Source organism: Serinus canaria, chromosome 4A, assembly GCF_022539315.1.
Source record: "Serinus canaria isolate serCan28SL12 chromosome 4A, serCan2020, whole genome shotgun sequence".
NCBI lineage: Eukaryota > Metazoa > Chordata > Aves > Passeriformes > Fringillidae > Serinus > Serinus canaria.
In genome coordinates, this window is record NC_066318.1 from 2,249,294 (window position 1) to 2,393,472 (window position 144,179).

The window sequence follows — 144,179 nt, forward strand, 5'->3', positions numbered from 1 at the left end:
GAAATAAGGTGATGGAGCCTCTGTCACTGCAAGGGTTTCTGTCCTGAATTGTTCAGAGCTTTCCCTGTCCACTCCTGAAGGACTCCAAAATAAAGCATTCATCACTTTTATTGGAAAATGATTCCCTTGTTGAGCAGCTGACAGCCACAAAAAAAAGTTTAATTTTTTCTTGTGTTTTAGCCCATTTGTCCAGAAGAAACTCGATGCCATCCCAGCTGCTTGCTCTTTTAATTTGTGTATATCCACTTTCCTTACATTATCTCGTGTGTTTAGTCTAACCAGACCAAAAATGATTTATGTGGTGGATTTGTTTTTAGTGCACTCTTTAATGAATCTTCATCTCTTCTTCCTTCAGAGTGCAAAGACAAGTAGGAGGATAAGAAATTAAATAGCATTAAAAAATTTAAATAGTCAGAATATTATATATATGCCTTAATTCAAAGTGCTTTTATAACAAAAATACTTTAAAAAAATTCACATAGTAAAAGATAAATCCCACAGAGCTTCCATCTGAGGCAAATTGAAGCATTCAGGCCCTTCCTTAACCCTTCTACAGCAGTTTGAAGACAATTTATACAAGGGGACTTTAAATTAAGTGAGCTAAAAAGAGAAAAAGAGATAAAGCTGCTAGGTAGTTTTCAAAAATCACAGTTGTTCACACAAGAATTGACAGTGAATGCATTTGTAACCGGCCAGATTATTGAATTTAAAAGTTTTAATCCCATTTCTCCCGTGGGATTAGAGCAGGAATGACATTTTTATGTCCTTTGCTGCTCCCTAGTGGAGATAAAATATAATTTCAAGGTTAAAAAAGAACGAGGCGACAGAAAGAGATCAATTATTGGTAAATTTTGAGCCGTAAGGCAATCTGGGTTCCTGAGAAGAGTCCGTGCTGCAGTGCCAGGGGTGCAATAACCCCAGGCTGGGGGATTGATCCCTGCATGGATCATTCATCCAGAGCTGCACTCCATCCTTGTGGGCCCCTTCCAGGCCAGAATATTCTGCCTTGGAAGAATATTCAAGGATTATGAATATTCTTCTGGGATGTCTCATGCAGCACAGCCCTGCAGAGTCAGGCAGGGCTTTGTGGAATATAAATGTCAAGTTCATAATGGAATTAGTGAGAGTGATGCTTGCGTATCAAAACCCCAAATTTGGCTCCTGTTCTGCTTCAGTGGATGAAATACACTTTAAAATCTGGACATTTAATAACCCTAAAAGCCTGTAGTGCAAAATGAAAAATCACTGCACAAAAAGAAGAAACTTTTTTGCTTAACCTGCACAACTTTGTAGATGTGAATATTCCCGTGCTAACCCAGAGCTCTCTGTTTGTTTGTTACTGCCTCTCCCATGAAATTGATTCCCTAATTTCCTTGAGTGCAGAGAAGGGCTCGTCTGCTTTCCCTAATCACAGAGGAAGAAGCAATAAATTCTATTCAAGCAGAATGCATTGGCAGTATCTTCCTGCTCTTGGTCCAGCACGTGCACCTCCAGCTGATTCTCCCATTAAAATCCCATCAAGTTTTGTCTTTTGCACAGGTTTTGCTTCTGGAGGGGCACCCAAAATATCTCACAGTACAATGGGAATTCTCCAGCCTGGACTGTGAGACACCTCCCAGAGTCCCCACCAGCATTCTGCTCAGTCCTGCACAGGATTTGCTTTTGAGCTCTCAGGGATGACTCCCACACTTCCAGAAATTCTTCCATTTTAAATACCACTTGGGCCACTTGATTTTCAGCTAGCTCCAAAATCAAATCAAATTTTCAGTGGGAAACTGACTTGAAAATTTTGGAGTTGACTGGCAAGGCTGCTCTGAACATTTATTTTAGGAGCTGGGGACTGAAATAGGTGTTTGGCAGCTGAGCCTGCAGAGAGACTTGGGGCTGAGTCACCTTTCAGTCCTGCTCACAGTTACCCCAAACAGATTCACCATTTCCACCTCCAAAACTGGCTGTACTGGGGAAGAAATCAGTCAGAAACTTCTGACAGGCAAAGGGTGAAGTGTGAACTGTGAAATCTGGTTAAGAATTGCTCACTCTGCACAGGAAGGGCATGGACAAAATCAGCCCCATTTTGGATTCTCCATGATTTCCCCCTGTATTACTCTTAGAACAAGTAATTACATATTTAAGCACTTTCAAGTTTAAAATTTCATCTCATTTCCCACTTGTACAAAGCAATTTGTGGGGGTTTCTCTGCAGGTTTGCACAGACACAACATCTTCAAGATCTACCTTGTTTATTGGACTCTTCAGCAATTTTTAGGAATTGTTGCCCTGTGCAGTCAAACAGAATTCAATACCTTATTTATAGCACACATTTGACTCCTTGCTTTGTAGTTGTTTCTTCATTGGCAGTTTCAGTAATTACTGGAGTGCTCTGCAGAGCAAGAGTTAAGCTTACTGTGAGCACAGATAAGAACTCAGTGAAATAAAAAAAAAAAATAATTGGGAGAAACAGGGGAAAGGTTAAGAAAAATCAACCTATAAGCTGGAAGAAGGGAGTTGTGTAAAACTTGCTTAAAAAGCCAAGAAAATATTAAATTTACCAGTATTGAAACTTCAATATCCTCCACACAAAAGCTGGATTTGGAAGAGTAGAAATTGGCTGATTTGCAATATTAGATCCTCATTTCCCTTCAGTAATGAACTTGTTCAAGACATGACAGAGGGCACCAAAGGCACCTGCAGAAACCAGAGGCATTGCCAGACTTCTGTCTCCCAGAGCAGAGCTTATCTGCACTGAAGCCCTGCTGATAATGTTTACATCTCCTCTATTCTTACCTACTAAAGCTATAGTTTTATCAGATTATTAATTCTCATTTTCTGTATAGACCCAATGCTTTAATTTGGCTTTTCAATTTATCAAGGCTTGTTCAAAACCAAACAGCATTAACACTGATTTTACTCTTCCTTGTCAAACTGACTTTTATTTGCAATATCACCCCTTCCAACTTTACCCCCAAAGAGCCACTGCTATTATTACAAGTGGCAGGTGTTGACCCTCGTGGCTCCTCCTGATAGCAAAGAAACAACACTCATAAAATTGTATTTTGTGGCCACTAAGGCAGTGTCAATATCGAGCAGACAATGAGCAAAACCAGAGCCATCCTTGCTGAAAGAGCTGTCCAACGTGGCTCTGTGGCCTTGCCTTCAATAATGTTATCTGTTCCACTCAAGGCTCAGAGAGGAACAAAGCAGCTTTTTTTCCTGCTCCCATCCCCTTTTTGGAGGGCTGGAGAGGTGATGTGTCTTTTGTGCGTGTCAAAGTTTTTCATACAGAATTGCCAGTTCTCTGTTTTTAAAGGTTTCCCGACTCTGGGGATTTAAACAGACAAAAATTCATCTCAAGATTAACAATCACATCTTAGGAAGGCCACAAGACAACAAATGGTCAGTGTTTTTACAGGAGAAACTCCCCTTGGCCTTTGGATGCTGTCATCAACCTCTCAAGCATTTCTGCAAATCTGAACCCTTGGAAAAAACCAAACCTATCAGGAAAAACAAAAAACTCTGGGGAAAAAACCCTCTTGCTTTTGGAAATAAAGTTTACTGACTTTGGATGTATGATCTCTCAGTCTAGATCCCATCTTTGCCGCTTGAATTGCAAGATGGAAAGGATATGAAATATGAATATGACAATCCTGGGTCTAACCACTAAATGGCACCTGGAGGTGCACCCAGCTACCCTGGGCAGCACTCAGCACCACCATGTAATGAAAAATGGAACTCAAATTTTGGGTCGGGGACATAAATCTTCTCCCATTTTTCTATTTCTGATCTCTCAGCAGCCATGCAAGTACAAAATCTGTCAGTATCAGAGTTACTTACACCACAACAGTCTGGAAAATTCCAGACCTGCCTATGCAGCCTGCCTGCACTGAAGAGCATGGAATGAGATGTGCAGGAAAGTAGAAGGTAAACATGGGGCTTTTTATTGATTTCTTCTGCAGGTTTTAATAGTTCTTCTCAAGTGTATAAATTTTAATTTAAAATGCAAATTTGTACCCATATAATTGACTAAAATACAGTGGAATTAGTACTGTTAGCAGTGATTTATTTCATGTCACCAAGAGAAAAATCATAAAAACTAACATGACACAGAAGAAAAATTCCTATTAGTTAAAAGCTTTGTAGCATAGCAGACAATTCCCACTGATGAGTAAAAATGGAGTTGTTACGTACACTGAATATCTCTGAAATGATAAGCAATTAAAAATTGAAAGGACTGCTCTAATGGAGTGATAATGGCTATCAAGGGTAATATCCAGCCAGAGAATAAGCAACTGAACTGGTAGATCAATGAAACCTACAAGAAAATTGTGTGCCCACTCTGTCACAGGGGCTGTTCCAAGAGCGGATGTTCTGCACAGAACAGTCTCCCACAGCCAAGGGACAAACTGGATTTTTAACAACTCTTGTCTCAGAAATTCAAAGATGAGGAAAAAATGGAGAAAACGGTGGGTGAAGAGAATACTTTGTAGGAAGTATAAAAATTTGTCTTTGAGCCACTGGGATACAAAAGTCCTATAAGAAAAAAGTGTTGCGTTCATTTTTTTTCCCCCTATGGATGAATCTGAACATTCTCAGAAAGCCCAAGAACTTGTTTGAGCGAAAGAGAAGATTGAAATCCTTGGCTCCCCCACTGGAGAAGGCTCCACCTCCATGGCAGCCCTGGCTGTAGAGCAGCTGAAGCAAACAGATCCACCGGTGTTTTATTTATTTAGTGCCTTGCCAGCGCGCGGGCTGCACTCCATCACGGTGACGGCTGAATCCATCATCCCCTACCTGCAGCTAGAACAGCAGAGCTCTCAAATCAACAAGTCTTTCCTTGGGAGTAACTGAACTGTAAATTGTCCTTGACCAGTCAGACAAACAAAAACAACCTTCCCTGTTAATCTGCTGAAGACAAACAGCTCGGAGTCTCCCCTGCTGCCCAGTGGGTGCTGGTGGCAGGGCTGGTTCCTGCGCCGCGTCCCTGGTGCGGGGCCGTGCCGCCCCGCGAGGGATGGGGGAGAAGATGCAGCCCCACCTCTAAACATGTAAATATGTAAATAATCATTTTGTTTCTAGGGTCACGGGGCTGGTTTTAATGGAAATGAGGTTTCCTGGATCCTTAGGAGACATTAGAGAAATAGAAGTATTTTCTGCTGGATAGAGGGAGCTTGCAGTACCACAGGCATGACATCTGGGTAATCTTATGTCAAACACGGGCAAGTTTTTACTCTTGTGCTTGATCAGGAAACCAATTTCATAAAACACAGATAGAAAATTGACTAATGATGCCTTGGTTTCGCTTTTCTGAATTTCTAGTTCATACACAGGTATATAAATTGCTGGAAATATTTTTTATTTAGATAATTTTCTGTGTTTCTTGTGGCGGCAACTGAGTGCAAGTATTTTCTCTCTCCTCATCACTCTTTGTAGCTGACTTTTTAAGGTGTTTTACCAAAAAAAGCATTCCTGAAAGGCTCCATTAAAGAAATGCTGACACATTATGTTACAGTATGTTACAGTATCTTGGGTTCTATCAGTCACATTTCATTACTTTTACATAACATGGCTCTATTGATGCAACCTGATGTGACATGTCACACTGCAGTGTCAGCGACAAACTTGGGCTAAAAAGTTTTCCTCCTCAAAACCCCTGCCTTGACAAAACACAGGAGGGATGACTACACACATTCCTTTATTTATCACCACAACTAAATAATTTAAATGAAGGCTAACACCACGCCTGTGTGTTGGTGTATAATTCCACATTTGTGCACACTTTGTGCAAAGTGGGTAATTGGATGTTTTACTACTGGCACATCTTTATTCAGAACATCCAGAGGTGTCTGGGTCAACAGCTTCCTATTTATTCAAATTTATATTGACTAGCTTCAGAAGGCAGAGCTGACAAAATGATTAATTAGACTTTATAACTCATTGGCAGCCTGCAGTTTAATAGAATTAGCAGAGCTTAAGTTCATCTTTAAATACCATGACGGTTTTAATTTTAAAAACGTCAAATTACATTTTTCAGTCAGCACCAAATACAAGATGACTTATTCCAAACTTATGGGAAACCCAAAAAGGCTAAACAGGCACCATGTTTATTTAATTTTGGATTTTTATGACAATTTCAATCTTTAAGGAACAGATTAATATTTTCTTTTTCCCCCACATTAAACACTAAACCCCTAACCCTTGGGTAGGCAGCGGGCTGAGCAGGTATGAAGGATTTTATAGAGTTGGCATGTAGGACTTTGGTGATCTAATAAAGATTATATAAATTGGACAATTTCTACAAAAATAGTGTCAAACTCTACAAGGTGGATGCAAACCAGTTAAAAAATCAGTAATCATGATGGCATTTTGGTCTTAAATGTAAAAAAGGTCTCCCTAGTGCTCCACAGGGCACATGGCTGCAAGGGGTGTCACACGTGTTTGTTGCATTGCCAACTCCTACTGTAAACTATTTCAATTCAAATATTCCTATTTAAGCAACATTATGACATTAAGATGTTTATATTATGTTATGTCTGTGATATTATACAATAATATTTATGGTGATTCATACTGACAAGGTCTCAATTTAGTTCAACAAAGCAGTGGATCTCCAGGACACACAAGCTGCTGGAATTCTAGATAGCCTTGCTGATGAGCCAAAATTAAAATCATAGAGAAGCACTTTTAGCACCTGCCTGTACTGCATCGATCTGAAAGTAAAGCATGGCACTATTTTTAAAGAGTTTTTCACTTTTTCAAGGCAAAGTTAGAAACTCCCAATTAATACATACACAGCACACCTCCTTTTGTGCTTGTAAAAAGTATTTTAAATGGTGTGGTTACCACTTGACTTGGTACCAAATTAAGTGTAGAAAATGTGCAGTTTTTGGAGTAAGCAGATACTTCCCAAAATCTGCATCTCAGTAGAAATGAAATTTTTGTCAGCTCTTGCAACAGTGAACAAATGCCCACGAAGTTCAGAACACTCCAAAGCACATAACACAAGCTCAGTTTTATATCAGAAAAGTCTCATTTTTATGGAATGCAGCACAAACCTCACTGAATTTCAGATACTTTGAATTAGAAAAGAAAACAAAATGCAGACTGAACACCTTTTATGAAGCCAGAAATGCATCTACAACATGTAAATAGGCTTCCAAGAAACTGCAAGGCATTAGAGAAGCATAAAAACCACAAAGCTGGTGCATGAATATGCTGGAAATTCAGGGAAGGGGGCATAGGTATTCCCATGATGTGTAACAAAAAACATTCCTAACTTCTCTGGCTGTAGCTGTATGACATGAGACAGGAATTGGGGTGATTCCATGAATTAGCAGGGAAATGATTTCCTATGGGAAAGGATGCACTCCCTTCTGAAGAGTGTGACACTGCAGTTTTGTTTACCCTCCCTTCTCAGCCATGAGGTTCCAGGTTCCCTCTGAACCTGCAGAACATTGGGAACAGACCTGCTCTGATGGGCTGACCAGGAGGAAGCTGCAAACCCACAGAGCTGCAGTTTCAGGGGGCTGTTCCAGACAATTCATTTTCCTACAACATTGATGGAATTCCCTCTTCATTCCAGGGACTGGACAGAATTTTCTGTACACACAGAGTGGAAGTAGCAGAGTGTGATGGCAGGGAAACAGAAATTGGCCAGGGAGGGGTCTGTGTCCACCTTTGGGTTCTCATAAGCAATGGTGACACCTGGATAAGGACAACAAATCCCTGGAAACAAAATTAAATGAGATGCAGAAGAAATTTGCAGAAATTGGGTTTTGATCATGCGAAGTCAAGAGGTAACAGGGAAATAAAGCAGTGCCTGTTAGCAGGGCAATATCTGAGTATGGGTTTTACAGAAAATGCCACCAGACAGGGCTGATGGTCCTTCAGGAAGAGGCAATTTTCCACTCAAGTGCATGTGGATATTAACCTGTGTGGGGCTGTGCAAATGAAGAAGGCAATCTGTAAGGGACCTGGAGCAGGCACTCTGATCCAGACCCAAAATAGCCAGTTCAGCACACAGGGGACACATGGCTGATCACAGAGCCATAATGAAGAACAATATCCCTTGGATGGTAATTAGCTGCACTTGAGAGGGCAATGCCAGAGAGGCTTCACAGCAGTGGAGTAAGGAAAATCTGAGCCTCAATAAAGCCTTCAGCGTGCTAAAAGCAATGAGGATTCTTTAAAAAGCAAACCAAAACAGGAGCCCCTAATTCACTGGATCATCCAACCTCCAGAGAATGAGGAAAGATTTCATAAAAAGCAGAAACAGAAATATCAAAGGTACAATTTTGTCAGAAACGTCTACATTTCTTTTTCTTTTCCATCCTACTGTAATAATACCCTTTGCCTCTTTTACAATTCACTTTTTACTTCCCCAAAGCCCGTGGGGCACAAACAGGGTTACCCAGCCTGGCAAATTGTCCCCATCCAAACACTGAACTCGCTCCCTGCTCCTGGATCTCCTTCCTTTGCTGTCTGTGGCTCCAGCCAGACACAAAGTGCTCAAAGCTGAGTATTCCTGCTTTGGTGTGAGGCTTAAAAACCCCAAATCCATTTGAAATTCAGGATTTTGGTCACTGTTGAACGCTTGTGCTGAGGACAGGCAAAGGAGAGGCTCTGACTTGCCCCCACACCTTGGTGCTCTTGGGAAACAAGAATTGCTGCTGCTTCCCTGCCTTGAAAATCCCTTGGGAGAGCCCAGCTGAGGGTCACAAGGGCAGAAGAGGAGAAGTACACATGGAGAAAAGCAATGGAAGAACAGAGGAATAAACCATCCCATAAATAGTCCAAAAATCAGATCAGCAAAATATTTCACTGAATGAGCTCTATAAAATGTCCAAAACTCTACTAAACTACACTTTCAACCTTTATATTATAGAAAAAGTCTTCAGTTTGGGTAATTTTGTGAGTAGATCAGGTTACAAATCAAGGCAAAATTATCCTAAATATCAAGTACAAATTAAAATCATGGTATTCTTACTGTTAAATGTTAAACTTCTGACATCCCAACGCATTTGCAGTGATTTTGTCTGCAGCATTGGTTTGATCAAAAAAATAAGAAAGCAACCTTATGCATTTCTTATTAAAAACCCCAACCCCCTCCAAAAACCAGATCATACTTTGATTTAGGTTCTTATCAGCTGATAGCCTTAACTTCATGGCTATGTAAGAAGATGGAGGGAATGATTTATTGTTGACTGTCATTCTTTCTGGAGATGAATAATCTTCTTCCTCAGTATTAAAGTGGCTTTCAGGCAAATCAATCAACCATAGATCATGTCCTAAGACTGTCTGCTGATGTTAATAAAGCATTTGGTAATAAGGAGCTTTATGTGTTGTATTTATAGACACAGAAAGGCTATAATGTCCTCCTTAAAAAGGGGACAATTTGCCTGTGGCAGTGCTTGAAAATGAAGTTTAACACACAAGTTCCTTCACTCTCCAGCATATTTTGTGTGCAAGAGTGCAACAGTTTTTCAGGAATGCTGTCTCAAGTAAAGGGATCAAAAGTGCAGCCTGAGGAATGGACATGATGTAAATCATGATGGTGTTTCACTTTTATTTGTAATTAGCATTCCTGTGTTTCCTGGTCTTCCTCCATAACCCAAAGTTTGCCTTTTAGGTGATGAGGAAGAGAGGGATCAATGTGGGACAGCACAGATGTGAAGGCTTACCCTAAACCTGCCTCTCCTGCATTGTATCTATCACAAAATGACAAGGTAATGGATTGTCAGGGCTGCAGGACACCCAGCACTGCCCCCTGGAACTCCAGCACAAGCACAGAGTAATTTCCAGGTCAGGTGTGCTCAGGAGGGGGTAATTTAAATTATCTATGAATTCTTTCAAGCTACTGAAAATTCATTACCTCCATATCTCCAATAATAAGGGAAAATGACATTTACTGCAGAATTTAAATATTTAGAGGAATGATTGAGTAATGATTCATGGTCATCAAATACGGTTTTGTAATTGAGCAATGAAGGAATAAAGAATTAGAAGTACATCAAGAGGCTTCTGGGAAATAGGGAAAGTGAATTCTTTCTAAATCCTAAAATTTTGACTTAAATTGTTTGCATGTGTCAATTGCTGAGCTCTGCAAGCTGATATTCATGACTGGGACGTTATCACTTTTGAGCAGAGGTTGGCTACTAAGGAAAAGCTTGAATCAATAGCATTAAATAAATGTAAAAAGCAGGATTCCTCAGATGTAAAGGATTCCTCAGAATTTCTGAGTGTCACGATCATGTCTGTATAATATTGCAGACATTTTCCTTATTGAGCAGAGACTTTCCCTGTGGGAGGGAAAAAGCCAAAGCAGGAACACTGACACCACAAGGAGAAATAAGATAAGGGACAGCTAAAGCAGCAATACCAATGGGAAGCTCCTTGTAGTGCAAAAAATTCAGTTTTGAAGCACAGATGGTGGGAAATCAGACACTTGGAGGATTCAGAAGCTCTTTGCAGGGGCATTGAAATGGGCAAATAAAGTCAGCTGGGGAACTCTGAGTTTTGTGCTCAAAGGAAACAATTTAATCATTGGTACTTCAAGGATTAAGAGAGCACAGAGAAAAAACTAGGAAGAGATGATGGATAATTGATCAGCTTGGCTGGATTTGGATCAGCTGTGGAGAGAGCAGTTGTAGAACCATGGAATTGTTAAGGCTGGAAAAGACCTTTCAGATCAGCAAGGGAAGAGTCAGAGCCTTGACATTCCCTTGTCTAACACTGAACTATTTCCCTGCATTTCATTACTGCTATTTCATTGCAATGAGTTAATTCTGATTCATGTGAGGCTTTTCTCTCCCCCCTGTTCTCTTTTCCCATTTCCCTTCCAGATTTGGCCAGGGCTCAGCAGCCTCTGTGTGGATTTAGTTGAAGAATCCAGTTAGATTGGTTACCTGGTTGTGCTCTGGAGTTATTTCCTACCCTGATGGCACTGAATTAGATTGCTGGAGTACAACCTTTCCAATCTGTCACTTCTCCAGATCTTTTAAGTGCCGTTGATATCATCCTGAAAATTTCAATCACTAGGGTAGGAATAGCTCTGGAAATTATTGATGTCTATAATAAGGTAATATGTCACGGCAACAATGTCATTTTTGTATGGATTCCAGCTGGGGTAGATATTAAAGGAAATTAAATGGGAGATAAAGCAGTCAAAAAAGCTTTGCAAAATAATTCAGAAGTCATTGAGAAAGAGAATTCGGTCAGTCAACAAACAAAGAGGCAAAGCCAAACAACTGATTCTGGCAGCTGAAGGTTGAAAAGGATAAGGTTGAAAAAGGATAAGGCAATTTACAGCAGTAGGATATTCTACTTCTGTGCCCAGCTACCAAACCCCACAGAAATGGCAATAAAACAGTGCCCAAGAACCAAATCTGTGAGCAGAATGATTACACCCAGGTGCTGCACTGCCTTTCCTTGGATGTCCCTACCAGAACATCCTCACCCAAACCTGCTCCAGTGTAAACTCATCCCAGCAGACAGAGCATCCCTCAGCAGGATTTCACACACCATCCAGGACACCTTTTATTTGTCCACAGTCTCTTGTTTGAATAATTTGTATTAAATTCAAATAAAAAAAGATCCAAGAGGAATGAAAAATCAAGTTTTACCTTACAGCTTGCAATTACTGGAGCTAAAAGTATCTATTAAGTCATCCTTCCATATTTTTTCAATATTATTACCACGTGGTTTACAATAGATGCTTCCTTCATGGGTGGTATTTACCTGTCTGAACTGGGTAAAAGTGGGGTATTAAGCTCATCTTAAATGAATTCCTCTAAAGGAATCCTGGATACCTTTGCAGTAATAGCCAGAAAAAGGGAACAGCCCTATCTAAAGACACAGTCCCAAATCAATCCTCTGACCATGAAACTCAGGGTGCACAGACACACACAGGAATACAGAGAGAAAGTGCATTTTTGGAAAAGACAGTTTGGAAAGTCCTGGTCAGGGCACATTCCTCTTCCCTGGGAGGAACCAGCAAATTTAACCCAGAGCCAGTGTTTGGGGGTAATGTCAGCATCAAAGTTTCTTTTATTTTTACAGCCAGGTCGTGGGGGCTGACACCTGCCCGTGCCAAGGCATCACCTCCAGTGCCCTTCTGCCAACAGCAAAGACTTTCCATGATGGAAATCCCATTAAACCTTTGGTCATCAGCTCTGGCCTCTTTTCCTGCCTCCACCACAATTTCCTACACAAGGGCAAGAAAGAGACCTAAGAACAAAAGTGGAAAAATCCTTTTGACTTATAAAACCTGGAGATGGCGAGCTGGGTACTGTGTAGATCGCCTTTTAAAAAAGAGATACATGTTTTAACAGCGGCTCAAACATTGAAAGGAAAACTTAAAAAGTAAAAAGGGAAAAAGAGGAGTTGAAAATATTTTACCGCCCTCCAGTGGTGAAATGCGAGATGGACAAGAACTGATAATTTTCAGGGAATAAATGTTTTCTTTCTTCCAAAATATTGCAGATATTCGAAATTTAAATGCTCAAGAGAAGATAATACGTGTATATTTCAAAACCAGAACAATTTTATAAAGGTATGAACCTCACTGAACTTCTGCAAATCTTTCTGTCCCTCCCGCAGTCCAGGCAATGAATTCCTAGAATAAATAAATTTATATTCTTAGAATTCTAATAATAGGATATTGAATTTTTGCATGATCTTGATAAATTTAACCAGTATTAGTGTGGGGTTTTAAATTTTTTTTTTTTTAGTGGGTGAAGAGGGGGGAACCTCAAAAACATCTTTTGATTTACCATGAAAGGCTGAAAACAATGAACTGTACTGATATCAATTACCTGAATCAGTACACCCAACATCAGAGCATGCCCACACCACCCCCAAGCACACCAACATTGCCTTCTCCTGCCAGTGCTCAGCCAGAAGGGCCCAAGGAATGGTTTTTCTAAATGGTTAATAATCAAAATATTGCCTGATCTTAGGAAATGCCTTCCATGAATCACTTCTGACAGAATATCTTTTTGACAACTTTAACTTTTTTTTAATATTTCCCCTCCAACAATTAAAGTCCTTCCATAGCAATTCTTCCTTAGCTCGAGGTCACTGCAAGGCAGCCACTCTCTTCATGAATTTATATCAAGTTTTGGGTCTTGTCTGGAAATTAGAGATGCCTTTCAATGCTTCCTCGGGGAGAAGCAGAATCAAACAATCCCAACTGTGCCTCCCCCAGAATCCCCAAATCCAGCAATTTTCCCCTGCAGTGGTGGGTGCTGGGATGCTCTGGGACATGAGGGCAGATCCCAGAGGAGATCTCAAAGATCCCAGGGTGGTGTCCTGAGGAGCACCAGCTCTGCTGGAAACCACCCTGATCCCAAAATGTGAATTCCTGCAGAGCCCTGCCAGGCATCTGAAGCACCATCAGATGAACCAGGGAGGGTTCCAGAGAAACCAGCACAGACTGAGTGGTCTCTTGGTGCTGCTGCAGCTCACCTGACACACAAAGTCAGCCTGGAACTGCCCAGAAACCCAGAAAACCCAGAAAACACAAATATCTGAGCCTGTCTGCTCTGCTGTGCATGAATCCCTCATTCAGCTGTGCAGAACCATCCATAATATCACTCTCCACCCTGGCAGGGAAGTGGCCAAGAGAACAAGTGTTCCCTGCTCTGGGGACCAGCAGAGCTCCTTCCCTGCGTGCCCCTGCTCCAGGGGAAATTCCACTACTGCTCTCCTTCTGCTGAGACATATGACTGCAAACATGCTCTTCTCACAGGCACAGAAATGTTCCCTCTCCATCACAGCAAACTCTGTCTGTCAGCTGCTCATTTCCTCACAGTGCTCATTGTGTGTTTTGTGTTGAATTGTATTTCTGTAGTGCAGAATATTGAATTTCTGCGATGAATTTTTCTTGCTTTATTTGAAATGGAAAAAGAAAAAAAAAAAAAAAAAAAAAAAAAAAAAAAAAAAGAAAAAAAGAAAAACCAAACAAAACTAAAACACTGAAAAAGCCAAGGAAAAGCACTCTGGTGTTTGATTACTGTGGTATGTGATTTCTATGAGGAGCTGCATTTTACAAATTGCTGAATATCTGTGCTGAGAGCTCAGCAGCTCTCAGGACATCCCTGTGAATAATTGTCAAATTCAGTTCTGAGCCTGAACTCCTCTTCTGAAACTCTCTGAACTTGGGCAGTCCGGGAAAAAAAATATTTACTCATTTTCTCCTTAGTTATGATCTGCTGTTCCTCCAACAGCTCCTGCACTTCTGTGACAGTAAAACATTAACTGTGGAGCAGCAAATGCAAAAGTTCTTTTATCAAATCCTATCCACAAGTGCAATCCAGTAATTCCACACACAGTATCCTTGTGCCAGCCAAACACTCTGTGATTTCAGAAACTTCTTTCACATCTCCAGCTCCCTGTACAAAGCAGCCACCAAAGGAGAGACCACATTAGACTTTGGACCTCAGAAATTGTTGATTCCTAGCAATTTTATTCCCTTTATAACTTGTACAAAAACACGGCTTTGAATCTGTGCAAACAACTTTTCTGCCACATTTTTTATCTGCTCAATCATTTTGTCCTTGTGAAAATGACAGCTATCAATTTCACCTGAGCAGTATAATTGTGCTTGAAGAAAACAAAATGCCACTACTTTCAATGACAAGGGCAGCAGATAAACACCAACTCATTACAGAGTACTTAAAGCTCAGGTCTGAACTTTCTATGAATTACTTTCTAAATCTAAATGCCAATATTATACTTAGGTGTATTGATTCAGACATATAAACCTATTTAACTCTCTGGGTCAGGGTCTGTTTATCTTTTGTCAGGAACAGATTTCCCAGGCAAGGAGACCAGCAGTGGGTTTGGGTAATGGGAAGAGTTTGCCTGGAGTGCCCAGCCTCATTAGGAGGTGACAAAAGCCTGGGATTGCAATGCATGTGGCACTGCAGTGCATGCACCAGGCTATTTTTATATTTTACACAATGCTCAAGTCTGGAATTGGACACTGAACTCTGAAAGCAGCCCTGTGCCATGCACAAACAGTGGAGGGACCTGAGAACGTGCTTGAAGCTGAACAAGTTCTTCACTGAGGCTTCAGAGAGCCCCTGGAAATGCAGTTAATTGGGCAAGAATCATTGCACCAAAGGCCAGCCCACCCAGTGGAGTGTGGCAGTCACTCTGCCAGTCCTTATGGAATTACCTGCCTTGCATATCCTACTGAGACCCCTGAGTCTCTAAAAGCACAGGTTTTGTATCCCCCATCCCCCCAGGTGCCTCTGCTACCTGACCTTGCCTCCAGAAGTGACAAAATTAAAGGGTCTAACAATTCCTTGGAACATTTCAGAGCTTTTCTCAGGACTCTGGGAACACTAAATTACTCTCCTGAAGACCCACTGACAAACCCCCAAATTTTAACTCCAAACAAGACCTTAGCAGCAGGCAGAGGGATGAGAGAATAAACCTGAGGAATTTTCTTTCCCTTATGGATTCAGGGGCACAGGATGGTGGGAATGTCTCTGTGGGCTCTTTCAGGAGAAGCTCCCAGGCAGTGAGGCCACGGCAGAGCCTGGATGCCCTGAGGAGGAGGAGGCACAGCCCAAACTGCCCTGAGCTGATCCCATCTCTGCTCTGAAGGAGCTCACTGGGAGCCTTCCCATCCCTGCAGCAGGGTGGCATTGTGGATTCAAGGGAAATACGGGCTGGAGAGCAGGAAAATGATTTTTACAGAAAGGTGATAAAGTTCTGGAATGTTCTGCCCAGGGAGGAGGTGCAGTCCCCATCCCTGGGGGTGTTTAACAGAGCCTGGATGTGGCACTGGGTGAGCTGAGGGGTTGGGGCTGGGTTGGACTCGATGACCTTGAAGGTCTCTCCCAACCCAGTGATTCTGGGAATTCTATGAATTCTGGGGGTATCTGACACCCTGCCCAGACTCTGCTCCAAACCTGCAGAGGAACGAGTGGTGGCTGGGCAGGGACCTTTTGCTGAGAGCCTGGCAGTGGAAATTGCATTTTCCCTGGCAGGGAAAGGCACAAATTCCCAGCTGCAGGTCCCAGAGAGGAGCCAGGATCAGGTGTGAGAGGCACCCTGGGTGCTCCATCAGGGCTGCCAGGCCCGAGGGCATCCCAGGAGCTGGCTGCAGAGAGATGGGTCTGTGCAGAAGGACTGGCTGGGATTGTCCCACTCAATTCGGTGGATGGAGCCAAAAGAGATTTTTTTAGAATGGCAACATTTTCATTTCTGGCTGAACATTTCTGAGTGCAGCAATCAGGGCTCAGTTTGCTAAGCTAAATAGAAAATAAAAATGCTTTTTTACTTGTCTGTATTTCAGACATAGTATGAAATTACATTGTGATTCATTCAAAATTCCATAATCTTATTTTTCAATCAAAGGCATTCTTCAAAAGTAACAGTTTCCACTCTAAGCAGTGGCACTGAAATTCTTACTAGGATTTCTCTGGTACAGAAATCACAGAATTCCTTGTGTCACTGAAGCATTACCTAATTTTCTATGCATTACAAACATTATTATTGATGTTTCAGTACTTTTTATGGAAATTCTCATCAAAACCACTAAAAACTGAATATACATTTCCAAATTCCCAGCCCGGGGCAGATGTCCATATTTAAACCCAAATTCTGATATTCATTTAAAATCTAAAGAATATGGATAATCACAAAAATTTAACATGTTTCTCTTCTAAATATCTTTGATAGATTTATAGGCAATCTAACACATAAATGGAATTAGGCTCTGAACAAAGACAGGGACATTACTTCACCCAGGTAAATATTTTTGTTGTTAGCTTCTTCTTCCAATAGAGATTAAAAAAAAAAAAAATCATCTCCCCCCCTCAAACTTGAAGGGTATTATTCTATAATTTTCTTCAAATAGAGTTATGGTGTATTTTATTAATCATTAAAATACCATTAGGAAAAAACCAATCTTTTTCTTGCAGATTTATAAAACTAATTTCTAAAATCATGTGAAGGCAGCTGTACTCACCATGAAATATTTTCTTATTTTCATTATTAAAATGCTTCGTGTTACTAATGATGCACTTAGATTTCAAAGGTAACAATTCCCACCCCTCCAAACTGTGGAAAGGAATTTTGGAAGGAGCCAGCAGAGGGACCCCTTCAGTTAAAAATTAAAAATCATCCAAAACCCAGCCCTTGAATCCAAACCCACCAGGGTTTACTTGGGCACAGGCCCAGAGAGTGTCTAAAGCACCAAGAACACAAAAAGCAGCAAATTTCTGATCCAAGACAGACAAAACAACAAATTCTCTTTTTGTGTTTGCACATTTGCAGTAAGAGCTGTGATCTTTTAAGGTTACCATGCAATTACAGAATCCTGAGGATGACTGGAACCATTTGCTAAATACCAGGCGCAGGAGCAGAGCTCAGGAAATGACCTGCTTGCGTTTTATAAATAAAAACAGTAAATAAAAACAGGGCTGTGGCAGGAGCAGAAATTCTCCGCCAGGCTGTCCCTCCCTTCTTTCCACCCCAGCTGCTCAGGATGCACCAGGATTCCCATGGGAATGGGACCCCACCAGGAGCACCCCGAGCTGCAGAGGGTGTCTGGCTGCAGGAGGATCCTGCCCTGCTGCAGCACACAGACCCACCCAGGCTGGTTCTGCAGCAAACCCTGCCCAGCTGCACCTTCCATTGCAGGGGAAATTCCAGCAGGGAATTTGTCTGCTGCCATTGTTGCCATGGCAGCTTGGCCAGACCTGCTGCTGTAGAAACATTGAATTTTTTCACATGGCAGGAACTTGGTGTTTTAGAACTTTCTGCTTTTTATTCCTCCAGTCTGGGAAGTCCCAGAATGTTATTTCTAGTGCAAAGTGGCAGCACCTTTCTGACCAGTGCTTGCTCACACTGCAGTGTGACAGCCCCCACACTGCTGGAACGTTTATTCTATAAAACATTGTGAGCTATGGAATTCTGGGAATGCAAATGCAGCAGAGCTCCTTGTGCTGTCTGCTTCCCAAGGTTTACAATGTTCTAAACCACCAACTCCATGGAAAAGGCAACACACAGCTCTGCCTCACACAGAGAATGAAAAGAAAATCAGGTTCCAACCACTACAGATTTAACCTGCTCTTATCCCTTAAATATAAAACTCAGTAAGCTTTGGAGATCCAAAAGAGATCCAATTTTCTAATTACTGTTAATGTTTCATAAGTGGTTTTATTTACAGAGAAAAAGGTAACCTGGGATCTGTAAACCCATCACCTCTACAGATGTGCCTCTTTCACAGAGAGACAAAATTTACAGTCCAGTGAGTCACTCTGATTGCACAGAAAACTGATGGCAGGGGTACCTTTGAACCTATTCATTAATTTTGATACAAAAATATTTATTTTTATCAATGTAAGAGTGATATCATAACACTAACAAGACACCAGGAAGCCATTTCCTGCAGCCAACACAATCCTTTCACCCTGCCCTTTGTCTAAAAATTCATCTCCTTCCTCTTCAGGCTGTGTTGAAACTTCAGTTCTTCCCCCCCTGCAATTCTCCCATTGCCTTTTGTCACTTAATAACTCAGGTCCTCCTTCAAACGTTCTTACCCTTGCAGAATAAAGTGATTGTCAGCAGAAAGGGATTCTATTTTTTTTTCAAATTTTCATCATTTTTGATGGACATGTGAAAATTTACCCAGGGTTAAAAAAAAACACTCGGGGAAATAAAATTGTGATTATCTATGCCAAGGTGATGGAGAAATTTATAAATGTATCAGAACAGCAACATGGGAAATAACAGGAAACAATTTGCAGAGAATTATTTCATGACAGGACAGCTCTGATGATTTGCCAAGATAAAATTTTCATTGAGCGTTTCAACAACCTAAACATTAAAAATATATCCTGTTCTCTATTCACTGATTATCTTGAGCTCTCTTTTCCACATTCCTGATACCTTTTGGGTTCTCCTGCTCCCAAGAACTGCTAAAAGGGAATTAAATCTCATTGTATCTGGCAAAGCACACACAGGAATTCTTTCCCCAGGTGCTGCTAAGGATCCCACTGAGGACAGGTGGCAGATGCTGATTCCACCCAGCTGGCACACGGAGGGGTTTTGATCACCATGCAGGCAAGGAACACAAGAACTTGTGAGTTACTTGGAAAAACTCAGGAGATGAGCAGAATTTGCTGGGCAGAGAGCATCTGGTCAGCAGGATTTGAAAGAGATGAGCAGGTTTGGGGTTCTTGTGTCTGATTTCTCCAATCTGCCTCTTTGAGCATTTCTACAAAGGTTTCTTACTTCATACATTTATAAAAATATGCAAGAAGTTAAGAATCTGAGATATATATATATATAGATACTCTAAGCAGTAGCTCTAAATCTCACTATCTATGGAAACTATATATATATAAAGATATATTTTAGAATCTCCACCCTCATTTCCAATTCTTGAAGTTTTACAGCACTTTCATAGTAAAAGCAGCTAAATTATTGGTATTTTGGGATGACAGAAACTCCTCAGTAGTAATTGAAATGTGTGTGACATTTCTGAAGTGCACAGTTAAAGAGAAAGGGAGGACAATCTAAATTCAGAACAGAAGGTCCCTGAAAATCCTTCCTGTTTTTTAAAGGTTAAGCTCTGAGTGCAGGTCAGTGCTGGTTGTGCTGGAAGAGCACATCAAACCCCAGTGTTCCTGTAGCACTGGGGTAACAAATTCAATTTCAAATGCATTTAAATGTGGATTTTCTCCTGCCCATTTATCTCTAATTAAAGGCTGCCCCTGCCACACAGCCTTTACAGCAGAGCTCTGTGTTCTCTCTCTCAGCAGCAGGTGGCTTCCTTCCTCCTGTGTTAAAATCCAGCAGCTTAGTCCTACAGGACACCACAGATTTAAGCAAATGGCCTTTCTGAATGAATAAAATTTACTTTAATGAGCAAATAAAAACCATTTGAATAAGTTATTATTAATAGGAAAAAACAGAGGAAATATGAAATACCTCAGGTTTTTTTTTCTTAGAGAAGTCAGTTGTAATGCATTGGGTCATCACAATAGAAAACCCCAAAAGTAGGAAATCTCTCAAATAAAGAACTCTACTGTTCCTTTTTTCATATTTTCAATCCTTACTATTTAAAATTTGTGCAGAGTTATCTAAACTACACTACTTTGAATCCAATTGCAAAACAATTTTTGAAAGCTCAGCTGGGGAAATGAACTTGCCATAAATTATTTTCCAAGCTATTGCTCGGCTTCTTTAAAATTTATTTCAATGGCATTTATTTTTTCCCCAAAGCAATGTCAGCTCTTGCCTTACATAACTTTTATTTAATTGAAAATCAATAAAACGATACTCATATAACCTTGGCATTCAAAAATGACATTTCTCCTTTGTTTTCCCAGCACACACAGCAAACAAAAATCAATGCTGTATCTCTCCACACTTGGCTAAAAAGGATAATAAAGCAGCAGGCTCACAGGGCTGTATGATATTGATCACAGAGTCCCTCAAGATAAATTACTGAGATTTAAAAATTATTCTTGGTAAGCCAGCACTACACATTTTTTTATCAGTTTTCACAAGACTTTGGGGGAACATGGGCAGCAGTAGATGAGCTAAAATCCATGACACTGGGAGTGATGCTTTGTAAAACCCTTCAATGAGAAATGCACTCAAGGAGCACATTTAAAAGTGAATATGTTTCATATTTTTTTCTGTAGGTTCAAGTTGTGTCATCAAATTGTTCAAGTTGTGTCATCAAATTCATGGAGACACTCCAATGCTTGTGCAATAGATGGAGAAATAGATTGAACAGATTTGCATTTGCTTGCAGTTTTTAGCAAAAGAGAAATTTAGGACAAGAAAAAAGTTACTTTGTAGGCATTGCTTCATTTTTAGGAAAAAAAATGGCTTTTCAAGATAGGCCTTTGGGGTGAATATTATAGTACAGGCCAGATCTACCTTAGGATTATTTACAAAACATGTTTTGAACAGAAATTAAAGATAAGAAATTTTTCTGTGCCATCTTAAAGGGCAACCTTTTATTTGCCATCCTGAAAGGATTGCTTTAACAGATTTTTAAATTTGAGGTTAATTGCAACAGGGATGTAGCTTAGCAACTTCATTTTCACAGTAAAACTCTAATAAAGCATTAGCTGCCACTTCAATCTGTACAAAAATACCCAAATCTTAACTGCTGTAACTGAAAAGTTATTCAAACCTCTGACTCAGAGGAAAATGGAAAACACAAAAAGGTTTTAGCAGGCTGGAAGGGGGACATTGCTGAATATTATTCTGTAAAATAAATGAAAGCTGCTGTGAAAGAGTCACTATAATTCATCTTGGTGTGTTCTCTGCTCTGCTACGATTCTAATCACCTACCAACAGCAGGGCATAAAATACAGAATATTGTACCTCTGTCTTGCTCCTCCAAGGACATCTTGAGCTCACAGAAACCCCTCAAAGTTTAGCTCCAACTCTCCAGAATTGTCACTTCTTCCCTTTGCAATTATCCTGCAGGAAATGTTTTTATAATTTCAAGGAGGGTTTCGATTTCTGGGGAGATTTTGGAGATGATGATGTTTAGAGCCTGGGGAGTGTCCTGCCATGCCAGGTTCCACTCTGTGGCACTGAGCAGGGACAACGTGGACCTGGTCCAGCAGCAGAAAGAGGAGGAGGCCCCAGGAAATGGTCCTGGCAAAGGCGTTGGTTTCACGGGGATGCCGAGGGAAGTTCAACGGAAAACGTTTATCAGAAGCTTCCGTGCACAGAGGAGAAATGCTGTAGGGAAAAATGCAAATATTCCTCAGCAGGCCAAGGGCAAAGGAAATAGGAAATGGGCTAGAGAGTTCTCTGAAACAATCTGTCACTGAAATGTGAGAAACCAGCCCCGTGTGCTGCCCGCTCTGTTGTTTGAAAGCCTCCCACAAGTCAGGATCCTCTCGCGGCATTGTGCCATTATCTGAAAGTTGGCTGCTTCCAATCTGAGCTTCTTCAAGGTAGGACAAAAAGCTTAATTTGGGTCTTATCTCGACCCCTCATTTGCATGTTTATTATTTGAGCCTTTGGAGTAACTCATAGGAAAGTCAGGAGCTTATCACGGAAACAATACATCTCAGACAGGCTGTGAGTGTTGGCTTTGGGCTCTGCACAGCCTGCTCAGAAATGCCAACCCTTCAGCCAAAAGCTTTTGGGGATGACAGAGGGACAGAGCACAGCTCTGGGAGGGTGCCACCTCTGAGTGGGACACGGGGTGGAGCAGTGCTTTTGGGAGCAGCAAGGAAAACTCCTCAAATACAGCCAGGAAAGGATAAAAAAAGAGATGGTGATCTGAACTCTGTGTTTTTAGCCTTGAAATGCTCAACTCTGCAGGCATCAAATCTCAAATATGCCCTCATTACTGCTAATAAAGGTGCTTGTGTCAGTGAAGACTAAACAGATGCTTATGAAAGTTTGATTTTTGATGTTTTTATGATGCTAATATTGCTGAAATGAGCAGAACAGTGAGGGGATATACCAACAATCCTTCCCTCAGCCATATCTTGTGTTCTCCCCACTGATTTAAAAATCCCCAAACAACTTTCTCAAAGGTAAAGAAAATAATATTAGAAATCATAACTGCTGCAATTAGTGTTGCATTATCTTTTGAGTTCCAGTACCCTCGAGTAACTATTCAACAAAATATCACTGAAATGGTAGCAATTCCCTGGGTTTGACAAATGCTTCCCATACTTATCTGAAACCACAGCAGGAAAGAGAGAGAAGTGCATTATAAGGAATGTTGACACTAATTCCAGATACCAGTAATATGAAGCAATGCTCTCTAGGTGCTTCAGCAGAGGAGAGAGGCCCCTCCAGAGGGTGATTTAGGACAAGCAAATTAGACTCTCTGTTGTCAATGGCGCACAGAAGGCTCCTGAAGCCAGGCAATGTGAATTTCTCCTACAATGGATGGTATCAAGAGCATGGAAAAAATAAAAATCCAAGCCAGGAAGAAGAAGCACAGGAGGAAAATAATCAGCATGATTGCAATCTTGCACTCAACTGGGTGCTTGTCTTTGTCTGTCTGCTCTCCTGTCTCCATTGTTCTCTCTCCATATCTTTACCCTCACACCACTTTCTGTTTTGAACTGCAGCACCATGTGTTCCTCACCACTTCCTGAAGTTATAATGGAGATAAATAAATGACTTCATCCAAAAGGATTCCACTAGACAGTGTGCTCAGTGCTTACCCCATCTCTGAGTTTATTGTAAATGAGCAGAGGAAGTGGATCTTACAAAGCATCTCCTCAGCGAGGAGAAAACAGGTTAGAGGTATCCCATTCATAAAGCCTGATAACCACAAGAATGATAAAATGACTGTGGCTGATGCAGAGAAATTTGACAATAAGATAGTGAGAGGCAACAGAACTGAAAAGCAGGACACAAGTGCAGGAGGAATTTCAACTTAGACTGGCTGAAAAAGGACAAAGGAATGACACAGATTAGTGGGGAGATGAGATCAGCATTGAAGATATTCTCGGGGATAAAGACATTCTTGGCTTTGTTTTTATTTCTGTGATTGATTGTGCTTCCCTCTGCAGCACTGGGGGGGCTGGGAGGAGTTCCAGCTGTGTGAGCTCTGGGCAGGCAGAGATCCTGCCAGGAGCAGACACTGTGCTGGGCTGGGCACTCCTGGCTCTGGAACTCATCCTGAGGCAGCTCAGGAGCAGAGCTGAGAGCCCCCCTGCCCACCCTGGGCTGCCCAGAGCCCCCCTGCCCACCCTGGGCTGCCCAGAGCCCCCCTGCCCACCCTGGGCTGCCCAGAGCCCCCCTGCCCACCCTGGGCTGCCCAGAGCCCCACTGCCCACCCTGGGCTGCCCAGAGCCCCCCTGCCCACCCTGGGCTGCCCAGAGCCCACCCTGGGCTGCCCAGAGCCCCCCTGCCCACCCTGGGCTTCCCAGAGCCCACCCTGGCTGCTTCTCCAGCTCCTCTGGGAGGAAAGCTGAGAGCACAGCAGAGCAGGGCACCCACAGCTGCCTCTGGGGTGCAGACACCAGACTGGAGGGCAGACTCTGCCTCCAGGGCTGCTCTGAAGCTCAGATCCAGCAGGTGATGCCCACACAGCACAGCTCTGTTGTGCATGGAAAGGATGAATGGGAAGGGGGCTGAAGCAATTTCCTTACTGTGCTTTTTACTTTTCTTGGTTAAGTCAAGTGGCTTGGCAGCAAAGAAGGAGTTAAACCAGGGAGAAGCTGAATACATGAAGAAAATAATCCAATTACTTCCTAGATTCATGACTTTTCTATATAATTAGATGGTTCTGTCCTTTTTAAAGCTCTGGGCACACTAAAGCTCTGTAGGTAGTGCTGACAGCTGACTGTACATACGCCTGCACCAAGTGAGAGATCAGATCCAGAGAGATTTCTTTAGGAGAGCTCATTCCAGAAACCTCCACCACCTTGCTGGCAGCACCAATAAAAAGCACAGCTCTTGCCTAATTTGCTTGTGCAGCAGAGCTGATCCCCATTGGAGCACATTTGGAGAAGAAGGGTTGGAATATCACAGGGAGGAGGAAGTTTGCAATCCTCTCACTCTTCCTGTAAATATTGCATGGATATCTAGAAGATTTACATTCAATTGTAGAACAACCTGTCTGGATATTTTAATTTTTTTAAACAGTTCATGATTTCTGCTATTAAGTGTTGGTAGACATACTTTGCCAATATGAAAAACTACTGAAAACCAGCCAATACATGTATTGCTTTGTAATCCTAGAAGCAAGAGGTTGAACTATTTTTGTTAAAATCAGAACAATTTCAGACTGCAATAAGAACATATTGCCTTCACTCACACTGTCAAAAAATTACCAAAGAAAAAATACCCCTCAGCAAACTCTGCACAGAGCAAGACAATGCCTCATTTTAAGGAGGATTTTTACAGACCATGTCTAATAGGTGTTCTGTACTCACAGGAGCATACTCTGGGGCAGGAAAACAAGCACTAATAACTTTGGAGGAATTGCCCATTTTCCATTTGGAAACTGCTTGTTATCACAGCTACAGCCTGACAAAGCAAGGTTCCTTAACTCTCTGTCGCTTCTGAGGAGACATAAATGATTTCAGGCTATATGGGGTCAAATGTACTCTGTGTAAATACAGAATATAAAAATAGGCAGTGATGCCAGGATATGTGAAACAGCTGAATCCACAGATGCTCATTTTAGAGAGCAAACACCAACTTACTGTGGGCTACAGAAAAGGTGAATCATCTTTTTGTGATGATTTCCTAGTATCTATCTATTCTCACATATGTATGGATTAGATATTTATGAATTATTTTTAAAATTTGCATTACCCACTTGGCCACAGAACATACCTGGATAAAAAAATCCTCATGGCCACTGCATGCTCAGCAGCAGTACTCAAAAGGTTGATGCAAGGAGTCTTCAAGTCAACCAGATAAGGCAGGATCTAATTACTTGACTACAACATCAAAAATAAAACTGCATAATGTGAAGTGTGCAGCCCTTGAATCTTTTGCTCAGAAAAGGAACAGGGCTGTCTGCTTCTGTTTCACTTAGGAAAATGTGAAGTCTTTACATAAAACCTTGTTTACTACATGTGGGATAATTAGCCTGTCAAATATTAAGACAGTGTCAGTTCTGTTCCATTAGCTAGCTGAAGATACTATAAATTACATGGAAAATGTCCAAGGAATAATAATATCAAGGAACACATCCCCTGGAGGAGTTTTGGTGATGGTTTTCTTCCTCTCCCTCAGTGTATATCCTCTGCAGAGAATTTTTAGACAGAAAGGTCCCCAAATTTAGCCCACAGACTGGAGTGTAAATACCCAGAAGGGGAGATCAGCTCCATCAAAGTCTGTGTGTCATATTCTATTTACAGCCCCACCCAAGAGTCTGATGGTTGGGAGAGCATGAGGCAGACAAGGCTGAGCAAGGCCAGAGGGATGGAGGAGCTGGAATCCCTGTCCCTGTCCCCAGAGCCCATGGACACACATCTGCCACAGCAGCACAGCCTGCCCACAGCTGTCCCTGTTCCCTGCCTGCAAATGCAGCTCAGCACCTTCTCCCAAACTCTCTGGAGTGCTCACCACAAATAACTGCACTAAAAATAACCTGCAAAAATATGCACCAGGAAAAAAGGCAGCATCTCCAGGCAGCCGGCTGCTCGGTTCTGCTGGAGCTCCAGGAAATCTCAGAGAGCTGAGAAATCTCAGAGAGCTGCCTTGGCCTCTGAAATGAGCAGGGAGAAGGTTTTACTCTCTAACTCCATTTAAAGAAGGCTGGATCAATACAAACAAAACCAGTAAGTAAAGCATGATTAAAGGTTACAGCACTTTTAAGGCTCTTGGTAAATTCTACTGTTAAGTGATGCCAATATTCATAAATGGGTGGATTCAAAAGTCACTGAGAAAGGGATAAACCCCTTGAGCTGCAGCAATTCTGTGGGGCCTTTTTCTTGGGGTACACCTGGATTTTCCCAGTCTACTTCATGGACCTTTGCAATTACACATGTAACAATTCAGAATCACAGAATAATTCAGGCTGGGGACATCCTCTGAAGGTCCCAGCCCATCCAGCCCAACCCTCCTGTCAGAGGCAGGGTCAACAATGAAATGGTAGTTAAAATCAAATTTTAATAATAGAGATTTATACAATAGGAGCAGAAAGATGGTACTCCAGTAAATAATTCCATATCAGATCCTCAGTTAGTAACATTTAACAATTATTAGCACACATTCACCAATGTTAGGGAAAAGAATGCTTCCTATCAAAAGACTGAAATATTCTTTTTCTGTTTATTCATACTTTCCCAAGCATAAGAACTGGGAACCAATAGTGTGCCTGGTTTGCAGTCCTCTGGAGGAAGCAGAGTGGGATCACATGAGGAATGGAGAATTGTGTCTGCTCAGGACTGATCCAGACACATCCACAGAGCCTGGTCTGGCAGTAATGGAGAAAACAGCTCGAAAATATCACATTGGATGTGGGCTGAAGAGACTGATAGAAGTTTCTAGCAGGAGGAAATGTTCTCCCTGTTCCTTGAACTACCTCAGGCCATGAATTTTGGGGAACAAAGCAATTTGTGACTGCCATAGACACCCTGGCCCAGGAGGATTTGGTGTGGCTCTGCTGCCTGACAGGGTGAGGTACAAAGGAATGCCAGTGCCTCCCAAACCCAGCAAAATCCAAAGAGAAAGATGATATTCCAGCTTTTAGTTTAAGGGATTTAAGGATCTTAACTTTTTAAAAATGTTTTTTAAAAATCCAATACTTAAAACTGTAATTACAATTCCTATATTCTCAGTTCCAGTTTTTGCTTTTTTCCCCCCCTGTGCCTACTGTTCATGCTGTCAACACTTGTCTGGTTCATTTTGGTGTCTGAGAACTCTCAGAATTACAAAATAAATGTACAGTATCAAAAAGCCTGAGACATGAAGACTTGTACAACAGCTTGTATTACACTCCATCAAAACGGGAAAGAATTTGTGACACCGTTATCAGCTTGTGAGAGCTGATATCACACACAGGGAGTCTCCTGTAATCCAGAGAGCAAACTGTGTGCTCAGGTCAGAAAGCATTGGTAGGCAGAGGTAATGGTGCAGAGCAGACCAGATAACCCCCACCAATAAATAATCTGTGGTGGCTGCAAGAACTTTTGCACCTGAGAGGAGAAACTCTGCAAGTAATGTGAAATGTGATTAGATCCTGTCCTGATTTCCATTCTCCTTTTAGAAGGCATCATGAAAAATGATCTCTTTAAAAAATTACAAGTTTTTCCATATGTCACTTTTGAATGTTGACTTGATCCATCTGTCAATAAGTCAAAAGAAAAAAAGTGGATTTTTTTATTTCCTGTACATGACTGTTCAGTGGGGCTTGGGTTAAACATGTTCTATTGCCTTGTGGGGTGAAAATCATAAGGATGCATCTATTTATTTCTTTTTCCCCAGCTGCTTCAACAATTTCATTTTTTCTCAAGTCCCACTAACTGCTCTTCGTGCAGACTTCACACAAACTCTTTCCCCTCCACTGGCTCAGAATTTTGTCATCCCAAATCCCCCAGGACCCCCCTTCCCCAAGGCTGGGCTTCTGTCACACCTTTCCATTCCCAGCCTTCCTCTGTTTTCCTGCCTCATCCTCTGCATCAGCCCTGACAAACCCTTCCTCCTTTCCAGCTGCTCCTCAGTGGGGACAAGCAGTTGGCAAAGGAGCAGAGCCAGGAAAAAAAACCCACAATTTCTGCACCTTTGACACTTTTACAGCCCCCTGACCACAGAAAACATTTGGGGTGGCTGAAGTGGAGAGACTGGCAATGAGCTGTGAACAGGGACAGTCTTGGGAGGAAGAACCACTCTAAAGTTGAACAGAGGTAGCAAAGACACAGAAGTAATTCTTACATAACCCTGGAATATGGCTGGAGGCTTTTTCTGAAACGTGGTTTCTGTACTTTCTCAGAAATTCAGTTTCTTTGCTGACAGCAATATTTTTATCATTTGCAGCACAGCTTTTATTATTCATCTTTTACTCAGTTATTCTGAATTAGTTATTATCATTATGAGTTATTCTAAGTTATTAATATTTGGATGTTTATTCATCTTGGATGGATTAGAGCCTTTCACTAAGTGTTAATTAGGAATTTGAATATATCACTTAGTTTCCTAAGCAGATATCCAGTACAAAACCTCTACTAAAGAAAGGAAAATCTGCCTGGTTTTAAAGAACAGCAGATCAAAGCTGCCTGAGAAAAGGAATGGTGTCTTGTAAGAGAACTGGGATTGCTTTCCAAAGGCTAGTCTTAATCCTTTCATATAATATTCATACATGGAAGTAAACTCAGGTCATGCTTCAAATAACTTATTTCAGAAATTAAGTTCTGAAGCCTAACTTGAATATTTGTCTAAAAATAGTAAACACGTGACCACAAAAAGCTTAAAGCAGAGTTCCTTTAAATCCTAATGCATTTTGGAGTGTTATTTGAGAAGGTCAGGAAAAAAGGCCATGGAAATGAATTCAGTGTTGCTGATGTATTTTGATGACAGATATATTTTAATACACCAACTTCAAATAATTTTTGAACGTGGCTTTAATGCACCAGAAAAGCTGTGCACAAGTTGAGATCTCTAACTACACAAAGGACAGGAGCTGGTTTATTTGGTGACAAACATCAAGACTTGCACATAATGACAGAACAGAAACTGGTTAAAGGTGAAAACATAGGAAATAAAACCACTATGTCTCCATTTCCATTTCTAGTGATATAAAATCTCCTCCTAGACAAGGGATTGAATTCATAAGACATGCCATGATGTCACTACCAAGGCCACTAAATGCTTTAACAGCAAGTTAGGAACAATTATCCCTGGATCCTGGGTCCTTATTCTCATCCTAAATCTGTTTTGTTAAGCCATTAGCTCAGTGCACTCCAAGTCAGACAAAAGTTATAGCAATTGAAAAATGGTCAAAATATGAATGAGTTTTCTTATTCACCAAAAGACAGAAGTAGAAAAAAAAGATTTTATATGAAACTTATTTCCTTATAGTTTAGTGTTTGGAAACATCTTCATAAAGAAGATTTAAGTCCTGTATTGCTCAAATAGACACTGAAAATGATGTTGCTGGTATCCCCTACTGAACTGCTGAAAAAGAATTAGCTTCCAAGAGCAATCCAACTGTTGGAGGCCTTATTTGAAAATCCAGGAAATAAGAAGGAATTTAAGGAACCATTTTCTCTCCATCTAAATGTCTCAGTGATGCTTCTTTCAAATCTATTTTGTTGGAAGAAGTATTTCCTAGGTAAGAAGGAATTACTTGTCTTTCATCTGCTTGGTTCATCTGCTCCTTCAGTTAATTTCTCCTTCAGCATTTTAATTGACTCCCAGTACTGTTCCTACTGAGGGAAGCACGAAGTCACAACAGATCCAGAAATGTTGTAACTATATTTTAAGAGGTGCCAGTGGGTTTGTTATAAGTCTTGTGCTGGAACAGGAAAAGGGCTAGCTTATGTTTAAAGGGTTTGGAAAACAGATTGTTTAGAAACAAGACATCTGATGTCTTTGTGGCACACAAGGCAGGCCCAGGACATGGCAGCACGTTTGTGAAACCATTCCTGGGTGTCCCTGGTCCCCCTCAGCCCATCCCTGCCTGCTCAGAGTTCATTGCAGAATTCAGAATTCAAACCTCAGAATTCAAACCTCGGTTCTGGTGTGAGCACAGCAGGCTGAGAGCAGCTCCTGGCTGGGAGAACAATCCCAGCCCCTCAGCTGCACACACAGCCCAGCTGTGCCCTTGGCAAAGGAGGGGAGAAATCAGTACAGAACCAGCCTACACCCCATCCTGCCCCTTGGGCACCTTTTTCCCCAGAAAGGCTCCTGCCCGTGTGGAGCTGGCAGGGTGCTGGGCCTCCCCCAGCCTGGGCTGGTTTGGAAGCCAAGAAATGAATGTCCCTGTGCAGCAGGTCATGATTCTTTGTGCTTCATTATTGCCCCAAATTTGCCCATTGTAGCCTGCTCCTTGAAGGCTGCACCCCAGGTTCCTGCCATCTTGCTTGGGAGAATTTCCTCCTTCCTGAGCTGATGGCACTGATCTGTAATGTTGGCACTCGAAACCACAAAGTTTCACTGGACAGAATTTTCACCAAAATTTTATACAACAAACCTCAGCCCTGTGTTGGGACAAAGTCCAAACCTGGCAGACATCTTCTCTGCAAGCTCTTGTGCACCATTCACCTCTGATCTTGGAACAGTTCCCTCACTATTGCAGATTTGATGGGCTAAATGATGGCAGCCCATATGCCCAGGAGATAAACGCCCACAGAGAGCTCCAGTGTTGGAATAAAAGCTGTTTATCAGAGAGCACAACCTGTTCCTGGACCATGCTTTTGTCACCTCTCCATCTTGGTATGAAAAAATCTAAAATCTTTGTGTCTGGGGAATGGGAAATGGCCTGACCAGCACAGTAATGATTCCTGGGAGCAAGAATGGGAATGGCTTCTGACTGGAAATTTTAAGTATTTCTTGAACAGAGTCCCGACAAAAATCTTCCATTTGAAAATACCAGTCCTGCAAGCTATAAACCCCATTCCCTTCTAAAAAATCAAATGACAATAGTAGCCACAATTACCACCCTGTAATCAGCTGAAATTGGATCTCTTTACACCACAGAACAGATAAATGGTTGGCAGCAGCAGCATTATTTCTAACCCCCCTTCCTAATTTACATAAAGAAATTAATATTCTGAAAGAATAGTCTCTGGTGTATTGGTGGGAATATAATTAACAAAATCAAGACAGTACTTACATGAGTATTTGTTTTGATAAACAACAAAATGTGCTGCAGACAATTTTGGGGAATAAATTGGTATTTGTTTTTTTTTATGGATGGCACAAGCTGGCCTAAAAGCTTGATTTTCTTTCAGGATTTTAATTACAGCCATAGCAACAAATGCTTGCAAATTCTGACAATGGCTGTGGAGCTTTTTTGTCTTAATCACTCTTCCCTGGCTGTGGGGAATATATTTTTAAAAGTATTTATTGCTTAAGCAGCAATTCACCCCAGAGTACAGGACATCTGTCAGGAATACCAATAAAATCCCAGCCCTAAGGGGTTTGATCAAGGCTGACTAGCATATAAACCACAGATGATGCTCAGAAACGGAGCTAAAAACTAAATTTAACTTCAGAAACTCTCAGGGTAAGAACACTGCCCCTGAAATCCTCTCTGCTTTTAGCTCTGTGGGGGACCAAGGGTTTCTATTCCTGCAAAGCAAGAGAAGGCTCTCATTTCCTCAGACAAACCCACGGCAATGTGTCACAGCCACGACTCTCCTGGGCTCCTTGAAAGGCCTTTTTTTTGTCAGCATCTATAATGATAATAATTTTCATTGCTGTTTGTTCTACATTAAAAACTGCTGCAGTTTAACAGTCTCTACTTAAAGTACATTCATAATTAATTTTCTACCACTTGATACATTTTAACTGTGCTTACAGCACTAATCTTTGAACTCAGCTCAAAGGCAAAAAAAAAAAAAAATAACAGGAATTCTTCCATTAGTGCTCCAAGCTATTCCATTTGCATCCTTCTATACCATTCATGTTTCTAGTCTGGGATAATGCCACTATAACTAGAAAAGGAAATATAAAGGCTATTTCTGGAGTCAAGGAATAATTTTAAAAAAGAAAGAAATCTGTGATATTTCTTTTGCTGTGTTTTGTGGGGTTTTTTAAGTTACATATTACTCATTTCTTGCCTTAATATATTTTATTAGTTTGTGCATAAATCCTTATGTTTGATCTATTTTTTTTTTTGCCAGAATGTGCATTTATGAGATGTACATGGCTTACACCCAGGGATTTCAGTACTACAAGGTCTATTTTTTATACAAGAATTCAACATGGGGTTGGTTGGTGGTTTTTTTTTTGGTTAAACCAATAGCTCTGCACAGAGAAACCTGGTGTGAATTCCTCTTTTCACTCCATAAATTCAGTCTGAAATGAGACAGAGCTGTAGGGCTTGCTCATTTCCTTGTGTTCTTACACTCCTTTTCATCTCTTTTATGCTGGGCTGCTCACAGTTCTTGTTGTGGTGGAGTCCACAGAGCAGTGAGTGACAGCAGAGCAGGCTGTGCCCCTGGGAGAGCCCCTTTGGGGTGACACCCAAATATCATTCCTCTCTCAGTGAGCACAATCTGATATCAGGAAATCCTGTAACAGCCAAACAAATCCAGCTGAACATCCCCAGAGTTAATTTTTTTGGGGTTTTTTTTCGGGGGGGGGGCACATAATTTTACATTTTCACGATGTTGTAATGATAACCCAGGATTTCTCTCTTGACACAACTCAGAGCCCATCATTCCACCAGTGCACAATCTGACATTTCTCTGTGCTGAATCCCAGGGCCCTTTTCTTGCCCAGTAACTGAGCTTTTTGTTCAAATCTACCATTCTTCACTGCCAGGGCCTGAGTTGATGATCTGCTGCTCAGCATCATCAGGAAATGTTAACAGCTGAGAACCCCAGTCCTCTCCCAGATGTTATAAATGTGCTGGACAGAAAAGTTCCAAGCTCAAGCCTTATGTAACTGCTAAGAAATTCCCTCAAGGTTCAAGATGAGCTTGCACTCCTATCTCATTTTGCACTTTAGCCAATTATTTTTCCTCTTATGCACCTTCCTTCTTATCACTTCTCACAAGAGGATGTGCAGAGCAGGAAATATCTGTTGGACACTTACAAGCAGGCAGCAGGAGCTGTAAACACAGAGATTCAATAATTATTGGTGCTTGTGCGCATGGTTAATGCCCAGAAGAAATGAGTAATCAATCAGAAACTGTGATGCATGACAGATGAGAGCAGATAGGAAAAGAAGGGAAGGGGAGAGTTGTAGCTTGGCCCCTCTGGTTCTGGAACAAAGATGAGGCTTTCAGAGCTGCTCATCAGTCGCACTGTAATTCTTCCCACCTCAGATGCACCCTTGGATAAATGTATTTCCACAGCAAATCCAATCTTGAGTCGCCTGTCCTTGACAAATCCTCTGGAAGAGCTGCCCTGTTTGAGCCCATGTTGGTCTGACATTTGTACTGGCATCTGGACGCTTTGCAGAGCTACAAAGAGAATTGTTTCCAGTGCTTTGAAATGTGGGACTAAAGGCTGTTTTAATTCACCTCCAAGTGGTTGTGGGAGCATCCTAGAATAGCCAAACCCAGCTAGAATGGTTTGGTTCTGGGGTGCTCTAGACAGCTGAGTTGTTCCCCTCCTAAGGGTGAACATTCCTTATTTCTTTTCCAGTTTTGTCCCTTACTCTCTGCTGACATTCCCACGAGCAGTCAAAAGCAAGTTTCTTTCCTTTTAGATATCTTTTCTAAACATCAATGTCAACTTTTATTCAGACATTTGTTTTGAAGAAACCATTACCCTTTGCATTTTTACCCCAAATGATATTATTTGTATTTAAAAATGTCAAAACTTCTGCAGGGAATCCCTGCTCTATAATTAGATCTTTTCTGAGATGTCAGCACTCATTAGTGCTGCAGCACAGACAGACTGGTACAGTTACCACAGTTTGAAGTGATAATGCTTTTTGCCAGCCTTTGATTATTTAAAGAGTGCCTTTTGTTCATAATTTCTGTTTCTATCTTAATATCCTCTGGCTTGGAGGCATTTAACAAACTTTCTTGAATCAAATATCTAAATAAGAACCATATTCTCAGTTTGCCCCTTGACTTTCGTGTGAGCAGGGCTGGGTTCTGCATTTTTAGAAAAAACTGATGGTTAGAGCTTTCAGCCTTAAGATGAAACTATTCCTACTGAAATACAAAACCTGCTGCCTCTACTTCAAACCAGTATTTAATTCTTTATTTAATTCTTGCACCTTTCAGCCAGCTCCCACACCTTCACGTGTGCAAACGCAATGCAGCTTACACATGTCATTGAATGAATGTGAAACTCTCATCCAAGAAAAAGCTGCCTTTAGTCAGACTTCAGAAGAGAGCCCTTGCTAGAGCTGCAAAGATAGAAAGTGGAGCACTTGCTCTGAAGTATTCCAGTTTTCTCTCAAGGTGCTATTTTCTCACATTTCTGAATCTCAGCCTTCTCTAGCACATCGAAGGATGTCTGACACAGATCTACCCAAATCCTTCTCTAACACCATGAACCCTATTTACAATCTTCTCCTTTTTATTTAAAACCTGCTCCTGAAGAGAAACCCCTGCCTTTTATCATGGCAGTTTTGCTGTGGCTGTGATGTTTCCTCCACCATTCTGTACAGAAATTGGATTGCCTACAGGTGCATCATAATGAAAAGGAGCTCTGTGCAGTCTATCTCCAGGTTTTCCAGCAAGGTGACACCGAGAGACTTTCATTTTTAAGTTGTATAAAATTGGCTTCCTTACTGAGCTCCAAGGTATGAAACAGTTCGTGTTTTGACAGCTTATTTAACAGGCTTTGCTGGCTTCACAGGCAGTTTTATCTTTGGCCAGGAAACAAAGCAACCAGGGGCACTTCAGGAGGGAGGAAAGGGCTGAAATAATTAAATAAGAAATAGTAATGATTCATACACTATAGGAAGAAAGGGAAAACCCCATATTTTCTAATTTAAAAAAGAAGTAATTTCAAATTTCTGCGTCGCATTTCCCTTCTGCAACAGCTCTAATATTCACTGCAATGTGCTCAAACTCCTGTTACTCTAAGGCACGTGCCATGACTGGGTCACAATTTTCCTGTCTAATTAAACAGCAACAGCTCTCAGAGTCACATCCAGGGAGGCACTGCAGTGCTGCTCACACTCTCTCGTGTTGGGAAGACTTTCACTCTGAACCAGCCTTTTATCCACTTGCACGTGGCCAAACCACTCCCAGCCCTGTCTGCTTTTCCTTTCAGAGCATTCCCCTTTCACCCTTCAATATTTCCCATTGCCTCCAGGAGCAACCTTGAACACTTTCTTTCATGGGAAATTCTGTGTTCAGTACATGACTGAAAGAGGAGATTTTACAGTTTGAAGGGAAAACAGAACAGGAGTTGAGCAGGAAAAGCAGCCTAGAACTAAATCAATCCACAAAGTCTCTTTCCACTGTACAGGCAACAGAATTAAAGAAAAGGTTATTAAAAGTCAGGGATAAACATGGAGCTATCTCCAGCAGAGAAGCAGTTCTGAGAATTCTGGTGAAGAGTTTTAGAAAGCAATTGTATATTAAGCCACAAAAAATGACACTTAAATGTTCATCCCCGTAATTACCCTTCATGATTCAAAAGCTTTGCACAAAACTCTGAACTTCTACTCAAGCAGACCATGTGTTTTGATTTTCTCTCTAGTAATATTTCAGAGTTTATGAGAGTTTTCCATAACCAGGACTTTTGCAGTGGGTGGTTTTTGACCTGACCTCCAGGAAGGAATAACCTGGTACCAAAGCTGGTAGCTACAGTACCCAGAACCAGCCTCAATGCAGATGAGCCCAGAATGGGAAAAGCAGCATTTGTGCCTGCTTTTCTTACAAAACAGAGTGACCACAGCATCCCCCAGGTGTGAGGAGCTGCTCTGTGCTGGCCCTGGGCTGCTGGAGAGCCACCTGCCCAGGGAAGGGCTGTGCCACCATCAGGTGTTTGCAGCATCAGGTCCAAAGTGCCCAGGGTCAGTGTCACCAACCTCCTGCAGCCTGGGCAGGGAGCAGCCAAGGGCATCAAACCCCAGAATATTCTGGCTTGGAAGGGACCCACGGGGCTCATCAAGCCCAACTCTCAGGTGAGTTGGTGGCCCATCCAGGGATCAGCCCCAGCACCAGCCTCGGTGCTCCCAGCACCAGCTCTGGGCAAGCTCAGGGCCCCAGGTGACAAAGGTGGCAGCAGGGCTCACAGCAGGACCTTCTCCACATTGGCCAGGTTGGGAGAAATTCCTTCACTGAAAGAGTGGTTAAACACTGAACAGGCTGAGCAGGCCAGTGGTGGGGTCACCACCCCGAGGTGTCCAAAAAAGAGCAGATGTGGCCTCCACACCCTGGTTTAGTGGGTGTTTAAAGGCTGGGCTCAATCTTGGAGGCCTCTTCCAACCTTAATTATTGCTGTGGTTCTAAATGTTCACTAACTGTACTTAAATCAGCAAAGCACGAGGGAATGACCCTTTAGAAGGAGCTTACATGATGTAATATAATGGTATTTCCATGCTGTATAATTGCAGAAATTATAATTGCAACAGGTTAAATCATTGATAAATCTGACCAATCAATTCCTTCTAAAAATAAAAATAGATTTTTTTTTAAAACTAAGAATAAAGGTCTCATACAAAAGGACCGAATCAAAGTTCAACAACTTTGATTTTCCCTGCTATTTGCAGGCTCATGCAAATAGCACAGGGAAAAAAGCTTATCAGGATCCAAAGCTCTAGTTCAATTTGCATCTTTTGTGCAATTTCCACTTAGAAAGCTCAGTTCCATTGAACAGAGCCAAGACTTACTCATTAAGTACTGCCAGGTATGAGAAACTTGGGAAATAACTGAGACTCTTATGAAAGATTACAGTGAAATAATGTGGGATCATTCACATTACTGAGCATCACTGCTCAAATCCCCCTGCTGTCATTGTCACACGCCACCAAGGTCTATAATGAGCTGGTAAACAAATGTTAATTAGGAATTTCTTGGAAGTTTGAAGAGCAGGAAGGGTTCAGTGAGCTGTGACAAACACTCTGCCAAGCCACGTGTCCTTTTTGTGGCGTGGCTTATCCCCAGGATTTCTCCGGGTGCAGCTACAGGAGGATCCCTGGTGTGGATCCAACCTGGACCCTGCTCAAAGACCAAACTCAGCTGGGACTTGGACAGCTCCACACAGTTATATCAGGCTGGAAATGTGGCTGACATGCCCTAAAAACGTTTTCTATAGAGTCACAAAACATCCACGCCAATCTGCTAAGAAACACCTTTGGCAGTGCCCAGCTCTGTTTCCCATGAAAAGCTCATTTAGAGGAAGCAGCCCCAGGACTCACAGAGTCATTTCAGCAAACTGAGCTCAGGAACTTCCCTGGCACCACACAGGAAGAGAAATATGAAATATGAAATTTGCTGGACATACCCCAAGAGCTCCACTCTGATTCAGATAGAGACACATTCCTATTTACCAAAGTTAAATACATTCCTCCAAACTCAGATTTTCCAGCATGACCTGATCAATGCCTTGTCAATAACCTGATCAATACCTTTGCACACTTGACACATTTTTGTATCATTTGACTGTTTGCCTCAGTAACATTGAATTTCTTTGCTGTGCAGAAGCCCCTGCCTTGAGCAGTCCCATGAGTATTAATTACTCACCTCACTAATTTCAGCAGAGGGAGAAGTCAGATAGCTGCCAGATCCCAACTCTTGCCTACAATTAATTACCCCTTAGAAAAGATGGAGAATGCTGCACTACTGCCTAAAATCCTCAGCAGCCCCAGCCAGGTGTGCTCCCTGTATTTCTATTTGTGCAGCAAAGAGTGCAGGAGGCTTTAGAAAACAAAGGTCAAAACCAATTAAAGAAAGTGCAAATCCAAACAGTTAATTCATATTTTTATGTTTTTCTCACCAAGCTGTAGGCTTAAAAACATAGAGATAAGGAGTGTGGGAGCTGCTGGACCTGGGACCTCCTTGCTCACATCCCAGTCACAGAAAGTTGCCTGCCTGTTGTGCAATGTGACCCACAAAAATAAAAAATAATAAAAAAAGCTTTGCAGTAAACAGCTGCCTACATTCTGTTAAAAAAAAAAAAACAATCATCCCCGAATAACCAAAAACTCCTTTCTTCCCCCCACCCCCCAAATATCCTGGGGGATTTTTTATTAGCTAACTAATATTTTTCAAGCTATAAAGCAACTTATCATTTCAATTCTAATCCCAAAATCACACACATTTGTAGATCACATCTACATTTGTGTTTAAAAATGTTTAGGAAGAAACCAATAAAGACAAAGGAGAAAAAAGTAGACGCCTGCAGAGTCTCCAAACGTTGTTGGCCACAAGTTTTAGTACATTCTCTGCTTTATAAACTCATTTTCTCAGGCAGAGAAGCAGCATTTTGAGCCATGGCATTCAGAGAAATCCCAGTTACCAGAGCAGTGGATGTGCCATTATTGTCTAACAGGTTAATGGAATCACTGGCAAAACCAAAACCAATGGACTGAAAACTGCTTGGAGAGAAAAAAAAGAACCAATTTAATGTGTAAGTCTGGAAAAGTTTCAACCACCACTCTATTTTTCCCTCTTTACACCCTGCAGCTACCCCTACACAGACACACTCAATGGACTGGAACAATTCTCCTTGGCTCCAGTGACTTTATAATTTGTCACAAGCTCCTCACGAGCTGCTGAGGAGACAGACTCTTCCTCATGCTGCCAAAACACTCCTCTGAAATATGGTTTGGTTTAATTGAAGTATAATTAATGCCTTGAATTTTAATTAGTTTTGCAGTGATCTGGAGATGAAAATATTCCTCTGCCAGAGTGACACATTCAATAGGAAATGGACATGCTTTGGATGAGTTCTCACTCTAGATCAAATTCAGGGATGAGTTCCTTTGGTTGAACAGGCAAAACCTGGGGGAAAGAGTAACCCACAAACTTTTCTGCCTGTCTGGATATAGATGTTGAAAATTAAATTAATTTATTCTATGCAAAAAGAAAGCTGAAATCTGTTTTCTGAATGCTAAAAGATACCTGAGATTTTCCCTTTTATCTAGAGATGTGACTTGGAAAAAAATATTTCATGGCTAACAGGGAAGGAATGTTGAGTGACACGCTGACATGAAAATATTTTTGCTAAATGTGCATGTGCTAAATTTTAATTCTGCTCTGGAAAGACTTGAAAAGAAAAAAAAAAAACCAACAAAATCCCTGCTGAAATAAATAAAATAAATACAGGGCAATTTTTCTTCAGAGCAGTGATTCCATGACAGGTTGCTCAGAAAATTGTGTGGAAATATTAGGTGTACTGATAATTTGTTTTCTGTCAAATGGGACGTGGTAAAGATTTGATTTAGTACTGCTGGCCAAAACTGAACGGGGGACAGAATACTGGAGCCAGGGGAAAAACAAACCAGTTCATCCAGTGCTTACAACTTCACCATCAGACACTCTGAGTTCACTCCTCTCTGAGCCTGTCAACTATTGCTCCTTTGGGAAAGGAAATCCCACACATTTCAAACACAGAAACACAATAAACTGAATAGAAAATCACAGAAAACAAAAAAATAAATTAATAAAAATAATCTGAGATCTCTCCAAGGCATCACCAGTTTTCTGCTGGAGCAGAAAAACTTTGAGTTTAATTTTCAGGTTCATTTCAGGTGCTCAGTCCTTTAGAAGACCATGAGAGGGGGATTTGGATGCACCAATTAATTCAGGGGTTTTTATTAGCTAAACTTCATGGCTCAAAATGTATTTTGAATATGGAAACATGGTATTTTTATCACTGGAAATGAATATGGAGCATATAAAGGATTTCTAAGGCAGTCTCCTTTGTACTAAATAAATGATCTAAAAAAAGATAAGCCATTGTTGCCACCACCTGCCTTCTTTCTTCTCCTACCTTTGTTTCCATTTATACCTTCTTGGGATTCCTTCCCTGACTCCCAGAGGAGCTCTTAACAATCAAACCCCAAATGAATTCAAACAGTGACTCCAAACATGAATTCCCCCAGGTTCAGAATGAAATACCAATATATGCCAAAAAGCCTTACACATTCAGAGAAGCAGAGCTGCAAACATATGCAGTAACATATGCCTTGAAATGAGCAGTGCACTTATTTTAAATATTGAAATGTTTTTAATTTTTGAAGACACAAAAACAGCTGAACCAGTAGCAGCATCATTAAAAATCTGGCAGTCAAAGTTTTCAAATGTTAAATATTAAAATGTCTTCAAATGCATCCACTATAGACCTAACATCACCCAGCAGTAATTGACATTTACCCCAGGTTACCTCCTGTCTTTAACAGGAGCTTTTCTGATAGGCATTGAATAAATGTATGGATTGCAAAAATAATTGCAATATCCTTGGGCATTTGCTTTAAAACATTAATTTATTCAAAGGATGAAATGCAAATGTTCCACCAAGACACAATCCACCTGCTTTAGTGTGCAAGGGGAAGGTTTTCCTCAGCTTTTTTCTCCTCCAGAAGCTGTTACTGCACCTGAACACCTCCCAGTGTCAGACATGGCCCAGCTCAGCAGGGAAACAGCAAAATTCCATCATCTTCCTCAAAACCAAGGAGCTGCCTGGTGAGGAATGGGACAAGTCCAGCTCCCCATGAGCACAGGAGTCAGCTCTGTGATCCTGATTCCATGGATGGAGTGCTGTGTGCAGGACAGGATTTTGCTCACCCCAATGCAGAGAGAAAGCTCTTTTCTCCATGGCAACCCCTGAGCTGCCTTTTCCTTTCCCTTTACTTTTTCTCTTTTCCTTTCCTTTCTCCTTTCCTTTCCCCTGTAGCTCTCCCAGCTGTGCCCTGGGTACGGATCCAGAGCTCCTGGAAGTGCTGCAGGAGCTGAAATAGTGAATTGGAAAGCACAAACCAGCTTTAGGGTTTCCATTCTACTTTACCCCACATGCATTACACATGAATTTGGCAGGTGTGCACTGGCTCTCATGGGACAGCAATTCCATGTTTTCCATGGATACTGGTGTGTGATAATCCTGTCTAAGACAAAAAGGAAGGCAAAGGAAGACAAGCTTAGCCTGGATTGTTGCCCTCCCTTGGCTCCCCAGCTGCCCAATGGAGCCAGGAGGATCCATAACTCCACTCTGCTAACAAGCACAAACAAAAAACTCCTATGGAATAACTTGGAGCTGGCAGGTGAGCCACTCCAGCAAACACCATGAAAATTATGCTGAAAAAGGGGAGAAACCAAACCCAGAGAGGCTGATCTGAGCAGTGTGGTTTGTAACATGCCAGCCCTGGCTCCTGGTTTGGCTGCTTTCCTCAGTGCCCTCCTGGGAGAGCAGGAGCTGCCCTGGCTCTGCTGCTGAGCCCCTCACTGGGAATGCCATGGGAGGGATGGAATGGATGGGAATGGATGGGAATGGATGGCAATGGATGGCAATGGATGGCAATGGATGGCAATGGATGGCAATGGATGGCAATGGATGGCAATGGATGGCAATGGATGGCAATGGATGGCAATGGATGGGAATGGATGGCAATGGATGGCAATGGATGGCAATGGATGGCAATGGATGGCAATGGATGGCAATGGATGGCAATGGATGGCAATGGATGGCCAGGGATGGCCAGGGATGGCAGGGATGGCCAGGGATGGCCAGGGATGGCCAGGGATGGCCAGGGATGGCCAGGGATGGCCAGGGATGGCCAGGGATGGCCAGGGATGGCCAGGGATGGCCAGGGATGGCCAGGGATGGCCAGGGATGGCCAGGGATGGAAGTGTTCCCTGGGAGCTCTGGCTCCAGGGCTGCTCCTGCCCAAATCCAGACCCCTCACAGCAGACTGGGGCTTCCAGCAGGCTCCAAATCCTGCACCATCAGAGGGGATTTGGCTCCTCTCCTCTGCTCTTGCCTTGGGGCTCTATCAAGTTCTATTTTCATGGTTTCCTCCAGAACACAATTGAAAAAAAGAAACCCCAAATCAACAAAACCTCTCCCCCCTCCCCCCCATTATCATTTTTCCTGCAGAAGGATCTAAAACTAAGTCAGCTACTTTGAACATATCTGCTCTTCAGTTACTCAGAGGAAATATTCCAATTTTTGCAAGGAGTGCTCATCACTAGGGTTTGTAGCCTCGATGTAGAATGAACTTCAAACAAATGAAATGTGAATTCCACCTGAAAGTGTTTAAAAATGTGAAATCCAATGAAATTTCCTGTCTCTTGCACTACTGCAATTCCTTCATATGAGAATCAATGTTGTGTTTGAGTTTCTGCTGAGCAGCCCCTGTTAAACTGTGTTTAACAGCACAGTTTCTGTTCATCCAGCAGGAATTCTGCAGCAATTCCTGCCTGGTGTCTCCTCTGCCCCAGTCTCAGCCACAGAGCACAGCCCTCTCTCAACCTTGTGCTAGGTTGGAAAGATAAATTCCCAATACCACTCCTCCACCCACAGATCACCCACAAAGTTACTTTAAAATATGGAAATTTTTAAATATAAACTTCTATGAAACTATGGGTCTTATGCATAGTGTATTAATACACACATTATATAATATAAATTAGACATATATATATATTTCAGCTTGTTAGGAGTAGAATAGAAAATTTCATGTCATGAGGGGTGTGGTATTTTGTTAAACAGCACCACATTTAGCTAGATAATGAGATAAATAGCAAAGAATTTGTGTGAATACAAAGTTAACCTTGTTCATTTCACCCCAGCAAAAGGAAAAAAAGTAATTCAAATAAAAAAAAAATATTTGCCTGTTGCCAGGAAGAAAATGTTATTGGAAGCTTTGATGCTTGTGGCAAATGGTATCAGTCACCATTAATTTGACTAAAACTGTCAGTTTTGCATTATTTGACAGGCATTTCTACTTGGGGCTTATTTTCTGAGAACGTTTTGACAAGTGTATCACAGCACAAGCTTTTCTAAACACAAAGCAAGAGTTTAGGGAGCAGTCAGAGAGCTGCAGAGCAGAGAGGTGTTTGAGTGAACTCCTCAGGAGTCTGGAGAGCAGAATGCCAAAACTGAGAGGAAAATTTCCCAGGCAATAACAAAAATACACACAGAAAGGTGTCCTCAAGTATTGCATGTGAGGGTATGAGCACAAAAAATGTACTTCATTCTACATTTTTAGAGTTTTGGGTGTGTTTTTTTTTGCTGGCCAGCACTGTGCTTGTTTGTGAATAAAAAAGGAAGAAGGAGAAGATGATAGTGAGGAGTGGAGATATTAAAGATGGGCTGGACTGAGGATGCTTCACTGCAACCAGCTGGCTGAGTGCACAAAGAGCACTGGGCAGGAGCAGCACTGTGGGGCTCTCAGAACATCTCCCAGGCCTTCTGGCACCCTGAGAGAGGGATCTGGGAGCTCTTCCTCAAGGACAAGCCCTTCCAGCCCCACCCAATTCTTCCTGAACTCCAGAACCAGATGCAATCACCACCCCTCAGACTGAAAATGTCTCTGCTCCCCAGAAAACACCCAATGGTTTAACCACAAATTCCCCACCAAGACTGAGTGAAAGGGAAAACTTTTCTCCCCCCTTTTCCCAGATCCTGCTGGTGTTGTCACTGGGGATCTCACTGGGGATCTCACTGGGGATCTCACTGGGGATCCCACCGGGGATCTCACCGGGGTTCTCACCGGTGCTCTCACTGGGGATCTCACCGGGGTTCTCACCGGGGTTCTCACCGGGGTTCTCACTGGTGCTCTCACTGGTGCTCTCACTGGTGCTCTCACCGGGGTTCTCACTGGTGCTCTCACTGGGGTTCTCACTGGTGCTCTCACCGGGGTTCTCACTGGTGCTCTCACCGGGGTTCTCACGTCCCAGGCTGTTTCTGGCAGCCCTGCTGAGCTGTGCCAGGGCAGAGCACCCCCTGGGCTCTGGGGGTGCCTTCAGCATTCAGCTCTGGGTGAGCTGGCAGCAGGCTCAGAGGCACAGCATCACAGAATGGGTTGCCACGGCAACATCCCTGCCTGCTGCCAAATTCTGGAGCTCAAGTTTAAAAGCTGATCTCAAACCAAGGTCCTTTTCCAAAACATCTCTAAGCTCTTATTTCAAAAAAAAAAAACCAAAAAACAAACGTGCCACCATGTTCCTCTCAAAAAAAAAAAAAAAAAAAAAAAAAAAGAAAGAAAGAAAGAAAGAAAAGAAAAAAAAAAGAAAAGAAAAAAAAAGACAAGACGGGAAAGACGGGAAAGACGGGAAAGACGGGAAAGACGGGAAAGACGGGAAAGACGGGAAAGACGGGAAAGACGGGAAAGACGGGAAAGACGGGAAAGACGGGAAAGACGGGAAAGACGGGAAAGACGGGAAAGACGGGAAAGACGGAAAGACGGGAAAGACGGGAAAGACGGGAAAAACGGGAAGACGGGAAAAACGGGAAAAACGGGAAAAACGGGAAAAACGGGAAAGACGGGAAAAACGGGAAAAACGGGAAAAACGGGAAAAAAGGAAACAGGAGGAGGAAAAAAAGAGGGAGGAAAAAAGAAAGAAAATTGAAAAAAAATAAAAAAAGGAGAAAAAGAGGAAAAGAGGAAAAAAGGAAAAAAAAAAAAAGAAAAAAAAAAGAAGAAAAAGAGGAAAAAGGAAAAAGGGAAAAAAAAAAAAAAAAGAAGAAAGCAATCCATCCCACATGGGAGAAGGCAGTCCTTGCTCTGCCATTTTCTTCCAGAGCTGTTACTCCAGCTCTTCTGACCTCAGTATTGGCTTCTCTTCTACTAAAATTCTACATTTCCACTACGAATCTGCCTGGTTTAAAATCAAGCATGCAATATTTATATCCTCCTAGTCAAGCAGGCAGAAGATAGGAATGGCATTTCTGAGGCAGGCAGCAGAGTTGAAAAGGCAGCTCTGTAACTGTGGCTTTTCAAAAGCACCTTTGGTCCCTCCCTCTGCCCTGGGAGCCTCAGCAGAACTCAAACCAGAAGTTTCCCAATTACTAATATTTGGCCCGGGAAGTTCTGAGCAGGAGAAATAGTTGCCCTAATTTTATGAAATTTAGGGCAGTGTGAAAACACCCTGGACCTATCAAACAGGTTTTATTAATACAGCAGGTAATGCAGAAAGGAGTTAAAATTATAGTGGAGCTTGAATGTCATTCACAAACTGCAGAGATGGCACAATTTTATCATTATATTCCAATCCTTAGAGCTTTTGAATTTGGGTTTCCAGTTCCCAGCTCGAAGTTCTCAATATATTTAAACTACATTACAATCAAAAAAACCCCAACAATCTGCATTAACTCAAACATCCTATTACATCTGAGAGAATGCCAGGAAATACAATATATAAAGGTTTTTCCCCCAAGGAATGTCAATCTCTTTCCACTCAGACTTCAAAAAGCACCCACACTTAGAACCAGCTAAAAATGAGAGATGCAGCTGAACAGTCACTGACACTTGAGATAAGAAATGTCCTCAGCATCTTCAAAAGCCTCTCAGTGAGTGAGGGACATTTCTGTGGCTCCTTCCCAGTGTTCCCTGTCAGGCAAATGCAGCAATCCCTGTGGCAGCTGGCAGGGCAGCAGCAGAGCAGAATTCCAGAGCAGAATTCCCATCTCCCTTTCCAGGGGGGACCTGCCTGGCTCTCACCTTGCACTGCTCAGCACATCCTCCAGCACACACCTGCACTGTTGGTGTGAATTCCATTTAGTTACTCCATGGATGGTGAAATCCCAGGAAAGAGGAGGAAGGTGCCCTGAGCAATTTCATGCTGGGGTAAATAAAGATTTCCCCCGAAGTTTGAGATCACTGAGGTCTCTTTGCTACAACAGCAACGTAATGGGGGAAAAATCCAGCAGCACATCAGGTCTGGCTGATTCCTGCATGAGTTACAACTCAGATTGCCTGACAAAGTATTTTAAACAAGGATCAGGACATAATACCTCATTCCAGGTGCTTCATTATCCAAATAACATCAGCCAAGAGCAGAAGAATTGCTTTGCCTCCTCTCCTTCTGCACTGAGTGCGTGCATTATTATTGTCTGTACTTCCCTAAAGCAAACAACCTCCTTCCCTGGCTATTAAAAAGTCTTTTAAAGTCCCTGAATCACAACCCTCCCTGCTCTCTGCTTCACACAGGGCTCCTGTTTGTACTTCCTATAATTCTGTGTCTGCACATCTGCAAATGTGCTTATTGTGAGCAGATTTTAGCAACACTCCGGGGTCCTCGGGGGAAAGTTCAAGGATAATGCTCCTCACACAGCAGCAGCACAACAGAGAGCTTTTAAAGACACATTGTTTGCAGTGATTTAAAGAAACCAGCCTGTCTTTAAGAGCTCTGTAAATACTTCAGGCTCTCATAAATCCCAGTGACAGAGTGCTGCTCACAGGTTCCACTGGTCACTGGCAGATTTTGAGCCTGTAAAAATAAGGATGAAATGTCTTTGGGACTTTTGGCTCTGCCACCTGTGGCTTCCCTGCTCCATCCCTCCCCCTTTTCCCATCTGTGGTGGTTTTTCAGGACCTTGGGGGAAGAGTTTGTGTCTGGCTTTGCCCTGGGATGCTCAGAACCAGGGAAGTTTAAGAGATAAACAGGGCAAAGTCAGTTATTGGCACCTCTCCTCTCCCAGCAGCTCTTACATCCTCGAGAAAGTTTTATATTGCAGCACACCACATTAAAAAAAACAATCCCAAGAGTGAGTGCACACTGCCATGGTTTAGCAGACTGGAAATAGGCAGCAAAAGTGGTGAAGTTATGCCAAATTTTCCAAAGATAGTGAGAGTTAGGCTTGAAATTTCCTTGTTTTAGGAAATTGGGTAACTACATGCAGGCTCCTTTTTGGTCTCTGTGCAGGTTCAGGGTGGATATTAGGGAAAAAGTTCTTCCCCCAGAGGGTGCTGGGCACCCAGAGCTGCCAGAGCTCCAGGAGGGTTTGGGTATCCAGGGCAGGGGATGGCTGGGGGTCTGTGCAGGGCAGGGCTGGGACTGGATGCTCCTGGTGGGGCCCTTCCAATGAGGATATTCCATTATTCCAAGAAAAAGTCCTAGAAGATAATCTGGGGTTCAAGAAAAACGTGCCTGCAGTGAAATTCAAGAAATGAATTCCACAGAAGAGATCAGTAGAAATGTTGCCAGTTTCATTCTCAGATTTAGGACCCAAAATCTCTCCATCCTATCCCAGAACAGAACTAAAATTGAGGTGGTTTTGAAAATTCTCCCATGACTGAAGCAAACATCTGCCAACATCTCACTGATAATACATAGCAATGACATCTATCTATCTATATAAAAGATACATAAATATGATTATCTAAAGATATATTAAATTATATAATAATTAATAATTATATATAAAGATAATAAACAGTATCTACAATATTATATAATACATATAATTATATATAATATAAATAATGATATATAATATCAATATTTATATTATATATAATTATATAATCATAAATAAAAGTAATAATTTTATATAAAATATTATATTTTTATAGATATAATTTATATAATATTTATATATCTATAAAATAAATTATACACAGTGCAAGTGCTGCAGAGAGACACATTTCCAAAAGGAAACAAGCATCTTCCAGCTTTGGAGATTCTGTGTTACAAGTTTAACAAGAAAGTAGATTTTGGGAGGTTTTTTTAGTACATACACAAAAATATGCCCATTTTATTTCGGTGGTCTTGATCTCAAGACAATAAAAATGCATCACAGAACCACCTATCTATCCCTAATATATTTATTATCTGAATTATCCAGCTAGAGTTATTCTCTACAAAAACACAAATCTCTATTCTCTATGAAAACACCAAACCTTTGAGTTTCTGCTCTCTCCCAGCTCAGAGTGACTTTAAATCAGGCTTTTTTACAGAACTGAGTTTTCCTCTGGCATCAGCCATTTCTCAGAGCACCCCCCAGCCTGGCAGGCTGCACAGCATTCTGCCTTCTCACTGAACACTTGTGGTTTTTATCAGGATAGAGATTTACCCAGAGGAATTAACTGGCAGCAAGATGTCCTGAAATACAAAGTCTATGAGGCAAAGGAGAGGGATGCACAATCCCTTCAGTACCTTCTTTTAAGAACAAAACACAAGTAGCACAACAGTTGCACCAAATTCTTCTGGTCCATGGCAATATTTTCCAGTAAATCAAAATTCCTGCCCTGAAACCTCTCCACTGAAGTCACCCTTGCCACGATCAGGGTGTGCTGATGAGACAGAAATATTGCATTTGTCTTTTTTTTTTTTTGAGGATTATTCTGCTCAGGGCTGTGTCCTGCCTGGGAATGGAGATTGTGGCCTGTGGCTCTGGGTTGGAGCAAGGACATTCCTTGGAACAGTCAGGATATTTTCTGTCCCAGTGTATTTCCATCTGGGTGACTCACAGAAGGACATGGACAAGGCTCAGGCCAAATTAATTATGGAGGTAATCAGCTCTCTGGTCTCTGCTTTAAAAAGAGAAGGGCCACAAAGAGCATAAAGTTAATTTATACGTGGCAAAGCAAAGATAGGGGAATATTGCTTTTCTGAGAAATCATTTAAAGATTTCTGAAGAGGCTCCCAGAGCTTTGGATCAAAGATAATGAAAAAACACCCAGAACATATTCTCATTATAACTTCTAGACCAATACCCTGACATTTTCATCAGAAAAATCCCAATTTTTCAACAGATTGCTTTTGCTTACTAGGAATTGAATTCTTTCTTATCTCTGGCTGCACACCCTCACAGACCTGATTTGGTACAGGGAGACAAGTGAGACACTGAAATCTACCTCAAATACTTCAAAATATCAGGGAGCATCTCATTACCTTGACTTTTATGGCTGCTCAAACAGAGCAAACCGTCTGTAGTTGTTGAATACGAGATTATTTCTATTTCTCTCCCCCCAAAAATGCTTCCACAAGTGTAAGTAATGAAAGCTGTGCCCAAAAGTAGCCAAGGAAGCCCTTCCAGTTCTGCAGCACAGCTTCAGTAGCACAAATAATCACCTGAAACTGGGCATTTCTGACGATTTAATTTACTATACAACATTTGCAAGCTGACAGCCTGTGCCACGGAATTAAGAAAGAGATTCCTGGCAAGATTTATGTGTTGGGGAGAACCCACTGGAACTTGATAGGTTTTTGAAAGGACTGAAGAATTGAACAAACTTAATGACTCTGCTGGTGGATCATAAAAAAAAAAAAAAAAAAACTTCTTCGGGAAATTGTAAGTTTTAAAATTATTTTTAAGTTTTAAAAACCATCAATTCAGAGAATTCCAAATACAAAATGCCATTGTTTGCATTAGGTGAGCATTGGAAGTTTATAATACAACACAGGAATTTCCACCTGGCTGTGTTCATATCCCACTGCTAAATTACAAAAGTAGGAAATGTGCTTTCAGCCCAGGGGTAAATAATGTAGGAAAAATAGCAAAACTGGCTTTGAGGAAAATCAGGAAGAGAGAGAAAATATAGAATCAAATATTAATAATATTATTAAAGCCTCAAGCTAAAGCAAAATAAATTAAGGCAAGGCTTTAGTCATGCTATGGAATTCAGCACTGAACTCATTATAGGAATGAGAGCACAACCAAGGAAAAAAAGAAGAGAGTTTGGTTTGGAGTTAGAGAAAGGGGCTCTGCTCATCCAAAAGCTGTTTTTCTTGCAGGGAAATGGATGATCTATTTCAGGTACTTTAAAGCTTACCAAAGAGGACATCACCTAAGGACAGTTTAGCACTGACCTGGCCCATGTGCACAAGATCTTCCCATTTGCAGATTATCTCATTAAAAATGGAGATGGCAGCTCTGATCCATTTTACACCATTTTACACTGCTGGCATTAATTTAAATAGGCTCCAACAAACACAGAAACAAAAGAAGAAAAAATTCTAACCTTCTTTTCCATCTCTCCTTCTCAGAGTGTGGTTCTTTAATCCTTGGGCTGAAAGGGTTCCAAACCTGTGCCTTGCAGCCCCTCTGGCAGGGCCCAGGCAGCATTTCAGGCATTTCACTCCCAGCAGGCAGAGCCTGTTTGCCTGGTGACATTCTCAGGTGCCACACACACCACGCTCAGTGCTTTGTAGAGTTTTCATTGTGCCTTTCATCCCTCTCTGAGGGGCTCAGCTGGGCTGTGCCCTGCACTGCAAAACACTCCCTGGCTGCTGGGGGCTGATTCACAAAACCTGAGCTGGGCTGAGGACCAGCAGCTGTTGAGGAGCACCATTAAAGTTTGTAAAGACTGGTGAAAACCTTTCATTCTGCCTCATTCCCCCTTTGCATTTTTGTACTGCTGACACATATCAGCATCACAGTGAATGATGTCCTGAAGAAGGGGACACAGGGCAAAGCCTCCCCTTAAACCACAGCAGCACTGTTAGTTCCTGCATGCTGAGAATTCAAATGCTGTGTTTGTTCTAAATTCACACTTCTTTTCCTCTTCAGACACAGCCAGGCAAGGGGGCTGCCCTTTGGTTTTTTTGCTATTAAATCCCCTGCCACGTGTGGCTTTTTGTGCCTCAGCCCTCAGTCCTGCAAAGCTGATTTGTGCAGCCAGATCCATGAGTCACCTACGTGCTGGCACTGACACAGAAAGTTTTGTGCAGAGTTAATCAAAATATTGACCAAAATAAGATAGTTAAGGTGGAGGATTCTCTGCTTTTGAGCTAGGTGAAAAGGCAGCTGGAATTCTGCAAGTTGTGTGAGGAAGAATAGAGTTACTGTCGTGGTATTTAAAAAGCCAGGCAGAATATTCTTCTCTTGTTTGCTAAAGCTTCTTGGATTTGACCAGGTTGGTGAAAAGCAGGTTATTAAAGATCCTGATTACATAAATGATGTGAATCACACCACAGATTTTTGGAATTTCAGTATTGTTTCCTTTTGAAGGTAAAAGATGTGTTATTTTCCAGAGGGCTGGATGTCCTGGAAATGCAGCAAAGCCTTTGCTGGGTGAGAGTGAGAGGTCTGCAAGGCAGAATGATTAGACTGTCAGCCACAAGAACAATGAGCTGTGTTCCAGAGCACAGAAAGCAATTTCAGAGGGAAAAGCCACCTCAGTGGAGCAGCAAGAAGCAGTTATTAAGTAAGGAGAGGCAAATAGCTTTTCTTTTCCCACTGCTTTCCCTCATACCATTTTCATTAACACTGCACATAAAATTATGAAATAAAGCACTAATACAATCAACTGCTGGCAGTGATTAAAAAGCAATCCCCTGTCCAAGGCTATTCTGCATGTTTCCATGGTTAGCTGCATTGAGTGGTTCAGAGCAGTGGAATTTGGGAGTTATATTTTTCCTGTAATCACTAATTCCACATTAACTCCACCACATTTGCAGGCTTAGTTCTTTAAAGACAACTGTATTTTACATGAAAATGGTGATGGCATCCAATATCCATGAATGTTCAAGAAAGTGGTGAACCATCAGGAACTCACTAACAAGTGTATTAGCAGGAACTTAATTTAGGAAATTAATGCCTCACACTGTCAATCCAACTGTGCCAAACAACTCAGTATGTGTTCTAAAGTAAAGGCAAAGTTCTTTATAAGCCCTGGTGTGCAAATTGAGACCTCAAAATGATTGGATGCAAACAGCCTTTTGAATTGACACTGTCAGTCAGGAGCATCTCCCTCATTTGTGACATATGCTGAGCTATATTAGCTGGATATAACCAATTTATTTCAGCAGAAGCCTAATTTCAGGAGGCTTGCTACCCTTAATTTCTGCTGAAACAGTTTCCTGGTAGTGTACTTGCAACATGATTTAATTTATTACAGCAGAGCTGTCCTTGCTATAGAATTTCTACAGTTAATGTATGCAGCTGCAAGTATTTTCCTTAATCAAAGAGAAAAGAGCCACTTTCCTTTGCCAGATCTCACCAGAGCACAAGCACCCAGCAGGGATGGGGATTTCTGTCCTGCACTGATTCCTGCAGATCACCAGAGGACCTTTCAGGAAATGGTGCCACTCGACATTTTCACCAGGAATTCCTGCTGCCCAGCCAGGCAGGGCTGAGCAGCTGCACCCAAACACCCCAAACTGAGTGGGAAACTGAAAATGCACATAAAGCTTCTGTCTGCAGCTTTTATCTCTGCCAAACCAACAGGAGCTCCTGTCACATCACTGGGGTTTGGGGTGCCACAAATCAAAGCTCAGGTGCAAGATGAAGAGATGAGGAGCTGTATCAAATAAGATTGCTGGTGAAGTTCTGAAAAAAATTAAACCAGCATAATCTCCACTAAAAAAGAGGTGATATTCTCAATCACACCCCTGTCCTAGGCCATAACTGGATTTTTCAGCCATTTTATGCTAAATAGTCAGATTTAACATGCTGGTTTCTGTCCTTCTGTTTCTCTTCAGCAGGCTGTGCATCTCTGGCCCTTTGGGAATCTGTCATTAACAGGCTTTGTCTCAGAATGTTAGATTCAGTAATCTGTGTTTTCAGAGGTTTCACGCCACCCCTCTCTCCCTGAAATTTGCTATCACTTGCAAATATAATCACTATGTTGTTCAGTACCATTTTATTATTAATAAATAGATATGGAGAGAAAACCTATTCAATTTTCCTATCAACTCCCAGATTTCACCTTATGCTGCAGTACTTACATGTACATCTCTTTCTTCCCCCAGAAAATAGGAAAACACTGAAAATTCCTTACACACCAAAATAGAAATGCTGAGTCTCTCTACTCTAAAAACTGCAAACATGGAAGAACCAAAGATTATTTTTGCATGAGAAGGATAGGACTTGAGTGCTTTAAAAGTAGTTCTGTATTTTTGTATTCCAGGCCAGTATCACACAGTGAAAGTGCAGCCTCAAGGTGTTTTGGCAGCTGACAGCAGCTAGAGCCAGGCTGAACAACAAAAACATTGTGGTGTGAATCTGTATGGCTTCTTGTCAAAGTCCAAATTGAGTTATTGTGTGCTTTTCCAGGCCACATGAGCAGAGCAGAGGTGTCAGGATGCTGGAGACAGGTTGCTGACAAGGATATTGGTTCACAGCACTTTTGCAGATGAGCTTTGACTATGATGCTTTAGAACATGTGATTTTAAAAATTATCCTGTCCCCTGCATTCTTGTGGAATCACAAAGGAGAGATAAACCTCTGGGAAAACGGGTAGGAAAAGTGATGACAATTGGGAAGGAAAGTGAAGGTTGATGGATTATTATGTTGCCAAAGCCCAGCAGTGGGAGCCTCAGCTTGTAAGAAATGACACTGTTCCCTGTTTGCTGCAAAGGCAAAGCAGCTGCTGCTCCAGAACTCCTCTTTGCACCCTCACAGAGACCAAATCCCAGCTGGAGGGAGCTGGGCTGTGTGCCTGAGCTGCAGTCACTGTGTGCACCTCAGAGAAGCCATTCAGGAGCAAGACACCAAACAATTGTCTCAGACCTCTCCAGAACCTGCCCCAGGCTGCTGATTTTCCCAGGAATAACTGAAGAGCTCTCCAAGCCCTGAAAGCAGGGATTCAGGGGAGATGCAGGACTATGTATTTTAAGAGGCTTTATTGACATACAGCACCTTCCACGAGCCTCAGAACACATTTGTGAGATTAAAACCTGAACCCTCCAAAGAACCATTGCATTCTGCAGTGCACAGAAATACAGCTGCCTCCAGGATCCCCCTCTCCTGCAATTAAAGGTGCCATTTAATACTTCCATAGAGAGAATGAACAAGAGTCACATTAAAAAAACTTCCCAGAGAAGACTGACCTTGGGCACAAGTCCTTGTTCTGCCAAGGCTTTGGGATGGCAAATGACACAGAGCTGCACTGACAAGTGTCAAATGCACGCACTGGCCCTGGCTGAAGGTCTGCCAGATCCTTTCCACGTTCCTTCACATCCAACAGGGATCACTGGGGGTTAAATGGGGCTTGTTGGTATCACTGAGTGGGCAGAAAATTCCAGAATTTTCTGCAAGAACCTGACTACTGTGATCCTTTCACATTTGTGGAATGTAAGCCATCCTGTGCTTGTTTGATCCATCTGCTTTGTGTAATAAATACAAGTTGCAGCTACAATTCTACTACTTACTGGTAGCAATTTACTAGTGGTTACTAAGTAAGCAGCTTTAATAAATACTGCCCCACCAGCACGAGAAAGATGTGAGAAACTGCAGAGAGTTTACAGGAATAAAACTCAGTACAAATAATTTTTTATATGTCTTTGCATCAATACACATTTTTTCCATTCTTTCACATCTTGTTCTTGACTTGTGACAAGTGTTTCAAGTGGTGAGTTTGAGGTTTAATTTTGCATCACTTTCAAGCCCTTGTCCATGGGAGACCCTTCTGAACATTTGCTATTTCTTATTCCACTCCAATTTTCTGGTTCCATTTTGAGGGTGACAGCACTGCCAGTGTGTTTCAGATCTTAGTCAGACTTACTCATCCCAGGCTCATGTCTTACATGTTTTTCCCTTGGATCTTGTGGGAATGCTGTGATTTTTATCCGATTTTGGCACAGGGCTTTGGAGGTGGGTTGCAATCTGTAGGATAGCTCCCAGTTATTTGAGGAAGCAATTGTGTTTAAATGTGTCAACACCTTCTCCAAAGTGGATCATCTCTGCTGCCTCCTTGAGTGGGGAGCACGGGAAGCCACTGACTGTCTTGAACTGATCTGAGTCTGTGGCATTAAAAGTTTTCTTTGAGAAGAAAGCAGGAGCTTTCCTGCAGATTTTAAACAGAGCTGTTTGTTTTGGGTTTTGTCCTGCTGCCTTCCCCTCAGCTCTGACTCCTGAACGCTGCTGCTGTGCTATGCAGATGTTTCCTGGCCGATCTCTTGCACAAAGGATGGGCCAGTGGGAGTTCTTTTTAGCACTATTTTTCAAAACAGGGTAATAAAACTCTTCAGCTCCTTGTTCTGTGTGTCTGTCCTGGTCTGCAGTGGAAGTGCTGAGCACACAAAGAGTGCAGACCCTGTGGAGCACAGCTTGGGCACAGAGGGAACAGGTTTTAAATAGGGCTTGGTTCAGTTAGCAACAATCTGTGCACGTGTGAAACTTATTTTGCTGTTCCCCCAATGCAAACTCTGCAAACAATATTGATACGAGTAATTAACTTGACTTTCTAAATAATGTAATACCAAAATAGACAAAAAATGTCTTCAAAAATATGAGAAAACATTCTTCCCTTTTTGTGCTTTTTGACTGTCTCATCCAGCCTGTGCAGATTTCCCCCTATTTGACTCAGTTACCTGGCACTGAAGAACTCTGCTCCAAAGCTGTCCTTGACTTTTATAAAAAATTCCATTTTTTAATGGTCTGTCTCATATCCAGCAAAGAGCTCCTTTATCAGCTCTTGCTACTAACCTGGTCCTTGCAATACTCCTGGCTTCAGACTCCACAAGAGGTATTTTTCTGGGATTATTTTACAAGAAAGGTGGATGATTCCTCTTTTTATTACCCTTGTCTAGGTTTGTTGGCTCAGAGAGATATTTTTTCTAGCAGGTTCTCCATACATGCACTGTGCTATCAGGCTCAGGGCAAAAAGAAAAAGAAAAAATAGTAATTTTCTGTGTCTCTATTGGGAAGGGAATAAACATTCCACAACTGCATGGATATATTCCTCTTGCTTCAATTTTCAAAGAAATTACTGAGTTATTAACTGAAAAATGCAGACATTTTGAAATGCAGCACAAAACCCCTTTCTGTTAAGAGCTTTGGTGGCAGAGGAATTTAGGAGGCAGCTGTAGCTAAAAGTCATTTTTGAAGCCTATTTAAAACATGATTTGTGACAAAATTATCCATTTTTTTGCAGATAGATTATGACCAAAGTACTTTTATAATTTCCTAAATCGAGCAGTGTATTCACACATGTAATCCTAAAATGATTACAAAAACCTATTTCGATTCTTAATACATATCACTCAAATTCAAGTTCAACATGCTTACACAAACCTTTAAAAACCATTCCCAGTTTCCTGCTGGGGGCCAGTCTCCCATCAAATTTCATGTGTTTTCCTAATGGGGGCACAGACCTCTCTCCAAATCTTGTGTGCACTGGATGGATGGAGTGTTTTTTGTGGATAATGAGTTCCTTTTCCTCCAAGTGCTGGCGAGCCTCCCCAGGGAGGAGCAGCTGGCCACGCTCAGCCCTGCAGGCAGGGATGCTCTGCTGCAGGGCTGCAGGGCAGATTTCTGGAGATGGATTTGTTCCTGACAGCTGACAGCCACATGGATTGTACTTGGCTCCACCACAGCCACGAGATAAAGACATCAAAGAGTCCCTGGCATGTCACACGGGCACAGAACAGCTCGGGAGGGAGCTCTGGAGCTCCTCCAGGCTGATCCTCTCAGAGCAAGCCCAGGTGGAGCAGTGACACAGATCCACCTGGCATCAGAGAATCCCACTCTGCTTTGGGTTGGAGGGACCTTAAAGCCCATCCAGGGTCACCCCTGCCATGGCAGGGACACCTTCCACTGTCCTGGGGTGCTCCAAGCCCTTCCAGCCTGCCCTGGGACACATCCAGGGATCCAGGGGCGGCCCCAGCTGCTCTGGCACCTGTGCCAGGGCCTGCCCACCCTCAGTGGGTCTCACTTTCCCTGAGGAAGATGCCACAGCCTCTCTTGGGAGCCTCCTCCAACTCCCTGATCACCCTCACAGGCAGAAAGCTTTTCTGACATCTCCTCAGCTTCTGCCATGGCCCAGCCCGTGCCTGCTGTGCCCAGGGCTGCCCATGGCTCCTCTGGCACAGCCTGATCCTCTCTGCTCTCCCACCAGGTACCTGCAGGCAGCACGAAAATGCCCCTGAGCCTTTTCTTCATAAGGCTGAGCACCTCCTGCTGCAGCTGCCTCCCCTCATCCAGCAGATGCTCCACCTGCCTGAGCCTCTTGGTGGCCCTGGCTGGTCCTAGAAAATCCTGTTCCTTGGAGATTTCCAGCCATGAGGGGAAATAATAATTCTGTTACGGGGTTATTCATCTAAATGAGACCAAGGGCCTTAAATTAGGGCTAGTAACAACAGAAAAATCTTATATCTTGTCTCTTTTCTCATTTAGAAGGTTGAACCCAATCAGAGATGCTCCTAAAAGTATGTGAGAGATTCAAAAAGAAATCACCCAGAAGTAAACACTCCTTGCATTCAGGTTCAAGAGAACTAATTTTCTCACCAGAAGATGAATGAAAATGGTGAAAAGCAGGTCCATGGCATAAAGCTCCTCCAGGGTTATACATATATGTGCCACACTTCCAGTCATTTCAGGCCTGAAATTTTGGGTTATCAAATCACTTTTGCTGGCCTGGTACAGCACACTGAAATTTTAGCCAGAACACTAACAAGCTCTGTAAAAAAAATAATCTCCTTATGCCCCACGTGAAACATATGCTGTGCTGACTCAAGCTGAATTTCTGAGCAAGATGGTCTCTTCAGCAAATGTCCAGTTGGACTATTTTAATTTTAGCTAAATTCACTACATCTGAAACCTGTACTGAGCTGGCAGGAACAGGAGCAATTCACAAGCAGAAGTGCTGCTTGTACATTCCCCAGTAAAAGGCAAGGAAAAGGATTTTGATGATATCTCAGAGCAAGGGATGACTTCAGCACAAGGGATTTAGGGGAAGAAAACCGACAGAAGCTTTGTGAGGTGGTGGAAAAATATGGATTAAACGTATCAGAGCTGTTGCTAAGAGGAGCTGAGAGAGGTGCTGAGATAGCTCAGTGACCTGATTAAAGAGCAGCAAGAAACCGTGTTCTTGTCCACCTCTACAAGATTTCATCATAAATTATTTCATTAACTTGGTGTACAGAGACTCCCTCCCTGAAATAGATGTCAAATTGCCATGTAGGCAATCCTCAGGAATATACAGAGGTACCACTGAGTCTCATTACTTGTGTGAAATTGAAAAGAAAAACATCCTTAGGTGTGCAGGCTGAAACTGAGAAGTCAAGAAACATCATATTGAATATATGTTTCAATACTGAAGCATTACACTGATAATTTAATATTAAATATTAGATATGTGTAATGCAAGGAAAAAAATGCCTGAAACACTTGGGTCTTTGGAAAGTTTTGGATTGCTGTAAAAGGTCATCAAAAAAGTGTGAAAACATCTTAAACTGACTTCTGGATATACAATAACCTCTCCTGCTCAATGCCCAGCCTTTTCACTGTCTATAAATCGTTTAATATCCCTGAAGTTTGGTAGCAGCTCCTTTATTAGCTCATACCCTCAACAAGCTTGACTTGAACCCCCTTATTAAATGCACTTTAAGGCCTTTTTGCATCTTCTTCTTCTTAACATAATTTACTAGAAGTTGAATAAGTTTTCTAGCTTCTCTCTATTCCTAGAACATCTCAAAGGAAATCTTGTTAATGTACATTTAACTGCCACAGCTCAGCCCAATGTTCTCTATAGCAACAAATATGCATTGGCTGCATCTGTCAAATCTTCCCTCAGCTCCTTCCTTTCTGCCTTTTATGGCCAAGCCTTTCACACAGGTTTTCTTTTGTACAAAGCCTTTCCCTCTCTGGATCTAGATGGGAAAAGATCTTTCAATTATTTTGATGAGTTCTTCACTCCTCCTGTAATTTCTCTCACGTGCATCCAGCCCATGATGCTGCACATGCTTTGCTTGAGTACCATGAGTAGGACAGGAGCAGGAGAGCCCAGCATAAAAACTGCAAATTCCTTGGTTCTATCCTCTCATTTTGCTTTTTCTTCTTCTTTTGGTTTTTGTAAACTCTACTTTACATTTCCTCGCTTGTATTATATGAAGTCCGAAACAATAAAAAGCAGATTTTATTTGAATGTTCAATGTCCCATCATAGAATTTTGGTAAGAAAAGGAAGAAAACTCACAGAAAAACAGAGAAAAATGAAATTAATGTCAGAAGGTCTGAGAGGAGAGGTGTGTTAGAGAGGGGTCCTCTCTGAATCGTGCTCTGCTGACTTTGTGTTAGAGCTTTCTCCATTTCTGCACTCTGCTTGCAGTTGGATCGACCATCAGTAGCCAGCCTGGGAGAATATAACATTAAAAAAAATCCAGTCCATTAATTTCTTTTCAATTTGCACATGAAAACATTCTGTGTGCACTATTTCAAACCACCCAGGGCACAGTTCTCACAGCCCTGCCTGGTAACCAGGGGATGGGAACGAAAACCTCTCCCCGTTCAATCTGCTGAGAAGGCGATACGGCGCAAAAGAAAGAAAAGAAAGGTGTTTTCAAAAAACCCCCACGAGCGTTTCACTGTCCGTGAGAAATCAAGAGCAGGATGGGAAAGGCTGTTTGCACAGGCACCTAGCCAGGAAACTGTGCTTGCCACAGATCCAGTCATTCCGGGAGCACATCTCCGATTTTCCTGAGCTCCCTCCCTCTCCTCTCCTCTCCTCTCCTAGCCCTGCAATTAGATGGAGAAACCCATCCGGAGGAGAGAGAGCACAGCCAGCCCTGCAGCATGCATCCAAAGGCTGCCTCTCCTTTAGGTAAGTGCTACCACACCGAGGCCATTTGGAGGAATTTTACACAGCCAGACAAACAAACGCAGCCCCCTAAGGAGCTGCAGGAGAGTTTCGCAGCGAATCGCCACCAAAAACCCTGCTGGAAGCATCCCCTCTACATCTCCCGGGAAAAGCAGCATTGCTGATTAGCAGGCTCGATGGAGAACGCCGTGAGATAGATGGAAAGTCTTGTCACTTTATTTGTGCGTGCTTCCCTGCATCTTAAGTGGCAGCTCGGGCTCCCTGAGGATCATGTGAGGCTGGGTTATAAATGGGGAGCCGCGCTGTGGAGCTGCGAGTGTGTAAGCCTGGCAGCTGGGGAGTGTTATGGTTGCTGCTTTCCTGTGCTAAGCTGATTTACTTGTTTAAGGTCTGACCTCATCATCCTGTCAGTATGGATTCCCACCTATACAGCTAACAGCAGCTCAGCATCGCCTGCGAGAGCTCGCGGTGCATTCATCACAAGAGAGGGAGAGAGCTACCGCTATTTGTTCTTCTATTGCCTTTCCTTAAGAAGAGGAGTTGAAACAGAAGAGATAACAAAGAATCCATTTCCTTCCTGAAAGAATAGGCTTTTGGCTTTTGGCTTTTTTTTTTTCCCTCTCTGAAAACAAACCAAACCATGTCAGTGTCTGGAAAGAAAGAGTTTGATGTGAAGCAGATCCTGAGGCTGCGCTGGAGGTGGTTCAGCCACCCCTCGCAGGGCTCCGCCGGCTCCGGGGGCTGCCACCAGCAGGAAGGGTACGAGCACAGGGGCACCCCGGTGCAGAACAGGTTGAAGAGCCACTCTCGGGACAGAAATGGGCTGAAGAAGAACAGCAGCCCCGTGCACCACAACATCCTGGCCCCCGTGCCCGGGCCGACGCCGGGGCACCACCGCTCCATCCACAGCTGGCACCAGCAGAGCCTCATCGAGCAGCTGCGCTCCAGCGAGGACAGCCCCAAAAACAGCGCCCAGGAAAACTCTGGCAAAGAAGAGTCAAGTAAAACCACGCAGGAGCTGCAGATGATCACAGAGCAAAATGCAGATGAATCTGCAGAGAGGTAGGAGTTTTGAAGTCTGCGCTTGGAAAGGCAGGCTTGTATCCGAGTTATTCCCTAAAACTGTCTTTGTTTTCAGCCAGAGTTCCTTACTGCATTAATCTCACTTTATGTCTGTGCACACCCACACTCAGAGGAGAAGGAGCACTTCTGCACCAGAAACAGGAACAGAAACATTGTCATGAAATTGTGATCTTTGCTTAGGGTACATCCTTCCATAACTCTTCCATATGCATACAACCTGCCAGTTTGTCAAATTTGCTCTATCAACATTCTCAGCACATCAATTTCTTCTCTTGATTTATTATGTGTGAGTGCAATGAAAAAAGAGCCTCCTGACATCCTGTCCTCATTCTGACTTTATCAATGGGTGCAACTTTGACAAATGGGACCTGCTGGAGGTGCATGGGCTCCGTGGTTGCCATTGATCTCTCAGATTTCTCACTGATTTTCTTTTACTGTCTTCCTGGCAAGTAAAATTAACCTTGAAGTAAGTGGAAAGGAAGCATCATTCTTTGCTTTTTTAGGGGTTTGTTTGAAATCCCAGTACTTTCACTGCTTATTTAGTAGGCTAAGACAAATCTTTTCTGCAAGGTCAGGTGAAAAAACATGACAGCTCTGAGAGCTTAAAGGTGTAAGCATAAAGGAAGAGCTATTTTTAAGTTGTGGATAACAAAGAATACAATGTCAACACCACTTATTTAATTAAGGCTTTTTATGTTTCCTTTTTCAAAACTCATGTCAGTATTTTTAGCTTATCCAGCAACATTTTTACTCCACCTTTCCCCACCTTGGATTCAAATCAAACATTTATGATATGATTATTTGCATTGTTTGATGACATTACTATCAGTCTTTGGACATAATTTAAATGCATTACATTGCTTTTAGATACAAATTTATCTCACTTGAAGTTACAGTTCTCTCAGTAAAAACCAAGCTGACAGCTTGCATATTTTTAGCAGTTATTATTTTTCAAGTTGTGCATCTGCTGTGGGGAACATCTGCAGATGGAACAGCAAAAACTGCATTCCAAAATGTCACTTGGAAACCAGTCCCAGCAGTCAATAGGTACCAGATAAAATCATGACAGAATAAAAGCTCTGAGGAAGGACTTTGGGGGTTCTGAGTGTGTCCAGGGGCGCTGGTTTGGAATGGGGAAGCAGCAGACCCTTAGCACAGCATTTCAAATAATAGCACAAATTTCCTGGGAAAAAAAGAGGTGATTTTAGACACACCTTAGAAGGAAAATTGATTGAATTTGAAGAAAATAAGGAACACTTGTTCATCCAAATAAGATTCTACACCATGTGAAGAAGGAGGTAAAAAACCCCCAATCAGTTCAGTTTGGGAGGTAATAAACCACTGCTTTCTCAAATAAGATGTGGCATTTTCTCCAGCTATATATAAAGTTTCTGCTTAGACCTCCTGAAGTTTTGTACCTTCATATCCATTCCAATTTAAGTTCTGCTCTTGAGCTGTTTAAGTTACAGCTTTTAGGATAGTTTTGGAACTGCACAGATCACATTTTGTCATAGTCAAATAGGTGGGTTTCTTTAAGATTTCAGTAAAAGCCATCATTGCATGTGGTAGATTAAAATCTATTTTAACACACATCTTCCAAAGCTGAATTGGTAATCAACTGTTTATAAAGTGATTCGTGGCTATGAGTTTCTCTATAATTAAAATTTATTCCAAGAAAATAAAACTGACCATTAAGGACAGCATAGCTCAAATTTCTTAAATATGTATCAACAAAAATCATTAACTAAAGCACTGTTCCCTTCCCCTACAGCATCCAGCCCAGGCCATACATTAATTAATACATTAATTGTTATTAACAATTAATGCATTAACAATTAATACATGTGATTAACAATTAATACATTAATTGTTTGGGTAGAAATGAGATACTGAGAAGAAATAAGGAGAAGCAGCCTTATGCCCACATCTACCTAGATCTAGGATGTAGATATTGATAGCTGGATATATTTTCATCTCTCCAAAGCAGTGTCTCAGTGTCTCATCTTTGAAATTGTGCCTTTACATCATCCCAGGTCCCCTTTCCCTTTAGAAGTTCCAGATAGTGCCAATCAATGGTAATTCATGGGCTCTGCTGGTGACCAACACACAAAAATCAGGATTCTGCAGGATGCCCTGAGCCCCTTTCTCACACTGCCAGAGCCCCCAGAGCAGGAGCTGTGCAGGTATTCCAAATGTCAGTGGATCAAAGTGCACACCCACACCTGAGGACACCAAACACAAATCTGCCTTTTAGACCACAAAATCTCTGTACCTTCCAAGCAGCTCTCTCTCAGCCTGTGGATGTTCCTCTGCCTGGAGAAATTCCATTTTTAGGTGGATCTAAAGCAGGACTCTGCTGAGTGTCACATGGACCTCCAAAATAGCAGAAAAGGAAAGAGAATCTGGCCAATATCAACCCTCAGCAGAACAGGAAAGCACTTTCTACTAAGAGTTTAATGCTTCCCATGGAAAACTTTGGAAATGTAAAAACAATATTCTGAATTTCTTCAGAAAAGTTTGAGCTGTCTTTCTCTCAAACCTCAGGGCTGGATGCTGTCAGTGCTGGACAGAGAGCACCCTGGGGTTTGATGAAATAAGGGTTGGTCACTGAGGAGGAAAGTTAAATAGTAAAGTACCAAAAACAGTTCCATACATGATCATCAATACTCTTATTTTTGCTTTCTTCAACCCATTTTGGTATTCCTGTCCCCAAATTCAATGGTGAAAGACCTAAAGAAACCCTTCTGTTCCATGGGCTTGCTCCTGAATTATATCCCATGACAAGTGACAAAGCAAGTGAGGCTCCAGTGATTCAAACTCAGTCTTGTTCTAATCATAACCAGTTAATGTGTGGTCAACCACTCCATTTTGGGCCATAAATAAATGGTTTTTTGGCACAAGGGTGAGGAAAGCCTCTCAGCATCCTGGGGGCTCTCTGGTCCAGTGCTGCTCAGGGAACCTGCTCAGACAGGAGCTCTGAAATGATGGGCCCTGACCTGCTGCTCTGAGATCCTTATGGAAGTTACACCTGTAGTTTGGAAAAACATGGACAGCAGACAACCTCTATGTACTGTCCTCATCTGATTCCCACCAATCTGCTCCTTGAATGAGGACTGGGACCTCTAAAGGGGTGAAAAAGAGAGAGACCAGCTAAGTCTGCAGAGCCACCGAGTTATTTTATTTGGAGAGTGCATCTCCCAGTGCAGCATTTTCTGATGTTATGGGGTGACCAGCAAGCTGAACCTGTGGAATATGGCCAAGCCAAGGAAGGGAGAACACCTCCAGAGATTTCAGGTTTGGCTTAAATAGGGAGCTGAAGTGAGGGAGCTGAAGTGAGCTCAGTAAGAGCCCATGGGGAGCAGCCTGTGGGTGTTGAGCAGGCAGGGCTGGGGGAGCTGAGCACTTGGGCTGTTCTGATCTATCTGACATCTCTGACCTATCCTGCTGGAATCCTGTGAGGTTCAGGCTCCTCAGCCAGGAGGAACAGGAAGAATTTCCATTCCTTTCAAAGCAAGTGGTGTGGCAGTGATCCAGAGACAGCAGCACACTCTGGGAGGATTTATTTGATTGTTAGATCTTGACAGTCACCAGAAACTTTGTGTGCACCCCATGGACACACGTGTGCACACACAGGCTGACAAAGCACTGAGACCTCCTAAAAAGAAGAATTTTGATATTCAACTACTTCAACTACTTCTCTTAGTAATTTCTGGGCTCCCAGATATTGACTTCTCCATGAGAGCACTGTGCCCAGCATTTATCAGCATTCTGCCACATTACCACATCCCTTCCTGCCAGGTCTGTGGTTCCACAAGTGTGCTGTTGCTGACCTTGTGCTGCTTAAGTATTTCCTAGTTGCCCAAAGGCACTTAGATTTCAATAGTAAATGTAGCATCCATTCACCATTTTTCTCTTCTGCATCTTTTTTTCTAATTACGTGGCTGAAAAATTGCTGACAAACTCTACTTTGGGACAAATTCTAGGACAAATGTTTTCTAATTTCCCACATGAGACAAAATATAATTCTCATTAATTCTAATAGTATCTTTTGATGTTGTAATGCAAACAGTCATGCACAGGGAAGCAGATACTTGGGAGGTGCCTCCTCCCAAAGGCAATCCTTTTAGTGGTGGCTATTTTGGATGTACAGCTATTTTGATAGCTCTTGCTAAAACTTGAAAATTCACATTTTTTTTGGTTCTGGCAGACATATGGAAATAACTATCAGACTAGTTATTGTCTCTGACACACACATGAACACACTCACGTGTTCATGGCTATTTCAGATGCTGTCCCCTCACTGAGGGTTTTCCCTTGAATTCTGCTTTTACCTCCAGTAGCAGATGGCAGCCTTGGCTCCCATTCCAGTGTGACATAAAGCAAAACAGGTGATAATTTCCTGGTGAAAATGGAAGGTATGAGTTATCTTTCATAAACCACTGGTCAAACCAGACTGAGAGGGCTTTTGGCACTGCGAGGGGGGGAAGTTCTGGGTACCCAAACAAACAGTGGGGCACAGGAATGACTGCTCATGGGTCAGGGAAAAGGGGGACTGAGATGGGCCCTGGGCAGAGAAGGAGATAAAGGGGGGAACATCACCACACTGCTTCCCTGTTTGGTAAGGATTCAGTTCCATGAACAATCCCTGATGCCTGAGGTAGAGTTTAGAAATGACAATTCCTAATCCCACATCATGGCCGTCCTTAGTTTTTAAAGCAGAACTCCTCCAATTCTATTTTCACTGAACCTCCAGCATTTTGAAAACAGCTTTCAAAAAAATCTGAAGTTTAACCAAAAACTATTTTAGAAGCATGATAAAGAATGCTGGACAAGTCAGACAGCATTTCAAGTCAGAAAGCTGGACCAACTAGGTTTAGGTGCTTCCGTGCTTGTCTGCAGTACAATTTAATCTCTTTAATGCCTTGGTCTTTCCCCATCAGTGTACATATATATATATATAAATATTTATATATATATACACAGTGTATAATATATATATTGTTCTCCCTATTCTTCTTATTGCCACACTTTCCTTCCTGACACCCCTTGCTTATGTTTAAAAATTGCTGCAAGCCTAAAGAGCTCAATTCCTGCAGTCTGGTCCCAGAATTCCTGCCCTGCCAGCCCTGATATTTCAATGCCTGTGTCCAGCAGGTCTGTCTGGACTCACAGCTCAGTGGGCAGAGCTGGATGTGCTCCTGCTGGATCTGGCAGTTCTAGGGGAGAGCTGGATTCCTTCTGTGTCCTCCTGACTCAAATCTCTTTGAATGTCCTCAGCAGTTGTTTTTCCCTGTTGCTCATGCCTGCCTTGTGATTCATGTGGAACTGCTGCCTCTGTACCAGAGACCTGTTCCCAAACCATCTGTACATTTTTGCAGTTATTTGTTCCCAAAACCAGCACTTTGCACAAGTAAATTCCATCTTGTGTTTATCAGATAATGTCTCCAGCTGGCTGAGCTAACATTCAGTTCTGATTTTACAACCCTGATTTAGTGATTTAATATTCAGTTTTGATCCAATATCCTGCCATACATGGAGCTCTTCTCAGCTTGATCTCCAAATTTAATATAAAATATCAAAGATTTCTCTTCATTTTTTTCAATTAATTTGGAAAACTTAGGAGAAGATTTAGAGGAGCTTCTGTGCTAAGTTCCTTAGGAACCCAGTTTGATTTCCCTCCCTATTTGTCAGCGATAATTTCATGCCATTGATCAGTTATTGCCATTTGCCATTGATCATTTAACAGCATGATTTCCAACCAGTTTCACCCTTGTTCCAAAATGGGTTACTCCAGACAGTCCTGGAGGCAGAACTTGCACTCTCTGATAGAACCCACTGAACAATAACACTCCTGTGTTCAGGGTGTACATGACAACTCTTTCTTTTCTGCTCTCCATAATTTCCAGCGAGAGCTGTTAATGAGGCACTTCGGTTTACCTGGACAGGTTATTCTTGGCAAACTCTCTCTGACTAAAGTTTTATTTCTAAGTGCTTAGAAATAATAATTATATGAATTTTGCACTGCATAATTTGGCAAGAAGTAGCAACAAGGAAAAGAAATTATGTTTGTGTCTTGCTGAGATTTTTTCAGTTTCCATAGCATTTATAACAATTTAATCTCAGCTCCAGCAGCATGTTTTAAAAAGATGATTTTCTGCAAGCCTGCAATGGACAACCTAAATGCTGCCTTGTTACCTCAAGGACAATCAAAAACTGATTTTCCTCTGACAATGATCTTTAGCTAAAGGTCAAAGTATGAGTTGAAACTGGATTGTTTAGGATGTTTGTAGCTGATTTGAGAGGCGTCAGAAGTGACATTATTTTATGGAAATTCACTCACAACTGGTTGAAATAGGGTAGCTGGGGGTAAGCAAGAAAATTTGATATCTAATGTTTGCCAAGTGTGGAAAATCTGTAAAGTTATAGCAAGTGGTATCTGATCCAGGATGAAAATCTAAGAGGAAAATCACCTTTTTTTCCCAGCAGCTGATAATTCCCAAAGAGGAACAGGCCAAGAACAAATGCACTCAACAGTGACCAATGAATTAACTCTGACTAAACAAATGCTGTGACCTCATACAAGAGCTCTTGGTACAGAAATGAGAATCACAATGTCTCAAAGGCACCCTTGGGGTGTATTCCTACTCCCACCTTCTATTATGACATCTGAAGAACTTGAAAAGAAAAAAAAAAGGGGTATTGAAGTGGGTTGAAACAGTTATTAAAGATGAAAGGAATGAGAAGAATTGCATTTTGAATTTAATTTTATACTCACCCTATGGAAGGACTGGATATTTATTAATTTTTTTTCATAGCTAGATAAAAAGGAGGAGAATTTAAGCTGAGAAGGAGCTCTGGATGTCATCAAGTCTAACCCTGTCTACCCACCAAGAAGTCTATAATGAGAAATAATCTGACTTTTTGGAAAACACACACTATTTTACAAGCCTACATTTAACAAGCCTGGCTTTCAAAGATGAATTATTACAGGCAAGGGAAAAAAATGCCATTTAATAGTAATTTAACAATCTAGGACAATTCCAGTCATTTCAAAACAATTTTTTTATGATTCAATTATCTTCTCATTTTCACTCCACAGAGCTCGCTCTCAGCAAAGACAGCTGTTAAATGACTTTTTAAAGAGTTATTACTGTTCTTAAAATCACTTCTTAATGTCTCCAGAAAAAGTTAAGGAGATGATTAAAGGCATGTGCCCAGTGCAGAGCAGTTTTTACAGACCCACTGAGATTATGCAACTGAAAGATCAACAAGAAATGAGATGGTTGGTGAAACACTCTGGGAAAAGGGGGAGAAGGCTTTGTTTGGATTCAAAGTTAGAGCCAGAAAGAAAATTTTCTTTTCACCCTTGGTTTGTGGCTGAATTGTTTACTTTGGAATATTGTAATGAGGAAAACTACTAAAATCATACACATTTAAAAATGAAAGGGATTTGTTTGTTATAATCAAGCAGCTAAATTTGCCCAACTAAACTAGACCAGTTTGGTTTAGCTCCTTTCATTCTGCTAGAATGAAATAATTCCCTGATGTATTTAGGGAATGATCATATCAGGCAATTAAATAAGGCTGTGGCTTTCTTCTTGTGCACCTGTTGGTGTGCAGGGTAAAAGAATTAAAAAAATGAAGCTGAAGAACTGTTGGGATTCACAGAAAGAGCTAAGCACAGGATATAAACATAAAGAAAATAATCTCTAAAACAAAATTTAACCTCTGTGACCTCAGATTCCCCCTCAGTGACTCCATCAACACAAACACCAGCACTGGAAATTCCCACCCTGCTGTGACAGCAAATCTGCTCCCTCACCAACTCTTTCCCTCCTTTTCCAGTAAAAACTCAATTCAAAGCAAATTAAACCAGCTAGAACAAGAGCAGAGAGCCTGGATCTTCACAAAAACTCTGCCCATCCAAGAATTCTTAGCTCAAAACATCTTTGATTTCCTTGTAGTAACTGCTTCCATCCCATGGGACAAGTCAGGATGTTTCACTCAAACCTGTCTGCTGCTCCCAGGGAACAAGAGGATAACTCAAAGTATTTAAAGGAACATCCTGCCTTCATTTCAGGTTTGAGGACATGCTAGGGCATCTAAATGAATACAAAGTGTTTGTCAGGAAATAGGCACTCTATTCTCAGGCTGTTTTACAGGATAAAGAGTTTTCCTCATCCCATTCTCCACTAAAACCCATTCAGGCCAAAGAATCATTTTTAGTGGAAAGGAAAGCAGTGGCTGATGCCTGCTCCTTCCTTCAGTTGTGTTGTACATATTTTGAAAACCTTGGGACAATAATCTAGAAGTCTTACCTGGATATTAACACTTGGTTTAATCAAATTCAAGTGCCCTCAGCCTAAATTTTTGGCTTCATAACTGGGATCTAAAAATCAAGATATGGATTATGTCTCAGATTTGTTCCTGCTTATTTTATTACCTCAGAACCATCACCCAGGCTCTTGGTATCACAGCTCACTCAAGTAAAAGAGAATTTCCTGGGACACAACAGGAACTGAGCAGGCTTTTCAAACATCCAGATTTGCCTGCACACAGCTTTGCAAAGCAGAGTGGAATTAATGTACAGTGTGATAGAGCCATTGTATTTCAGAGTTGCACAGTTTATCTTATTATACTGACATCACAGAAATCAGGCTCTGCTGGGACTTCCCATGCAATAAGTAGAAACCAATATATTTCCAATAAAATGTTTTGAACAGCAAACAAAAGCAACACGTTTGAGAAAGGGGACAGCCACTTTGCCATGCTTCAGTTTACCTGGTGAGTTACAAGTCAAGAGGAAAGGAGACATTCTGAAATGAGCATTTTCAAGCCCTGTTCATTTTAATACAAGCTGGGAAAATGAAGAACCTTTTTGAACAGGGCAAATATACCTTGACTTAAATGGAAATTGTGAGCAAGCCACTAAGAAATCCTAGGAGTTGGAGAAAAGCTATTTTAAGCTATTACATATGGTTTGAGTTGCTAGGGAAACCTCTTTTGCAGGGCTCATTTAGCACAGATGCTCAGGAAAGCTCTGTCTCCATGTCAGACCATTCCAGAACCTGGCAGAGTGGGAGGAAGGAGAGATGCACACACACACACACAGGCAGGCAAAAACACATCAGCAATTCCACCTTAGTCATGGTCAGGGCTTTGGGGGCAGCTCCTTCTTCCCCTCTCTGCCACGACCAGCAGAGCAAAAGCTCTGACTCCAGACTGAGAATGTTTGCTCAGACATTGCCTTCAGTTTGGATCCAGTGGATCTGATGTTTCAGACACTCACCTTTGCAGAGCAGGAGCTCTGCCTTTGTCATGCACCCAGGGAAAAGGCAAAGGAGAGGCTGCCTCTGATGCCACCATTTCTGGCCACCCTTTTGAGCAGGCAGATAAATATTTACATATATAAATATAAAATATTTTGAGCAGACAATAAATATATACTCTGAACATCAACTGGGGTGCTCTGTCACGTTTATAGCGATCATTTAAAGATGAAAATGCTGGTTCTGGGTCATGGTTCTCGTTTCTGCCTCACAAAAGCCACTCCCAAAGGATTCTCTCCAGCTCATCATTCACTTTATGGCAACTTCACCCAAGGGCAGAAGTTCCCTCCTGTTCCCTTCCTTACCCCCAGCATGTCTGAGTGCTGGTGCAGTGGCTTAGGATGGACTCAGACCTTTCTGCCTGAGAGGCCTGGCCCAGTAAATCCCCCAGCACTGCAGTCCCTGGGGCTGTCACAGGGGATTTAGGAGCAGAGCCAGACAAATCCTGGGAAGTTCCAGCCTGGTGGTCCTGCAGGAGCCAGGCTGCTCAGCCAGAACACAACGAGCTGCTGAGCTCAGCCCAGAAAGGACATGGCTGTAAGTCAGGGCTAATTTCCTTTGCCTTAATTTTATTCACTTAAAGGATCCCCAAATCTGCTAAAAAAGAGATGTGGAGTGGCTTGGTGGTATAAAATGCCAATAAAATTGCTTGGGAGGAAGCTCCCATGGGATTTCACAAGACAGGAGAGCCCAACTGTGCCTCTCCCTTCTTTCAAACTGAGCCAAATTACTTCTCAGGTGCTCAAAGTTTCCTTATACTTTTTCACTTAAAGTGAATACAAAGCTGAATTTAACACAATTTAAAAAGTAACAAAGCTAGAACTGGAAGGACAATATTTTATGAATAAATGCAATAAAATTGCTGTGTTATTATTTGTATAACCACATTACAATGTAATTTTGCCTCTCTCCAGCCTAGGGAATTCTTCTGGCACACTAGGAAAAAAACCTGTCATCATCATAATAATATAAGCAATATTTTCCACAGTTCATATCAGTTACACACCTTTAGCCTTTGTTTTCTTTTGGTTTAATGTGCTACATTTATTTAGATTTTGTGCTTTCATTCTGATTCAATTACAGTGAGTGAGGCTGACACAAACCCTGGCTTGCTGGAGCAAGCTATCACTATTATCTGTGCAGATAAATGCCAAGTCACTAATGGCATTGAGAGAGCAGGTTTTGTTAGGCCAGGTTGTCAGAAATCCTGGGAAATACACTTGATACTGCCAGGTTAAAGCAGCCCTGATGCTCTGTCTGTAAAGGTTCTGAAGACAATTCTGTCTCTGTCTCACAAAGGTGCTGTGGGCTCCTGAGCAGAGGTTTCCTCACTAAGGAATTGCTTAAGGTGCTGCCACAACCCCCTTCTTTTCTGAGCTAGAACAGGAGGTGTTCAGTGGATGTTGTTTCTGACATTAGCAACGATAAATAATAAAATATTATAAAATATAAATAATAAATAATAAAATATTATTATAAAATATCTCTCAGGTGTTTAAAAGTGAGAGTCAGTGACCAAAGGTAAGAACAGGAGCTGAAGCACAACAGTCTGCATAATTTATAACATTCAAAGTTCCCTCAGTGAATATGGAAGGGCATTCACAACGTGCTGGTTTGGCTGTACTGACTTGAAAGAAAATGCCCTCAATTGAGCCAGAAATGAATACAGCAGGTTAAGTTCTTTGAACTCCTTTCCAGCCTAGGTTTGAGTTCTATTTTCTGCCACAGAAGCTCAGGAGATGACAACTGGCTTTGCAGAGTATTTTGGTATCAGCATGCCTGTACCCAGGGACACCCAGGAATATTTGGCTTTAACACAGGGAAACTCTCAGGGTGTAATTGCACAATTAAGAGAAGAAGAGAATTGATCACAGATCAATTTATGGGGCTTACAAAACCTTCAAACAGAATAGAAAACTTCAGTCTGCTTCTCATCTGTGATTTCTGCCTGTGAGGCTGCCCAGACCTTTGCACACATCCTCTCTCCCTCATTTCTAATAAATCTGTAATTATGACAGGGCACTCTGGCTAAATAGGTTAAAAATCCCACTTTTTCTCCCCCGTGCAGCAGTGTTTAGCTTTGAAGGAGGTATCCAGCAGAGCAGCTGAATCAGGTCAGGAGATATTTTGGAACAAGCCTGGAGACTTTTACATGACTGGGGGTGTCTCATACAGCAAATTGAAATTTGAAGTTGTGCCTTCATCTTGGGGATCATCTTTCACTTGAAGGAGAAAGCGTGATAAGTCCTGTTATTTGTTAGCTAGGATCCACTAAATGCAGGAAAGGAAAAATGTAAAAAAGGAATGGTCATGAGCAGCCCCAGAATAGTGTCCCCCTGCCTCTGATGAAAAACAAAAAAGAGGTGAGAAGCACGTACGAAGGTATCAGTGGTTTGAGGTTTAATAAATCAAGATATCTGCAGAAATCTCCCAGCAGGATGCGAAGTTGATGAGCTGCAAGGCTCAGGTTGGCAGGGGCAGGGATAATTGCTATTGAGACTGTTACTCTGCCTGTTCAAACTCTGCTCACTGGAGGCACAACCACTTCACTTCTCATTTTTTCTCATACTCACATCTCCCTTTGCTCCTCTCTGCTCCACTTTTCCCAATACCAGTCAAAAGGGACAGCAGAAAGCAGGGTCTTCTTCCCCTCACTCTCTCCCATCAGGAGTCTTTCTGAAAAGTGCTTAATGAAGGAGCAAAATGGAGTTAATTAGTTTCATCTGGCAACAGCTTGCCTTGGAGTGAGAACCAGCTCTTCTCGCCATTGGCCTGTATTTTGTTTTCTGTGTCCTCTAAAGGAAAATGCCACAGGCTCAGATCCAGCATTAAGCCATTATTTTTATTTTCTGCATTCTGACAGCTCCAAATCCTGCTATACCATGCCCTCTGGTCACCTCATTTTTTGTTCTTTAGAAAGATTCTCACTTGCTGCCAGGAAGTTGAGCAGGAAGCACTCAGCCTCCCTGAGTTTCTCCTTCACTTTTAATTTCCCTCCAACACAATCCTGTACCACAAATGTGAGTTTGGAATTCATGCATTGCAGTGACCACTTGGCACTATTATCATATTAATGATGATAATTATTAATTATCATCATTAAGAAGATAATATATAAAATACTCCTATCCTTATACCTGAAAGGTTTCACTCAGTTATTCTTTATTTTATAATGAAAATGAACACAGTGTTAATTCCCCTGGAGGATAAGGTTCTGGAAAGGTGATTTAAACTGGCATTAATGGAAATGATTTGTCTGAGGCACTCACTTCCCCCTGCATATGGACACATTTCTATTAAATAAAACACCCAGGCTGTGCAGGCAGTGTTCTCTCCAGGCTGATTGGATATTGCTACAGCCCCAATTTCTATGCCACAGAAATAAGACTTTTTAGGTAATTTTAAGAATATTTATAGCAAATTTTTATGTTCAGATTAGTTCTGTACCAGGATGAGAACCATTAGAAGATTATTCCATTTCTTAATTATCTGCACAAACCAAACAGTGAGCATAAAACCCTTCTGAAGACACGAGATCTTTCAACAGAGGAAAAATTAGAACAACAATCCAGAGAGTTCACACACTAATCTGCAGAGACTGGAAAGTAATTTTGCAATTCCTCTGTTAAAAATAATAAATATACAATTTCCAAAGGGAAGCAGCTTCCTGAGGAGAGGGTTTGGATTGAGTGATCATGTCCCCCAAAATCCCAGCTGAGAGGAGGCACAAAGGGCTCAGGGCTCTGCACTGGGTGCAGCTCCCATTTCCCACTGGAATCACCCCAACAAATCCCTGAGTTCTATTTCTGGGGGGATTCAAAATATCCTGGCCCAAAAGCATCCTGCTCTGAATCATGATGACATCTGTCTGTACGCTGTCATGTCTGGGGGAGGAACAAAACTCCAGGGAGCTAAAAGTGGTTGGCAGCTCATGAAATGCACATTTGCACTTCTAATCCCAAATGGGAAAAGTTATTTTAACTAACACCAACTGAGACAAGTGGCAGGTTTGTGCTAGCCTTGGCAATAAAAAATTGCTAAAAACAGGCACTTTCTGGAGCTCTAAGCTCTAAAGGAATTGTCAGAGCCTTCAGTTTAGTTGGGAAGTCAGGATTTTCTCCATTATTGAAAACAATTATACTTATTTCTTCATTTGCTGCATGATTTTCTGTCCTTATTATAACCTCATATTAATGCTATGACCTCAGCAGTCACCAGCAATTTCTCACACTCTTTGAGGACAAATCTTTTCACCTATACCCTAAAAACCACAATAAAGAATAAAAAATGAAGAGATGACTGCAGCAGAAATTTCAAGGCAGGGGCTGGCACAGTCACTGAGGTGCTGAAATTTTATCAGCATCAATTAACACAAGCACATCAACTTTATCATCATTATTTTATCTGGGCTCAGAAATGGATTCCAACTTTCTCTCTCTTATTTCCTGAGTGAAATATGTTAATTTCTCAGCCAGCTGCTGGGGTTTGGCTGTGATTTTTGTAGGAACAGAGTTTTTGTCAGCAGCCAGCCCCAGGCCAGGGCCCAGCAGCCAGAGGGGCAGAGCCCCAGGGCTGAGCAGGGGGGAGCTCTCTGGGCAAAGGGGCTGAGCTGCACTTTTAAATACACAACAAATAAAAAGAAAGAAAAGGAAAATGATGATCTGCACTGGAAATATTTCTGCCCAACCCAGCTGAGCTGGTGGAGTGGCAGTTTTGCCTGGGCACAGCTCCAGCACGTCACAGGGAAGGACACCCCAAATCCAAAGCTCTAAAGGACACCCACAGCTGAACTTGGTTAAACTGAATTTCTCCAATATCACAGCCCCTCAAACAGGGACATTCCACAAACACCCAGGAAGTGGTCCCCATAAAAATGTAAATAATTGCCTCATCTACACCAAGAAAATTAAAAGACTCCAATAAATCACCTCATTTTCATCAATATTGTGCTTCTAAGCTCCCTTGTCATCAGGTTTGCTTCTTGGTTTTGGCCCCAGACACACTGAATGAGGCTTAACAAAACACTGAATTTTAAAAAGGATATGGCAAATAAATGGCATTAAGGTGTTATTGCATTCTAATGAAATAATGAGGAAATCTGGATTTATCCTTTATATACTGATTATTGAAGAGTGCTCTGCTGATTAGTGTGAAGAGTTCTCCATTATGACAGAAAATAAATTTAACATAATTCAGAAATTTAAAGAACTGTAGGCCTGGAATGAATCACAAAACTCATTCTGATTACAGAAAAGATGAAATTGTACCTCCACACACCATTTTTGAGTCCCAGCTTTCTTAGGATCCAGAAAAACCTTGCTGTTACCCGTCATTTCCTCCCCTGGGTTTCATTCAGGTATTTATTTGAAAAGAGGTGTAAGCAGCTCTTTGAAAAGTAAAAAATTCCCCAAAGTTTAATGAGAAAAGGGCAAAGATGCCTCCCTGAATTTAAATTCTGTTCCCTCTCTGAATTTAAATTCTCTTCCCAGAAACCTTTTTTCTTGCTATGATAATAGCAAGAAAAAAATACAATATGCCATAATTACCCATAATAATATTAATAACAATTAAAATCTCTTTCTAGCACATGATTTCCTGCAATAAAATCATGGAGCAGCATCAGGAGCAGGATTTACCAGGAATTCTCTCAGCAGCTCGTCTGCCTTTGGAAGTGAACCCCTGACAGATTTCAAGGGTGGCTAAGCAAGTTATTCCCATCTCTTGTATTTATTTCACTCAGAACCTGCCACCCCGGCTCAGTTTGGAAAATGTCATGTGAAATGGTGTCAGAAGTCACCCAGAAGGCGAGATGACTTCTGACAATCCATGTTTTTCTCCCAGTAAGCTTCGGTACCTTGGGAAAAAAAGAATAGAATTCAATGTTCTGACATGATTCATTGTGACCAGCCACGCTGGTATTTATGTCCCTCTGACCATCCAGACACTTCATGCTTTTTGATTATTTGTTCAAGTTTTCAGTGTCTATTTTCTGTTCCAAACTTCCACGTTTCTCTTAAAATGGAGCATGTTTTGAGTATCCTTCACAAATCCTTACAGGAAAACTCTGGAATGATTTCACATGGTTCTCTACCTGAAATGAAATTCATACAACTCAGTGACTTCAGAATAATTTAAATACAGATTTATGTCTCCAGGCTAATCCAGGTTTTAAGCCATTATTAAGAATGCTAATTACAGCTCCTCATCCCAGTGCACACCAGCACAAAGACAACAGGAAACAATTTGGGTTCCTGATCCTTCAGACCAAACCATGGATTTTTTTCCTCCCTGACAGATGCACTTTGGGAAACTTTCATTCCTGAATACTCAGCTTTTGTTTGTCCAAACTTGTGCACATTTTACAGGAATAATCTTTGTGCTGCACCCTCAGCATCCCTGCCAGGATTCCACCCCAGACTCCAGGGGATTTTCCTGACTCCTTCCTCGGGCATATTTTGCTCTCTGACTTTAGTGCATCATAACCCAGGGCTACACTCTGAAGGTCAATATTTGAGTCTGACAGTCATACACCAAGGAAAATATATCAATATTTATCTTGGAATTTAATTTTCCCCTCCATTATATATCTACCATTTCGATTCAGCTGCTGAAGATAAACCAGAAATTATATTATTAATTTTAATGGAGGACTTGCCTTTGCTTCCAGTATTTTTCAGTCTCTGAAGACCTTTGCCTTTGAAATAATTAATTATATTAGTGGTATTTATGGTGCAGTTAAATGTGACTCCACTAAACTTCTGAAGAAAGGACCCATGACTAAGTGAAATAATTAGACTTTCACTCCCTTGGAAATGATTCTCTAACCAAAAATAAATACATGCTAGGGGGAATTATTTATTTCCCACAACCAGAACTGTGATTAACAATTGGGATGGCTGAGTATTATTGGAGGTTTGCTCTGCAAACACCAAGGCTGAGTGCAATGTCCTCAGACACAACACCTAGAGTGCATAGAGTGAATCTGAAACAATAATTTTGTCAAAAAAAATTTCTGAAAAACGTTAAATGATGCTTAAGAGGTAAATAACAAAACATGGCAGAGTTTGAATTTGGCACCCAGTAGCTGATACACAACTAATGAGCATGTAATCCAATTTTGCAGCTTTGTCATTGTCTATGAAGCATTGAAAGAAAACAAATAAGAAAGTGGAGTCATTAAACACACTGAGACAAATTCATTTCTGTAAGTCAAAAATGACAAGGGAAACCCATTTGGGGTGAACTTGGTTTTCCCCTTTTTCTTTAAAACAAAACTAAGCCAAGCTAAAATGGATTTGAAATTGTAATAAAGACAGAAGCATTTTGCTTCTGGAAAACTGCTGTGTCTCAATGCAATATTACATTATAATTTGGTTTTTAATTATTTCCCTTGACTTCTATGAGCTGTATAATGAGGTATGATCTCTGAAAATGAATGACCTAACATCTCTATTTTCTGATACCAATTCAACCTGACTTACCCTTTTTTATTTCTCTGTTTTCTGAACTAGATGTTAAATTGTGGATGTAATCCAATATTCTGCTAAATTTGATATGCTAATTTTGTGAAGAGACCTTATCTCTCCTAATCATTTATGAATTTGCATTAAGAATATCAAAGACAACCAGGAAATTTAGTCAACAGCTGTCATTATTTCTCAGTTGGGCTTGGAAACATAAAAAACAGGTGCAATACTTTCTAAAAATGATATTAAACTGAGAAAATGTTTTTCTAAATAATCTTTAGCTAAAGTAGTGCTAAATTGCAGCATTTTCAAGCTATGTGATTTACATTTATATCAACAAATGCATTATTATTTACTAAAAAGATGAATAGAAAACTAAAGATTTTTCTAAGGAAATGCCTGAAAGGTGTTTCAATCTATATCAAAACCCATATTTAAAGGCTGTAAGGAATGATGTTTTGAAAAAACAATATGGGTTTTCTATAACTGGGAAAGCTAACAGAGTTCTGGAGTGGGAGGAATGTATTTATATTGTACCTTTCTGTGAAAGGCAGAGGAATTAATTTTCCTCTCCATTATTTTCCCTCAGATGCTAAAGGCCATGTACAGGTTCCATGAGCTTTTAATTTGGAAATTTCTCTAGAATTATTCTCACTAAATTGTCCTCAGATTCATTACTATTGACTCAGGACAAAGTAAGCAGAAATCAGAAACAAGACCTAAAGATGGAATCTCCAATATTTCATGCCAAGAGGGGTTTTAGCTGTCAGCATCACAGGAAAATAGGGTTTTTTAAAGGATTCTGTTTGTGAGTGCCCAGGGGGCTGCATTTATCCCATCAGGGCTGTGCAATGCACTCAGAACTGATGGAAGCAGACAAATCCTACACACCAAACTGCTGGGGGGAAGCACCCCCTAAACTTCCAGACAGCAAAGAGAACAAGTGGGAGGAAGGCATGGTAAGACCAGGACTGTGGGACTTTAAACATTTCTGTGCTGCCTTTTGAATAAAATTCAACATCATCAGCGTTCCTAATGGATTTTTAACCCTGCCCCTGTCCCTGGCAGGCTGTCCAGCACCAGCAGCTCCTTGGGGATGAGCAGCCATGGCTCTGATGAGTATTTCCAGTCCTCCAACCATGCAGAGCAAACCTTCAGGAAGATGGAGAGTTACCTGCAGCAGCAGCAGCTCTGTGACGTGCTGCTCATCGCTGGGGACCAAAGGATCCCAGCCCACAGGTACAGCTCCCACTGCCCTCCTGCCTCAGTGCCCAAAAACTGCCTCAATTTAGGGATGGCCTGGTTGTGAATGGAGAGTTACTCTAATCCAGCTAACCACAGGATCAGCCTTGCATATCTGTTATTGTCAACACAATGAAATTCAAACACAAACCACTGTCCACCCTCTCTTCTTGCTGCTGTCAAACCACAGCAAGATCAGAGAAGAAAATTTGCCCAGAGAAGCACTCTGGGAGAAAATTAGATTACTAATTACTCTTTTAACTTCACTGCTCACTGCTGCAAGATTTGACTCCTGTGCTAATTGTTTCTGTTATACACACAATTCATGACACAATAAAGGTGGATTTTCTGCCTGCTGCTGAGATGATGAGGTAATTTGCTGTCCTGCTGATGCTGTGTGAGGGCTGCCCTAGAACAGAGGCTAGATGGAGCTGAAGAATAAAGCAGGGATTCATCAGGGGGCCCCAATGGATCCACCTTGGGCAGCACCAGAGCCCAGCCAGGGCTGCCCCCAAGATGACCCAAAACGGCCCCAAAATGCCCGGCCGGGCACGGGGTCTCTCCCTGGGATCAGTTCTGCTCCATTCCCACCTTGCAGTTCATTGTCCCAGCCCAGCTTTAGCCCAGGCACTCCCACCCTGCTTGTTTTTCTCTCTCCAGCCCACGGGGTTTGTGCTCCTGGGCTGAGATTGGGATCATTTGTCCTTGGTGCCCAGCTGGAGCAGGAATTGTTTTGTCTCCCTGCTCTGGGCACAGAGCTCACCATGCCCTGATGTGAACCCAGACCCACTCACTAAAGCAGCACAGAGTGTGAAAAATAGAAAAGCCAAACCTGAGGCACCTGTGCTCCCCCTGCCTCCCCTGCAGGCTGGTTCTCAGTGCAGTCTCTGATTACTTTGCTGCCATGTTCACCAACGATGTGAGGGAGGCGAAGCAGGAGGAGATCAAGATGGAGGGAGTGGATCCCGAGGCGCTGAAGGCTCTGGTGCACTACGCCTACACAGGTAACTCCAGCTGCTCCCAGGAATTCATAGCTAGCTCTGTTCATTGAGATAGGAATTTCATACTAAAGTTCTGCTTATAGAAATTTTTTTTCTATTTTTCTTCATTAATATATGAATTTTCAAACATAAGTTCTGCTTATAGAGATTCATATCTATTTTTGTTCATTAATATATAAATTTTTAGACTAAAGTTTGTTTTATAGAAATTTATATATATTTTTTCATTATTATATGAATTTTCATTCTAAAGTTCAGTTTATAGAAATTTATATCTATTTTTGTACATTAATATATAAATTTTCAGACTAAAGTTTGGTTTATAGAAATTTATATTTTTTTTCATTAATATATGAATTTTCAGACTAAAGTTCGGTTTATAGAAATTTATATATATTTTTGTTCTTATATTTTTTTTCTATTAATATATGAATTTTCATACTAAAGTTCAGCATATAAAATTATATATATTTATAATGGACAAATTATTGTATATTATATTATTATATTATTATAATATATATAATATACAAATTTCTTACTAAAGTTCTGTTTATAGAAATTTTTACATATTTTTGTTCATTATTATGTAAATTTTCATACTCTGGGTTGGAAGGGAGTTTTAAAAAACACTCATCTCCAACGCCTTCCACAAGACCAGGTTACTCAGAGTCTTGTTTTGGGAACAGTTTTTTCCCTAATCACAATTTTCTTTTTGTGTTTTTTTACAATCCAGATCGGATCTGAAGCTGTCAATGTTCCAATAAAAACATCCCAATCCTTGTATTCAAAATCCACCAAATCCTGGTAAAATATCTGTTTAAATAATTTTTCAGCTAGAAAGGAAAAAATGGATTTTTGAACCACAGGACATTTGAGAGAAAAGCCAAAGAGCAACAAGGTTTTAAATAATGAAAACACAAGGGAAATGACTTAAAACTTTCTCTTTTTTTTTCTTTTTTTGTCCTACATGAAAACTGCCCAGGTATCCTTGAGTTAAAAGAAGACACCATTGAGAGTTTGCTGGCTGCTGCCTGCCTGCTGCAGCTCTCCCAGGTGGTGGAGGTGTGCTGCAATTTCCTGATGAAGCAGCTGCACCCCTCCAACTGCCTGGGGATCCGCTCCTTCGGGGACGCCCAGGGCTGCTCCGAGCTCCTGAAGGTGGCCCACACCTACACCATGGTAAGGTGCACAGCTGAGCAGGCACAGCTACTCACAGAAACGTTCCCTTCTCTCGTTCCCCACTCCAGAGTTTGGCCCTGTACGAGGGCAGCCTCTGTGAACTTGGATTTGCAATACCAGTGGTACCTGCTCCTGCCAAAAAATGCAATAATAGGGCCTTAACATGAACTTTGATTTGCAGTACCAGTGAATTTGAATTTGCAGTATCAGTGGACTTGGATTTGCAGTACCAGTGGTACCTGCTCCTGCCAAAAAATGCAGTAATAGGGCCTTAACATGAACGTGGATTTGCAGTACCAGTGGTACCTGCTCCTGCCAAAAAATGTAATAACAGGGCCTTAACATGAACTTGGATTTGCAGTACCAGTGGACTTGGATTTGCAGTACCAGTGGACTTGGATTTGCAGAACCAGTGGTACCTGCTCCTGCAAAAAATGCAATAATAGGGCCTTAACATGAATTTGGATTTGCAGTACCAGTGGACTTGGATTTGCAGTACCAGTGGTACCTGCTCCTGCCAAAAAATCCAATAATAGGGCCTTAACGTGGCTCCTGTCTAGGGACAAACAGCACTTTGTCCCATCCTCAGGCCTTTGATTCCACACTGAGAAAATTCTAAAGCTGATTTTAAGGTGAGACTCTCACAAAAAGAGTCAAAATAAAGAATGTATTGGGAAGATTTGGAAGGCTAAAAAAGAAGCACGTCCCTGACTGGAACATAATCCTCCTCTGGCTCAAAGCAAGAAATGAATATTCAGAGCATGGGAAACAGAGAAGTGAGATAGCTTGCTCTGAAACCAAATTGAGGGATAAATATTCAGGGCAACAAGATGTGCTATCACAGCTTAAAACACACAAGAAGAATGGCAACAGCTACAGCTAAATAGATATAAAAAGAACGACTTGTTAGGAGACCCACGGCAGCTTTCTGCTTGGAATGTTAGGGGAGGATGTCAGAGCCAGGGCAGAGGCCTCATAATGCTGAGAACTCTCCAGCACGGCATTGTGCCTGTCCTCCTGCTGAAGGCTTTCTTGTGCTCCTCCCTGTCACAGCAATCAGCTCTGTTCAGCAGCAGTTGCACCCGCTTTACATTTCAAAGTTTGAAATGGGGCATTTAAGAGAGAGGTTTGCTCAGCCTGTATAAAACAGTGCTGTTCTTGCTGCTCCAAAGCTTTTTCTACTCATCCAAATTCAGGAAATCCCCCTCTGCTGTTGTCTCTTTCCTCCCCCCAGTGTGAGAACGTGGGGTTAAAATTGTGGTTCAGATTTCTGCAAAACTGAAATAAAATCTTACGGTTGGATTTATGATTTTATGACAGAAAGAGATGATGAGACAATAAACAACAAAGAGATTATGACAATATTTTTTGTTAATAGTTTTCTTAACCATTGGAATCCTCGGTCTTTCCCAGGAGTTAATCCTTCATTATTATTTTTGTAACCACGTGTCACAGATTTGAGAGTTGAGACATTAAGAACTTCCCAAAATGAAGGATAATGATGACTCTGTGCCACTCAGCAGCATTGGGCATAAGTTTTATATTATTTTCCTTGAAAACAACTTCTACCACCTCTAGAACCACCTCCTGTTCTTGCATGGAACAGACTGAAAATGCTGCCATGGAACAGGACCAGGACCACAAACCCACCCAGCATGTCTGGTACTGACAGCTGGGAAAGAGAAGAGGAAACCTGCACCTCTGAAATAGAAATGTGTCTCAAACCCTTGCAGTGAGATTCCAAAAAGCCTTTGGAGAGCAGGAGATCATCCCAATGCATAAACACAATAAACTTTGTGGAGGGGGATAAGTAAAACACTCGGGTTTGTTTCATGTTGGTGGAAATGTGGAACTCAGGGGAAAGGCTGGAGAGTTGTCCTGTAAATACAGAGCCCATCCCATTTTCATACTGCTGTAAACACCAGATCCATTCAATAAAACCAGACACAATGGGCACCTTCCCCTGCAATGTTTTGGCCACTGGGCAGAGCATTAACAATTTCCTGCCTGGTATCTTTTGGTGCAGATAGAGCTCGTTCTGATAAACAGCCTGGGCTATATTTGTAACTAGAAGTGGACTGGCCTTCCTGTCCCTGCTTCTGAATGTCACAAATATTAAAGCAGGATGTGCATAACAGACCAAAGTTGACATCTCCTTTAATCACTGATACTTCTGTATTTGCATCCTGGCTACACTTGAAAAGAGTTACAGAAAGTGAAGAAACTGCTGAAAACAAACAATAAAATATCAGTTACTAACATTTTCTTCAGCTGCCCTATTTCAATCTGGCTCCTAAAGAAGATATATTATTCTAGGTACAGAAATAGAAATTCTAGTTCAAATGCAGTCATGAATTCCTATGTGCATCTCTTTGCAAGTAACATAATGCCCTCCCTCTCTTCACCAAATTTCTTTTTTGCTTTGGAATTTGATAGGGAATGAGATAATATATATATTTATATCCTAGATATTGATATCGACTCTGATATTGTTGTAGCTCAACCACACAATATTTTTTAATGAAAAACGATTCTATTAAAGACTCTAGGTACTTAACACATGTGGTCACTTCTGGAGTAGGGGAGTTTGATCACAGCAGTGGCTAAAAGGCTGAGAAGCCTCCATTGGGATTTATCCAGCTGTGTGTTGCCCAAACAGTGCTGTCAGTTGGAAAAGTGAGCTGGATTTCCTTTGCTGGATTTCCTTGCCCTAAGAGCACGGTCACACAGCCAACAGCTGGCACAGCTCGCTGCAAAGGCATTGGGAGGTTTTGGTTTATTTGGCTCAAACCCTTTGAATCTGCAAAGGAAGGGACACATTTCATTTGAGTGCCCACTTGGCACTTCTAAAACGCACATTTTCTCTTCAAACAGTATTGCTATCAAGCCACAGTGCTAAGATCACACTGATGAACAAAAGTGCCAGTGGCAAATCCCTAAGCCAGGACAAAGACATCTGCAGCATGGTGGTGTGAAGATGTGCATTATTCCTCGGTTCTGCAAGAGCAGGGCAGCAAAAAGCAACCAAAATCTCCCTTAAAAAAATCTACCAAAAAATCCCTACCAAAATCTCCCTTAAATGGCAGAAGGCCATCCAGTGGTCTTTAGAACAGCATTTCCCTGAATGAAATATTCACAAAGCCTCCTTTATCTAAGAAAAAGCTATTTCTACCTGTGGAAATCACCAGCGCATTGAAATCTCCTTTTATTTTTAGGAGCACTTCATAGAAGTAATAAAAAACCAGGAATTTCTTTTGCTCCCAGCTAATGAAATTGCCAAGCTCTTGTCTAGCGACGACATCAACGTGCCAGATGAAGAGGCAATTTTCCAGGCCCTGATGATGTGGGTGAGGCACGACCTGCAAAGGCGCCAGCAGGACCTGGGCATGCTCCTCTCCTACATCAGACTGCCCCTGCTGCCACCCCAGGTAGGAACAGGAAGGGTTAACAGGGAGCTCTGCCTCTCCTGGGCACCCTGAGAGGAGAGCTTTGTGGAAAGGTTCTGCTTGGGACTGGGGATTATTGGTATTTTTTCACCCTTTTAAATTTTTTGGATGATATAGTTTATATCTTTGTTTTTGAGCACAGATGGAAAGAAATTCCCCGGTGCCAGTGTGATTACCAGGCTCAGAATCACCCCTAAAAAATGCCAGTCTATTCCAGAAGCCAAGTGTTCCAATGCTGGGTTGTAATAGCTCTCCTCTAACAGCACAGCAATTTAGATAACATGCAAAGATATTCCCTTAGATTTATCAAACTGCAGGGCAGATAAGCCACCATGCTTCTTTCTTGATTGCCATAAAAAGCAGATAAATACAGAATGGCCTAAATTATTGCTGACAACTCTGAGCTCTGACATTACTTGTCCCTTAATTCTGAAAGAGACAATTCATCCATCAAGTTCCAGAGCTGGACATTCTGTTTTACAGGAAGGTGACACTGCTGTGTCTGTGTCATAGAGGAATATTTACATTTCCTCAGAACTGCATATAGAATATTGAGCCTGTCTGTCAGGACACTTTATGAATCTGCATGATTGAGGCTGCAAATATTCTGCCTTGAATAACATCTAAAACTACCATACACACCTTATTTTAAATAAATTTACTATCTTCTAAAACACACAGAGATGTCCAGTACTCTGTGGTAGATTTATTTACTCTCATAAGGGGTTTTGTATAGAGAGTGCAGCACTACAAATTTCTGATTTGAGCCTTTTGTAAAAGTTAAAAGAAAGAGGTAGGAAAAAATTAACCAAAGCCTTCACACTCCTAGAGTTTTCCCCTCCACCTTGATACAGCTTTGCTTGCATTAAAGCAGAGTCCCCAGCAAAGCACAAGTGAGTGCTGAGCTCAAAATGAGCATTTGTAACTACAAACACTTTAATTATGCAAGTACGTGCAATTTTAATGAATTAGCTCTATATCAAGATGGTTTCCCCCCCCATTTCTCAGCTCCTGGCTGATCTAGAAAACAGCCCAATGTTTGCAGATGACCTTGAGTGTCAGAAACTCCTGATGGAGGCCATGAAGTACCACCTGCTGCCAGAGAGACGCTCCATGATGCAGAGCCCTCGCACCAAGCCCAGGAAATCCACAGTGGGTGCCCTTTATGCTGTGGGGGGCATGGATGCCACTAAAGGTAAGCCCACGAGTTAATTTGGATTAATTCCTTGTATTGCAGACACCCAGGGAATAGATGGCATTTAGGTAATTATTTCCCATAGGAAAATGTAAATTTTGGGCTAAAAAAGAAGAAAAAGCAAATTACAGAAAAGAATCCCATGTGTCAGAAGAGCTTTCTTCTTGCAAGAATCATATTTGTAAACAATACACTTATATTTAGGTGCAGACTAAAGAAGTTTGAGTCAGATGGTGATTTTTAAAATTAAACCTAGTATGAATTTTTGGGAAAAACAGTTGAACTTAAAAATCAGAAGAAAAAGTAAATGTTTGAAATGTTTAGGATTCTTTTAATATTGAACCTTGTAGTCTATATCCTGACAAAGTAAGAAAGCTTAGATTTCAGAGAAGCAGAAAAACAAAACCAAAAAGCATCCCTGTACTAGAGAGAACTCTTACCTAATGCTTATAAATCCTTATCAGAACATTCCAGGTGGAAAGATTTGTATTTTTTATGAACACAGCCTTTCTTCAGGACTTCAAACACAGGTTTTGGTTTTTTGTTTTTCAGATCTGTAGTCAAAAATTAATTATTATAAATATATTCCAGATTCTATTATTTGATTTTCACTACTGCAATCAGGTTACAGCTTTAAGCATTGCACTATTCTATTCAGGAGGCAGAATATTAAATCATTTTCTGCAGGAACCTCAGCTTCAAACCCACAGCTTGGAGCCAGAGAACTCTAATTAGTTTAAAGTCTAGCTCCTTGCAGCACAGAATTACTTTTAGCTGTGTGAGTTCACTTTTAATAGAATCACAAAGAAGATAATCCATTTCATGGTTTACAAAAAGCTGCTGACGACTGATTTTTCCCCACATGAGGGACCTTGCAGAGTTACCTCCCCATCTCTGTGCAATCAAATCAGGTGCAGGAGACACATCCATCCCCAGCACAGCATGAAAACACTCATTCCTAGCCCAATTTAGCAAACTGGAGTTAATCTGGTGCAATTAAGCAAATTCACTAGCAATACTGAGTATTTATGAATTATATCAGAAAACCAGGTAATCTTTAAAGTATCTTCCCCTAAAATGAAACTACAATTTTCCAATCTTTTTTTCCTAGTAAAGGTTATGCAAAGAAAGGGTCGTTTCAGTCAACATCTGCACTTCCTCTTGGTGCCTCTCTTGCTTCTCACCTTGGAGTGAAGCCAGTTGTTTGAACTTTTGCCTTTTGATGGGTAAGAAGAACAGCACTTCTGCTCCTCCTGCTGTCCTCCCCAGCTCTGACTCAGATTTGCAGCCTGGGCTGGGTTGGGAGATGAAGGAGGAGCAGGAAGAGCCCAGGATGCTCTGGAGAACAGCTCTGAGAAGGGAATATCTCCCACCCCTGGCAGTAACACACTGCCTGTGATGGAGACAGACACAGGCAAGGCCAGCTTTGCCTTTGTGCTTATCTCAGGTGGGATACCAGGACAAACCTCAAATTCCAACCATCAAAAGAAGATCAAAGAGGTGCTTTTGGGCTGGAATTTTGAAGAACAGGAATGTGCCTGAATCACGTTAGGTTTTGTGACTTTCAAATCTTGGAGCTTCTGTAAAAATTGCAGCCCACAGGGTATGGCTGAACACACTCAAACCTGACTGCATTTTCCCTGTGTTTTAGTTAGTGTGAGAGATTTCCTTTGAAGTGTAGAACTTTGGGGCACTCACGTCTTAGCACAGAATAAATGAGAAAGAATCAAAGCAAAGAGCAGCAAACAGAATAACAAGATGGAAAGAGCAGGCAAAGAAACCCAGCTGCTCTGAATAAAGGGGAGGAAGCAGAATTTCTCTCTTTTGTTGCAGATGGAGCTGGGTTTCTTTCCCAACCTATGCATGTGGAAAAACATCTAGATAAGGGAAAAGACAGCATGAGATAAACTCTAATTTCACTGAATCTCTGGAGTACATCCGGTGATCTCTAACAGATCTCTAAACCAAACCCTGCCTTTCTTCTCTGCTTTATTGCATGGATGTTTTCCTGTTGTAAAAGTAATTTCTTAGCCACAAACTGCCTGTTGTTATCTCCAAAACACCACTTGTCTGGTCTCAAATCCCAGCCAAGGAACAAGAAATCAGCTGTTTTCCTCACCTGGTTGCCTTTGACTGAGCTGAATTTGAGCTCCAGGGTGCAGTGGCAATTCTGCCTTGGATCTTTCTGAGCTGTGGCCTCGCTGTGCTCAGCAGCTCCCAAAGGAGCATCTGTGGCTCCTGAGTGGTGAGGGGAGCCAGGGTGTGGAGAAGTGTCAGGCTGAATGGCAGAGAACTCCTGCCTTAGGAAGGGTTTCAGTAAAATGGGAGTGCAGGGCCAGTGGCCTGAAGGAGATGGAAAATGTGGCTGGTGTGTTAGAGCAGCCAAGCAGCTGCTGCAGGGCTGCTGCACAGGAGAGCCCCAGGGAAGACACCTGTGGGAACCAGGTGTGCACTCACACCCAGCCCTGCCTCCTGCCTGACTCCATCCTAAAAGGGAAAATACCCACAGGATCCCTGGGGATGCTTGTCCAGTTCCTCAGACAGATACATGGAGTCTGGGTTTAATGTCACTTCAGGCACAGATGTGGTCAAAGAGTAGGTTGCTGTGAGGTACTGTATTCATGAGGAATACCAAACAAACCAAAACAAACCCACAAACCCCCTACTCTCATAGTATTTAAGAAACAGATTTAACTCACCTCCAAAATTTGCAGTGCTACAAAAATTGCCTTACTGTAAATCCTCAGGCACCCCTGGCGAAGGCAGGAATGATGAGGAGGGCTCCATGTTGCCAGAAGGCCAATTTATTACTTTAATATACTATATTATATGAAAGAATACTATACTATATGGAAGAATACAGAAAAGATAGTTACTGAATGTTTAAGAGATAATAACGAAAACTCCTGACTCTCTCCAGAGCACCAACACAGCTTGGCACTGATTGGCCAAGAGTCAAAACAACTCCCAGCAGAATGCAATGGAACAATCACCTGTGGTAAACAATCTCCAAACACATTCCACATGGGCACAGCACAGCAGAATCAAATGAGATAAGAATTGTTTTCCTTTTCTATGAGGCCTCTCTTGCTGCCTTTCAGCTTCCCAGGAGAAAAACCCTGGGCGAAGGGATTTTTCCAGAGAATGTGAATGCCACACTGCCACAGTTTAATTCTCCATTCCTTGCCACCAGAATGTTCTCACAGACTTGCCAGCCATGCATGCAATTAATGCAGCTTCTCACTGGCTTCACACGAGAGCTGAAGTTCACAGCAAAACCTCTCACACAAAATTTCAGTATTTTATAACTGAATTTATAACGTTTAGAGCTGGCTGCTGGTGGCTGGGCACTGCTCCCTCCACGGCTGTCTCTGTTTGTCACAGGCACCACCACCATTGAGAAATACGACCTCAGGACCAACAGCTGGATCCAGATTGGGACCATGAACGGGCGGCGGCTGCAGTTTGGGGTGGCGGTGATTGACAACAAGCTCTACATCGTGGGGGGCAGGGACGGCCTCAAAACCTCCAACATCGTCGAGTGCTTCAACCCCCTCACCAAGGCCTGGACCGTGATGCCCCCCATGTCCACGCACAGGCACGGCCTGGGTAAGAGGGGCTCTGCCTCTGCAAACCCTCAGCACGCACAGGGGGGTTTGATCCCCTCCAGCACTGCTGAGGGAACTCCTAACAGCGTGCAGTGACACGCAGCAATGTTGGTAGAGGATGCTTTTCAAAGAGAGATTTGCCCATTGCCATGATTTTATGATTCTGTTAGTATCCACTGTGGTATTGTCCACAAGGGTCCCAGGAGGAGGGAAGAGATGAGAAAGTTGACTCCATGTATAAAAAGGCTTGACTTATTATTTTATGATAGATAATATATTAAAACTATACTAAAAGAATAGAGGAAAGGATTTCATCAGAAGGCTAAGCTGAGAATAGAAAAGGAATAAATAACAAAGTCTTGTCTCAGACCGAGACCAGCTGGACAGGTGATCTGTGACTGGCCCTTAATTGGAAACAACCACAGAGACCAATCCCAGATTCCCCCGTTGCATCCCACAGCAGCAGATAAGAATTGTTTACAGTTTGTTCCTGAGGCCTCTCAGCTTCTCAGGAGGGGAAAAATCCTAAGGAAAGGATTTTTCATAGAACATGTCAGTGACATCCACCTAACTAGCATTGGTCTTCCAGGGTTAATTTTGCTGGTAGGAAATTCCAGAATCTGAGCTATAGTGAAAATAATCAATGTTTCACATGATTTAATGCTCGAGGGATATGTTTACAATACAATAAAACCTGATTTTATTATTTTTTAAATAAATTAATTAAGGTGTATCAACCACCTCTCTAACTCAGATCAGGGCATTACCCACACTGAAGAAAACAGTGCATGGAAATAAGTACAACTTCACCAGTTCTAATGTTGTAATTACAAGAACTTTTACAAAGTTCTGCTGTGGCTTAGTAGTTCTTTTTAACTGCAAAATAATCCTTAATATTATTCACACTGAAGGAATAATATGAATATGAAATCTAGAATTTATTTCCAGAACTATAAAACATAAGGCTAAGTTTACAGATGAGTAGACTGTAATGGAGGGAAGAGGATGATTTCTGAATTTATATATCCCAGGTCTGATGAAAAACCTGGCTTCTCTTAAGTTACAGAAACAGGAATTGCTTGAAATCATCAGTAAGTTCAAATGTTATAGAATATTTTTATTTTTATAGATATTAGAGGAAGATTGATCCAGAATTATTTGGCAAACCATTGTGGCCCACGTTACTTTCTGCACTGCTTGAGAGAGAAAGGGTTGTGGAGGGTTCTTACCAGCTTGAGCACAAAATTTATGAAACCAAATACTAGTAGGTGGCAAAGGGGAAGAAGACCAAACAGATGAAATAATTTGCATTGAAATCTTTATAATTCCTGACTGCAGGAGCATAATTCTCCCCAACAAGTAGGTCACAGCCATAAATTGGAGTGCCCAAAGTTTGGCTTCAGTCTGTGCCTGGTTTCCAAAGCTGCCTCACACTCACAGCCCCCATTGCCTTCAGGGAGATTCTGTGCAGTTGGTGCTTTTGAAGGAACCAGGCCATGTATTTTTAGTCCCGAAAGACAGATTTAGAAAACTTTTAAGCAGCTGGATTGAAACATTTTGCCTCAGCTGACAAAGGGAGCAAAGAGCAGCAGCAGCTCCCAAAGGGAAGGCACCAAAGCCCTTCTCTGGAGGAATGGCCCAGGCTTTGTCCAGCCAGAGCTTTGCAGGGACAGCCAAGTTGGCTCTCCTGTGCCTCAAGGGCAGCAGACAGGAGCCAGCTCTTATCCAGGAGGCATTAAAATGTTGTGGTGCTCTTGCTGGGAAGGACAGCCAGCTACCCACCCACCCAGGCTTCGTGCTGGCAGCACTACAGAGCTTCAGCTGGCTCAGAATTAGGAGAGGTTGTTGTTTTGGGCATATTTTTCATTGCCTGACTCGAGTTTTGCCTTTTTGTAGGAGAACAACAACGTTCCCCAGTTTGGGGCTCAAATTTATTTAAGAGCAAGGTCACCAGAAGTGAAAGTGAAAACAGTCCAAGAAGAGAACATCAGAACTAAAGCAGCTTTCCTCTAATCTTCTGGCAAAAGATAATGGTTATTTAGAAGAGCACTGCATGTGAAGTGCTTGTTTATCTCTGTTTGTTCTTCCAAATGAAAAGGCAGCTCTCAGATCATTCAATACCAGCCGAAATTCCTTATCTGCACCCAGGGAATTAACGCAGGAGATGAATTTGCCGCTGGTGGCTGAAACCAAGAGATAATTTGTCCCTAATTCTCTCTCCCAAGGAGTGGCAATGCTGGAAGGACCAATGTATGCAGTTGGTGGCCACGATGGCTGGAGCTACCTGAACACAGTGGAGCGCTGGGACCCGCAGGCACGGCAGTGGAATTACGTGGCCAGCATGTCCACCCCGAGGAGCACCGTGGGGGTGGCAGCCCTCAACAGCAAGTATGGAACAGGAAAAGCTCTCTCTGGGCTCTCCTTTGCTTCCTTACCTGCAAATGCAGCTTCTCGAATTTTATTTTCAGGCTTATGGTTATTAATGACCTCGAGGAAACAAAGAGAAAAATGTGATGTGTAAAAATAAGAAAGGAAAGCCTTTCCTCTGCTGTGTGGTGAATTGATTGCGGGCTTGCAGTCAGGTTTTAAAAACATTCCAGCCCTTTTAAATGATAGCAGTGTGGAAATGTTATTACATGCACATCAGAATTTTACCTAGAATGTAGCATATGGGGATATAAAATCAGCTACTAAAAACATATTCCAAGTTTATGTTTACACCTTAAAATCATTGTGTCTAAATAGACTTTATGTGTACAGAAACAAAGGCCTTTCTTTGCCATACAAATTCACAGCCAATTTTTTAAAAGCTGTAGGAAGTGCTTAATGGAAAGAAGATGAGTTTATTAATTAGGTATGGAATAAACAGCCTCTTATAAATTTTATCCCATCCACATTTGCTCTGCCCTCCATCTCTTGCTTAAATACACAAAATCAAGTGTTAATGCATTGAAACATTCTGCTAAGATGCTAAAGCCACTCAAGCCCTTTTACATGGGAACAGACAACTGTGGATCTTACAAAAACCTTGTAAAAAGCCTCAGGTTATGGAGAATACAGCTTGAGCCAACATTTCTTATTTAACCCTGTGGGAAGCTCTTAGCAGTCTGTAGGGGCTGGGAACACTCAGTTACATGCAGACAACTGCATTTACCTGGAACCTTTGCCATTGGCTTCCCTGATCTCTTTGTAAATTCCCAAAAGAGAGAAGGATAAAAAGCAGAAACAGAAATGTCAGCAAAGGGATATTTGTTAATGCAAGCTGGGGGTTTGCATTCATACAAGGCAGAATTCAAATTGTAGCTCAGAAGCCCAAGAGAGGCAGAAGTGCCTCTGCAGGTCCCTGCTGTACCTCAGAGGAAATGTTCTCAGCAGAAACTCCACCAGACACTCCTCCTGTGCCTTCCAGAGCAGCAACATGCAGGAAACCCCTTTGTCAAAGAGGAAATCAGCCCGGTCCTGACTCTGTTCTCAATCACTGCTGATACAAACTGTCTCCAGCAGGGCTGGAATCACGTCTGTCAGTCTGGTGATGTAATTTCTGGCATGCCAGGAGATCAAATGTCCATCACTCAGTGCTACTGCTACGCTCCAACCAAGAGAATGCTTCTCCTTTTCCTGTTTCCCTAAACCACACCATATTTTTTCCTGTTTGACCCCACCAGAAAAGCCTTTGCATATCTGTGGAGCAGCACTTTTGGACCAAGAAATGGTCCATTGAAAACATCAGTCAATGATGCTATATTTGGTCTTTTCCTCAGAGAATGGGAACCACCACCGTGTTTGTAGAAACCTTGTGGAAAACAAAGGATCCCAACCAATCCCTTTGTGTATACAGAGATTTCCTTGCCCTGTGAAAGCTGTGCAAACAAGCAGGCTGTGTCAATGGCATGATGTGAAAAGAGAATGAATCCAAGCTCCAAGTTTTGTATGGATCAGACAACAAACTGCACAAACAAACTCAATTTTATCAAGGGAACAAACATTAGGAGAGAGACAGGGGATTTTTGATTATTCTAATGGTGAATGGAAGAATCTTCTAGTTAAAATATGCACCAGAGAAGTCTGTAAGCTTTTTAAGTCTCTGGAATAAAACAGGCACTCCTAAAGGAAATTCAGCTGATCTGGTTTACTCTGGGCAAGTTCCACATTTCCCTAGGTCTCTAATAAACTGCACTAAATAAATTAAATTTCATGGCAGAAAACAATAACAAAGGTGTGAAAGAGAGCAGAAAAACCAGCACGCTCAACACCTGGACACATCTTCAATTACATCCCATCCTAGTCCAGCAGCATCCAAGCCAGCTTGAGACCAGAAACAAGTTCAGGCTTTGGAAAATTCATTGACAAGAAGCCACAGCTCTCTGACATTTTTTAATATGGATTACCCCAATTTATTCCTAAAAATTGCCCCAATATTTTTTAATATGTATTACCACAATTTATTCCTAAAAGTTTCCCCAATGTTTTTTAACAGGGATTACCACAATTTATTCCTAATAGTAGCCCTGACATCAGCTGTTTAAATCTCTGCTAAGTGTCCTTGGGCTGAACAGACGAGATGACACAAGGTGGTCCTTTCCGTCCAGCCAATTTTCTTGAATACAGGCTCAGAGGAAAATATATTTACCATATGTTTTATATATGTTTTTGATACCTATTCAAGTTATTAAAGTTAACTGAATGGGAAAAACTTTTAATGTGATAAAATGTTGAATACTCTGTCCCAGGGAATGCCACCATATGCTTCAAACATATGCAGCATCTTTCAATTCAGCTCTTTCTATTGGCTCACATTTAGAGAACCTGACTTGAATTTTTAAGCTCAATTTTCATACGTGGCTGCTTGAACACTTCCACTGCAAGTGAAGAGTGTGACTCCATCTCACATGGCTTTGTGTTAGGTGGCAAACATCTGACATGTCTGCCTTTGGGCAAAGGCAGTTCTGGAGTGCAGCAAATCATGGCAATTTTAAAGTGTTCTGAATGAAGTCAGCCAGATAAAATTCCTGTTAGTGGGAGAGTAAAGACTGAAATTGTTTTCCTGCTTGTGGGTTGCTGTCCCAGGCTGTACGCGGTCGGAGGGCGAGACGGGAGCTCCTGCCTGAAATCCATGGAGTGCTTTGACCCCCACACCAACAAGTGGAGCTTGTGTGCCTCCATGTCCAAGAGGAGGGGGGGTGTTGGTGTGGCCACCTACAACGGGTTTCTGTACGCCGTGGGAGGCCACGATGCCCCTGCTTCCAACCACTGCTCCCGCCTGTCCGACTGCGTGGAGAGGTAGGAGAGCACTTTGCTTTTTGTTTTATTTTCTCTTTACATTCCAGGAAGGGATTCTAGAATAAATTATCTTCACAGTGGGAATCTTGTGTTTTTAAAACATGTTCCACCTTTTTGAAATCATATTTTGAGCGGGAATAACTGATTTTCAATCCTTTTGTGATAACAGAAGAATTAAACCTCAGCAGCAAATTCCTCCCTTCTGCCTGAGCTACCCAAGAGCCTGGTAAAAGGAACTGAAGTACTGGGAGAAGTTAAACATGTTCCTATTCCTATGACCTTCCTATTTCTCAAATGCCAGAACTCAGGTTTAGGCTGCCTGTGCCATGTGCTGTGGGAATGAAACACTTTTCAGTTGTTCTTCAGGGAATTTGACTGACGCTAATAAAAGGTGTAAAAATGTAAGAAATATCACAAAGTCTTGTCATTTTGGGGAAAAGAAAGGAAAACTGAGAAGGTGTTAAACCCTGTTGTGAGCAACAACAGCCAAATTCTGTTCCCAGTTACATGGGGTAAAGCAGGAATCACCTGGAATTCACTGCAATTTATATTGGAATAAATCAGAAATAAAATCAATATTAATGTAAGATGCTGCCACGCATTTCATGTGAGGAACTTAGAGCTACTACAAAAGATGTTTAACTTCTTTTATAGTAAATTTCTCTGAAAGCATTAATTCTGATAATAAACAGAAAACCAAAAGTTTTCTGGAGGAAATAAGAAAATATTGAAATTAACTTTGCTGAGTCAACTGGTGGCCATGCTATCATACCCCCAGGTCCCATTTGTGTTTAAATTGTATTGATGTCCTAATGTAATTGAAATGGAGAGACTGTAATCCAAAAGGGAAAACAGGAGCATTTTCTGTGTGCTTGAAGGCCCCTCTAGTGGCTAAATCAAAAACTGAATTGAGGCATTCACTTTCCCTGGAAAAATCCCTTCGCCCAGGATTTTTCTCCTGGGAAGCGGAGAGGCCTCAGAGAAAAAGGAAAACAATCCTTATCTCATTTGCTTTTCCTGTGTGGAATGTGTTTGGAGATTGCTCACCCACAGGTGATTGTTCCATTGCATTCTGTGTGAGTTGTTTTGGCTCTTTGGCCAACTGGGGCCAAGCTGTGTCAGGGCTCTGGAAAGAGTCAGGAGTTTTCATAATTATCTGTTTAGCATTCAGTAAGTGTATTATCTGTAGGTATAGTTAAGTTTGGTATTTTTTAATATATTATAGTATAATAAAGTAATAAATTGGACTTCTGGGAGCATGGAGTCCTCCTCATCATCCCTGCCTTCGTCAGGGCGTTCCCAGCCAACACAACACTGACTCACATCTCAGTTGTACCCGTTCAGACACGCGACACAGGAGAAAACACCAAATATCAACAATTCAAACCTGAAATGTGTCCCCACCACGCCTTAGTCTGAGTGTGATCCCCACGTTCCCAGGTACGACCCCAAAACCGACGCCTGGACCACGGTGGCCCCTCTGCGCGTGCCGCGGGACGCGGTGGGGATCTGTCCCCTGGGGGACCGGCTCTACGCCGTGGGGGGCTACGACGGCCACTCCTACCTGGACACCGTGGAGTCCTACGATGCTCAGAACAACGAGTGGACAGAGGTAATGGCAACCCAGGGCTGCCTCAGGAAGGGCGGGGGCTCTTCCTGCAGCTAGGAATGATTCTGTCCAAAAAACCGCGAAATTGTCGCCGGTTTGGGGAACGGCGACACGTCAGGATGTAGGGAAAGCTGTGCAGTGCTGGAGGTGGGCTTCAATAAAATATCAGCTCCCTCTTCTGCAAAATAACCACGCAAAACTTTTCATACTGAGGGGTGGAGGAATGCATGGGCAAGCAAAGCAGCTTGCACAAATCACTTTGGGTTTAAAGTGTTCGGTTCAGTGTTGGTAGATCTGGAGTGTTTGTCAGCCAAACCCTCTTCTGGAGGCACCTCCAGACCTTTATATTTATGGCCCTCCCCACTGAGACCAAGAGGAAATCCCTGCACTGCCAGGATCCTTTTGCAGCCATCTAAAAGGTCTTCATGTTAGATGAAGACCAGAAACAAGCCCCTGGTTTTGAGGACCAAGCACAGTCCCTGGTTTTGGAACACTGGATGTGAAGGCCTTTGAACCTGTCAGGGGGCAACCCCAGGCTAAACACCTGTAACTGAATTTTGCCAAAAAGTCCAAACTGTGTCTTCACACCTTAGTTAAACCTAATTTTTTAGCATGACATCAGTTTGAATAAATAAATATCCTTCCTATTAATCTGAAAGTAATTTCTTGTCCTATCCATAGGGTGCTGCTAAAAATGTTTCCTCCTTTTTCTTTTTCCTTTTCCTTTCTAGGAAGTTCCTGTCAACATTGGCCGGGCTGGAGCATGTGTGGTTGTTGTGAAGTTGCCCTGAGGACTGTAAATTATCATGAAGCTGAACTGAGTGGAGTCTCAGAAGCCAAGGAACATTTCCAGGACAGGACAGACTGCCCACACCTCAGCAGCCCTCCCTTACAGACAATATTTATCCCTGAGCCATCACACCACTGCAGCACAGAAGTGTCTTCCTGCATCACAAAAATCAGAAAAGTTTGCAGAAGTGAATGACTTTGTTATGCCTAATATGTAAAACCCAGTAAAATGGCTCAAATGTTTGAATGGTTCAGGTTTGTTACAAAATTGTTCCTGTTATTTATAAACAGTGAGAGATCTGTGTAAGATTTCAAAACCTTTTTTCCTTTCTATGTTGTCAGGAATGCTAAAGTTTATAAAAAAAGCTTTTATATTTTAAGTAGATGAAAATGACTATGGAACACCTCCAACAGGGAACTGCACAAAAAGAAACATTTACTCCTAAGTATGACTGTCAACAGAATATTCTCTGCAGAAACAACTTAATTTCTATATTCAGAAATTAAACTCCTAAATTAACTTTAAAATCAAATCAGAGAAGGAGATAATTTGTTGGTTCTTTGCCATCCAGCACTGCTAGACCTGTGACAGAATATGCATTTTTAGCAGTGTATTGAACTCAATATAGGGTTAAGGTACCTTATCCTATTGTGTGCCAGCAGAAAGAAATCTCTCTTGTCAAAACATAATGCAAACATAATTTGCAATAATTTTCAGTGCATAGATTTGTGATATTTTAAAGCTGCTCTGTGTGTCAGGTTACTCATGGATTTCTCTTTGCCCACCAACCATCTGTCAGTATGTGTGAAACCAATCTGACTATTCTCGGGATAATGACCGTGCATTCAATTTTAAAACAATCACATGATTACATTCCTTGAATATAACTTGCAAAATGGAATTTTTATATCATATTGATATGACAATCTCTGACCTCAGCTGAAGATTACCAGCTTTCTCTCATGTACAGTAGAAATATGGTAAGGAATGAACCAGACCCACTGTGTAACTTTAGATACCATTGCTGTAAACCTGTTTATGTTCTATCTGGAATTAGTGGAATGATGAGAATCAAGAGCAAAGAGGAAAAGGTTCACCTGAGAACAGCTCATGGTATTCCACATGCATGATACTTTCTTTTTGTGTGCCAATTTCTACTGTTCTGCTTTAATTTCCTTTTTTATAATTTCAAAATGCTGAAAGTGTATTCTAGAAAAAAGAATGTATGTAAGATATTCTGCGCTGCAAAGCACAATATTTGGTCAGTATCCACCTCGGTGTTTGTTATGTTGTTGTTTTGTCAGTATCAGAAAATTCAGGACAGAGACAAAGATCTCTGGTGGTGTAGGCCAAGTTTCCTGATAGAATACTGTGGTTTCAGATTTTAGCAATATGCTATTTTAAAACAAATTTATAGTATTAAACCTATTGAATGCCTCTAAAGAAAAAAAATCTCCTAAGCATATTTATAAAAAAAAGAACATTTTTAACTTTAAAAATCAATTATGTTTATATATGGCATGCTACAGTCAAATAAACTTTACTTTCTCTGCTAAGAAAATTTTGGACTATATTTTGGACTGTATTTTAGATTTGGACTATACTTTCAAAGTTAGAAGACACAGAAGCATCAATCTCATTTTTGTACTCTAAAAGAACAAAAGCTGCACAAAAATCCCCTTGCCAAGCAAATGGGGATGAGCCCTAAACCAGCGGGTGGGTTCCAGAAGTCACCTCAGAAGAATCTCATGAAATGTTGTAATTTCCCAGCAGATCAAGGACCTGGAGCAGACACAGGGGGCCAAGCACAGACAGAGGATCTGCCCCTGGCCCTGGGGAGTGGAGGTGGGTGCTGTTCCTCCCTCCCTGTCCGTAGGGGAGCTGTCTGTCCATCTACCCAGAACATCTTCTTGCAGCAAACACTAACTCTTAATCATGAATAACAATAATTCTAACACTTCCCCCCTCTTCTTTGTCATTCTGCTCTGGTCCTGCAACAGCCACGAGCAATCTTTTATATGAATAAGGGTTTGTGTGGATGCAGGGAGAGGGTCCCTGCTGCTTTTCACTCAGGCTCTAAACCATGCTTTTCTCCTAAAATACTCATACCTTTCTCCTAAAACAGCTCCCAGGAACCAGCACAGCCTCATGTGTTTGGAGCACACTGGTATTGAATGCTCATTTTTAAAATTCACACATTAAAATGATACCAACAGTGTGCAACTTGATGGCCATGTGGGCAAGAGGCTCATCAGGACAGACTGACAATGCCAATGGGCCTGACCCACTGAGCCTTGGCAGGGAATTTGAAGTTTTCTTGGGAAAAAAAAGGCAGAAGCCTCAAGTGAGAGAAAGCAGCCATGGCTCCTGAGCCAACTGAGAGGATCCAGTCTCCAAAAACCTGTTCAGGTCTGTAGCACCTTAAGCCAAACACACAGAATCTATCTTTGAGGTGACACAGCACTCCCCCGCCTTTGTCCCCGTCTCAGCTTGCAAATTGTATGAAATGCTCTATCAGTAAACAGGATATGAACCAGGGAAAACACTTGGATTTAAACAATCCCCTTAAATACCTCTCAAAAATACACACTGCCATTTCTGTAATTTAATAAAGGCTCAGGAGGAGTATTAGAACACTTCCTGTGCTTCTTTACAGCTCTCGAAAGGAATCTTGTCGTGAGGTTGGCTTGTGTAAAAAATAACACAAGGCAGAAAAAATATGTCATGGGTTTAGCTTTCAGAAAGCAGCTCCATTTATCAGTTTAACAAATTCAGCAGCTCTTCCTGCATGAAGCACAACCTCTGAGGCAGAGCACGGGGATATTTGCATGGGTGTGTTTGAGATGAGATGCTCTCATTTCTGTGGCCAGGCTGCTTCCATTTTGAGTTTAAGGCTGCATCTTGTTATGGGAACAGCACCAAGATAAAAACAGGTAAGGGGAAAAGGGAAAGGATGGGAAGGATGTGGTGGTTTTAGTACTGAACTTTAAGGGTTTTGTTCTGTTTTTTCCATATTATTTGCACAGCAGTGAAAAAATATGTGAAAGGAAACCAGCACTCCACAAAAGGAAATTGGGCTCTTAACAGGAAAGTGGAAGGAAAGAAAGCAAGAGAATTTGAAGGTTTGGGTGATAATATCCACATGAGCTGCAGCAGCAATGACACTTTATGGAAATAGGATTTATGGATACCACTTTCCCATGAAACCAGTTCTGGGAAAGGCTGGAGGTGCAGCTTAACCCTGTCTCTGTCCAGTGGGAGATCTTTAGGCCAAGAACATAAGCCCAGAAAAGTCCCTGCCATAACTTGAGCAGTGACACTTGGAGGAAAGCATTTAGAGCTATTTACAGCTGTCACAATAAAAATAATTTGTATTCCTGATAGAATAACACAGCTACACACAGCCACCACCCTAAACCACAACTTCAATTGAACCAAGGAGTGAAAAGCCTCCATCCAGAGCTTACAGGAACTTGGTAAGGATTTACTCAATCCAGGCAGTAACATGAGATTTTCTCCCTGGCAGGGTCACACATACTACGTTTTCCACTTTTCAGTGTGAATTTCCTTAGAGTTTCTCGGTGTTTGCCCATTAATTTTTCACTCGGGGCAGACATGACACACTCAGACCCATTTCTTAATAATGACTCCTCTTCCTCAGCAAATGGGATCAGCTTTTCTCATCCCCCAGTCCTTGCAGAGCCCTGAGCGCCGGGGATTTGAGCGAGGCTCAGGCTCGGTTTGCCGTTCAGGCTCTGCTCAGAAGATGGTGCTGTGTGACAATTTTTGGGGATTCCTGGCTCTTTCTAAGCCAACACGAGGCCACCTTGTAGTGATATTTATCCTTGAAATACCAATCCCCTCTTTAATACTCTCCAGAGTACCAAATACGGTTCCATTTAGTGGAACTGCCTGATGGACACGCTCCCTGCACACTCACTCCCTGCTGAGCTCCTCGGGAGAGTTTGGGATCAAAAGTCACTGAGTTACAGCAAAGCCCCTTCTGAAAATATCCCCCAAAGCTGGCACTGCTGCCCTGCTGCCTGTCCTGGGATTTGGCACATGGAAATTAAAGTTTTTTGTTTTTGATTTCGCTGAGCTCAAATCATGGAACACATTTCTGTGGCTGCAAAGGTTTGGGATGAAAAGCCAAGGATGTGGGCAGGGGGATGAAGAGAAGGGTCTATCTTGGCCCATTAGCCAGCTAGCCCCCAGCACCCACCCCCTGACTGCATCCAGACATTTTCAAGCTGCAGTTCCTGATGTGGGGTAAAACTGCCCAGCTCTGCCCTTTAGAAAATGCACAGGACAAATCCACAGGTGTTAAAGCCATCAGTAAAATAGAAAAAGGTTTCTGCCCTGTTTCCCCATTTTCCATGCTAGGATAGCCATGAAACAGAGCCAGAGGTGAACACAAAGTGCTTTACATGAAAGATGAGGACACTTCACACAGTCCTGACAATTCTTTTTATCAGGGATAAAGCAGGGCTTCATCCTTGCACTGCAGCAGGGAGCAGGGAATGCTGAATATTCCCAGACATTGGATGCAACCTTTCCAGGATTCAGCAGTCTCACCCCACCCCTCTAAACACAGAGCTGCAACTTGCTTTTATATGTAGCTCTCCCTGTCACCTCCAATTTATAGATGTGACATGATACTAGTTCCAGAGTTCAGAAAGAGGTTCTGAAGCAAAACATTTAAAAAATACAGTTTATGAATTATTCCTTAGAGAAAACAGAGACTAATTTACAATCAGCTTTATACCGTTTATAAGACAGCTCTAAATACAAACAATAATTTTAAAAATGTTGGGGAAAGTGAAGTGTTAGAGCACTTGAAACTGACCCTTTCCTCTGCAATACTTTTGATTAAAGGGGTAACAATTCCTCACTGACTTCTGCCAGCTCAAGGCAAGTCTGAGCTCAGAGACCTTTGACTATGCTCTGTGGAGAAGTTACAACACCACAAACATATTAATCACCTGTGGTGAGCCCCCACTATTACATGGCAAAGTTTGCTTTTGTTTTTTCAGGACTTACCCCCTATCAAAGACATTTCCTCAATAATTACAACCATGGGGCAAAAGAAACTCCATGAGAAAACCTCTTCATTTCTGTGACACAAGCAGCAGAGATGGGAAGAGAGACAAAAATTCAAATTTATTGCCTCAGCTTCCCAAATTCTTCAGTGTCCTACATGTCCCTTGTAAAATCCAGAGCTAACATTTGGGTGTGGCTCTTTCCCTGCCTCCCCCTCCTCACTAAAAAGGAGCTTTCTTCCAAAAAGCTTGGAAATATCATTTCCCTAGAGGCTCCTCTATGCATTACCTCCCTCCTATTCTCACAAAAAACATCTCCTGTTCTCTTAGAACCAACACCCTGTCCCCAAATCCTCCAAAGCCCCACGTGCCAAAGGCTTTCCTGCCTCTGAGATTCCCCTCCCAAACTCAGCTTTTATCTGACAGTGCTCCCATGTAAAATCAGGCACGAGGAAATAATGCCAATTGTCACCAAACCAGTCCAAGTGGGAACAGTTTTAATTTCAAGCATTCAAATGTAGGCTAATCTTTCTTAAAATAAAGATAAAATCAGCACTTCTAGATGAAAAAATAAAAGCCTGTGTACAGCTACTGAACAACTGATGATAATTGAAAAACCCCATTCTGCCCAAGGCATCTCTGATAAGAATTGATTATCAAAGACCTCATTAGTTTCTTTCACTGCACACTGTTTGTGCTGAACAATAGTAAATAAAAAGTCTTGTGATGATTGTGTCTTTACAACCCTAAGGATTGCACGAGCTCAGGAAAACATGTGCTTGTCTGATTCACTTGGGGAAAACACTGTGCCATAGAAAGAAAAATTCATTTTAATCACACTCAGTAATCAAGTTCTTTTGTGGGAAAAGGGGCCTGCAGCTGCTGGATGGAATCAAACAGGCTGCAAGAATAAAGAGAAATCACTATGGCATGTTCTTCCCCAGAAACATTGTGCACACTTCATTAACAATGTCCTGTAAAACTGGCAGAGACTGGAGAGAAGAGGTCAGGAGATAAAAGAGACACTGCAGAGTAGGGAAAAAAAAACAAACCCAAAAAGTGATTCCTCTGAGGAACCCGTCAAACTTAATTAGATCCTTAAAATACAATAAAATACAATATAAAAATCTCATTTGATGCTTTAGTGCAGGGAGTAAAGAGGGCCATGAAGCAGAGCAGGAGCAATGAAGCTCTAAGTGAACACAGGAGCATTTCTGACTGACTTCTTTCCTGTCTGCTTCCTTCCAACAACAGAGCTGTCAGATCAGAAAGCAGCATTTTATTTGGAGCCTGTTTCTCTCCGTACTTCAGAACCTAGAGATGAAAATTGTAGATAAATTCACATTTCAATTACCTAGCATGCAGACATAGGACCAGAGTTAAAATTCATGGTGATTCAATGCCAAGAGGTTTTGATTTCCTTTAGCAACAAAGAGCTAAAGGCCTTTAAGAGAGGTTAAAAGCCAACAAGATCTGAAATGTAATGTCATTTTCTCAAGTCTTACATATAATGAACTTCACTTTACATCTATTTTTTGTTTGTTTGGTATCTCCTTGTGTTTCTTCTCTTTTTTTCCTGGTCAAACCTTTTTTACTTAATTTTATTTTTGGTATTTTCTCCCCTAGGTTGCCATCATAAACCCCTCATAATTCTCTTATGACTGCTGGGTTTATTCAGCCCTCCAGAGACAGATAAAATGCCAAGCCCACTACAATGTTGGCATCTTCTCCTAACAGCACTGTAGCCACTGATCAAAGTAAACTTTGGCTAAAGTTGTGTCAGGAATATTGTCTGGAAACCAATTTGATAATTCTCATTATCTTGAATGGTTTCTAGCCCCCCAATTTATTGACATAGCTCATTGTTGCTGTTATTTAAAATGCAGAGCTACATGTTTACTCTAAATTCTCATTTGAGAACAGGCATTTGTAGGTGTTTAAACAGAATTTTGTAGAATTGTGTTGGGATATTGATTGCTTGATAACTGCAAGCAACAAGCTCTTGATTTGAGCATGAAAATAACCTTTTTTTTTTTGCTAAAAGCATTTTAAAAATAATTTTGTATTGACAGAATCAGGACTTTAAGGGACACTGCAAGAATCTAAAAGTGATCTGCAAATGAAGATATCATTTCTGTGCAGTGTATTCAAAGTTTATTTGCTCCAGTGTTAAAACTCATTTGCTCTTCTGTCAGAAACTGTCAAATAAACTGAGTTCAAGCTGTGCTCTCAAACACACCAGACCGTGCCTTACCCTTCTGATAAACAGGTTTTGTTTCCTGTGTTTTGTGACCTATGAGAAGCCCAGATGCACCTCACAAAGCAATAACTTCATTTAAAATGAAACAGACACCCATTCCAGCGGGGTCCCATCAGGGAATGGTGAGATGATTCCTTTCTCAGTTTTCCAGGGGCAGCCAAAGGAGCTCTGTGGGCAGCTGGGGGTCAATCTCTTCTCTCAGATAACTGAGAGGATGAGAGGAAGAGAAAACTGAAACTCAGGCTCCCTCTGTGAAGGACCAAACAGGATCAAACAGGAGCAAAGCAGCAAACAAATGACTTGAGGAGGATCAAAGACCAGAAGGTGATATTGCACATTGTCTCTGTAAAACCCCACACCCTGAGCCTCCTGCAGGTCTCACATTTCAGAACAGACAGATTTTATTTTTAGTTTGCCACAGGTGATAGCTCAGAGAGTCACCCAGTCTAGCCAGCACAGATGGAATGCCACTCCAAGCTTATTTTACAGGCCAAATCAATTTTTATGTATGGTATTGAGTTACAATATCGTTGATTTAATTTTGTCTTGAAAAAAATACCCCAAACAGCAGACTGTATGGCTGAAAGCTCAAAAGAAATGAAAAAAACTGCATTTCAACCTCAGGGAAATCATTGTTTGCTTTGGATAGAAAATTCAAAATAGGGCTGAAACATTTCAGGAGGGAAGAAGGAGGAAAGGAGGAGGAAAGGAGGAGGAAAGGAAGAAAAAAGGCAGAAAAAAGGCAGAAAAAAGGCAGAAAAAAGGCAGAAAAAAGGCAGAAAAAAGGCAGAAAAAAGGCAGAAAAAAGGCAGAAAAAAGGCAGAAAAAAGGCAGAAAAAAGGCAGAAAAAAGGCAGAAAAAAGGCAGAAAAAAGCAAGAAAAAAGGAAGAAAAAAGGCAGAAAAAAGGCAGAAAAAAGGAAGAAAAAAGGAAGAAAAAAGGAAGAAAAAAGGAAGAAAAAAGGAGCAGGAAAGGAGGGGTGCATCTCTGACTAAATATCCATTACTTTTATTGTATTTTTAAAGTTTGAAAGCTTGTTCTGTGTCTCAATAGTAACAGATTTAACAGACAATTATATTACAGGGGGAAAAAATGCATACAACTCTTAAAAAAGGGAAGTACAGTCTTTGGGGGATGGAAGCTGGGACCATTTACTCCAAAACTAACACCAACATTAATTCATTATGCTAATTAGGATACTGAAAGGCATAACATTTTAAAGAGGAAGTGGTTCTTTCTAGTGCATGTTCATTACTTTGGGCTGACAGCAAGTTGATATAACTTCAATTCAAACTTCAATTCAAACTGTCATCCACTCTGCCAGGTTTACTAAATTAAATTCATTTTCAGTTGACTGCTAATAGGAAAAGTATTTCTATGACATAAGGATGGGATTTATTTATTTAATAAATAAATAAAATTTTATAATAAAATAAAAAAAATAAATTTTATTTATTTATTTATATAAATAAATAAATAAAATTTTAATGGCCACTGGACCTCAGTAGCCTTTCATTTTGGGATGAGAAAAGAATAAATATTAGTGCCACAGGACAGTAGGAACTGCTTCAAAACCTTCAAATTTTAGGGAAATTCTTTAGTTGGCTCCATCACCACCAAGCTCCTGCACTGTGCAGTGCAAGCATAAAACTTTTTTGTTCTAAGAGAAAAAGAAGGGACAAAAGGGAAAAGTTTTCATGACTTCTACATAAGGAGGGGAAGCAACACCATGAATCAAGTGGGGAATGAGCCATGGTGGTTCTGCATTATTTATCAACAACTGAGGTGAAGATTTTGCACCATTTAATAAATGTGCAATTTTAAAAAGTCAAACCAATAAATTGTTTCCAGCACGACCCTGAGTTTCAGGCATCCTTAGAAGAAATCCTTCCATCAAATGACTTTATCAATCAACATCCCAGTCATCTGGGGAAAACTGATGAATCAATGGTCTTCTTCTGAAATTCCTCTGCAAGGGGAGATTTGGGAAGGTCAGAGCCTGCTGGGGGTTATTCCTACAGCCTCCAGAGGGGATTTGCTGTGCTCTGCTGGTTGTTCAGGCTGAGTGTGGCCCCAGCAGACCTGGTGCCATGAGCTCTTACCAGGAGTGAGCAGAGCACTGAGCTCTCACCCTTTGTTTCACAGGATTTCAATTTCAGGTACAGCTACACCAAAGAAAAAATTAAATAATTGAAATTAAATTATCTTTTAAAGACTTTTCACACTCCACTGAACTTTTCTTTGGTCTTGGTCAACACCAGAAATGTTACAGCCTGGGAGGAAAGGAAATCTCACAGCTCAGGGGTGTCACACCTTGATGTTTTAACACAATCACCAGAAATCACCAATAAACTGCACCATTATTTGCAGTAAAATCAGAAGGATCTGAGTGCACAAGTGGCCACACACAACTGGACATAAAGACTGGAGAAAATCCAGTAGCCAACTCTTAGTTGTCACATCTCCATCCTCTGTGCTAGGATTTGTACACAATAATAACCACAAAACACCTTTAAATAAATCTATAATTTATTCTTTAGTACATTAAATTCCCTTAGATTCTCAAGTTTGTCTTCATGAGGAAGGAAAAACCATTTTTCTGCAATCCCATAAAGGCTGCAGCCTTGAGGGGAGGTTGCTGAAGCATTCCATGTGTGATTTGTATCTGTTCTTTCTCTCTGTGCCTATTGCACAGGAAAATAATTGCAGCTTAATAGACTTCTTCTGAATAGCATAATTTATATAGAGCATAACTTTTAATGTGACTGAGGTTACTTTCAGAGGAAAGGTAAATTAAACATTTTAAAGAGTAAAGATTGTAAGCAAATGGACACATAATTCAAAGCTGGAGAAGAATTATGCTACTTGTTGGAAAGTGAAAGTACTAATTTGCATTTCTGTAATCATTAATAGGGGTTATGAGGTGTCAATTATGTTCCAGGTATGACCTTTTCAGTTTCTAGGCAATGCACCCCAATTAATTGTCTGTGGCACCATAGAGCTCCTTTCCCCCTGCCCCCTGGCTGTGCCCAGCAATGAGATTCTGCCTCTGCAGCCGAGCTGTGAAAGGCTCAGCTGACCCCAGCTCTCAGCACAGCTCACTGGTGCTGCTCCAGACCCTCCTCTGGCACCAACTCCAGGCACAAGGCAGAGCCCAGCTGATGCTTTCCCTGCTCGCCACTGATGTGTTTTATGAAAAATCCTTTCCTCCTGAGAAGCTGAGAGGCCTCAGGAACAAACTGCAAACAATTCTTATCTGCTGCTGTGGATGCAGCAGGTGGGGCTGGGATTGGGCTCTGTGGTTGTTTTACCTTAATGGCCAATCCCAGCCCAGCTGTCCAGACTGTCTGGGTCACAGACAAACCTTTGTCATTCATTCCTTTTCTATTCCCAGCCAGCCTTCTGCTGAAATCCTTCCTTCATCCTTGAGTATAGGTTTAATATAATACATAATATAAATATGATAAGATTAGAGTGGAAGTAGAAGAAAAAGAGAGAGGACAGGACAGGACAGGACAGTATGAGAGAGGAGAGAGAGGAGAGGAGAGGAGAGGACATGAGAGTACAGTACAGACAGACAGACAGAGAGGATAGGAGATATGATGAGATAGATAGAGGAGAGGACAGACAGTAGAGGAGAGAGTAGATGGAGAGGGTTAGTAGATATGAGAAGATAGAGAGAGATGATAGGAGATGATAGGATGAGTAAGAGAGAGGAGAAAGATGATGATAGAGTGAGATCAGGATAGTAATAGAGAATAGAATAAGAGAAGATAATGATAAGAGATAGAATAGAGATAGATAAGAGAGATAGAAAGAGAGAAGAGAAGATAAGAGAAGATAATATAAGATAATATAAGTAAATATAAGTATAATAGATAGAATATAATATAATAGAATATAATATAAGATAATATAATATAATATAATATAATATAATATAATATAATAATATTTATAATATTATATTTAATATAATATAATGAAATAAAATATTATTATATATTTAAATAAAATATTTACCATAAAATGATAAATCAGCCTTCTGAACATGGAGTCGCCTTTCTCACCTCTCCCCCCATCCTGGCACCCTGTGAACAATGTCACACCAGCTCAGGGTGGATTTCTGGAAAGTCACAGGAATGAATGGCCACCCTTTGAGATTCCAGTTTCAGCTCTCAGCTGAGCTGCACTCTGAGAATTCTGCTGGAACAAAACTCAATCAGCTGCTCCAAATTTCAGGGCAGAAATTGCTATGAAGGAAAAACTATGATCCAGTCACACTGCTCCTCTCTTAGGAGTATAAATGGACCCAAAATCTTGGTATTGACAGGCATTCTGGACAGCACTGATGAACAAAATCAGAAGAGTATCATTCCTACCCAAGAGCCCTATGCTGTAAATTCAATATGTAAATATAATCTGTGAATTAAAACATGTCAATAACTCGTTAAGTACTCTGGAAATAATCAGATGAACAATGGTCATAAGATTATTAATTTTTTTAAAAACCCCCATTGACCAAATATTAAAATTCTTGAAGGAAGGAAACCAGCATGATTTTCAGCTTTCAAAGTAATTCACTTGCAAACTCATACAGGAGGAACAAGAGAAAAAAACCAGGCTCTGGTCACTGCAGAGTGAGGTAATTCAGTAGGAAAATATAACCCTAAATGGCAGTTACATCCCCATTTTAAGAAGGAGAACATGGTGAGAAAATCCATGTATAAAAAACCTTTAACCTTCTTCCCTCTGCTCCCCAAGCATGTACCACAGAACTGAAATCTAATCAACAAACAGAAAGCAAACGAAATCCAACAGAATATTTCACCTTTCTCAGCTTTCTAAATCTTCAAATAAATGTCATATGTAAATGTAGTTTCCAACCTGGCAATGCCAAGGTGTAAAAATCCTCTTGGGCTCATGCAAATGTTTTTTGCTGCTCACAAAGACTTTATGAATCAGTGGTGAGATATCTATTGAAGTTTATATTTATTTTGCAGTTTAAGTTTATAGTTTTATTTATTGCCAAGATTGCTTCTCAAAGCCCACCTGTCAGTAGCAGTTTTGTCTTCATTAATTATTGCCCCACTTCCCTACACAGAGACAGACACAGCAAGGATTTATCTCAAGTTCTTAACAACAAGGCTGCTCAATAAATTCATCAAGTATGCACTGATACAGATATAAAGTTGGCATTACTGGAATTTTTAAAAGAATAAAAATGTTCTGAGTTGAAGTGCAAATATAATTTCAGAAAGGCCTCAAGAAGTTCTGTGAAAAGCAGGACACAATAAATGGGATCAGAATGCACCCAGATCAAAACAGAACTTCCCCAAAACACCTTCCTTTTCTTATGCCCTGACATTTTTACCTTAGGAAATTAAATAGTTAAAAGTGGAGATGGTTTCAGTTTTAAAAGTCTCAGAATTTCTGCTATTAAAGCAAGGAAATGTATGTAGGTTCTTTGTCAAGCTCTGCCTTTGAGCCCCCAGCCCTTGCAGGCTGTCAGAAACCTGAATATGCTCATTAGATGGGAGAATATTCCCATCTGCACTCCATTTGCTGGCTCTGAGGAAATGCAGACGTCTGAAAGTCAGAATTCTGCCTTTCCTTCCCACATCATGCCATTCTATCAGCTGCACTAAAAATAGGGGATTCCAGTTAGGAATCACCTCAAGCACACCCAGAACTGGTTGGTGCCTATAGCTGCAGCAGGAGGGACAGTGCCTAAAGATTTTTCCTGTTAAAACAAGATTTAACAGACACAAAAATCTCCTTCATGTACTCAAAAACTTCTCATGGACTCATTTTGCCTTGCTGGTTCTCTGTGAGCTCTCCCTCACTGGAAAATTTTTCTTTATGGAACAAAATTAAGTTCTTTTATTGAGTTATTTTATGAAACACAAGGTTTCCATGAACGTCTTGTAATAAATAAATAATGTGAGTGAAACTAAATTGTATCAATTCTCATGAAGGAAAGAGGGCAGCTGTTTTTGAGAAGGGAGCTTCTGGACTTAGTGGGCCCAGTATTGCCCAAGCTGCTCACTTTGAACAGCCCAAACAACTCCCAAACTTACTTCCCCCAAACCACTGCATGTGACATTGGAAAATGCCCATTTTTAAAAGGAAAACGGTGCAGGAACAGTAAATGATGTGTAAAATTGAGTAAAAGATCTTCACTTTTTCTCCACATTTTTGTTGCCAAGTATTCTGAGAATTGTATGGGGTTGACAGAGGATTCAGGAGAAGTTCCATCCATCTGCAGCTTATTTTCATTAAACCCTGTAATTTTATGTCAAAGGAATTTATGTTCTGCTCTGACATGCATCATACTATATGTCCTAGCCATAATAAAGTAGTTTCTGATCACCAGAGTTTGAGAGAGATTAATTCATTCCACTTACATTCTCCAGAATATGCTCTGTGACTCCTCCATAACAATTGCTGAAGCTTTTCTTTTGCAGAATGGCGATTCTGCTTGTAGGAAATTTCTTTTCCATAAAAAAGTTCAAGGTTCTATGAAGTAAATATGAAAAAAGGCTCTCATGGGCATTGGAAATCTGAGAGGAGATTTAGTTTTACCTGCAGTAAGGTGAGTGCAATTAAACTGAGATGTGAAGGAGCTTTTAAACCTAGCCTGTTACAGCATTTTATTTCTTTCCTGTTCATTAGTGCAAGCTCACATTGTAAATAAACTTGTGCCTTCATTTGGAGACTTTTCAGGTGATGGAGATAACAATGAATTGTTCCAGCACTTGGTTCTTACAGAAAGAGCATCCTCAAAGCCTGGCTCTAGGACTGCCTAAAGGATCATCCTCAAAGCCTGGCTCTAGGATTGCCTAAAGGAGCATCCTAAAAGAGGATCCTCAAAGCCTGGCTCTAGGATTGCCTAAAGGAGCATCCTCAAAGCCTGGCTCTAGGATTGCCTAAAGGAGCATCCTCAAAGCCTGGCTCTAGGACTGCCTAAAGGAGCATCCTCAAAGCCTGGCTCTAGGACTGCCTAACAGCTTCCTGGCTCTTCTCACGTACTTAAAACCCACACCAGGGTTAATGAAAACATCCTTGCAGAAGATTTGCAGGGACAAAGGTGAATCAAAGGGCTCCAAAGAGGGGTAGAACACCTCCACCAATGCCCTGCCACCTGCTGCAGGTCCCTGGAGCACACCTGAGCCTCAGGTGGCACAGGATGGGAACCCAGCAAATCCTGGCTCTGCTCACTGAGCCATCTCTTCATGCTGGGAGGCTCTCTGAGGGTTCTGAGCATTTTGTGCTTTTCTCCTGGCTAGAGTTTTCCCCAGGAGCCAAAATGCTGTTTGGAAGGCTGAACAATAGCTCCATGGCATGTTTCTTTATGGGTACAGCACACTTCTGATCGTGCTCTCAGTGCATTTAGAAATTCATTAGCAGTGTCTCAAGGTTCTGTGCCTAACTTGCTAAATCACTTCATGTCAGAGGCAGCCAACGACAGAAAAGAAGGAAAAAACCAGCTGTAGAAAAAACCCCAGGAAGCATTTGTTACTTTTATCTTCAAGAATCATTTTGAATATTAATCACTCTTAGTAAAAGACATTGGTCCATATATAAGACCATCTTCTGAGCTGCAACATTTTTAATTCACAGCCTGTACTGGGACTGAGAATGGAAAAGGAAGTCATTTTCCCAAGGTCTGGGTACAGGCTCGTTTCAGGCACTAAGGGAGTGAAGGCTCCTACCTGCTGGCAGATTTTGTTTTGGGGAAATCCAGCAAAATTTGCAAATTTTCAGGTTGGCACCCCACTGTCCTCCATTGTGAGTGGCAGCAAAAGGAGGCCATTCTCCATGGGAAGAGAAATCATTTCCCAGGGTCTGGCTGTCAGCTCAGAGGTGACATCTGGGGCTCTAAGACAATGCAGGGTCCTAATTGCTGGCAGCTTTAGTTCTGGAGAAATGCAGCAAAGTTTGCAAATATTTAGCTTTCCCCATGGAAAATGGACTCCTTTTCTGGCACCTGCAATGGATGACAGTGGGGCCAAAAGGGAAAAGGAAACAGAAACGAGAGGAGTTTCAGTGAGCAGCTGAACCCTGCCTGTGCTGGTGGCCAGCCAGGGAGAAGGGACAGGGCAGGGAATTTCTGCTTCCCTGACTGTCCCAGGGATGAGCAGGATCAGCTGATGCTGGGTAGGATGTGAGGATGGCTCCTTGTGGGCCCATCTTGAGCTGCAGGGTGCTCTGAGGGCTGGAGATCAATTCCTGAAGCTCTGGGAGAGCCAGGTGTATTTACCCAGGGTTGGACAGGGGCCAAGGTGACACAGGGCAAGGTGTTATGGACACCAAGCCACAAGGGCAGCCTGCAGGCAGGCCGAGGCTGAGAGTCTCCATCAGCTTTTAAACCTCTCAGGCATTTCAGAGCTTTCAGCTGCAGAATCCAGCCACCTCTGCTGCCATTCCAAATGATCCAACTCATCATTTGATGAAAGACTTCATTCTTCAAACCTGATCACTTTGAACAGGAGAGCTTTGCAAACTGATCCTCCTTAATCAACTGCACACTTAGAGCTTTAATTGTGTGAACACTGCTCATTTCATTCCAAAATTGCCAGGGAACAATTATCATCTTGCTGACTGTCACTTATATGCAAATCACTCACAGGTCCTGATCAACTTTACAGCAGTTTCCTGCTAAGGGTCATTAATACCATTTCCATGTTCTCTGTGATCTCTCTGCTATTACTGTAGCCATAAATGAATGCTTAAATTCATAGTAATCAACCAAAGTTCTTTTTTTTTTTTTTAACATATCCTGATGACTTTTTCAGAAAAGAATTCTTGGACTTAGCCTGGTGATTCAAAAAACCCCACAGCCAATCAGTATTGAATTTTCTTAGAAAGGGAGTTTAAAAAAACCAGACATTATTTTCAAGCCATGAATTGGGGTTTTTCTTTCACAAAAACCAGTGTAAGTGGGGCTGGCAGCTTTGTGCCTGTGCAAGGGTTGTATCATAATCCACACCAGCAGATCAATGAACTCTTGGACAGAACCACTCCAAACCACCTCCCTTCCCATTATCCTCCTTCCTGGCCTTCCAAGCACAAATTTCCCCTCAGCCTGGCTGCCCCAGCTCCAGAGGGCTGCTGCAAGGAGCCCTGTCAGGGTGATGCAGGCACAGCCTGCTGCAGTGACAGAGAGCAGGCAGCAGCACTTTGCCCAGGGAATAACACAAATTCAGCCACAAATCTGCCTCAGCATCAGGCTGCCTCCATTTCCTGCTGTGCAATCCCTGAGCTGCTACTGGACAGGACATTTTGGTGCCAAACCTTTGTGATTCACCACAGGACAAATTGCCAGTGAGGGGTGTGACTGCAGGGATATCCTCCAGCTTTTTAAAGACCTGACACCAGATTATTTCCTCCTGGAAAAGACAGCCAGGAGGAAATATGCCCCACTCTCCTATCAGATCAATTTTTAGAGTGGAATTCACAGCCTGACAACCCTAAGGGTGCTCACCACTGCAATCCTGACTATGCTCTGCCTGTAAAAAATAGAGCTTAATTAAAAGCATGTATGCTTCCAAATTGCAATTAGTCACATGTGAAACCTCCAGAGATGCAATGTTTGGCTTAGATTGGATCCTTATCTACTGCTTCTAAGCTAGAGGGGCAAAACAGATTTTCCTACTTGACATTTAGTTTTTGCATTAGTAAAGCTAAGCAAGGCAAAAAGGACAGACAAGAAATTAATTGGCTGTGTCCATTCCCAGGAAGGCCTGAAGTTATCACTATAGAAACTGAGATGGGGAGGGAGGCACGGCGAGAGCGGGCTCGGGGGCTGCTGTCACCTCAGAAATTGCCAGGGCACAGGCCAGGGGATGGGAGGAGGATGAGCCACTCAGGCTCAGTCAGGGATGGACTCTCACACCCTCATTTGTGGTTATGGCTGCTGGAAATGAGAGTTTCTAATAAAGGCTTCCATTTCCATTAATGAATTACTGGCTTGAGTTCACCGGGGTCGTCTGGAGTGAGAGTGGTTTTGTCAGTGCTGGGGATTTAACCCACTCTTGAACTCAGTGAGGGCTCTGAAGGGTTTCACATCCTCCCTGTGAAAGGAACTCAAGCCCAGTGCTGGAACTCGGGGCCTTCAGGACAAATGTCCCAGGCTGAGCACAGAAACAGCACCCAGGACTGGTGCTGGGGCAAAGAGCATCCTCTGATCAAGCTGAAGCCACCAAAAGAAGGGCAGGAGGGAGATTCCTGCCATGATTCCTGCCTCACTCTGGCTAACTTTCCAACGTGCCAAACTGCTCTGCTGGTGGAGATTTTGCAGAATTACCTGCTCCTGCTTCTCCTGCTGGAAAGGAAGGTTTGTCACTAGGACAGGGAGGAAAAGGAAAGCCAGTAACAGCCAGAGCTGAGGAAAATCTCTAGGCCAGCAGCCAAAAGGATGAAGTGAGCTCACACCTCTCCTGTTTGTTTGGTGTGTGCATGCAAACATCATGGCTTACACAAAATGCACCCATACACGACCAGAATTACCTGATTCCCTCCCCAGCCATGCAGAACTCGGTGCTGTATCAGCCAATTTCTCACAGGCAGTGAGTGAAAACCCCTGCCAAGAGCCCAAATTCACAGTAAAGGATTGCAAATCCTGCAGAAATTTGGCTGAAGGCCTGACATTTTAAGATCTATGATTTGGCATTTCTCTGTTTTGGCTCATTGAAAAAGCAGAAGGTGAGGGTAAAAGAGATTGTTAACTCCAGAACCAGCCCTGTTCTTTAGCTGTGGCACGTGCAATACCTTAAATCATGCCAAAGGATAAAAATCCTAGGAATTATAAATGAAGCAAGTGCCATGGGAACCTTCAAGGCACATGCAAGACATTAATTAAAATTTAACATTTCCACCAAAGTTTCTAGCAACAGGTGACTCCCACCAGCTCCCACACTGCACACACAAAAATGAGCTGCTCACGTTTCCAAAAGCATGTGTCTAATCAAGAAGCAATTTTTACCACTCTATCCAATTTTTCAGTTTTATGCCAATGCAAAAAGGCATTTTAGAAATCTATTCCTAAAGCTGAGGTCAAGAGCAGACATCTATGTGAAAACCTTGGGGAATGCACTGGAGAGAGAGCTGAACACTTGGAGCTGGTGACCAGTAGATGGTGGCAGAAGCTAAAAGACTGAAATATTTGATGAAAAGATGGCAACTGTGATAAAATGACAGCTTTTGTTTTTCCTGAGACTTCAGATCTTTTATCTGATACCAGGATCCTTTCTGCTTTGTTCTTCTCATTGCAATCGCTGTCTTTGTTCAATTTGTTTAAAGTTGGAGAGAAAGGTGCATTTTATTGTCTTCCATCAAATATTAATTTTCATGTTCTTTGCTCTAATATTTACACTGCAACTCTATTGAATCAAAAAGCCTTCACTTTCAAGACTCCTGATTAATCTGTTTGTTATTAATTTATAGCATTTAAGGCAGGAATAATAATTTTAAAATGGCAATACCACTGTTGGTTTGGTTCAGCCAGAGTTAAGCTTTAGCAGGATGGGGCAGCACCAGCTTTGCCTTGGCCCTGGCCAGAGGAGCAACAACAGCAGCACCCAAAGGACTTTTCTGCAGGAATTGGCTCCACAGTGTTCCACCCTGCAGTTCTTCAATCATTCCTGTTTCAATACCAAGGAACAGGGAGAGAAACAAATGCAATTTGCTGTTCTTCAGTTGGGCTCACAGGAATTGGGGAGGGACTGATGGATCTGGTGGGACTGGAGCAAAAGCAAAGCTCCTTCACCATCCGTGCCAGAGTCAGCTAAAGAGCACACAGCTTTTCCCAAAATCAGGGGAAAATTGGCTCTTGAGTTAAGTAAGTGCTGCCCAGGTGGATCCAGGTGAGATGTAAGTGGAGATAAAATAAAAGGAGCTTTTAGAGCTCCCCAGTGCTTGTCAGGGCATCTGTCAGAGAGCTGCAGAGGGATCCAACACCTGCAGGGCACCTCTCAGAGAGCTGCAGAGGGATCCAACACCTGCAGGGCACCTCTCTGAGAGCTGCAGAGGGATCCAACACCTGCAGGGCACCCCTGTGCTCTCCCCTGTGTCCTGGAGGCCACTGGGAATGGGAACAGAGCCCATCCATTGCTCAGATGGTTCATGCAACAAAGCTGATGCACACACAGAAGTTTCAGGTTTGCCCCTGTGCTGCAGTTCCATTGCCATTGTCTGCAAACAGATTCTTGCACAGTTAGAGAAACAGCCTTTTCTGCCATGGTCTTTAATAAATTCAGTTTCACTGAGACTTTCCCCAGATTTCTTCTATTACCAGGGCTGAGCTCTAAGCATTGCCTATTGCTGTGTAACAAAAACATGAAAAGAAAGGTGTGACACTCAGAAGGGGCCAAATCAGTGATATTTCATTCATTCTTCACATTTCTTCCAAGCACCCCCATTTTCCCACATGTACATGAAAAGGAACACAAGTCTGCACTTCTATTCTGATTAACAGCCTTGAGAGGATTAATGATAAAGTCACTGCTTACAGAGAATGGTTGTGGTGGATTTTTTTTGGAATACTTTTAAAGGAAGTGTGTATGATGTATTTAAACAACTATAAATTATACAAATTAAAGGAAAACCCCAAACCCCACATTGGGAAGAGCTGGGGGAAAAAAAAATGAATAAAGAGTGGAATGACAAGAGTGAAAGTGTTTTAAAGTCTTTCCAAGCTGGGAAATATTTCCAGCCTGCAGTTCATGTAGTGGATGACATTAAACAAAAAGAATATATTCAACTCCCTGTGGGGTGGAATTCTTCCTTAGCAATGCAGGAGGGAAAATGATTCATTGAGTTATTTACAGTGAGATGTAACCAAAGCCTGGCAGGTTTCTGATGAAATACTTGTGTGTTGACAGGCAACCAGACAAGGGTGTTATCAGTAATCATCTTTCTCCATCCCTAAAATTTCAGCACAACCTTTTTTGCAGATGTTCACTTTGGATAACGTTAGGGAATGACATTTCCTCTAAGGAAGCTACTGCATGATGAGAGAGTGAAATGATTTAATATCTGTTTGTTTTACAAATTAATTTAAAAGTATAGAGGTGGAATAGGTTATAAAAGCTGTTCTTAGGAGAGTTCAACACTATTTGAGTTTTGTCCAGGAGCAGAAGCTCATGGGATAGCAGGAAAAACCCAAATGTGCCTTTGTTTCTCTGATAAAGCCATGCAAGAAAGGAAAATTTACAGCAAGCACATTCATAATAATCACATGTAGTTTTTCAAAATACAAATCCACAGTAAAGAAATTATTTGTCCAGAAGCAACAGCTACTAAAGGAGAGAAATAAGAGATAAGACATTATTTTTAATTATGAGTGTCTGTTTAAGCATGCACACCTGCAAATGAACATCTCTATTTTAATTTTGCCACTGTAAAAACCAGCTTTTTAAAAACTTTTCTGAATCTAAGATGGTTGGGCATTACTCAAACATGTCTCAAAGTGAACCTGAGAATATTTGGCAGCTGTAAGACCTTCCCAGGTAACTCCCAAACCACTGAAGTTATCAAGAAGAATTCAAAAGTGAAACGTTGTTTGTCAGTCTCTTCAGTTTTAAAGCTCTGTAGTACTTGGATTTATTTCTTTTTGTCCTGAAATCAGAATATTTTGCCCACTTCTATTGTGAGCAAGCCAGCCTTGTCACCTTCCCCTTAAAACACCCAGATTCCTATCTCCAGTGAATGACCAATCTCATACTTCTTTTTTGACATTTAATATTTCTTCAGCTTACAAAAAATACCATATTTGTCTTTTCTGCTGCTGCAGCTGTGAAACTCCACCACTCCCAGAGAGTTTTGCTGGGATGCTGTTTCCCCACAGGCACTGGGGGATGCCCTTTGTCCCAGGCCAGCCTGTGCTCTGTCTCAGTGCCACCAAAATCTGGAATCTGTCAACTTGACCCAAATGCTGGTATTTATTATCCCCTCGTGTTTTGACACAAAGTGAAGCAAAAGGTGGCTGCATGTCCCTAAACATTCCAGTGATTCCTCCTGAGTGAGTGCTGCCTTTTTCTCTCTCTCTTTTTTTGTTAGCTGTGGGATAATCACAGCAACCACTCTCCACCATTAATTCAAGTGGTACAAAAGAGTTCCTGGACTGAGAATGCAGAATTCGTTTTAAATGGCAATATTTCCATTTGACTACTTTGGAGAGAAGAAAGCATTTCTAATCTTTTGAAGCTGCCTGCTGGAAAGGATTACAGAAAGTGCTAAAGTGGAGGAATAGGGAAACAAGAGGTGATAACTGTGGGAAATGAGGGAGCACAGAGGTGGGAACTCCAGGGAACTCTCTCTCATTCCCAATTGCATTTGAGCTCGATATAAAATAGAAAATAATCCAGTGACTTTAGAGGAAGAGTGCTGTGTTCAAAGCAATGTGTAAATTTGAAAGCTTCACTGATCCTTGTGTTGTGTCAGCAATGAGAACCTGTGACCACGTGAAAGCTGATGCAGCTGCAGGATGGGACCCTGGGCATGCACTGCCACCAAATTTACAGGCTCAGCTGCCACCTCCTCCTGGGAGGGATCCTGGTGTGCATTCCAGAGCTGACAGTAAATTTCATGGGCTCACTGAGAAGTGTTGGAGATCTACCAAAATTAATGCAGGTCTAGGCTGGATGAGAGCTGTTTGTCAGTTGTTGTCTGACTCCAAACCTCATCCAGCTCCTGTACTGCAAACTTGGATCTAGGAAAGGAATGGAGCAATGATTCAGAGTTCTACATATTCACCGAGAGTAAATCACATTAGAAATGGAAAAATCCACACTCTAATCAAGAAAATCCACAAAACAGGTGCTGAGTGCATATAAACAAAGAAAATTCAGAGAAACTAATCACTATTTCTGACCTGCAGTATAATTTCACTTTCTTTATTTAACCCCCCTTAGACAGCTGGATACTCACAAGTATTTCTGGTATTTAGTTATTTTTCCTTAGGCTTTTTTATTACCTTAATTTTTTTAAAATTTGAGCATTAGCACAATTTAACTGCTACAGTTTTTCAATACTTCATGTGGTACCAAATTAAAGGGATGTAAGATGGAAGCTCCTTTAGCTTCTGTCAGTCATTAACATCAGTTAATTTGGTTTTATGGTACCTTTCTCATTAGGACTCTTTTTGTAACTTCCATCCTAGTCACAGAATCCCCCTAATAGTGCTCATCAACAGGTGCTAGGCCTTACTTTGCATTACAGGTATTTTTTTAAATACCCCCAATCTCATGTAAATCTGAACTCCAGCTGATTATAAGCCCTTCACCAAGATAAATTATTGCAAACCAATCTTCTGCAGATGAAAACTATTGCAAAGCTGATTTTATGCATGCTACACATTCCACTGCTAACTCTCAGGAAGAAAAGAACTTGTTCCTTACTATTAAAATAAAATTGAAAGCATGCAGCATTCCTTCCCAGCTCATTTCCATGGAGCAGCTAATGGGAGAGCTGCAGTCAGACTGGGCTGCAGTGGGAAGCAATATCACAGCAGTAATGCCAGAGCAGCATGGGTCTAATTACTCCATTTTTAAACTAGTTCTGAGGGCTTTTTAGTAAAAGCCTGATTTAATAGTTTCCCCGTGCTTTGGTTAATCCATGACCCAGATGAAAAAGAACAATTGTTTTCAGCATGATAACAAAGCTCCCTCCAGAAATGCATCCACCCAGTCACTCTGAGGTGCTTTTCATTTCCAGCTCTCTCTTTCCTAAAGGATCTGCTATTGGCTGGAGGAGTTTTGCAAAGAGGCTGGGAAATTTTGAGGTCTACATGGGACTCTGAGAGTTCAGGCATTAGATTGATGAGATTCCCTCAGCCCCTACACTTGATGGCTGTGCAAGCCCTGCATTTCCACTTTTGCTGCCAGAAAATCCCATATCCCAACCTGGATTTAATGCAGCAGGTCTGCAACAGTCAGGTGCTAAATAAGGTGACTCGTTAATTCTGCTGAAAGCACGACTTGTTAAGAGTTGAGTCTTTTAAAACATATTTTAAAAGAATTAGCTAAAGAAATGGCATTTCACTTTATGAATCTGATTTTATGGACGTGAGACTGCTGTAAAGTGATGGATGTTGCAGGTCTGTGGGAGGACTCTTTGGGGATTACTGCTTGCCCTTGCACCATGGAGAACTTTAATGTGCTTTGGCTTACACGGTGACTTCATGCTTTCAGTTGAAATCCCCTGGTTACACCATAACTCCCACTTGGAGAGGACAGCCACAGTAAAAGGAGACACTTTCCTGGGCAGTATCTCCTGCTCCCATGTACAGATTTACATGTGACAGTAAAACATGGGAACCCAGCTTTATTTCAGCGTGGGAAGTTCTCTGATTTAACATTTACCAGGTGTTGCAGCTCTTCAGTCCATCACAAACTCTTCTGATAACAAAGCTCTAAGCTCTCTGAAATTCTAGCAGTAGGAATACCTAGAAAATAAAATACTTGCCATAGTCTCTGGGTGTATCATCTTGCTTTTCCCTGATTTAACTGATATCTGGTGCCTATATTTTCCTTTGAGACAGTGTTCTCTAATTATTTAAATTCGCATTTTGTTAACAAGTGATAAACAGAGAATGACTTATTCCAGACAATTTCTGCTAGAGGGCTCTGTGGCAACAATCTCAGAGAATTTTAAGAGCAGCAAATTAATACTATAATTTTCAATAATCATGAATTATCTTAATCTCAAATGCCTATCGCCATTCTGTACCTAAGCAGAAAATCTCCCCACCAACAACTCTTTTCTTGTTTGCCTTTATCACACCAAATCATCTTGAAAAATTGTATAATGGACTGGATTTCCCTGCCTTCTCTTTTAGCACCCTGAGATAAAAAAGTCTTTAAAATGACTAAAACCTCACAATTGATGCAAAGTCAGGGGTGTTGGGACCATGACCAGCAGCAGGAGTTCTGTGGGACCTACCAGATTTACCAGATTTATCCTCTGGTAAATCCAGAGCAGCCCCACAGTGCTCACAAGTTCCTGAAGCTGCACTGGCCCACGGATCAAGCCTTGACCATTGAGTGCAGAACCTGCAGATGAAATGCAGCTGGCATGTGAGCACCTGCCTGAGAAGCAGCTTTCCCTTTGTAATGAATGTGTCAGGACTTGAGCCTGATTTTAGTCAAATTTCCCAAATCACTGATTTGCCAAACATGCAGTCAGTTGGTGAGAGCTGCAATCATGGTGATTTTAGTGACATGAGAGGTTTAAGACCAGTTTATTTCATGTTCAGCAGGAATCCAGAAGATAATTTCTAATTTGTAAGTCTGAAATCCGTTATCCTTGGGAAGCACCATGGAGGAATCATCATCCTGCTTTCTGAGCTGTTCTGGTTTCTCTGAATACACAGTGATTCCCTGCACAGGCACTGAGAACTGCACACCATTAAAAATCATTGAACTTTTGAGTGTCTCTCTTAATGGCATAGCAACCACAAAATCAAAAAAAAAAAAAAAAAAATCACAAATTCAAGTCCAAAGAGAGAAAACAACCTCCAGGAGTTGTGGATGTCATTCTTTGGTTCCAGCCACTGCAGAAATCCCTTTTAGGGGTTCCCTGGCTCACCCCCCTTTCCCCTTTACTGGGACCAGTGACAAATGCCTGAAGCACAGGGACCACACACCACAACCCTACAAACAGCCCTTCTGGGAGCTCAGCACAGAGAAACAGCTGCAGGTTTTATTGCTGGCCTTGGAGGGAACAAAAAGCTCAGTTTTGGCTGGGAGTTGAAGGTAAAGGCTGTGGAAGCCCTGGATGAAGAGAAGGGGGAAAGTCACAAATCTCAGCAAAGCACTGGATGTTGGGTCATCCCCTGGTTGTGTTTCCTTGTCTGTAACTGGACAGAAAAGTGACTCTCATAAGCTTAGGAAAAAAAAATAACAAAAAAGAGCCAACCTCTCTAAAGTAGACATAAAAGCCCAATATGAACCATGTTTGCAGGCATTTCTACTGGATATGGAAGTTTCTGCTACCATCTTTTGTGCACCTTCACACTGCCTTTTTCACCAAATATTTTTACTTTGCTTGCTCTTTTATCAAAAATAGCAAGCAAGGGCTGAACTTGAGCAGAATAATAGGAAAATATGAGTAAATAAGAGTGGATTTCTCAAAATTTACATTTTCAAAATTTGGACTGTTAAGAACCACAGATTTCTTAAATGTAAAGGCTTTATAATAAATAGCTGATCTCCTCAGTAAATCAAAGTTTTGTGTCATCATGAATCCTCCAGCACACAGTGTTTTGATTGCACTGTGCTTGAGAAAGGCACCATGGGCACGATAAGGAGCAAAATTAGTGAGGAAAATCTCTTAAAATGCTACAAGAAAGAAAGCACCAAAAATTCTATTTCAAATCATTTCAGTGTACCTCTCTATTCCATGAGCTTCCCAAACCAGGAGGAAATTGCAAGCCCTTGTGTGCACCAATTTACAAATGAGACTTCATGCCAAGGGAGGGTCTGGTGTCTGAGCAGGAGCACACCCTGAAGTGTCAGCTCAAATAAAAACACTGATCACCTTTTTTCCCCAATCAGTAAACAAAAATAAAACCTCTCACAAAGGGCAGCAGTAGCAGAGGGAGAAGAATATCTTCCCTTAATGGTGCTTTCAGAAAAAGGGAGAAGGCCCTGATTAAAATTTAAACGCCAGGAACCCAGACATTCCCAGGACATGCAACAATTTGTAGCAGCTAGGAGAAAAGAATATTGGAGGAGAAAATAATTCAGAGCTGTCAGAGGAGGGCAGTGAGTTCATGATTCAGCAGAGCCTCTTTGTTAGCCCAAAGGTCAGGGATGCAGGGGAGGACACTGGAACTCTGCTGTAGCAAAATGCTAAACACACACTCACAAAGCAATTACCACTTCCAAGCCATAAATTAAAGCAGGGTGGCACTGCCTGCTGGCATGTCAGTGTCTGACTGCACTGGCACCAAAGGCAGCAGCCTTTCCCTTCTCTTTCTCTTTTTTTACTTCCCTTTTTTCCATCTAAATCGACTCTGAAGAGCAGCCTGTAGCTTTTGCAGGCATCTGGTGCCCAAATGCCAATTCTCCCTGCATCCTGACATTTGTGCAAGGTGAGCATCATTTGAAGCTTCTTCCCTCTTCCCACCACCAAGAATATGAAATGATCTCATCATATTCTCTCAGGGTTTTGAAACTATTTCTGAATTATGAAATGTTAAGTGTCATATCCTCAAACTGCAATTTGCAGATGCAGTTGCCTTGATAAAAATATAGCAGTGACGAGTTTGTGCTGTCTCTAAATTAAAACAAAAGGGTGAGTAAGATCCTGGCACCCAACTTGGCAAATTTGTTGGGACATGATATTTAATCATTCTGATGGAGACCCAGTTTTGCTGTGAGTGAAGGGAAGGGGGACCCTGAATTTCCAGCTGCTGGTGAGGGCTTTGTGCCTCCTACAAGCAGAGGATTGGCACTGGATATTTCCCTTACAGATATTATAATGTTGATAAATTAATGCAGAGGCACACAACAAACTGTACTGGCATCTGGTGGCTCTGAACACAGGAGAGTCTAAATTATAAACATAATTGGCCAAGAATCTACTTATTTACATGGAACAATTTATGGACCTCGTTGTAACTACTCCTGATATAATCAGGTGACACCCAAACGAGGCATGATCAAAAGTGGAGTAAAATTATTTTTATCAGGAGACAAACTCACTTGAGCAGCCTCAAAACAGTAAAAAATAAACATTTTTAAAAGGACTTGAGTAATATTTGGTAGCAGAATTTAGCTGCAGGCTGAGATCCAAAAGACAATTATTCATAATGGAACCCTGGTAAAAAAATTTGTCTCATTTTTGCACTTTTTTTTCCCTAATTTGGAATGTAAGCCCTTCCTTGTGGCTAAAATTACTGTCCAGCTTGAGGGGAATGAAGACAAACAGCTCCTCAATTACTGTTTGTAAAAAGCTTATCACAGACTTGCTTCTGTCTCAGTTAAATGAAAAATGAGAACGTCTCCATCATCTGTTGTAATAAAAGTTTAAACAAAACCTCAGTTTCTGCAATAATTTTCAATGTCTCTCCTTGCTTGAGTGAACTGAAGATCTGAATTCTCTCATTTCCTAAAAAAGCCACAGGATAGGGCAGCTCCAAAGAGAAATTGCTGAAATCCCCAATTTTCCAAAGCAAGTAATGAAGCCCAGATTTTGCAGATGTTTACTTAGCATCTAACAGAGACCAGGCTGTATTCCTAGATTTTTCATTAACAGCAAACCACCCCTGACCACTGCACAGCTCAGCTCACACTGGTTTGTAACTGGATACACAAACCCTGACATCACCCTAAATTGCATTTATTTTTCGCTGATTTATTTAAATTGCAATAAAAACAATTTTACCATAAGATGAGCAGTGCTGTGTCTGTGTGGGACAATAATGAGGTTTTTCCAAAGCTGACTATAAAGCACAAGGTCTGCTTTAGCATTTAATTCCAGCTGAATGGCAGAGCTCAACTAAATCAGGGCTCTGTACAAGGATGAGAGCAAAGGCATCCTGAAAGTGCAGATCCTTTCAGGGCTGAGGCACAAAACCTCTGGTTTATTTATTTTCCTTCCTTTTCAGATCAACTGCTGGACTGTATTTTTTCCAGGCTCAGGCTCTGAATTTCATAAAGGAAAAAGAATGGGTGTAGCTGTCAAGGCCTGGCACCAAGATGATAATTTCACTTCGTTTTTGCCACAGATAAATCATCATTCACCACCTAAAATTGCTGTTCCAGAGACGTGACATAATTTTAACTGTATCATCACGAATAGCAGCACTGCAGTTACATCTAGGAATTCACTGCAGTGAACATCTCATTTCTGGAGTGTCAGACCACAGGCAGCATCCTGCAGCTCCACATCTCACCAGTAATCAATGCACCCAGCAATGGAGCTGATTGACAAGGCAAACAACAAAAAAACCTGATTTTCTCCGAGTGATAAAAAATGTATGGACCATCTACACTGCCCTTGTCTTGTCTTGCCTTCCTGCAGGAAAAAACAACAGCAGAGCTGAAACCCAAAGCAACTTTTGGGCCCAGCTTTAATTAACCTCCAATCTGAACTGCTGCACAGGAGGAAGAGCTGGCCAATTTCTAGGCTACATTTTTTTGTGAGCTGCTGTTTCTGAGTCCAGGAAAACCTGCACAGGAATCTCCACACACAGATTTATGCAGTGGCCACTGCAGGGTAAGGATTCCTCCTGGTTTGGTTCCCAGAGCTCAGGAGCTGCAGTCATCCCTTGGGGTGTGGAACTCAGAGAGCAGCACCAGAACATCTCTGTTCTCACCAAAATCAAAGTTTATCTAAAACACCCCAGTGGTTTGCTGTGGTCCTGGCACACACAGGCAAGCAGCAGACAGACAAACTGCTCTGCAAACACAGCTAAAGCACAAACTCCTTTTCCAGCTCAGTCCTGAGGTGTGTTTTTCTTTTCCAGCTCAGTCCTGAGGTGTGTTTTTCTTTTCCAGCTCAGTCCTGAGGTGTGCTTTTCCCTATTCACACCGAGAAAGAAACCAAACAGAATCTGCCAGGGCAGCGTGAGCCACAGAAAAACAATTGTAATAACCTGGAACTCTTGTCTTCTCCCCTGACCTCAGAGGCTCACTGCCATTTCTCCATGCAGAAGGGATAACCTGGGACATTCCATCTTCCTGACATGAGCAATGAGCTTCGATTAAAAGGAGCTAAAAGAAGAAAAGCTACTAATGTGTTTGATACAGTCACTGATCAGTCCCTGACATGAAATATTTCATTTGCTTTAGGACATTAAGAAGTGTTGTGTACCTAAAAACAACAGCTTGGATGATGGTATATCTATCATTACATACATCATAAAAACAAGCAGGACATAAATTTGTTTCTGCCTGTTAAAGTCTAATTACCTGTAAAATCATTACTTGGCACTTTAACAAATTGACACAATCAACTTAATGATCCTTACCATATTAAAATTTGCAATGTGTTTCTGCTTGCTGCCTGTCCAAACCACAGTAAATATTTGCTGGTTCAGGTGACACCACAGCAAGGGTCAGATCTTCATTTTCCCTGCTAAGTACAAGTAATTGCAATATTGTCACTTGCCGTGGTGCCTGAATTATCTCATCAGTCCTACAGCCTGGGATGGCAGCAGGGAGAGCTTTGGAGCACCCTCTCTTTAAAATCACATTAAATATTTATGCCTTGCTTCACCTTCTTTCTTAATATTTGGAAAGACACGCAGGAATCCTGTTGGGAACGTGGCCTTCAGACAATCCTGTTTATGGCAGCACAGCCAGAGCTGTCTGCCATCCCTTTCTTTAAATACCTGAGCTAAAGTAAAGTAAAGAAAGTGTTTGCCATCCCTTTCTTTTAATACCTGAGCTAAGGTAAAGTAAAGAAAGTGTTTGCCATCCCTTTCTTTCAATGCCTGAGCCCTCCATGTCACCAAACCCCCATGATGAGCTGCCAGACTATTCCCCCTGACCACCCACCCTTAGCTCCATACACTGATTTATTTTCTTTACAGCATCATCTAGCAGCCCAAAAACATGACCAGGCAGAGTTTATTCTTTCCCACTGATATAAAAGTTTTCTCCTCTGTGAAAATTACAATATCCAGATCCTTGGGAGAAAACCAACCCCCCACCCCCTCAGAAAACATCCAAGCTGAAAATCTTGTGAGCCAGCATCTGCTATTTTATCTGGGAGATAATAACTTCCTACAGCAGTTGGTTTTAACTCTCAAAAGTCCTATGTTCAAGGCTGGAATATTTTCAGACATGGACTACTTAAAATTAATGAAGTGACTTCAAATAAAGTGTGCTGTATCAAAGTCATGAAGAAAGAAACTCATTAGACACTGAAGGAATGAGACTTTACAGGTGTTCTGATGCTATTGAGTGCAGGCACCATCCCTTCTGATTTCTAAAAACTGTGCAGAGCCTTTAAATAAGTTCTTGAAAATTTAATTTTGATTTTTAGTTACTTTAAGGATCCTTTTCCTAGTATTTAGAATGTACAACAGAAAATATTTTCTTTAGCTTGTCTCTTCATAGTTCTTCCTTAATTTCCCCCATAGAAGAATTTACTTCCCATTTTCATGACCATCCTGTGAATCTTATCTATTTCTAACAGATATTTATATCAAAAGACATAATTAACCCCAAAATCAACAGAGGCCACTGAAGATCAAATAATGCTTAATGAAGGCACCAGAGAAACTGAGAAATCCTTTAACATTAAAAAAGAAAATAAAAGCTGACAATACACTTTATAATCTTCCACAGTTTCTGTGATCTCTGTTTAATCATATATAGATGTGAGAAAACGGCACTACCTCAGACTGAAAACCTCTTTTCTAAAGTTATTTTGAAGCTGTTGCACTACAAAAGTAATCCTAAAATGAGGAAAAAAAAAATCTTTTGAAAGACTGAGTTTAAGATGGCAATTCTGGTGTTTAATCAATCCTCACACTGAAATATTACCAACAGTTCTAATTAAAACATGACAGTATCTTGATCAACAATCAGAGGCAGAAACATCAGTGGGAGAGGGTCATTATCATTGCATTTGTAACCTTCATCATTTTTCATTTCCTCTTTATCTTCCTTATAATAAAAACTAGCTAATAAATTGCACAATTTGATTAAAACATAAAGCATTTTTACCCTTTTCTTAAATCTATTATTCCTGCATCTGTAAGGGTGGAAGCAGCTCTAGGAAATTCTACAGGTAGGAAAATTGCTTATTTACCAAGTTCATCCTTAAAAGAGCTGCAGGATCCCTTCCTTAACTTCAGCTTCCTGGAACCTCAGGAAGGTTTTTGCCCCTCTGTTTGCCCCAGACCATGCTGTCAGGCAGGCACTGATGTTCCAGCCCCTTGTTCTTACCCAGCATTTGCACCTCCCACAGCTCTTCCCTCCCTCCTCCTCATCCTCCCTGCATCCTGACTGCTCTCAGGAGGAAGGAGCCTTTTTGCAGAAGCTTTGCCCAGTCTGCTCTCCCCTCCACACACCTGGCAGTTTGTGCTCTGTTTTGGGTGATTTGTCACCAAATGGATTTTGAGACAGGGACAGAGCTCGTTCCTACAGCTGTACACATTCAGCTGAGGATTAGGACAAAATGCTTTAAATGGAGTGAGGAGGCTGATGTTTTTCTTGGAGCATTCTGCTCTAATCCTATTTGCATTTTCATAAGAAGCCAGTTCCTGCTGAACAGCAAGATGAGGATGGTGCAAGGTCCCCTTAGGGGCCCTTTTCTGAATCCATTCCTGAAAAAACTCACTCATGGGAAAACCAAAACATCGTAAAGGATTCAAAATGTGCAAAACAAGAAAGGAACAAATCTGCATGTAATGCTTAATGAAACTAAGAACTCCATGAAAATGGCAGAAAAGGGAACAAACTTGTCCTTCTTTCCATCTCAACTGGAAAAATCCCATTGGAGGTGAATCCCAGGAGCACTGCAAATTCTCAGAGTATTTCTTAACATGGGGAGGAGGAACTTAAGCCTTGGAAGACTCAGACATGAGAGCAAGGAGATTTCCTGGCTAGAATTTTCTTGCTGTTGAGACAAGCTCCATGTTCTTTATGTATGGACACATCTCAATACAAGTATAATCACCAATGCATCCCTGTTTGAGCCCATTTCCAGCTCAAACCCAAAGCCAGCCCTACACAGCTTCTGTCCCAGCCCAAGCCAGCACGAGTCATTACTGATTAACAGAGGAATTACTACACAGTTTGCAAAACAAATTGTCCTCCCCCTCTTTCTTAGAGGAAGTTCTGCTTGGTGTGCTAAAAGAAAGATCGTGAAATTAATTAGAGGTCTTTCCTCCAGATAAGAGTTTGTTAACATTAATGAGAAAAAACCTTTTGCAGTGGTGGGAGAAAAATTTACCCCATGTGCAATTAGACATTCATGGCTCATTTAAAGAACAAATGACCAAAACCCCAACTCTGGCTGCCTCAGCCCAGGTCAGTGATGGATACAAGGCCAGGAGTGACAATTCACTCCCCAGAGCAATGCAGAGTGGTAAAACTGCTGCCCAAGCTCACAGGTACCCCTCTGCTCTTCCCTTTGTACTTTCCTGGAACTAGAGGTCAGGCCTGCAGGTTTTGAAGCACATCACAAAGACACTGAAATGTGAAGTCACATTGCTTTCTGGTGGGGAACCTGACACACAAGGTCACAAGGAATGAAAACCAGAAAGTGAGCATGAGGCCATGCTAAGAGTGGGCCTAAAGCCAGAGGCACTCTGTATTTCCACTTCAGCTTTGGGTCAGACTGTGCCTGTTGCTCTCTCTCACCTCTGGGATCAGCCCTGCTTTCCCCTGGCAATTTAGAGCTAAGCTGTTAGATTGATGACTGGGTATTTTTCCTTTTTTACCTTTGTTTTCCATTCTGTCCATTGTGATCTCTCTCCTTCCCTGTCATTCACTGCCTTTATTTCCCCTCTCCCACAATCAAATTATTCCCTGTGAGTATTCCACAGGATATTAGAGCAGTCATTGCTTAAACACAAACCTACAAACCTAAACAGGGGAGATCCTGCATGCTGCACTGGAGAAATTGGTCACAGCTTAATAATTATACTGTATTATAATACTGTAATTAATAGAGGTAGAAGATTGCCAGCATCTGTGTGTTTGAGCTTGCTTTCAGCTAGCTAGGATTTAATACCAGATCCAAGAAGAACTTGTACAACTCACAGGAGCTGTGGTTGAAACCAGGAATGGCAGCTTCAGGCTGCTCCTGGAACCTCCTCAGGCTGCTCCTGGAACACACCAACATGCTAGGAAAGCACTTCTCTGCAATAAGCAATTTTCCTAACACATCAAATGCTGTCACAGTCCTGACTAGGATTATTACCAGGGATGAAAACCACAAAAACAACAGCTCTGACCTGCAATAAATCTCAATCTGTATTGCACTGTAGCAGTCTCACATCTTTCAAAAGCAGAAATCAGAAGTAAAAAGGAAAAGAGCCCATTGTCCCAAGCCATTGTCCCATTGTCAAAACCACTTTTGATAGTTTGGAAAAATGTGGTAAAGATTGAGATCTACCACTATGGGGGAGAAATAGGGACCCAGAGGAAATCCACTTCCAGAAATGATGGCAAGACTGCACATGGCACCAAGGAAGGAGCAGGGCACTGTTTGATGGAAGTTCTTCAGAGCATCCCAAATTCCCAATTTCTCTTTGATATGCCTGCAGTGATTACCATACCCTGCATCCCATCCCAAGAGCTCCATATGTGGCAGCTCCCACTCTGCATAAATTCACAGGGAGGTTGCAGTTCATATGTTTCCTCACAAATGGCTCAGTGTGGATCCCAGAGATGCAGACTTACACAGGCTGGGCTACATGGAACAACCTTCAAATCTGTATTTCATTCACATCAAATACTTCATTTCTTTGACATAGATCGTGCATCTTTTGGTCTTGGCACTGAACTTTCATTAGATGCCTAAGGAAAAGCTTTGTAAATGGTGCTGCATTTAATTTTATACTCTCCTTGCTCACCACCACAACTGCACAGTAAAATCAGTGTTTTATAATTCTAGAACTGAAGAAAATGCTCTGATTTTAAGCATGTGAGCAGGAAAAACAGTAATTAAATATTTTTGCTGCAAATATATTTGAGATATATAAAATTTGATGCAAAATAAATATTATTCATTTTTATTTGTAATATTTTCCCTATTTTATTCATCTATCTTAGGGAAAAAGCATTAATTGGAATCCAAGGTACCCATATTCACTAACAGTAGTAATGCCATGTATCTATATGAATATGTATGGATGTTGTACTGGTGTCTTGACTGCAAATCCCCATCTGTGTGTGACATGGGAAATGCTGTGTTCTGCCATGCTGGCTGCTCTGGGCTGTGTCCCTGAGCTGACTGCCCCAGGCTGAGCACAGGAATTCCAGACACTGCCAAGTCTGGAGTGGCAGCAAGTCCAAAGGCACATTGGCAAAATCCATATTGCTGAATTTCTCCCTGGCAAGGGATAAACTGACAAGTGCTAAGTCATCCCCAGAACTAACTGAAAAATATGTTAGAATTTACATGTTTAGAGTTCTATACTGGAAAAAAAAAAATCCCCAAACTTGTCTCCATTTAAATTCCTGTCACCATTTTTTAGTGACCTCATTTTCCCAGTGAGAAAGGTGCAATTCCTTCTTGCCTGGGTATAGAAAGGCACAAGTGATTTCTGCAGCTTTACCACAATTTGTTGGTCAAGTAAAGAATAAAAACTCCCTGCCTCCAACCTGTCAGATGCACTGCACATTTCACATTCTCTAAACCAGCCACAGATTTCAGAAAAATCAGTGTGATGCCTTCTCCAAAAGGAATGTCACTTCAGAAAACACTCCTTTAAAATATAGTTATGCATACATTAAGAAAATTATATACTACCAACTGCTTTTTTGATTAAGTGTTCTTTCAGAGGGAAGACTGTGTGCAAACCTATTCATACAATCAGTTACAATATTTAACATCACTTCATCAAGAAAGGAAGATTACTTTTGGGCTGCTTAAGATGATACCACACAAATTACCCCAGACTTCCTTCAGAATTTGATTAGGTGAAGAGATAAATCATAATCAGTGCTTGTTATCTCTGCAGTCTATTTTTATTAACAATAACCTTCCCAACGTGAGAAGCAAGAAATCTGTATTTAGAGTCAGTTATTGTTCATCTAAATTCTGCCTTTTAGAGCATCATGACTCAGCTGAGCTCTCCCATTTCTGTTGGGTTCAGACTGACTCACTGCCTCTCAGAGGACAGATCCCTGCAACAATGCTTCATCCTGCACAGGGCTCAAGATGCTGATGATCATCTGGGCAAGATTCATTTTGGCTTTCCAACCAGTAAAACCGACTTGCACATCCAGATGTTTGGTGTTACTCATCAACCACAAAGGCTTGAATCCCCCTGAATTCCAATTCTGTGTCATTTGGTTCCCTGTTACAGAATAAAACAAACAGCAAAGAATTGCTTGAGACCAATTTTCTCATTACACACTAATAATGAGGGAATGATAATGAAAAACCCAATAAAGACTCCAACTCATTCAGCTGTTAAAATGAGCCAGATTTGACTGGAATCTGCTGAAAGTCTGTCCTTCCTACAAATGCAAAATTGATATCTACTTAAAAAAGAAAAATCTTACTACTAAATTATAAAGAATTACCTAGCTAATGTAAGTTTAACTAAGCATACACTCCTGGCACAATATTTCAATATTCTACCCTGTTTATTCCAGTGCAGAGAGATTTTGTTTTAATAAATTGATAGAGATGTCACTTGTCATGAGTTCTGCTAGCACTTAATTGGAAATAACTTATTATATTTACCAGAAGCTGCAGTTAAAAAGAGGAGGACCACCAAATTTCTCACTAATCACAATATTTTAGTGAACCCAGAGCACAAGGTGATGGGCTGGGCTTTTTGTCTGTTTGTTTTTTCCAGAACCCTTTGTACATTCACATTTTTGTTTAAAATAAAAGTTTCTGGAATCAGTTTAAAATATGCAATGGTGAAATATTGGGACAAAGATTCTACTGTATAACCAGCAGGTTTTTTCAGAGTGACACATTAAAAAATAAACCCTCTTGTCCAGTATTTCTGCTCCAGGCTGTTTTGCAGGTAATTAGGATTTATTTGGTAGCCTAACCCCAATTTTGCTCCACATGGCTAACTGTACTGAGGAAAGGCAATTATAAAATTCACCAGGTGTAGCATTTGGGTACCTTGGGCCATTTTTATATTTGAAATCAACAGCTTTTGGTAACTTGTTCAAAGAAACTGAAGGGTTATTTCTGTCTTCAAGGGAAGGAGTTTTAATAGTGGGTGTCTGTCCTCAGTTTGGCCCTTGGATGGGATTCCTATGGAGGAACAGCAGGTTCCCTTTCAGCTCTTTACAAAGGGACCCAAAAGAGATTTACTGCTCAATGCACAACTTTAAACCTGCCCAAGTCACAGACTTGTATCACCACATAACTCGGAACTTTTTAAAAAAATGAAATGATCAGTTTGCCAAATACTGCAGTGTAAGCTCAGCCTTGACTTGGAAAGACCCTGGAGCTGAACATCAAATGCAGAACAATTCCTTGTTCACACTCAGTTCCTGCCATGAAGGATCCCTGAGCAAACCCACGTGACTGAAATTTGGAACAAACTTGTACTGATCTCTCTTGGAGCATCTTCTGGGAGAAACTGAAAGCAACACAAAGAGGTAAATGCCAACCAAGTGTCCCAGTTGCAGGATGCTTAAATTTATCAGAGGAGGCCACAAAGAGCACCTTCTCCCAGACTTAAACCAAAAAGTTGGAAATTTGGTTTATTTGCATAGAAGTGTGAGAAACATAAGAATTTAATCTTTGCTTTAAGGGAAGATATTTAAAAGACCACTACCTGTGGAGCTGCTGGGCCCTTTGTAGATTGGGTCAAGCTAACCTTGAAATACTGATTAGATAAAATTAATAATGCATTTGCTGCTGTAATGCTGGTTATCCATACTGGAATGGAGGAAAGGCCATCCTCTGTTTTTGTAGGCTCCCCAAGAACACGTCTTAGCACAGCAGTCTGTCTGGCTGCAGCAGAAATACAATTATGTAAATTAGCTGTGTGCTCCCTGAAGACTGCTAATAGAATGATTGACCTATATACTGGGTAATTTGTTCTCAGGCTTTCTCTTTTTTGTCTTCCAGCTGCACCAGAAATTAAAACTTGTTAAACTGCATCCCTCCCCAGTTCTATAGCAAAGGTGCTTGTGTCACTTTGTGTCAAAAGCAATTCAGACTTTGCATGCTCCTTATCACCAGCAAGACATTGAGGGTTGGGTGGTTTTTATTTTATAGGTTTAAAAAAAAAAAAAAAAATCAGTCTCTCTATATGCCCTGTGTATTAAAAACACAGGAAAAGATCTCAATTTATGGTTAATAGTAGCAATAAAAATAATAATAATACCCTAATAAAATTGTTATTAGAAATACACCAAAGAACAGGTAATAAGCTAAAAAGAAGAATCACTTTTTTTTAAAACAAAGTAAGGAAATTGCAAGGATTTCACTAGAAAGAGCTGGTGGTATTTAGGAGCTATCTAAATATTCCCTGTCAATACATTGGGGAGCTTTATCTATTCAGCAAATCAAAGTTCAAGCAGGGCAAGAAAAAATTGTCAGTAGTTGTCAGTGGGCTGCTGGTGACACCATCACTATTTGCAGACAAAGCTTATTTTGCTTCACTGTAGCAATTTCCTAAACCCAATTTTTTTACAGTTGATTCCCATAAATGTTTGCAGAGAGGTAAAATGCAAGTGCTAAATGAGATATTAAATGACACACATTTACTTCTAGCTGCTAGTCAGAAAATGGATTTGCTTAGCATTAAATAAGCACAAATCTTAGATAAAAATGACCAGAACAACTTAACTGTGCTGAGCTGAGAAGTTATAAAATGGCAATCTAGGCAGAAAGAAAAGTATTATTTCTTTGCCTTCATCATTGATTATGTATATCAGTAATGTTTAGGACCAAACCCCTCTCAAGTGATCTCAAAACACGTTCAGTGCTTTAGAATCCTAAAAAACAGAGGCTGTGTGAATTACACCTGTCTTTTGAGCTTGAACAGGTCAAGAAACTAAAGCAGCCAGGGGGTGAAGAATTCCCTGTAGTTTGGGGAGCCACAGCAAGCACCCAAATTGATGTTCAAGTGGTGTTTGCACTTGGACATTTGAAACCTGCTGCCAGTGGCATTGGAGCCTAAAATCAATTGCCAGGTTCTGGCCCACACTGCCTGGGATTAGCTGGATTTTTTAACCAGCTTTGCCTTTGTGTGCTTGTTTATAGCAAATTTGCTTTTCTTAAGCTGTAAATATTTGATGGGAAACAAAGGTAGAAGTGCAGAGGACATGCAAACACTCCCAGTGAGCTGCAAGGTTTGCAGCAGAGGGTGAAGGAGCAGGGCACGAGGTCTGAGAGCCACACAAGGTGGAGCCTGGGCTGGGCTTGGGGGGCTCCAGGCTGGGCTCTCTGAGAGAACCTGCCAAAAACCATCCCTGTGTCTGATGGGATTCAGGTCAGCCAACCCCAGGACCCCATGGGGGCTCATTCTGGAGCCTTTGGGAAGGACTCATGGTGGAAATGTTTGTGGAGAAGGCTGAATCCCTGCCTAGGACCAAGCACCCAATAGTTCTGACACAGATGGACACAGAGAGGGATTTGCACTCATCCTGAAACTAATGAACTGCAGCAGGTCTACAAAACAGGACAAAAACAGGAAAAGGAGACTGAACTTCAGAGGTCAGTGACATCTCCCCAGGACTACCAGAAACTATGAACTTTAGGGAATTCAGAGAGAACCCAGGGTCCCAAACCTGCAGCCTGGTCACCAGAGAGATGAACTGCTCTGCAGGGCGTTTAGAGCAGTTTATCCTCTGGAAGAGTCTCAGCTGAAGCCTCCCACTGAGCTGTGACATTTAATACCCTCATATGTATTGAAAAACCTTCTGGATACACATTCCCAGCTCAGACTAAGCATTCAGATTGGGAGAGAAGAATTTCGGAGATTGAAATTGTAAATGGAGATAACAGCTGAAAATGTCAGCTGTATCTGAAAGGAAAATCATTTGACAAGATAGATCCATTAATTCCTCGTTCTTCTTTGACAAAAGGATTGTGTGTTGTGTTTTTCAGACATTCACACCTCTCAAATACAGGGACTCATTAAGGTTGTTTGTTTTTTAACTCCCTCCCCTAGAAGACAGCACTGACAGCTGTTATGAAGCCTGAGACACTTGGCAAAAAAAAAAAAATTATCCACAGATTCTGGCCAGGTCAGAGAAGGAAATACTGCAGGGATTGCTGTGAGTGGAACCTGCAAGGGGAGATCTGGCACAGAGACATCAGCTCTGCTGGGAGGGAAATTCCCCTGAAGAAAAAAGAAGAAAACAGAGTTGGGAGTTCCAGGAGCAGTTATCATCCTGCTCCCAGGACACCAGTCAGAAATAACCCTGGAGGTGCTCCCATGGATGCCACGGCCTCCATCCTGCATGGAGGGACAAGAGGGTGTCAAAAAGGGGGAAGGAAGGCAGATGGACCATGCAATCCCTGCCTGAGCCAGGGAAAACCAGGCACTGCAGCAGCCTGGTGGGATTGCTGAGAGCTGCAGTCAGTGGGGAAGGGCCACCCATCCCAGCTGGATTCCCATGGGATGTGGATGAGCAGAAGGGGATGGGAACCCAGAACTTGCCAGCTGGTGTCCCTTGTCCCCTGTGCTGTGAATGATCACTCCTACACTCCTCCTATGCAGAAACCACCCTGGTACAGGGAGAGCATGGACTGGGTAAAATCAACTCACCCAAAAGGTTTTGGATAAAAAGATCAACTTCCTTTACATAGCATCTTGCACTCAATTTATTACAGTCATTTCCTGGCAGAAAAATTCAAAATATGTATTTTTTTCCCCCTGTATTTTCTCACTTCCTAAGCTCACCATAGGAGCTGAGAGTTATTAGTGGCCATGCTTGTAAAAAGTGAAATTTAGAAATAATTAATTTTATTGACTGCAATATCATATTGTGTAGCTACACAATTATGTCAATTGTCAAAGTGTAATTCAGGCCATACTGTCTGTTACAGTATAAGTCTTCTAAATCCCACATGATTTATGCAACTCATACTAAAAGTTTTGAATATTCATAACAATCCTCACAATCTGTGGGCAAAATGCACCCATAATAATTCAGAAATCATTTAAAATAATTAGTACGTTGGAGGATTTTCATTCTGTGATCAATAATTGAACAGTTATAGGGGTAAAAATCTGTCAAGTGAATTATTCATGGTAAATCTCACCCACTGCAAGGAAAAACTTCAAAGAGCAGGGCCCCATTCTGCTGGCTCAGACAAGGAGCCCTGGAGTGCCAGGGCTGCAGATCCCAGGAGGGAGAGCTCAGGTTCTGCTTTGTGGCAATCAGATCAGAACTAAAACATAAGAACTGAGCCCAGCCCGTGTAAGCCAGGCCTAAACAGACAATAATCTGGATTCCATGCTCAGTGCCAACATTCTGCATTTCCATGCACAGAACCAAGCCACAGCCACATTCTCTGATCCACACAGGGAGTGCTGCCCAGCCACTCACCTCGAGCCTTTTTGAGTCATCTGCTGAGCAGAATAAAGTGTGAGGCTCCAGACCACAGATCTAAGGCTATTTTCATTAACAAATAACCCCTCTTCCTTTTTTGAATGGATCTTTGTGCCACAGAGATGTAACAGAAGTTTTGAATCACTGTTTTTAACCCAATTAACTAGTCTATGGTTATTTTAGTTTGTTTTCCTCTTCCAGGTGCTATTAATTATCATTATCTACTGATTGGATAAAGAGTACAGAAGTCTGGAATCCTCTGCTGGAGGTTCCAGATGTATTTTTTTTAAACTCAAAAATAGTTGCAAATGTCATTCATTAACATAAAATTACATTTCAAAATTACATTATTAAGAGAAAAATAGCTTGCCAATGAAGATTAATAGAATACCATTAGAAGACATGGATTTTCCAGCTTTATTAAATCAGTCTCCTAGGAACAAACTGTGTTAGGAAGAGATAATCTCACTGAATATTCCTATGCAAGTGTTGAATATTATTTTTTTATTAGCTCCATATATTAAGGCTAGAGTCTTGTGCAAGAATTAGTGCCCTGATTTCTTATCACAAGTGGTACAGAGCACAAGGCAGAGCTCTGCCATGAGTGCTTTGCTAAGGAATGTCTTATTCATGGTTTGGAGAAGAAGAAAGATGATAACAATTTCTAAATTGCTAAATTCATTTGAGAAGAGGGAGAGCACAGACAGGGAGCAGAAATGAAAGATGTGCAAGGCCTGTATGGTATAGCACAGGGTATAAATAAATCACTGCATCTCTGAAAGCAGAGAAGTTTCCCCTCACCTGACCTCCCTCCAGTCACTCTGGGGAGGAGATGGAAGAAAATGATGGATCTTTCCTCATCCCTACTACTTTCTATTCCACAGTCTGGAACGAAAAGATGAAAATCTCATGCGATGAGATTTTAATGTCATGAAATATGAAAGACAGTTAAGCCAGGAATCCTGATCTGGTACCTGAAAACTCAAGGACTGTTCTCCAAAGCTCACTGTAACTGAGGATTTGGAAATGCTTGTACATCATTTGTACCTCTATTTCAGTTCTGGAGGAAATAGAGCTTGCTCTTAGTTTAATAAATTCACTCACAGGCTAAGAGGAAGCACCAGGAACTGAAGGTTTAGAGGAGCATTGGGAATAGCTGCTTACAACAACAGAGCTAAAATAAAACCTCTGTGAGGTGCTGAATGCAGACTCTTTGCTCAGGGCTTAACCAATACTTTGGAGTTGGCATCTGTGACAAATTGGTTCTGGATTATTAGTCAGACTTCAGGCTATTGCTGAGGCATCAATCTCTCATTCCGTGGCATCTGCTCATTCACTAACCTGTGCAGCTTTGTGTCAGAAAGTCAATTTTTGTCCAAGGATTTGATAGATGTTAATGTGATTGTTTCAGCCTCCATCCTTTTGTCCTACTGATGATGGCTCAAGATTTACCCTGCAGAATCTTTTAAGACTGAAGCTTGACTGGATAATAAGGCACAAGTTTTGAATCCATCTCCCCCCCTCTTCTGCCAAAGAACAGATTTCTCTGCTTAAGATGCAATTCAGCAACCAAAACCCAAAGAAAACTGAGTATAATTTCTCCCTGGGCCAGGCTGGAAGGTTGTGCTGTTGGCACAACTTCACCTTGTTGCTGCAACAAGGTGAAGTTGTGGGATCCATCAGCAACTTCACCTTGCTGATGGATCCCACCTGGATGTCTCTGTGACCCTGTGACACTGATCTGGATGAGATTTATTTTCTTTGATTCAATATTGCACTATCTTTACTTACACTTTTATAGTAAGAGGGATAATGCAAGTTTTGGAAATGTTTGACTCAAAATGGGATGGATTTTACTTGGGTAGCCCTAACTATAAGAATTTGGTTTTAAAAGAAAAATGATTATATGTTTTCCATTCTTTCCCATTATCCCCCAGTGAATTAATTTCTGGTTTTAGCTACAAATACCAGTTGAGAGATATTTGATTGAGTGACTAACCAAGCATTAATGAATGTTCATTACTGTATGAGATAAATTATAGATTACCATAAGATTCCTTATGATACCTCATCACCTTTTAAAAGCTCTCTACCCCAATTATTTTTTAAATCACTGTAAATGACAACTAATTTTAATGCTCTTATTCAGCACTGTGGAGTCAAAATCAAAAACACAGAGTGAAAAATCAACCTCACTTGAAAATTAGATTTGTAGTCAGACCAATTATACAACTGATGGAATTCTTTTCTAAAAGTGATGAATTCATCTTCAGCTTTTTAAGGAGAGAAGACCTATTTCATACAAAGAGAAGCTGGCTGCAAAACTGTAACACACAGAATTATTTCAGTTTTCCAAATGTCTCAGGCAGGGTTAAGTGGTTCCTGTGCAATGTGTGGCACAGACTGCAGCTCCAGGATAAAATTGATATCAGTTGGGTGCTGTGGTCCCCCTAATTAGTATTACTGCTCTTACATATCTGTCAAACACAGGATGGACCAAAAAAACCTAATTAGCTGTTTAAACTCGTTTCTGTGCCATGTTTAATCTTGAGCTTGTCACATTTAAATTTCTTTAAACCTTAATAATATTCAAGATCATGCACTCGTGTTAAAGGCAACATGTGTTTGAGCAGTAATGGATGGCTGATGGGAAATATTCATTGTGACTCTGACAACTGTTTTCCTTTATTTATCCAGGTCAGTCATTTATCTTTTCTGTAAGATTTATGAGGTTGCTTTGCTCAAACCAGTGGAAAACTAAAATCTAATAACTTGTTTTGCATTTCATGTATGGCTAATTCAGCTACACTCTTGATCACTAATACCATAATTTTAATATCTACTTGAAAAGAAGTGTTTAACTTAATACAAACATTACATTTGTATTTCACATTAAGAATGTAGACTAGCTTAGTTGCATTCAAAGGCTAAAATATCTGGGAAAAAATTTCCTGGAATTTCTTAACTTCTTTATAAATATTTTTCAAGGAAACTCTAGATGTGAAGCTGCTTTATTTGTCAATATAAGAGGTAAAAACTCTCTGCAATAAAGAGATATTAGGAATTGCCATAATTTAGCATTTGTATCTTTGATTTCACATTCTGAAAAGCAGCTGCAGATGTTTGCTACTCTGAGATGTGCTCCCAGGCCGTTTGAAGCATTGGTAATTTAATAAATGCTATTAAAACCCCATGTTATTAGGAAGCAATGGAAAGTCATACCAGAAATAGAGCAGTGGTTACTGTACAACACTTGCATTAAAGTTTTATACATAAAGTGGATGTAGGAATCCTTGTTGGAGGGAAATTGAGCAATTAATTTTCAAGGCTCTTTCATGCTTTTTGCCAAAAAAGAGCTGGATGCAGAACACAGGTGAGAAAGGCCCACAAGAGCTTTTTGTAGAAAACTGATGAAAACTAAATAAAATGAAATGAAAACTCATAAAAACTAAACTAGGGCAGAGCTGTAGCTCAGTGTGTGACACAAGAATCAGACTTGGGCATCTCCAGGGGCTCAGACCAAGTGCTGAGGAGGATTTTTGCAGGTGACACCACTGAGGTTTCCAAATGGTTTTGAGCAGCTGAGCCTTAGAGCTGGAGTCACACATGGACAAATGTCCCAAGCCACAGGAAATGCAGCCTCACTGAGCCTGGTCCTGGTAAAGAGCAGTGCTAATACAATACAAAAAGGGATTTTCTCTTTCTCTAGAAACAGCTCCTAGATAAATTCATCCCTGCAAAATTTTCAAGCTCCAAAACCATGAATACCATTAATGCCTTGTGGGGACTGTGCCAACAGAAATAAATTTTAGACAAATACTTTTATATTCACCAACCCTGCACACCCCTGGTCATCTGTCACATAAACCCATTTAAAGACATGAGGGGTTATCAAGAAGATCTTTTTCTGCTTTTCTGATGAGGTGATGATACTGTGCATCATTTTGGATGAGGATATCTGCAGGATGGATGGATGCCCTGCACAGGGCATGTATAAAAAATTGGAAGAGGGATGGAAAAAAAAAGAGCAGCGTTGCACTAATTGAAATCAATCATTAGGTGTTTTTGCCTTAATGAAATTAGTTCATGTGTTCTACTTCAGGATCTTAAAGGAAAGAAGAATAATGTGATATTCAAAGTTAGGCAAGGAGTATGTACTCAGAGGAGAAATGCCTGCAATAAGTTCAGAATTCATATTCAAAATGAAAAATCAGAGAGCACATCTATATTGGCAGGCTATAATTTATGACTCATTGGTATTGATAGCAAGGTCAGGTTTTTTTCATGTTTCATAAATCTTTTTAAATAATAAAGGCAAAAGTTAAAATATTTCCTCCTTCTTCAATTCTCTGTGATCTGAATGGCAATTAGCAAAAAGAGTGTCACCATTAATCCCCTAAATCTTACCCTAGATTTTCCTGACATATCTATATTGATATATAAATTTGAACAAGAATTTACACTCAACGTTATTGACATACACGTCATGACAGAAGCCTAATTTTTGATTTAGACACTACCAAACTAACAGGAAGACACCTCTGTCTCATGTTGAGTACTCAATTTTTTTCCCCTCTATTTTTCATTATCTGCCCTGATTAAAGAGGTCGATTCCTATTCTAAAAATGACGTACAGAGAATAAATTAATAATTTGCTGTGTCAATGCAATTCTTTTTAATTGACAAGCTGCAAGTCCTTGGGCACTGCTTTGCTGTCCAGATGATAGTACCCAATTTATTCAGGTTATCACATTTTCTAAGCTGTTGCCCCTCTGGCAGCCATCACTCTCCATCAGAATCATAGGCCTAAACTGATACTTGATTATTTCTAGATATTTAGGCAGCTGTCCTGTTGATGTGACTTCAAATGAAATTTATTCCTTCTAACAGAAAACCCAGTGTTGATTCACTCAGCTTTGTGGTCCTGTAATCAGCAGGCAGCAGCTACCAGGTAGTCTCCATTTTATTTAAACTGCACTGACCAGCTCAGCTCATGCTTTTCTTCACTAAATACAACGAAAATATGGAGTGAATAGCTTCCCTAGATGATTGCCCCATTTAAATGCTGAGAGGTTGGTAAGAAGATGACCTACAGTGAAATTCAGATTACAGTCTGTACCAAAAGTATCAAGACACTTCTCCAGTTTGGCTTTAAGGTTGGAATATGGACTGTTTAAAAGTCCATATTCCATAAAATAGAAAATAGAAAATTCCTTTTAGTAAGGAATAGGATTTGTAACAATCATAGCATTTTTACTTTACTTTTTGCACGTGAATCCATTCCCACTCATTCTTGTGCCAGGTACACAGAGCCATGGAATGCTTTGGGTTGGAAGGGACCTTGAACACCCTCTAGTTCCAAGCCCCAGTTAAACTGTTCCACCTGAACCCTTAATGCACAAAACCATTCTCTGCTGTATTTAGGGCACAAAAAAAGCCATAAAATTCTCTGTTTCCCCCTGGTGCAGCGAGCTCAACCCACTGAGGCTGAGCTGGATGTTCACCTGCTTTCATCAATAAAAGAATGATGAAGAAAGCCCTGCAATGGTGCCACAAGATTTGTGTTTATGGCTCATGTAGCTGCTCCAAGGAGAAGGCAGGAAGTCACAAATGACAGCAAGGAGCAAACCAGGCTGTTGTAATGATGTGGGATTTCTTTGGGCCCAACTAACCCTCGCCCAGGATGAGTTCCCTGACTTAAACCCAGCTTTTAGTGCGCTCCCCTCTAAACCAGCTTGGTAAATTAGACCTTCTTTCTCAAGCATTGCTTATAAACCAAGCAGCACAAACCCAGCTTGCCGGGCTCTCTCTCTCTAGCTGGTCAGAGTGACCCCGAAAAAGTTTGAAAGTTTCTTTTCCCAGCCCGGTGCTTGAAGAAGGAGTCAGGGCTCTTCATTTTTTCGGTCTCAAGGTTGTTTATTACATCTTATCTATAAAATTCTTTCTCCCTGTCCAGCCGAGATCTGTTCGGCAGGACAGTCAGAGGCACTCCCCCTCCCCCAGGGCGGTGTTATCTTTATATACTACAAACTACCTGTACAATATTTACAATCAATCATTCTCCAATACCTATCATCCACGCTAGACAGTGAGTTTCTACTCTAGACCAATCTAAAAGTGCCAACATCACCAGACAAGATGGAGGTAGAGAAGAAGAAGAAAGGCTAGACACGCTCAAATCCCTCCATCTTGTCACCAGAAACCCCTATACCAAAAATCCCAAAACCTACATTTACACTCTGTGAATACTTTATCTTTATACCATCTAAACTGCCGTGGCCTCCATCTCCTCATGCAAAGGTGCCAAGCTGTTCCATGGCCTGCACTCGAACCCGATGGTGTTCTGGGCTGTGTGCCAGGGTCTCTGAGCCCCCTGGCAAGGGTCCCAGGAAACTCCAGACTCCCAGAGGGATGTCCTGAGTTCCGACACCAACTGGAAGAGTTGTGATGGTCACTTGGTGTCCTTTCCTCACCCCTCCCTACCGGAGCAGAGGACTGGAGACCCTGAACCCCACCCAAACCATCCCACTGCAGCTTTCAAGGTCAATTTTACATCCTACACTGCTCTTACCTGCCCAGGACACAAAGAACCAAGAGCCAGCCCTGGAAATCTGCACTGCAACGTTCCACGCCCACATTCAGGCTTCTAAAATTGCCACAAAAATCAAAGAGCATGTGCATTGGAATACACCATGCTTCTTGGACAATTTCGTCATAATTTGTCATTCATTCTGAGATATTCATTTGTCTAAAAGCAATTAAAGCTTAATTGCTGCATAACCTGAATAATTTAGAAATGCAAATTAGGATAGCAGGCAAGCAAGTATGCGTTCATTAATTTCTTTGTTATCACCATCTGTTTAATTAAAAAAATGAGTTTTACTGAATGACAGCTTGCTAACTATATAAACGTTTTCCTTAATTGAAAAAGTCTTTTGCAATTGAGGTCAGCATCTGACAAAAATTGTTTGAGCTTTTTCAAAAAACATTTTCTCTAAACAAATTGTTGTATTTTTAAATTCACATTAAAAAACATTGCCAACATATGCAGTGTA

General features: G+C 41.5%; 1 protein-coding gene across 2 annotated transcripts; it reads left to right on the forward strand.

Annotated features, from left to right (window-relative positions):
- Positions 1 to 21,831: 21,831 nt before the first annotated feature.
- On the forward strand, positions 21,832 to 98,192 carry KLHL4 (kelch like family member 4). Of its 2 annotated transcripts, none has more exons than XM_018914437.3 (11): positions 21,832 to 21,940; positions 78,366 to 78,536; positions 79,407 to 79,543; positions 80,526 to 80,722; positions 83,938 to 84,150; positions 85,177 to 85,363; positions 88,748 to 88,972; positions 91,197 to 91,359; positions 94,039 to 94,251; positions 95,692 to 95,863; positions 96,592 to 98,190. In XM_018914437.3, exons 2-11 carry the CDS (start codon positions 78,394 to 78,396, stop codon positions 96,649 to 96,651), a joined length of 1,710 nt encoding a protein of 569 aa, XP_018769982.1. In that variant the 5' UTR covers positions 21,832 to 21,940; positions 78,366 to 78,393; the 3' UTR covers positions 96,652 to 98,190. The 2 variants fall into 2 exon arrangements, with proteins under 2 accessions (XP_018769982.1, XP_009088680.1); XM_009090432.4 differs by lacking the exon at positions 21,832 to 21,940 and adding an exon at positions 59,384 to 60,481 and having other exon boundaries at positions 96,592 to 98,192.
- The last annotated feature ends 45,987 nt before the right edge of the window (positions 98,193 to 144,179 follow it).

Excerpts from the sequence above, each read along its gene's own strand:
- KLHL4 (XM_009090432.4), top strand. The coding sequence starts at position 60,060 with ATGTCAGTGTCTGGAAAGAAAGAGTTTGATGTGAAGCAGATCCTGAGG. Across the intron at positions 84,151-85,176 it reads TGCCCCTGCTGCCACCCCAG|CTCCTGGCTGATCTAGAAAA; the intron begins GTAGGAACAGGA and ends CCCATTTCTCAG. Across the intron at positions 91,360-94,038 it reads GTGGCAGCCCTCAACAGCAA|GCTGTACGCGGTCGGAGGGC; the intron begins GTATGGAACAGG and ends TTGCTGTCCCAG.